The following is a 141,935-nucleotide window of genomic DNA, read 5'->3' on the forward strand; positions in this document are numbered from 1 at the left end:
TGCTGGTACTCATTGACAATAAAACTTTTCACACAGGATGTTCCTGCTGGTAGGCAGAGAAGAGTGAGAAGCTTCTGCATATGTAAATTTACTGAGAACATGAAAATATAATGCCCAGTAGATCCATTCATAAACTGGATTTTGTTCTACAGGAAAAACAATGTTCAAAATAGTCCTTTTGAGATCTAAATGGAAAAGAGAAACTATTGCAGTAGTCAAGATGAGCACAATGGTTATTTCACACTGTCAGCATAAATCTAGTATCAACATGTATGCTAGTCAGAATGCTTTGACACTTTTGTTAGAGGCAGCACATTTTGCAAGGAAATGCCAGAAAACCTAGGTCTGTTTTTTCATGAGGAGCTGAGCTGCTCTTTGGAGCAAAAGAAGTGCCAGTGTTCTCACTCTTTATTTATGTTGTAGCAGTTTAATTAAATCTCCCAAATATCTTCAAGTCTGATAGCTCTAAAATGGTCTTGAGTCAGTGGCAGATGGTAAGTGTACAAATCTTTAGTATGTTCACTGCTACGAGCACTTGTGTGAAGCAGAAAGTGTTTATCTTCTCTGGGTCCTAACACAGAGGGGCAAGAGTGAAAGCCCATAAATGAGAGCACGCTCATTCTACAAGGCCCTTTGCTAGCAAACCACGAGGTAAGAGGAAACAGCCCTAGAATGCACCAGAGAGAGAACAAAATGAGTGATAATATGGGTGGAGAGGCAAATGCTTGTTCCCCATGGAGCAAAGGAACACGCCCAACTGTCCTGCTGTGTGCTTGAACAAAATTTCTTATTCTTTGCAGGCAGGATTGGGTTGATTCCAGTATCAGCAAAGGAAGCTTAAATTTCTCTGAGGGTCTTGGATCCCTGGAAAACCTCTGGAGTGTTATTCCCAGCTATGTAATGGATGAGGTGTAGAATCAGTCCTGAACCAATCTTGAAAAAGTGATATGAAGGGCACTTTGACTGCTGGAGGAGGTAGGGCAGAGTCATTCCTTTCAGAAGTAGTGAGGCTTGCTTTAATAGGTTGTTGGAGTCTGTAGCATCTCTGTGTCCCTCCTATGTGGAAGCCTGCAACAGCAGAGGGGATGTTTTGTCCTTTGATGGAGTCACAGATTATCCCTCTTTTGCAGTAGTGAGGATATTGGTGGAGAAAAATAGAGCTGCTCCTTGAGCCTCCTTGAGAGGAGTGACTAGACAGCTGGCCACCTCCCTTGATTTGGAATGACAAGCTGTAGAAGCATTTGGCATTAGAAAAGCAAAGGTCTCACCACACCCACATTCTCACTGGTGCCTCACCTGCCACAGGTATGTGCATTCAGTTTCAACTAAAAATATCTCAACAGGTTGGAGTGGCAGGAAATAGTTTTTTATTGTGGCTACTCCAGAGGGGCTGGGTCAGAGGGTGTTCATATAACTGAAGTGGAATAGGGAGTGTCCAGAGATGTACCTGGGCAAAACAGAATTTGCAGCCAGCCTAAAACAAAATCTCTAGCTGATCTAATGAAACACGAGGGGAAAAGAATGAAGCGAGACCTGTCTCTCTCTGAATAAATGTTCAGAGAAGACCAGCACTGGTATGTGTGTGGCTGCATACTTTCATACAACAACTGCTGCCAGTGTGTTTGTTCAGTCAGGAGGGTTGTTGAGGGGCAGTTCTGAAGCACACCCTTGCACGCTCTCAAGTTTCATACAGCAGGGAGCTGAGTGGAAGATTAACCTTAGCTGATGTGAGGTAGGATTGAGCTAACACAGTTTGTCATATTTTTATGGTTGAAACTCAGGTGAAGTTTCAATGAAAGCTGTGTTCTCAAAAAATGTTCAGTGGGGATGTTTGCAGTTTGAAACAATTACACGCTTCCAAAGCCCATAGTGAGAAGGTGATTATTTATATATTTGTAATACATATTTTAAATTATGTTTTATGGTTTTGATTTTTAGTACTGCATAGGTGAGTACTTGGGGCAGTAACAAATAGGGGATAGAGTGTCTTTCATTTAAATGTTCTAGAGCTAACAGAAGTGGGTCAACCCTTATGAGGGGAGAAGTAAAATTAAACATGGATGTCAGTGCGGATAACTAACTTCAAGACAAGTGACAATAGGTGCAAAATAGTGGCAGTCCCTGCAACCGCCCCGTGGTCCAGTACAGAAGCTGCACTGAACTGAAAAGGATTTGGCCATGCTAGTTCCCCAGTGCCATGCACCTCCTGCCCAGGGGCTGCAAGGAAAGGCATGGGCCAGAAAGCACAGCTGGGTACCAAAGTGGGCAATCCAGGGCCATTTTCTGTGGCAGCAGCCTGTGCCTAAATCTTCTAAAAGTAATGAGGCACACACAAACTGGTTCTAGGACCTACAGCCCACCTGTCCCCCTGCCCCCAGCAAGGTAGAGATAACTAAAAAGGGAGAGCTGAATGCCATGACTTTCTAGCAACACCACTAATTTGTGCTAAGAGTCTCAGTTTAGGAGGAATTCTCTGAAGTAATTAGCAATCAGGAATGCCTTAGTTTACAAAACAGGACTGAAGTTAATAAAAATTCACAGTTTAACCAAGCACAGAAGGAAAATATCCAACATACTTTAAAACTCTTAAACATACCTAAGAAGGAATGGAATTCATTGCATGACCTGTGAAAGGCATTTACCAACCACTCTGGTGTTGTATAAATGTGAATTTGTGGTTTGCCTGCAATGACATGTAAGGAGCTTCTGTAAACACTCAAGTGAGCAATTAATTATTGTAAATGTTGCAAAGTAAATGCTGTAAAAATCCAGCTTTGGTGCCAGATGCAGTTCATGTAGTCATTCTGAATTCTTACTCCTCTTTCTTAGGTACTTAGTAGATTTTTTTCTGGGGGGGGAACCCCAACAATTGTAAACACGGAGAAGCAGAATATGTGTTTCTGACAGAATCCCAAGATTTGGAGTTAACTGCTGAACTTTAAAAAAAAAAAAGGTTAAAAGATACTTTCTTAGTTTTCAGATGGCTTTTTCTCAAGGTCTGACTAGGAAAGTTCCTTTTGAATAACAACATTTAAAAGGGAGAACTAAGGAAGTTTTGTTCCTCTGGCACCTAAGAAATGGAAATGGTCACTTGATCTCTGGCCCAAGGATGAATACAGTCATGCCTCCAGTGCTGTATCTCTTCCTGAGCACCTTTCAAATACAGAAAGTTAGGATGATGACAATAACACTTTCTCTCTGCTTCCAAAGCCCCCCTGGGGCACCAGTGTTTGCCTTCCTGAACATGGTAATCGAATATCTGTCATGTCTCATGGTAGGATGTGTGTTGGGCTGTGCCAAGGTCATGCCTACTTGTGCAATAGAAGACAGTGGCACTGTGCAGTTTTTAGATGTTGATATTGTAGGTCCTCAGGGAGGGGTGGATGCCTTTGGAGCGTGTTCAACACTTTTTCAGGGAAGCACCTACAAGCCTGAAGCTGTGTTTCCTAGAGGTTAACACAGGGTAATTTTACATGCCCAAAGGGCAGAGAACTTTTTACCTTTGCCTTCTCTTCAGGAGGATACTCATCGTTCCAGAAATGTACATGCTGGTCTGTTGCCTCTCTCTACAATAAAGTTAGAGACAGGACTTGTGCAAAATCTTCTGCCTTCCATTGGGCTTGGTGCTTGTAAAGGTTCCTGAGGCAAGGGAAATGTAATGTGGGCTTCCTATGCAAAAAGTAGAAAAAGCCTTTTCTCGTGTCTTGCAGACACCATTGCTTCTGTCTATCACTTCCTCCTCCCTTTTTGATATTTTCAAGGAAGGTGGGTTTTTTGGCATGTATTCCCATTTGGACTGAAGTTCCCCCTTAATCCTGCTCCAGTTTTCACTCACAAACATGCCTCTGTGTAAAGGAAAGTAAATAGCCAGACTTGCTCTGCAGGTTATCTGTGTGATATAGATGGAGGACTGCATGATAAGGGTGAACTGCTTTGGTTATGCAGGCTTCCAGAAAGAAAAGGACTCCTTTGTGTGGTTTTCACTGTACATTTGCTTCATCCCATGAATAAGGCTAAAGCATGAAATTTATTTCCTTTGATGTAGGAGAAAGTCTTTTGCACAATAAGAGTTGGAGTGACAACAGTACCTCCTTTCCTGCAGTAGCAATGTAAGAATCCACAGGGTAAGCCTGGGAGAGAATGCATGGAGGCTCATTTGGTTTTCTTGAAAACAACAGAAATTAAGGTACCCCAGAGTCATGCATGTAATTGCACATACTTGGTCTTCTGTCTTAACCGTAGCTCAGTTGAAGGGAATTTATAACAAGAAATACCCAGCCTGATCTGTCCTTGATGGCTTCTGTGCTTCATCAGCAGGGAAGTAATACTTCTTATCCTTCAATATGTATTCAGAATGATAGATTTGCCACAAGTGAGTGATTTCCTATTACTGCTGCTCATGTGCATGCTTACAGGCTTGTTAAGCCTTTACCCTGCTGCCTGCCAGAGGCTGTCTTTGGTCATTAAGGATTAGTCTTCTCCAAACACAATCACCAACATGAAGCAGACAGCCTAACAGACTCCTGACAAAGCAGCTTGCCATGCCTGTAGTTGCAGGTTTCGAGATGCTTCTTGGACATCCTGCAGAGCTTTCAGATATTTTCCATTGGATACATCCAAGGGATGGATGTGTATCTTAGTTTAGTCTTCCTCCACACATTGGTGAGAATTTCTTCAGTCTTCATCTAGGAATCTTGGAGTTGCCTTCCCAATTTTCAAAAAGAATTTAGATAAAAATGCAAACTTTTAAAAATTAAAAAATACTCTCCAAAATGAGAGGAATGGTCATAAAAGATCTGTGGAAGAAATGTCAGATTTTTTACTATGTTCTCTCCAAGATCAAATTTAGACATAAGCACAGGCAGATGTGAGGTTATCTGGCTTGCTGTAGCCAGGTCTTCTCATCTTGGATGAGTTTGTTAGAGAGCTCTTCCTTGCAGAAAACCTGCTAGTGTTTTGTGACCCTTTGGTTCTTCCAAAGCTGCCACTCAGATATGACTTCTATACTCCAATTGTACTGCTTCTGTCTAGTTCAGAGGATGACTTTTTGAAGATCCATTCTCTGTCTACCAGGCTATTCCCTCCTCTCCCAAATGCTGCCACCTGGTCCATCTGATGGACAGTTTGCCATCAGTGTGGAAATTCCCTCTCCATCTGGGTTGCATTCAGCTGATGGTGAGGGGAATCACTGTCACTAGTCTTGCTCTTGTGTTTGCACTGTCTGTGAGTATGTGACTGCTGTGGTCCTTTGAAAATCCTGTAGCAGAAAATTGTGGCTCTCTTGGGTTTACTAGAAGCAGGAAATGTAGGGGAAAACTTGACTAGTGCAAGGGCCCTATTAGCCTTCTCTTTTTGATGAACGTGTTGTGCAATGGCAAGGGAGCTTGCTGGAGGGCATGGTATCAGTTAAATCTTTGGTGAGTGCCTTTACCTCTGTATCTTACACATACAGCCAATAAGGCTTCCTTTTTTTCTTTTTCGATTCTAACACAAGCAGCTCTTTGGAAAGCTATTTGCTCTGTTCTTTCTTGAAAAGGAAGGTGGAGCCCCTGAACTGGTGTGTCCTCTGACAATCAGGATAAAAAGATTGAAACTTCTGAGAGCTCTTCTCTTCTGTCATGTTCTTTAGTTTCCACTACTTGGGCCAGGGCATCCTCAACTGGAAGTGTTCGGCTTTGTTAGCCCTTTGTTTCTCTCATCACCTGAGATCTACAGAACTGTGTATTAGAAATTTATATGGACAGCACAGAAAATGTGCAGATAGGGATGCTTTTGTGCCTCAAATGGCTTGTGGGTTAATGTCCAAAAATTTGCTGAAGTCTGGGGAAAAGACAGTGCTGTAAGTTATTGACACATGAAAATACAGGGATAAAGAGGAGGGCTGATGGGTGGAGAGGCCCTCTTTTCCAGCAGGATAGTGAGATTGCATGAAACTGTTAAATCTCTTGGTGGGAAAAGACTTCTTACAAGTAGAGAACTGAAGCCAGCCATGGTTGGGTGACCTTGCTTTGAAGTGACTTCTGAGATCTAGATACTTATTTCCTCTGCCTTCATGATGGCAGGACAAATATGTAAATTTCTGCTTGCTTTGCCAAAGTGAAGCCATGAGCCTTAAAATGAATTCTCTATAGAGGGGAACAGTTTGAGCATCTATACTGCCCTGAGTTCTGCTTCAGCTGGAAGGCTTTTCTCCATGACTGATGTGGGTGGTGGGCTGAACCTCGCAGCAGAAACCAGAATTGCCTGATGTACAAGGTGCTGGTACACCAGAACAGGTGAGCCTGCCTGCTGTACGTGTCAGCAGAATCCCAGAGGCAGACTTTGCATCTTTCTTCTCTCCTGAATTGTCTTGCAGAATTGCATCATTACCCAGTCCCCTCCCATCCTTTGATCAGACAAGGCTGACCAAAGGATTCCACTGACATTTGGAAGCATTCAGTGACTGGTGTCCTGGGACAGTGATGCCTGCAGCTGCATGAAGTTGGGAAACAACTCTCCTGTGACTACTGAGGGAGAGGGAATCTCCCTGCACAGGCTGGGGTAGGGAAGCCCCTCCGCCCACGAGTGCCTGGGTGCAGCTACCCTCCCTGCCTTCAGGCCTTTCCACATGGACTGACTTGTTCCTTTGACAGACTGGCCAAGGGTTCCCTTCACATAATTAACTGACAGTGATGTGCTTTGTTTCTTCAGCTGGCACAGACCTGCTGAGGTCCTTCCCAGGCAAGATTTCCTCTTGCTCAGCACATCCCAGAATGTGTTGCATTAGTAAGCTTCCATTATTTGGTGTTTTTTTGGGACCTCCAAACTTCTCACACCCCCTTTAGCCTCTCTAACATGTTTGAATCCCTTCCTTCACCATGAAAGTATCATCCTCTTTTCTAAGCACCTTCTGCATTCTCTCCTGCTTACTTTTCCCCAGCCTTCCCTACCAAATAGCCTGCAACCAGGCCCCTTCAACAGGGCTGGTTCTGTTCTTTGCTGTTCATAATGCATTGCAGTATGGTCCTGCAGGCTCTTCTTCTGTCTGTTTAACAGGTGTCTGCCCAAGATGTTTCCTTTCAGTTCTGTGTTGCTTTTGTTTTCCAGAGTATAGGGAAGATGTGAGTGGCCTCAGTAGTTCCCATATGGCTCTCCCATCTTCATGGTATTTTAGGAAACACTTGTGTGCCTTGAAGCCTCTTGCCAGAGGAAGCTACTTCAACCCCTGTGCAGGTAGAGATTCATTCACTGCATTCCTGCAGCCATATCCCATCTCAGTTGTTACAGGACTGACTGGAATCTGTGTTTCCAGGTGCTCTCACAGATACCAAACAAGTAGCTATATGATAGAAAATAATAAAGATCCTGTTGGGCTCTATGGGTGTCTTGATAATTAATTAACACTGCTTGTTAGAAAGAGATGGTTTATTTCTATTCAACAACTTGTTTCAACTCATTACTTGTAGTAGTCAACTCTTTTTGACATGTTGCAAGAAGGATGGTTAGATTTAGGGCAAAACAATCAAAATTTTGTGTTGTCCTGAAAAATTGGCATACATCCTAACCAGTAATAATTACAACAGTGTCGTTGTTCTGCTCTATGATTATAAATGAGTAGTTAAGAAAGTCAGATTTCAATTGGCCAGCAGAGGTTTTAACCATGCACACATCTAGGTTAACCACTCTGGAGACTGGGGATTATCAACTGTTACATAATAGCAGACTTTTTTCTTTTTTTTTTTTTTTTTATTGGAACAGGACTGTTAACAGATGCTGCATTTGCTAAAGAAACCAGATTGTCATGTAATACATCCAGAATGTGTGCTTTGTTTGGCAGAATCATGCATATGGATTGCTACTTTTCTTTGCCTTTACCTCTAGTGACAGCACACTGCTGATCAGACAGGTGAATCATTAGAGGTTGGATTTAGTTCTTATTTGGGCTGTTAAGGAAGAACTGAAGTTGGTTTGGTTCAGTTCTGGTTGAACACAGCTTCACATCTACAGTGTGTGCTCAGTTCTGACTGAGGGAAAGCTAACCCCACGTGCTGTAAAATCTCATGGTAACTTGAATCCCATGTGTATCACAGCTCTGTAATTTGATAAGCCCTTGGAGCAATAATATTGCTCAAATCCATAGCATGTGTGGGTGGGATCCCTTCATTCACATACAGCATAAGCTTTTTTTTTTCAAGTTAGTTCATCCCACATAATAGGATGTGTTGTGTGCCAAGCAGAAGGTCCGTGCAAAAATGTGAAGTGAATCTTTTTGCCTTTTAAAATGTAGGCACAAAGGCACTGAATTTTCTCTGTGATCAAATAAACCTCCCCACAGGTCCCAGAGAGCAAATAATGCATGCTTGTTGAAATGCAGCAGCACTACCTGGTGCCCAAAAGCTGATGGGTGTTACCTTGGATGAGGTCCTGTCTGCAGACAGGGGTTCCTGCAATATATGGCTTTTTAAAGAGAGCTACTTGTGTTCCAGTTGGTATTTCATTACTGCAGACAAATGTCTCTTATAGCAGTTTGTTCATAATGAACAAGGAAGGGATTATCAGGCAATGCAACAATTTAGGAAGAGGAGAAGAACCTGCTGCAGAGAGGCAAAGCTTCTCTTTGGCTTATCATGCACACAAGCAAGAGGCATCCCTCATCTCTGATGCTTTCCTGGATTGCTCATACCATTAGCTGAAGCTGTGTTTGCATTTCTGAAGAGGTTAATTGGCAATTAAACCTCCACTCAACCCTTCCCCAGGGTATGGCTGTCACTTAGAGTGCTGCTTTTGTTTACCAAGCAAAACAGCCATGGCTGCTGGGTCTGGAGGGCAACGGAGAGTCCAGGGGCTCCCATGGGAGGCTTGTCCATCACACCCAGCAGCCAGCTAAGTGGCCAGGAAAGAAGCACAGCCAGAAAGGGACTCCTTAAGTTGGAATTACTGGTCCAAATACACAGGCTCTCTTTCTCTTCATACAGCAAACCAGAAGCTTTATGAACTTCTATCTCAGCCAAGTCCTCTCCGTTTGGCTATTAATAATGACTGCACACTGATGTTCTTCCCCCTAGCTTAGGGGAGCTCCTGGGTTGTCAAGAAGTTTGGAAGAAAAATAATCAATGCCAGGGACATGGCAATCAGTTGTATTTTTTGTCTAGTTCAGACCTCCACCTTCTTCTAGCCCTGGGCACAATATCCAGTCTGAAAGTTCACATTTAACAGTTTAATGCTCTTTTCTAATCCAATATTGCTGCTTGTTATTGTAAACATGTCAAGTATACAATATCTTTAGTGACCATAACAAATGTGAGATAGCAAATATTTCCACAGGCTTATCTGAAATTAGGAGAGGAGTTAAATGAAGATGTGAGCTGAGACAAGGAAACTAACCCAGCAGCAGATCAAGAGTCATTTTGAGTTCTGACAGCTAGTCTGAATTTTCAGTGGAAATTTCCATCTAAACTTTCAATGGAATAATAGACATTTGGTCAAATGAGTGAGGAAGTGTATCTATGTATGTGTGAGTGTTCAAGACTATATATTTGAGGGATTCTTTTTTCTTTGCATTAATCAGAAAACTTAATAATAGTAGGAATTTTATGCACAGACTGCATTTTTCAGTTAACTTTCCCTTTGAGATTTCCACTCTTTATTGTGAAAGATTTAAAGGGAGAATAATTAAATGGATTACGTTAGGCCTCCGCTTCAGTTCTCAAGTACTTAATCTCTCTGGCTAGGATTCAAATCTGTGGCCTCAAGTGCTCCATCTTTAAAAAGTGGAGCCACTGAACTAGATAGCATTTAAAGAGTGCACATCTTTTGGATCTGGTGTGACAAAGCAAAGACCTATTGCAGAGGAATAGGTAGATATGCTACGTATCCTGCAGTGAATTTTCTATGGAAAACCATTTTCAGTGATGATCCTGGCTTGCAATTGCCTGTTGTCTTTCTCAACCTGCCTGACAGCCACTTCCACTCCTTGGCAGCTTTCTCCTGCTCTTCCCTTCCCAAGCTATCACTTCCACAAACAGCACCCTCACACCTTGCAAGTTCTGCATTTTTATCTTGTTTTAGTAGACGCTGCAACCACAGAGGGTGGGCGGTGTGAGGCTGGGTGTGTCTGAGGGCGGGGTGTGTGCTTGCACACAGGTATGCGTGTGTTTGTGTGGGTACGTGCCTGCCGAAATCAGGTAGAAACTGCAGAAAGAGGCATCATTTTACAGAGGCCAACAGGAATGCTATCAGGCCTCTGAAACACACCCCTGTCGTTGGTATGTCCCTTAGGGAGCTCAGTGTCTCTGGTGATACCTGGGAGTTGGAGATTTCATAAAGCATCAGTTGTGATTAGCAAGTAGGGTGGGAAGAAACTTGAGAGACCTTCCTACTGGTGCAACAACTGGTCACTTCTGGCAAATACTGCATCAAGGGAATCATTTAGGAAATGGGTTTTGGTGGGAGGTGTTGAGAACTGAAATGCAGGCCTCCAGTGAGGCAGTATCCAGGGATGCTTATGTGCCTGTGTTGTCCTCGAAGCTGGAAGAACAACCCACTTGCCTTAATGTACACCATGATGGCAGAAGCAGTGGAAGGAGACCTGCATGCATAATCTTGTGCCAAGTGAAAAGAGGGTGCTCAGCAATATGCTAGCCTTTTTAATGGAGGACACTGAGCTCTGTTGCCCAGCCAGCTCCATCCTCCACACAGGATGAGTGTCCTAAGCCATCATCTGAGCTCCCCTTGCAGTGGTGGGACCCACTGCCAGCTGTGCATGAGATGTCCAGGTTTTCAGGGCATACCATCCATCTACCTGTGCCAGAAGCCAAGTGTTTCCCCAGGCTCCTGGGTTACCACAGGTAGGGGAGTCCTCAGGATTTGAGTGAAAAGGCATTTTGTGCATGTTGGAAACATGGCCCTGGTCCTAGCCTGATAAAGCACACATCCTGCTTTTCTCCTGTCTCATCTCTGAGCATTTGCAAGGTTATAGCGGTTTTTTTTGGCACATGCACACTGAGCTGGGGAAGGACTTCAGCATGGACCAAACTAGCACTCCCCAGATGGATGCTGACATCTGAGTGAGTCCTTGAGTGCTCCTGGAAGATATCTGTGGAGTTTTATGATCATCTATAATCAGGGCAAACCAATAAACTTTATCTTGAGTGAACTATCAAGCAGAAATGAGGCGTTGGCTTTATAAATCGTTTATACATAATCTGGTTATTATTACTCACTGGCATTTCTGCTAGGTAAGCAGTGGCCTGGCACTTTAGCAGGCTCCAGCTCTAACTCACAGGAACACAAATCATCTCCCCTCAAATCACAGGGACCCACAGATTGTAAGGCCCATGGCTCCTGGGAGATGGCTATGTCTGTGAAGCAGAGCAGGCACATGATGTCCCCAACTCCAGCTTTGCTGACAAGCCTCTAGCACCCCAGAAGAAACTCTTTCTCCCAGGACTGCAGCAAGACATCCTTCAGCAGGGCTAGCCACAGAGCATTGTGTGTTATCATGTTCTTTGCTTACATATTCCTGAATCCTGACTCAGATTCCACTCTCCAGCTCCAGGAGGTGACACTGGGATTTGTGACACTCAGAGAACAAAAACTGCCTGCCCTGGGGACCTGCTCTAAACTGTAAGAAAGTATTTGGGATCAATAGGCTGTGAATTCCATTACTTGGCCTTGTCTTACAGTTGGCCCTTACATTTTTCTCCCCTGATGCTCATTTCTGTCAAGAAAAATCATAGCATTGATTAAAGGTTAGTCTACACACACTGACCAAAACTGCTGGCTTCTTCCCAGGCCGTGGTTCTGCAGTCAGCATTAGATTTGTATGTAGGCATTTCATAGAGTCAACAAAATGGAATTTTCAATTGGAAAAAATCTTCAAGATCATCAAGGCCAACCAGATGTGTCTGATTAAACATATAAACACAACTGTATTTTTGGTAATTTATCCAGGAGAGACAATATTGAGTTTTTGCCAGCTTTTATGCTGGCTGCATGGGGACACAGATTTGTACTTGCATGAAGAATCTTGTTGATAAAAAAAATAATCCAAAATCTATCAATGTTTTTGTTTTTTCTTTTCTGATGAAATCTAAAAGGGAGGAGTGATTTATGTTGGATCTCAGCTTTTCTTTGTGCTGTTATGGTGGTGTTTGACCCAGAGCAGTAAAGAAGAATTTTCTGTATCATTGAGCAGGGCCGTTTTTGTGTGCAGCCTGATTCCCAGGAATGTTTCTTGGAAACAATGGAAGCAGTCTCCTGCAGAACCTCTTACCCAAGCGACTGCTGGCGGGAGAAATCAGGTTCCAGGGCAGGATGGATGGCTGTCTCAGAATCTCTATTGCCAGCAACCACCCATGAAAGAGGGAGCCCTAATCTGCCAGTGAGAACCTCAGCCAGTCTTTGCAACCCCACATCCCACAATGTGGAGTGGACAAGGAGGGAAAAGGGAAAACTACTCCAGACACTGCGGGCAAGGAATGCCCAAAGGAACACCATTAGTGGCCAGACAAGGGTACCAAAACCAGGACTGGGACACAAAGAAAGCAAAAGCTCACTCCTCCTGGAGTGCTTTGCTGAGAGTCTCTCCATCATGTCCCAGCAGCTAAAGATGCAGCCAGACATCCCCTCTCTCCTAAATCATTACCCCAGTCTCGGAGTCAGTCTTTCTGGGAGTGAGCAAATGCAGGCCCTCCTGGATGTCCCCTGTCCTGTCTTCCTTTCTAGGGGTATGTTTTCAGATCCCTTGTTTACTGAGAGTTATCTTCCTAAAGTGTTTGTTTATCTACAATACCCAGTCATACATATCAGGGCAACTTGCTGCTTTGGAAATGCATCAGCATAAAAGCAGATGAGGTTATTGTCATAAAGGAGGGCTGGAGCATTCTTTGTTGAACTGGTGAGTGGATGAGCACAGGAAACCTTCAGGAAACATCTACAGGAATGGCTTGGTTGTCATGAGTGAAATGTTAACAGCATACTGTTGAAAGTCCTAAAGGAGGTGACAAATTAACTATTTTTTAAAATTTGTTCACGGCTTTAAAAAGCACCGGTTTTGTTGTATGAAAAGGCTCTTCCTGGCAAAAGCGATCACAGTCACAGTTTCAGCAGTTCTCCACTTATTTCTGCCCATTCTTGCTTCAGCTTCCACATCTGTGGAGTATGAAAGACTGTGATACCTGTCCCCATGGAACAGGAGCAAGTCCAAGGCATCAATTCAGCACAGGTTCAGCAGGTATTCCAGAAGCTACCCCCTGGCCCTGGGTCTCCAGGTACCAGGCTGTTCACACCTGGGATTGCATGCAGAAGTGATCCTGTTTGCAGCATTGCAGGGCATCATGTTCCTAGTGGAGGACCAGGCAGTCTGTTTCCATAAGCAAGTTCTTCTCACCAATTAGGAATGCTGTAGCAGTTAATTCACAGGTTTGAAAGTTTCTGTTTATAGGATATACTCAATAACATTGATTTCAATACTTCAATAAGTCTCCTTGTCTTTTTAAAATATTTTTAAAATTTAATACATTTTTTAAATTTATTAAAATTGTCATTTTAATAAATCTCTGACTTTCCAAGTAAATGAAAGCCCTGTACCAGGAATTAGGGCATTTAGGAGCCAGGAAGAGAAAGAGGTTGACCAAAACCTGCTCATTTAAAGAAGGGGAACCTCTTTCAGAGGAGACAGCAATCAGCACAGAAAGCAAAGCATTGTTACATACCAGAAATGTTGATATTTTTCCTGAGACTGAAAATGGCAGGGAGCACAGCATGCAATTTGGAGGAACTGATAGCTGCAGAGACAAGTAAAGGCTCTGAAGGATGACAGAATTGTTTCTTTTGCGATTATTTTAGATAATATTTAGTTTTTGGTGTAACACTCTGCATTTCCAAAGGAAAACTGTTCAACACTTAGGGTCTTATAGTTTTTGGTAATCCTTGGATACATGCTTTCAAAGCCAGAATATGAGGGATTCAAGGACAGGACACCCAGGAGAAAGTCCAGTATTATGAAAGATCCCACATGTCCCTTTCCAGAAATGAAACCCCTTCCCTTGTCTTCTCTCCTGTCTAAGGCAATGGTGTCCTGAACTGGCTGGCGAGGACCCATCATCTCTGTGCCAGGCTCTTTCCAAGAGTGGTTATACCTGAACTGATTTAAAGATGAAGAAAATGGATGGAGCAGGATGGGGTGGAGCTTGCTGTAATGTTAGCTCAGGATGACTGTGATAAGTACTGGCAGGGGGATGTTTTTCAGGGAGCAAGGCTGCTCTTATGTTATTAAGCTATCTGTTGTGCACAGGTAGCTAAGCAGAAGGAATGACACAAGCCTATTCACAATGCAGCCAGTATCACCAGTCAAACACAAACATGTTATTTAGACACATTCCAGAGTGCAATGCACCATCTCTCCCCGGGCATCTGCTTGCCTTATTACTTGTCTTAATAAAAGATACTGTCTCAGTCCCTGCACCTCCCAGACATGCCTCCTTCCCCGTGCCTGGCTGGGCTGAGGGGGCTGCAGCATTCTGCCATTTGCTGTGACACTGAAGCCAGTGGAGAAGGGCTGGTCCAGGGCACTGGGCACCACGGGGCACTCCCACCCCACAGCAGGGAGCAGAGTTAGGCAATGCCAGCAGCAAGAAGGGGCAGGGAGCAGAGCTGAGTCAGAGGGAGAGCCCAGCCCTCATCCTGCTGCCTGAGAACTGGGAGTTGTGGGTCAGACCCTGCTGCTGTCCCTGACTCTCCTTGTCAACCAGTCACTATCCCTCCTACTACCAGCAGCCAGCTTGCTTGTCCAGGGCTGCAATATGGCCAAAGCAAACAGTGTTGCCACCAACAACCTCACACCTAAAGGAATTCCAACATTACCAGCATTTTGTGTTCAAATAATTTTGGAAATTTGCTATGCAATTCAGCTGTCAAGTGTAAAGATCTGTATCATTCTCCTGTCTCCACCTCTCTTGGAAAGAAACGGGTACTTCTCAGGTGTGATTTAGCTTGTCTTGAAGCAGATCAACTGCAACTACCCTGGAAGTGCCCCTTTCTCTCCACCAACTATAGTGACTCCACATGACTGCCTCCAATGAAGAAGTCTGCTCTGTAGACACCTAGGAGTTAATTGGATTGTCCATACACTGCTGCCTAGGGTCATTTGGGATTTTCTGTGTTATTTAGCATGAATGCTCCAGAGGGATTGATTTCCACTGCTCTTGTACCTCATATGCCATCCCTATAGTGTTCACTGAGTAACAGGTAACAGAGCTACAGCACCTCCAATTAACTATTTATCTATGCCGGTATACCAGAATTAAGTCCTTACAGTGGAAGAGGTACCTACACATAAACTGGGCATCTCTACTCTGGAATAGCCACAGAGATGGAGCACTCAGTCCATTTGCTCTTACAAAGGTAATTTGAGATTCCAGGGATCAAATCCCAGGAAACTATTTGATCCAAAACATCTGCACAGGACTGCCAGATCTGAGAGAGGAGGTATGGGAAATTCATGGGTTCCTGCAGTGGTCATTGGAGGTTGAGCAGGAGACACTGGGGCATCTCAAATGACACTATTCTAGTGTGCAAGCAACTAAAGTGAGGCCCCAGGCAATCCAGGCAACCACACCTGGGAGCATTTCAGTGTACACAGAAATAGGCACCTGCACCCAATCAGCTGGGACAGTCCTTCTGACCTTATGGCTGTTTGGGAGCTGAGACACTCAGTTCACATTTAGGTAATAACCATCAGACATCTAAATTTAGGTGCCTTTATCTGCAGGTTACATCCCATCCCTAAAGCGAGGTGACAGCCATCTCACCTTCCTGGTGTGATCACCAGGTTTGGACTGGCACATGTAGACCAGTGGTGCCTCTCCACCTTCCTTGGCACAGCATGAGAGCCATGGACACCACGTCTCACTACAGTGAGTCAGCAGCCCTCAGGCTCCTAAATCACTTGGGATTGTTTTTAAATGTAGTCCCATTAGCCTTCTGAAAGTACAGGTTATGTTTGATGAGTGACTCTCATGGATTTCTCAGGCATTCTGAGAAATGTCTGTGTTACTTATATCTTTTCTTCTTTTTTTTTCCACTGAAATGATTTGGCATGGTCTATTCCATGAGGTTTTGAGTGTCTGTGTAAATGTAGGGAAGTAGCTGGCAGTCCATAATGTGCTCTGACAAGATGCAGTGACCAGTGACCTTTGAAAGCTCCTTGGGATGCTTTACTAAGACAAGCTGGGTCCCACTGAGATGTTGCTAAGCTCCTCTCCACCACTACTAATTTTCTCTTCTCATTTTTCATTAGCCCAGGACCTGCTTTAAAGTTTAGATTAGTTTCATGGAGAGGGGCTGTCCTTTCCTAAGAAGCCTCAGGATTTTACACTGAAATAAAAGTAGGAAGGAATGAAGTAGTGTCTTAGGGCTCAGCATGGCCCACCCCACAGTGACTGCACTGAGTGTTGCCTTTCACTGGATGAGCCACTCATCCCTGCAGGTCCTCATGTACTTCTGTGGGGCATGGAAGAGAGGACTCCCTCGTATGAGTTTTGTGGCAATCTCCACAGGTGAGATTCAGGAAGGATCAGCACACAGAAATAAGCCAGAAGCCCTAAAACAAACAAAACTAACAAGCAGATGAGACACCTGTGGGCACTTAGACCTCAGCACAGGCATACGCAGCTGCTCTACCCCCACCCCTGGTTTTGGGAAGAAGCACAAACTTCATGAGGCGAGGGGGATTTTTAGGTTTGGGGTTGTGTGTAGGGACTGAGCGCTTCATGTGGATAGGTCTCGATGTCTAATTCCTTAATCAGGATAATGAAATACTCCCAGTGAGTAATATTTAAAATAACAAATGAAGTCATGAACACATTGGATATACGCGAGGATTTAGATGGGGTTGTGCTGATAGGTGTGTCTGGCCAGAGGCATAAAATGTAGAGCAAGGGGGAATTTGTCATTGCCTTTGCTCAATTAATCGTTTGGGCCAGCAATTTGGACAAAGTGACTCAGTGCTCGCGAGCAGGCAGAAGCGAGCCTTCGGAAAGCAAGGCTGCTCTGAGCGAGACAAAGAAAGCTGTCCCTTTCAGGAAAGAAGCCGCTGGCTCTCACTGGCACGGGTGGAAGAGTGGCACAAGCAGAGCAGACGCAGCACCCATCGAGAGCCCCGAGGAAACAAAACCATCTCTGGCTCCGGGCTTGCTCTGGCCACCTCGGGCCGGTTCTCACACCACAGCCTCCTCGTCGCCTACTCAGCCAGCAGATTACCTGGCGAGAAAGCAGGCAAAGAGACAAAAGGCTGGGAGCAGGGAGGGGACGCACGGCTATTCATAGTGGCGGTCCCCACCCTGGGGTGCCAGGAGTCAGCCAGGGGAGCAGCTTATCGGGTGTCCTTATCGGGTGCCCGAGTGAGCAGCGCTCGGCGCGGGCCCAGGGCTCCATCTCCACCCCGGCTCAGGGGTGAGTGCCCCGCTGACGTCAGGAGCCCTTACTTCATTTCCTGGCACAGGGGCCCAATTTTCACAGCCGTGTCCTGTGGGAGAGGAGAGGAGAGGCGGTGGAACTGGAATAGGCGTGCTCAGCCCCACCTCCTCAGCCCTCCAGCTGTTAAAGCTCCCAAGGAGGGCGAGCGCGGAGCTGCTGCTCGGCCGGGCTTGCGGCAGCGGAGGCGCCCGGCTCCTGGTGTGCTGGAAAAGTGCCGCTCCTAGACGGAGCCTCCCCGCCGCCTTCAGCAGGCGGCACCCAGAAAGGTAATTGGAGGCAATGGTTTACGGGAGCCAGGGTGGGCCTGCCTCCTGCGGCTGGGTTGGGATGGCGTGCAGGACCATGGTTTGAGGGCGGCGAGCAGGGGCAGGGGATGGCACGGTGAACTGGGAGTGCCTTCTGCCCTTGAGTCTGAGACGGGATTGCCAGCTGGAGCTGGGGAGACGCTCCGGGGAAACCATTTGAAGTTTGGGGGTGAATGGCTGTATTTTATGTACAAATATCAGTGGGGTCAAGGTGGAGGGAGAAGAGTCCTCGCTGAAGCGAGAGCTATGATTTGAGGTGTGCTGTATCAGCTACCACAGCACAGGCTCCCTCGCTCAGATTGCAGAGCCCCTTGGAATTCCTAGACAGTGCTGTAGGTGCTGGATGAGCAGACTCAGCTTTTGGGGAGCCACATTCACCCACGAGACAGGGTGGATGCTCTTTGTGCCTCATCAGTCTCACAGGACATCTGCCCTGGGAAAAAAGTGAATGCAGTAAAAATGGTTGTAAGTGGCCCAGTTCTCCAAGTTGGGAAGGTTATTTCCATCCCAGTTGTTCCTGTGGCTGTGGTGGCTGGCTGTGGCAAGCACCGCTTGCAGTCAGGACCCAAAGCTATGGGTGTGCTCCGTGCTGCCATGAGGTCACTCACGCTGGTCTCTGGGCTCTCCACGTGCCTCAACAGCGAGCATCAGTCTGTATCTGCCAGAGCTGTGAACACATAAGCTAGTCTAATCAACAGTAAGTGTCCCTGGATAAAATTTTAGAATTTTCTCTCTAGATTTTCAGAAATGTTCATTATTTATTACTCGTAATTGTCCAGATAATCCAACTGTCTGTTCAAGAGATCATTAATCTCCAGAATTTTGTGTATATTGGTTGTGGAAACTCCTTCGTGTGTTGTTACCCACTTATTCCATTCTCTCCATGGGAGTTCAAAGTTCCTGCATATTTGAATAATTTGCATTTTATTGTAGCCAGCCTTTTGAAGAGCTGCACATCTTTTACACAGTGAGGGTAGAAGTTGGAAAAATATTTCCCCAACTCAATTATAAGTAGGTCCATTGAAGCATATGGGGCTGAGAGTGAGTCAGTGATGTTTTCACCCTTTGTTCATCCCTTGGTTAGATCAACTGCCATTTAGTAAAAACACAATCTGCACTCACTAAAATCTGCTGGAAGGGTTTGAGAACCAACTTCATAAGTTCAGTATGTTGTTCTGGAGCAGGAAAATCAAGGCAAATGGCATAGTGAGCACCGAAGCCTAAATTTTGCAAGGTTAATTTTTTCTTTACCTATTAGAAAGCCCCTGGTTTTCCAGTGTGGGTCACCATTAAGGACAGGTTTGCTCATGTTTCATTGTGACATTGCATCTAAACTCCTCTTCTGATAGATCTTAGAGACTTAAGCCTAACTGAGGAATTTAGTATTTAGAAATCAGTACCTGGCCCCTGGGGTCGAAACTCTCTGGGTGCCTGCATAATGGGCCATGATGTGCCAAAGGCCCCCCACCGTGCTGCCTGAACAGCCCACTTAATCTTTCTTATCCCCTGGGAGACAGGCTTGCTCAGACAGCACTGAAATCCTTATGATGAGACAGCAGGAATGTGTTAGAGACCTTGACATCATTGGCTTGCAGACTCCTCACGAAGAAACTCGGTGGTTACTTCTCACACGATGAACAGCATTGGCTCTGACATGTCAGGCCTCCAGTCAGTGCAAGGCAGTATCCTGGGAGGAGGCCGAGCTCTTTGAGACACTCCTTATTGCTACGCTGCTGTGAAGAAGGAGGAATATGAGTTCGGGGCTAGTGGTTGGTGGCCTGTATTTGCTGTTGAATTTGGAGTGAGAAGGGCTGTGCTGGAGGCATCCGGGTTAGTTATCCGCAAGGTAAAAGGTGTTAAAGTTACCCCTTCGTTCATAACAGTGAAAAAAGCCAAAAGTGCTTAAGAGGATGTAAAAGGGGGGAAATTAATGTAAAAGAGAACAAGTTTCCTGTGCTGCATTGTTCATCTCTGAATCTCCTTGGTACAAAGTACTGATGTTGTTTGAACTGGTCAGAACAGTGTAAGCTGTTATGACTAACAGCTGCTCTTGTATCACAGAAGTGACAGGGCAGCTCAGTCTCTGCACTGCAGGGCACCAAGCAAGTGCCTGCTGCAGCACCTCACCTTCTCCCTGCTCCCCACACTTGTAAAACATTGCACAACATCAGGCACAGTGCAGAGGACATGCAAGGTGAATTACCTCCTCCTGAGGAGCTTGGCTTGCCCTTGATGGAGAGCCGGTGCCAAACTATGAGGTGTCTGTGCTCCCATTGCCCCGTGTCCTTAGCACTGTGGTGCCCTTGTCCAGTGAGGTGGGGATGGATGCCTGTCCTGCCTCTCCTTCCCCACTGTTGACAGTGCCCAGATGGTTGACTTGACAGCCTGTGTTTTCTCTTTTTCTACAGCTTTGGAGAGGTTGTTCAAGAAGGCGAGAAGATGACAACGTCACCTCCCCCAGGCTGCGGCAGCATCGGTGCTGACTACCACCTGCTCTGTGACACAGAGAAGGCCTGGGGGATTGTCCTGGAGTCGCTGGCTGCAGCAGGCATCCTCATCACCATTTTCCTCATCTGCTCGCTCTTCTTCCTCATCTGCAAAGTCCAAGACAACAGCAAGCGGCACATGATCTCCGTCTATTTTTTCTTTCTTTTAGGCACACTCGGCGTTTTTGGTCTCACTTTTGCCTTCATCATTAAACTCAATGACAAGACTCGTCCCACTCGCTTCTTCCTATTTGGAGTCATCTTTGCTCTCTGCTTCTCGTGCCTCCTCACCCACGCCTGCAACCTCAACAAACTAGTGAGAGGAAGAAAGCCCTTCTCCTGGCGGGTGCTGCTGCTCTTCATTGTTTCCTTTGCCCTGGTACAAGTTGTGATCAGCATTGAGTACTTAGTCACCATGTTAGTAAACCAGAGAGAGGAATTCCTGAATATGTCTCGGGAGAGTACCAACAAGGACTTTGTCATGCTTCTGATCTACGTGCTCTTCCTGATGGCTCTGACCTTCTTGGTTTCCATGTTCACGTTCTGTGGGTCATATAAAAGCTGGAAGAGGCACGGGGCGCACATCTTTGTCACTGTCCTGTTCTCCATTGCCATCTGGATAGTGTGGATCACCATGCTCATAAAAGGCAACACGGTTTTAGGCAAAAAAATGTGGGATGATCCTGTTGTAGCCATTGCTCTGGTGTCCAATGGCTGGATTTTCCTGATAATGTATATTGTCCCCGAAATTTGTTTCCTCACTGCTCCTCTGAAGCTGGAGGACTACCCTCCAGAAAATGACTTTTGCCAGCCCAGGTTCATAAAGCAGGCAACTGGAGTGGACAACCGTGCCTACACCCAGGATGAAATTGTGCAAGGTATGGTGAAGGGAATGACTCCACTGTCCCCCCACTCATGACCTATAAAAGAGGTGGGAGAAACAAGAAAATATTTGAAGATGATAGATAAATTAGAGGCTAGGAAAAAGTTTGAGACTGATGAAACTTTGGAAATGCATATGAAAATTAATCTCCAGACATGAGAGAAATGAGTGAGGACCAATGCAAAAGCTAAAGATGTGTAGGAGGAGTGACTGAGTAGGAGACTTGCTGCATGTCAGGGCTGAAATATATTTCTCTATGACCCTGCTATGTCTGGCAAGTAAGTCCATGTTAAAAATTAGGAGGGTTTTTTTGTCTCTTAGTGATGCATCAACTCTTCAGGCCTATCTAGGTTATACCTTGGTGGTTATTTATTCTGATCAGGTTCCCATATCCATGTAAGAATGAATCCATAATCTGGAAAGGAGGCAAGGAGGTGTTGCTTTCCTGTATGAGTCTTTTGCCTACTTGGACAAAGCAGCATGTTTTATCAGTTGAGGTTTCCCAAACCTGTGGGTAGGAGATGTGATTCCTCTGGCTGTGGATTTGCTACTGGTATCACATTCGTCACCTGGAGTCAGGCCCCCAGCTTTGTGAAAGAATAGCCAAGAAAGGCTGTGCTCTCCAGGGAATACCATGAAGGTGGTCTTGTGCATACAAGTGGGAGGGATTTGGCTGGTGGTGGTGACAGTAGCTGTGAGGCAACAGGAGGTGTCTAAACTCCAAGGCCACTTGTGTCCTGTTATTTGCAATACCATTCATTCCTGCTTTCAGAAGGAAGTATTTAATGGCCTCCACCTTCGGATTTTAGCCCATTCCTGCCTGCACATTGCACAGTTAAACCAGTCTTAAAGCAGTTGCTCATGTAGCCACAGACCCTCTGAGTCTCCCTTGATGTGGTGTTTCCAAGCTACTGTGTAATGCTAATGCACTAACTTTCCCCTGATTTTGTCTTTTGACACAGGAGACCTCAACTACTCCCCGTACGCTTCTCACTTTCAGATGAAGGTAAGTTCATGCCACCCATTTCACCACATGCAGGCTATAGGCTATTGTTCCGCTGCTGAAAGGAAGGGAGGGAGAAGGGGAAAAGACAGATGGACCTAGAGCTGCCTCTGTGAAGGCAGGCCCGTGCTTTTCATGGAGCCAAGTGATTCTGTGGCATGTTCGTGGAGGTGCCTGTGGCTGGGAGGAGGGCAAGAGCTATAACATGTCCAGGGATATGGGAAGGCAAGAGGGGCCCACGGTAAAGAGGTTGTGGTTTTCAGTACTTTGGGATTTGGTACCACCAAGTCCTCTATTTGAGCACAGTTCCTACAGTAGACTGTGCCCTTTCCTCAGGAGACTGTGCTTATTTCCTCAGCCTGTGCCCTGAGTGTGTTCCCACCAGCAGACACTGGAAGTTACAGTGCAGATCCAGAGCAGGCAGTCTGCATGTCCACCTGTCCACTCACCAGTCCTCCTCCAGACCACAGCATAGCCAGGTCCAGTAGCTCACATCATGCTCCCACATGTCCTCTGCTGACATGTGTCCATCACTTATTTGTTCAGCCAGGATCTTCTTCCATAGCCTTATTGGTCACATTCTCAGGAAACCTTCAGCTCTGTTTCTCCCTTCCTTCCTTTGTTTTCTTCGTAAGCCTTGTTTTATAACTTCTGTCCAGTTTTCAAAGGTAAACTTTGTGTGTTTCCTTTTCAGGCCATTGAACCCCAGAATGATTTCTCCATCCCTCGCCCCAAGGCCCGGACAAGCCCTTACCATGACTACACTGGTGGGAAAAGCCCCATGTAGCAGCTCCACAGTGAGCAGAGACTAAGTGTCCCTCAGCAGAGGCATGGGGCCATGTGGTGACAAGTGAGATGATCCTGCAGAAGAGTCAACCCACACCAGCAAAAAGGGAGAGAGATCCTCTTTCCCCCACACAGGCACCTTTTTAGCTCCCTGTTATTCTTCAAACATAGCTTTCAGACACAGCCCTGGCCATCCTATCCCTGCTCACTCTGTCTCCGTGGAATGAAGCTCCTCTCTTCTGATGGACGAGCATCCTGGCCTGTTTTCAGCAGGAATGCTGGAGAAGCAGGGAGATCATCAGCTGGGTCTGTGACTGGCTTTGCCCCAGACAGGACTTGCTTTAATCAGCTCATGGGGATGCCTGCATCCCCCATGTGATGGGAGAAGAGGAAGGACCAGGAGCATCAGCCCTACACATTCCTTCCTCCTGCCCACCCGCAAAGACATCTCAGGTACTACTGAGGACATTTTATCTATCCACTGTTATTTTGTGCTCACTCCCAGCCCTGCCTGGCTGTCCTCCAGAGATCAGTGGAGAAGAGACAGAGAGAGAGAGAAAGCATTCCTTTTTTTCATCTTCATATTTGCTTCCAGCACCTTCTTCATCATCTAGGGACCATGCTGGAGATGGGGAAGAAAACTTAAAAGACATAAACCCATCTACACCAATTTACCCTGACAATCCATGTTCTAACAGCTTTCTTTCCAGCTCTGCCTTCTACCCTTGTGCCCCAGCTGAGCTCCCCAAGATGCCTGCCCCCCTGCAAACTCTGCCTCCATACCCTGGCCACTCCAGGCTGGGATCCCCAAAGACAAAGACTCTTCCACGTGGCTCCTTGCAACACCCTGGTAGGATATAATCCTGTGAGCCCTGGGTTTTGGCCTCTTCCTGAGCATGTCTGTGACATTAGAACAAACATTTCCCAAGCAGCCAGGTTGCAGAGGGCAGACCCTCTTCCTCCCAGGCATGAGTGAGCAAAAGTGTGTGTGTGTGTGTGTGTGTGTGTGTGTGTGTGTGTGTGTGTGGTGTGTGGACTGCACCCTGTTGATGAGCAATGAGTCTGCAGAGCTGAATCATTCTGTAACCTGCTTTGCATTTGATAAATGGCTTTCCATGGTATTTCATGTGTAACTACAGAGAGCTCTCCAAGTGGGTGTGTGTGGTACACTGGCGTCTGACACAGCTTTATATTTATTTAGTACTTTGTATATGGACTGTTTAATTAATAAAACTCCAAACTGCCTGACTACGAGAAACTGGTGTTCTTCCTTGGGAATGTGATTCCTGTGATGGCTGTTGGGGTGACAATAGCTCTCCATGGGTTGGAGTGGGCCACCTGGGAGGTTGCACTTGGGGAAGAATGGCAGAGAGATGCTTCTTTGAAGCTGTAATTGTGGAGCAAAGATCAGCTGCTTGAGGGTGCAGAAGGAGGGTGAGTAGCTTCTTTTTTGAATAAAGACAATTCAATGTTAGGAGTGCTTAAGAAATGAGGAAATACAAATCCAAGCCACAGCAAGCAAATGCCAGAGGAAAGATGTGGACTCTTCATCACTGTACATGCCTGTACCTGCTGTGTCAATACTTCTGTATTTCTTCACTTGTCTCTTGTTGGGTACTTGCATGATCAAGAATAGGAAAGGTGCTTGTGGGTATGTAATTCAGTTTGTAAAAAGATGTCTTTCTGATGTTCTGAATTCATGTAATATTTTTATTTGAAAGTAGGAACAATATCAAAGCAAAATCATATCAATGAAGATGGTGATGATAATTTTTAAAGTTCCTGCTAGTATGAGGCTATGATTTCCCTTTTTAGGGGATACTCTCCCATGAGATTCTACATGGTGTGTTATGATACCACATACCCTTATGATCTTGGCAAGTAAACCTGTTCCTCAGGCACAGTGTTGTCCAGAATCAGGCAGCCTGCATCTTCCCCACTCTGCCTGCCAGCACTGAAGGGCAACACAAGGATACCCGAGGCTTCTGAATCCCTTGGCATGAGAAAGATCCCTCCTAAGGATTGATTTTGAAATGCATCACAGGATAACTTCCCTTTTTCTAGTAAAATTGAGGTGGAAATTATGCTAACCATCCCTCCTCTTCTCCCTTCCACCTGTACAGTCCACAGCTGTAATACAGAGAATGAGGGAGAAAACTCAAGGATACTGGTGTAACACTGGAGAGCAGGCTGGGAAAAGGGTTTGTAAAGCAACTCGTTGACTTGCAGACTGAAGGGAGGAAGGATATGCTGGAAAGAGTACCTAACTTTCAGGAAATGAACTTTTCAAGCAGATGTGGTGTCATTGATAACTACAGTATGTCCCAGGATGATTCAAAAATGTGTTGAAAGAGAGCCAGCACCTCTGCTTCAGTGGAGTCTGGTGGAGGAAAGGAACAGGCTAGCAGGAGAAACAGGAGTGAAGCGTGCTCTTATTGTGTATTTTCCATATCCCAGGCACTTACCAACTCCTTCACTAACTACCACAGACCAGAAAGTACCTCCCAATGTGCCTTGGCCCCAGAGGGTGGCAGAACTAGGAGGGATGAGACATCATATACACTCCCATTGATTCAGAGCATGGTGATTTTCTCGATTATTTGGTTGTTAGTGTGCGTGCTGCTTGTCAGAGAATGAAAATCTCCTTCCACGGATTTAGAGTGCCTTTTAGAGTAATTTTTTTTAAACCTCTGTAATGACACAAATACTAATCTGACCAGAGTTATTTTGCACTTGTTTGATATTAAGGCAGCTTTGTGTGAGAGCTCATTTAAATGCCAAAATAAATATGAGTTCCTGTGGAACTTGGCGCTGCTGGGTAAGGGGTGCTGCTGCACTGCAGGTTTCTCACACCTCAGGAAAGACTTTTGGAAAAGCAGCAATTTCCTCTCTCCTTATAATTGAGCTTAAACAAAACCAGCTGGCCACTTAGTCACACACATGTCCCAGGGAAATCCTGAAGTGGTGGGGCCAGACAGGACCCAAAAGGAACAAGTGAGTTGAGTGAGGCAGGATCCTCATGTTTTTTTTGATGAGAACCTGCTCTCTGGGAGGTCTGTAAACCCAGTAAGGCTCATCCCTGCCCTCTCTCCTGCACAGGGCTCCCTCGGTGGTGGTTGCAGGTGCTCTACCTTCAGAGCCCTCTGGTTTCCAGTCCCTCCTCTCCCTGTTCAGGGAGACCAGAGAGCCAGAAATGTACACATCAGAGAAGGCTTGGCACACAGCACACCTGGATTATGAAAGCAGCCAGGATTATCAGGAGGTAGGATAAACTGCTGAACTTTGGGTCAGGGGTGTCGTGGGAAAAGAACAAAGAAGGACAAAAAAGCTGTTTGGTCCCAGGACCTTCAGGGTCACCATCCCATGGCCTTGCCAGGGCTGTAGGGCTCCACGTGCCTGGCCAGGAGTGAGCATGGAGGGTGCAATAAACTCTTGGGGCACAGACTCAGGTCAGTGGTGACACAACTTGGAATGGGAGGAACCTTCCTGGGGTCACCTCCCTAAAGCTCCCTGCTGGTGCCAGTGCCACCATCCCTTAACAAGATTTTTCATTGAGAAGGATTCACCCTCTTCCTACAAGTCCTGTAGCCCTTGCTGTGGCACAGGGGTCATGAGGCCCTCTTCCTCAGCTGGGGCCACTTTCTCTAGGTTCACAGGGCCAGGTGATCACTTTAGTCACATCTGCTTCCCAGGGAACAGAATCACAGGGCCACAACTTGGTTGTGGCAACTTTTGGTCCAAGTGTGTGTGTTGCTCCTTTGCCAAAGGTGGCTGACTGTCCCATAGCAGGGCTGGCAGTACAGGTGGTGTGTCCAGTGCCCAATTATATCAGCCACCTTCTCCCATATAAACCTTACACAGTAGGTTTATTCACACTGGACCAGAACCAGAGGTAGCTGAGGAGGAGAAATGCCTCCTATTTTCCCAGCCCTGCCAGAGGCAAAGTGACCAGCTGGGAGCAGTCTCCTTCAATTACCCCTGGCAGCTGCACTGCAGCCTCAGAGCAGCACCTAGAGGGCAACAACACTGGGGAGCAAGAGAGCAATCCACCCACCCTACACTTCCACTTACACCCTGCTCTTACACACACACAGACACACACACACACACACACACACATTCCCCAAGAAGGGACTGATTTTGCAGCTTCTTAAAGACAAACATGAGGTCTAAAAGCCGCCAGCATGAAAGTCATGTGTGAGTAATATATGGGACACCTCTTGCTTTATTCTGCCCCAAGCAGAATATTCTGCTTCCTTTAAGCTCACAGAACATGCAGGGAGCTGGTGGTTCTGAGAAGCCACAAAGTTCTTGCTTGTTTCCAAGGAACCTTCATTTTTAGTAGGTTTAGCAGTACTACAGAGGTTTTGGTCAGATGGGACTTCTGGAGAGGTCCAGTTCAGCTTCTGCCCTGAACAATGCTCATCTCAAAGACCAGTTTGAGATAAGCTTTGAATGTCTCCAAAGGTAGAGATCACACAGCTTTTTGGGGTCCCTATACTGGTGTCTGACTGCTCTCATTGGATTATTTTTAAACCTGGGTCTAATCAGAATTTCCCTTCTTACAACTTCTCTGTCATCCTTTGACCTTTCACTGTGCACTTCTGAGAGAAGTCTGGTCCCATCTGCTCTATAGCACCCATTTAGTTAATAGACAAGAGCACTTGGATCCCCCTTAGCCTTTCCTCTGATGACTAAGCAGGTCCCTCAGCCTTTCCCCCAGTGACATGGTCCAAGCAGCTCCCTCAATGTCTCAATGCCAGACTTGTTCCCCTTGATCAAGCTCTGAGAGAGACTCAAACTGGACACAGTACTCCAGATAGAGCCTCCTGAGCACTAAATAAAAGGGAACACCAATGCCCTCACCTTGCTGACTTCACCCTTACTCAGAGAGCCTGGTATGTGGTTGGTGTACATTGCCGTAAGCGTGCCTCGCTGGACAATGCCTTCTGCAGACTCATTTTCCCCAGCACCAGCTACTCCCTTTGCCCTGGAGGAGCTTGTGTGGTTATAAATAGAGGGGACTGAACAGTCCTGAACTTCCCTCTGTAAGGTAGGTGGTTTTTGACAGAAGCCAGAAATAGCACCCAAGGCCACTGAGCTGAGGGCTGTAGTGGCAGCTGCGTCTCTTAGGAGGAAGCCCTGGAGAAGGAAACCCAAGAGCTTCTGCTCAAATTTGCCTGCTTTCTGGGGCTCTGAATGCAAAGTGCAGGTGTGCCTCAGCAGCAGCAGCAAGCCCAGCCCTTGAGTACCACCTGGCGTGTGTCACCGTGGCTGGGCTGGGGTTGCTGAGCAGCTGCAGGCAGCAGAGCTCTGGGGCACCCGGCCAAGGGACCCAGCTGCCTCTGCCCCAAGGCATCTCTGACACTGAGCACTGAGGGACTGTGGCCACCAGAGTGTCTGCTGGGGGTCCCTGCCCCGCTCCAGCCACCTTGGTTCCTTCGGGCCTGAGACACGTCTTGTCCCCTCTCCCTACCTGCAGCACACTCACCCTTCTGCACCCAGTACTTTTCTATTTAGGATTCTTTCCCTCCCTTAAAGTCAACATGTGCTGCCACATGCAGTTTCTAGGGAAACTGCTGTTTGCTTTGCTTTTGCTATGGTGACGAGTGAAGCACTCTGCTAGATGTGCCATTTTCTGCAAAGACTTTCTGAAGTGCCAGGCATGGAGCAGGAGCTGCCCTCCAGTCTGACCAGGCTGATTTTATCTGCCTCTATCTCCAGAGACAGCCAGGGTTCTGCCTGGCTGAGCGGTTTCTCCCATCAAACAGGCAACAGGTACATTTGAGGAGAAAGCAAAGGCTGTGGCTTACAAAATGGGGATCTTGTTCTCTAACTAATTAGTCCAGAACTGAAATAGAATGCTGTGTCTCCAACATATGTCACTGTCTGTTGTTTCGCTCTCAAAACAGTCTGCAGTGAGGATCAAATGCTTGAGTATAGGGAGATGCTGAACATTTTTGATGAGATCTCTAATCATGGACAGAAAAAGGAGCTCAATATCCTCTGGTACTGCTCCTTGCTCAGTGTTGTAAGGAACTAGGTTTTCCTGCAAATTGTCTCTTTACTGGTTTTGCCAGACTGAACAAACACACAGGAATCTCAGAAGTCAGGCACTGAGGTGCTTCTCAGTGTCACTTGATCATCCCAGGGCGCCCCTATAATCCAAAAAGCAGGCTGATCCTGTTCCTGCAGCCACTCAGTTTTTAGCAGTGCTGAACCACCCTCTCTCACTGGCTGTTTGCCACCTCCTCATCCCCTACCCCAGCCACCCGAGACTGCTGCCAAGAGCGAAATGAATGAGGCACGCAGCGTCCAAGAGCGATTCCAGCACCCACCCGGTACCCACGGCGCCCTCCAGAGCAGCGGGCCACGTCCCACCGCGCCAACTCCCGTAGGATTGAAAGCAACCCCCTCGAAAACAGCGAGGAGGCTGTGTTTAGGATTCTGGTTCCTCAAAGGAAGCGGAGGCAGCGCCGGGAGGGGCGGCGGCAGGATTTGGAGCCCGCGGGCGGCTCCTCCTGGCGTTCCGGCAGCGGCCGCCGGGCGGCGCCCTCGGCCCGCGGAGGGAGGCGCCGCTGCCGGCAGGGGAAAGGCGCGGGGCTCCGGGAAAGCGGCACGAACAGCCCCCTTCGGCACTGCCCTGGTGCTAAACTGCCAGCAGCACCGTCGTTCTTATTGTTGTTGTTATTGTTAGCAGCGACAATAACGTTATCTCATGGCCTGACACTGAACTTCGGTAAAATTTGCAATTTTGCCACCATGAAATGATTTCTTTGACTCAGCATGTCCCTTCATTATTACTATTATTATTATTAATAATAATAGTAATAATAATACAAAAAAAATAAATAAAGCAAGCAACTATAACTTTCCACCTGAAAAAAGAAAGCTTGTCCACTGTGATGTTCTGCTTGTGTTATGCAGCAGCACAGAGAGCTTGTCTCTGAACTCATTTTATTTTAGGCACAGTTTAGTTTGATTTCAACGAGCCTCTTCCTGACTGTCTGCACTTCAGCTGTTGGAGAGAAGTGGTTGCCTGCAGAGGCTGCTGCTGGTCTTTGGTGAGGTGTCTGTGGTCAAGGAAGATCAGCCAGCCCCCAGACCCTGCACTGCAGATCCCTGGCATTTCACAAGGCTGCAAGAGATGGGCAATTGCTGGGGTGGGCAGCAGTTGGGCATGCTCTGGCAGACTGACTGTCCAGGCAGAGTACGGGTCTCCAGCTCTGCTCCCCATTCTGTGCAGCCTCCCAGATGGAGGCCACCTGCTTCTGGGCTTGCCTAGGTGGGACTATGCCAGTCAGAAAGCCAGGAGACCCCCAGTGTCAGTCTGTGGTATCTGGCAACAACGTGGACAAATCTATTACACAAAGAAGAATCAGGTCTTTGTCCTTTCTCCTCCTCACCCATCACCACCATCACCACTATGTCCAGAGACTCTTGTGGCTCTCCTTTGTTACATGCAGACTTTTGGGTTAATATCAGCAAATGATTTGTGTGAGATGGGACATCAACAAGGCCAAGATTAAATGCCCAGCTCTTAAGCACAAGTCAGCTCAGAAGCAGATGCAAGGACGTGTGTGGTAAGCCAAGGTGTGATCAATTGTCCAGAGCACAGGCTGATGGAAGGACTGTGGGACAGTTGTAGTACTGCCCCAAATGACCTGAGAGCTGTGTGCTCTGTTTTTGCAGCACTGCAGTGCCACTGTCCCCCTCTCTGCTACCCTGCTCCTGTCCCAGGAGGATATTGGCTCTACTGCCTGCTGTGCTTTAGTCAACTCTCTGAAAGCCGAAAAAAACCTGTCCTGTGTGAAGATGCTGCCTTGAGAGGCTACCCAGAACGGAGGCTAGACAGTGTGAAAGGAATAAAGGAGGTATTTATTAAAAAGCCTTCAAATTATATACCTTGGGCACTACAAGAGCCTGGCTGAAGCTACACCCAAGATGGATGACCAGTCACAAGTTTTCACATTTCTGTAAGTTTTGGTCCATTACATATTGGGGTTAATTGTCCAATTAAAGCTTCAGGTTATGAAGTCACATCCTCCCAGATTACTCTCCTCAATTCCCTGTAGTTTGTACTTTTTAGGCCTGAAGCTGCAACAGTGTTCTTGGTTCTCAGGCTGGAAAAAGATTGTTTTGTCTAATTACACTGTCACTGAAGGGAACTTGCTAACATTTTATATGAAGGTCAGAGTTATATACCAATGCAGTACAGAATCTGGAAAATATGAAAGCCAAAACTTAAGGCATCAAGGATACAAAATCTGTTTCACCGTGACATCGGATCTTCCGCAGCCAGGCGGGGGCACTGCGGTATCTGCATCCACCGTGAGCGCACGGCTCCGTTCCTGCCGAGTTACCCAGAACGCGCCAAGATACACCATGAACCATTTTTAACCTGTTCAAAGCACTCGAGTGAGCTCACACCAGATAAGTAGTTCGTTTCTTGATGGTGATCACATTTTTCATCCGACGGCAGTGGCTCTAAAGCCAGATTTACCGAGGTGTCTAGCCCTGGTTCTAGCTACAAGTGCTTTTTTCCAAATCCTCAGACAAGTGGGGTGGGAGGAAGGGAAAGTCCTGTCTGCAAGTTTCATTATGAGTTTTGCACTTTTTAAAATATAATTTGTATTTATTGCCTATATTGTCAATACTCTCTAAAAGTGGAATCAGTTTTATGGAATGAGTGAGGAAACACTGAAAGAAGCTGCATGTTCCTTTACAGGACCGTCTCTCCCGATTTCTCTTTCACAGTGCACTCTTCAAATGTAGTCAGCTTTTGGGGCATGCTCTGCCTCCAACTGTGCATATAATGCTCACACTGAAATTAATAGAAGCCTGGTGATACATTTGAAGTGAGAACATTGGGGACAAGACTTTAGTTCTCACCTTAGAGACATCTATAGGTCTAAGTATGTAAGGAATCATTTTTATGGGTATATGTATCTTAGCATAATCCTAAGAAATAAAAAGAAAACCTCCATGAACTTGAAAACATATAAGGATTTTAAAAGCATGTCTTTGTGGCCTCCCTCTTACCAGAGATTTGTTACTGTGTTTAACCCCAGTCTCATCCCCAGCCCTGCTCTGGGGAGTGGGGTATTGCTTGTGTTTGATGGGATCAGCACAATACACGTGGACAAGGTGCTGGCCACCCATTTGCCCTGGTAACTTTAGATCTGCTATTCAGAAATTCTGCTGTCTTGTTTTTGATATGTCTTTTGAGTTGCTAAGAGTCCTTCAGAAAGTCTTCCACATGCTTATCCTTCCATCATGGTGGTGAGATGATATTTCCTACATTCAGGGCAGAAGGTGAACGTCAGATTTTTACCATGCTTAGGTGATTGCTTATCCACATGCCCAGATGAATTGCTCTGTGTCTTTCAGAAAAGAGTCAAACCTGGGCTGCTTCCAGGCAAGGACTCTAACTACAGGAAGTGGTGGAGTCACCATTCCTCAAAGTGTTTAAAAAACAAGTAGAGATGGAATTTAATGTTATGACTTAGTTGGTATGGTGGCATTCAATCAAAGGTTGGACTTGATGATCTCGGAGGTTGCTCCCACCAACATCTGGTTTACAGGACAGAGGGGACCTCAGAAGGACAGCTCTTCTGAGCAGCAGCCTTACTCAGAAGGGACACTATTATCAAATTAAAATCCCTTCCTGGAGGAGGATGTCCTCCCATCTGGCATTGCTTATCTGCTTAAATGGAAGTCTCTGTAGGAAGAAATAAGGAGGGTCAAAATACCTGTATGCTCTCAGGGCACAAAGGAAGGGGATGTTTGGTATAGGTCTTCAGACTCAGACTGTCCTCTTGTCCCTGGCACTCAATTGCAAACCAAGCACAGAAGCTCAGTTCAACCCACACTGGCAGCTGGACTTCAGGATCTCTGGACCCTCCACTCCAGCACTAATATTTGGCTTGTCCTGCCCTAGCAGCTACATGAAGCTGCAGTTTCCCAGAACAAGCTGCTTGCCTGCCACTTCTGCTGTGTAAAATCAGCCAGCAGCATCTTGCTGCAGAGATTTCAAAAGAGGGAGGAAGTCATGGGTTAGCGGCACTTGGTCAAGGGTTTTTCTGGCTGCAGCTATGCCTGGCTGAAGCTCCTGATCCTTGTCTCATGAGCTGGACCAGACTTGCAGTCATGAGCAGACCTCAGGGGGAATGAGAGCATCTCCCAGTCAGGCAGAATGACCTCCTGTCTCCCTGGGCAGAAAAGCTGAGATGCAGCTCCCTGCACCCAAACCATGCATCCTCTCATTACACCATGGCCTCCTCCTTAGTGTCCATCTGTCACCCTGGCCAAGAGGAGGAGAAAAGCAGAGTGGAATGTAATCCTGTCACGTTGTGCTGACAGTGAGCATTCATCCTTTGCAGCTTCCTCTGAGCATCTGTAACGCTGCTTTTCCTGCCTCAGCTCCGTGCAGCTCTGCAGGTGAATTCCTGAAAGGGCTGTGAACTAACTGTGCTTTCTAAAGACCTGAAGAATGAGGACATTATTTACTTTGGTTGTCGATGGGCATCAAATGGTGTGAAAGAAATGTATGCCTCAACTCCATCACTATCTGGGACCAAAATAACAGATAAAAGGAGAAAATCTGTGGGAGTTATCATTATATGGAGTTGCCATGGAAATAGCATGAGAGAACTTGGAGGAGAGCTGACACACTATGTCTCCAGGAGGGCATAAATCTCCAGCTAGCCTCACTCCTTTTTTATCACATTAACAGGCAATTTTTTTGGCTTCAGCAAGGGGTGGGAAAACATCAAAGCACAGTTCTGACATTTTTTTCCATCTCTTGATTTCTCTGATGAAGACCTCCCTGACCCCTCAAGAAACAGAAAAGTGAACCTTAATGCTATTGGTAAGTTGCCCTAGAAACCATTTAATGATTTCAGTAAAATGGTAAGAGGGATGTCATTTTAAGCAGAAAATATTACTGACTTTTGTGAAATCATATTAAAAAACCCTTTATTAAAAATGTACTATTCTAAGAGTTCTTTCAAATAAAAAATTATGCACTTCATTTAAAAGTTTTTTTTAAATGCTGATTTCTAAGGAAAAGCATTACAATTTGAATGATATCTTTCAGGGAAAGTTGCTGCCTTGTGCCATTGCACTGTTCTGGGAAAGTCTGTTTTATTCTCTTCTTTCAATTCCCAAATCCCACTTTTAATCTATCTCATTCCCCCCTGATCAGGACAGGACAACCAAGAGTGCTCATAGGTTATATCCTGAGACTTCACAAACACAACTCTGAGGCATGATGTTGTACAGGGGTGGTGTTGTTACAGGGGTGACATCCTCCTGCTCACAAGTCCAGCTCTCCACCCTGCACCTCCTGGAAGGCCATGGGTCCCTCCTCTGGTGGTCAGTCCCCACTCAGGACTGTCCCTGGTGGCTGTGGCAATCTGACCCAGAGCAAACCACCACTTGGGTGCTGGCATCCACCTGCACCTGAGTGCAGGTGTGCAAGCATGAGTGAAGGAAACCCCTTCTGTTCATTAACAAAATGGTTGTCCGTGCCTAAAAGGCCTCACATTTTGTTCTGCTGTATTACTGCTCCAATTTTGCAGAATGTTTTCCCAGGATATTGCTTTACCAGCCCTATCTTCTACCCTTTCCTAGGGCTTGGGATGCTACAGATTGTTACTGAGCATTTTTAGAGGCAAGGCACATTCAGCCTGCAGCCAGGCTGTACAGGGTAGAGGGTGGACAGGAAAGCCTGGAGCAGGGCAGCAGCAAAGCCTTCATGTTTGTACCTGCTTCCTTTCAGCAGAGCCCAAAAGTGGAAAAGGAAAGATGCCTAGGACCCTCCAAAGAGACCTTATCCTCCCCACCCACAAGTACCAATGCGTGAGTACTGCAAGGGCAAGTGAGATGAAAGGAAGCAGAATAACAAAAGAGGAAGATAAAGAGGATGGTCCCCAAATGCTACTCTAAGACTCAATTCAAGTTATGCTCCAGCTATTGACCCAGTTATTTCTCAGAGCACCATCTCACCGACTGAATTTACACCATACTTGTGACTCCACCTGCAACACCTGGAACCCCAAGAGATATAAAGGCCCACATTCTGAAAAGCAGAATTGCTAAAGCCATGGAATTAATTTGTGTGGGGTGACAACTTTGGCCAAGGCTTCTTCTTTGGCTTATAGCTGTAACGTTTGCCATAACGGCAGCAATTTCAAGTTTTTTCCTTAAAGCTGTCTTAAAGAAAGGAAGGAAGGGTAAAGGAAGGTCTCTTTTGACACCTGCATTTCTAAGACAAAAGTCTTACAATTATCTAAGACCAAAACTTGTGTTGAGTTTTTGTTGATTGTTTTGTCTCTTTGCTCAGCATCAATTTAAGATAAAATTATACACATAATTTTATAAGTGCTATTTATAAAGCTGTGGATACATATTATGCATATTTTGTGCCAAAATGAATCCATTTTTACCCCTGTGAAATGACAAGTCCCAAACACTGAATAATTCCACAGGGGCTATTTTTAAGGCACTTGGTGCATTTGTTGCTGAGTAGCATCTCTCTGTCTATAGCCATGGGAATAGACACCATTTTTAGCTTCTCATAATTCAGGAGCTGGATTCAGTCCAGAGGAGTTTGTCACAACAATTTGAAAGGCTGTTTATGATAAACGGATTTGTGGATTATGGGATCAAACATTTCAGAAAACAATTGTGCTTACCTTCACATCAGAACTGCCTGGGGAGCTCGTATTCATCCCCTTGCTACATGTCCCAGGAGCAGGAACTGCAGCCACAGGGAAACTCTCTGTTAGGGTGGCAGTTCCCAGGATATTTTCCTCACCTCCCTGGTGTGCCTGGTTGCAACTTGCTGCTTTCAGCAGAGTTATCTGGAAGCAGGTGCCTTCAGTATTGCTTCAGGATTGTTATTTTCATTTGTTTCTTTCCAAGGAAAGGGAAAACATCCAGAGCCTTTTCAAACGCTACTGACTGCCTTAGCATCAGGAGTGGGAGTAACTTGAAAGGTGAAACAAAAATCCCTGTCTGTGTCTGCAATTTTTTTTTGCTACATTATGTGCATTCTGGGCTTCCATTCAAAATAAACAAATTTTTAAAGGCCAAAAACTAAATCATGCGCTTCAGAAATAAGCCTGCATTTTTCTCTCTTATTCAGAAATAGCATCATCATGATGAAAAATAGATGAACTCCTGTTGCCTGTTAACAAACCAGCTCTGTGGAGAGCTGTCTCCAGCCAAACGACTCCCCTGGCTGAGGATCTGGCCTTCATTCCTGGATTCAGAGACATGTCCTGTGCAGCCACTTAGAAGCTGATACAAACCACGCCTGCACCGGAGAGACAAAGTGGGGAGCAGGGCACTGTCTGCCCCCCATGTGAGCAGTGCCACTGCCATGCCCGGTGAGAGGGGAGAGGTGTGGCATGAAGCCACACAGGGGTCAGCACACGGGCAGATTAACAAATAACACCTTGGAGGAACAAAACCACACCTGGGCACTCTTTGTGCTTGAAACTGCACCCATTTTTTCCACCTCTACTTGCTCCAGGCCCTGCTACCCCATTTGGATCAAAACCTGCAGGACTGCTTTCATCATTTTGAAATCAGCTGGGCAGGTTTCTAACTTGAGAGCGTTTCAGACCAGGTTCCCAAGATGCACTATCTCATAAAACTGTCATTTCTGTTTCCATCCCTGCCTGGGGACAGGGAGGAGCACTCAGAACAGTCCCAGCTGCACTTGCTGCCTCAGGATTTCACCCCTCCAGGGAAGCAGCGCCAAAGATGTCCTCAGAGGAAGAGCATTGCTTTCCACAAAGGCGTATATCAAAATCTTGTGCAAAGCAGATGGCAACACAGCGGGAGGAGTCAGGTGGGGAATTTCCAGGAAGATCTTTGTTCCTTTGGGCCCTGCTGTAGGGAGGAGACCTAGTCTGTCTCAAGGCAGGGCTGGAGAAGCTGGGAGGAATCTCTGGTACCTCTTCTGTGATTAACTGTGCTGCAGCCATCAGGGCATAAAGCCTATTGAAAGGGGCTTGTCAGTCTCCCCACCAACACCCACCAGGGCAAAGGGCCACTGCGGGAGCTGCGGGGCACCAAGGACACTGCCTTCAACCCTCACGCTGCCCTCCCCCGAGGAAACTCAACCAAGGCATCAACCTTCTCCTTCCTACAGCTCCACAGGGTTTCCTCTTCTCCTCCAGCCTGGCTTTCCCACACTTAGGTATCGGCGTGCAGGTGTGTCACGGTTTAACCCCAGCCAGCAAAGAGGCATCACACAGCTGCTCGCTGATTTGCTCACTCTGGTGGGATGGGGAAGAGAAGCAGAAAAATAAAAGTGAGAAAACTCGTGGGTTGAGATAGAGACAGTTTAATAGGCCATGCAAACAAAGCAAACCAAGGAATTAGTTCACCACTTGCCGTGGGCAGGTAGGAGTTTCAGCCATCCCCAGGATGCCAGGGCCCCACCACAAGGAACAGTTCCTCAGCAAGAAAAATGACATCACTCCGAACATCCTCCCTCCCTTCTTCCCCCCACTTTATATGCTGTGTGGCACCATATGGAATGGAGTATCAGCTGTGGTCAGCTGTCCCAGCTCTCTCCCCTCCCAGCTTCTTGTGCACCCAGGCCTACTTGCAACAAGGAGCAGAAAAGATCATGGCTCTGTGTAGGCACTGCTCCGTAATAAATAGCAAAAGCTTCCCTGTATTATAAACACTGTTTTCAGCACAAATCCAAAGCACAGCCCCACACCAGCTACTATGAAGAAAATCAACTCTATCCCAGCCAAAACACACACAAAGTGGAAGAAAGGTACTGGAAAATGAGAGGCATGGTAATTACCCCAAAGAAACACCACTCCAGTCACTATCCCCTTCAAAGTACCCGGACTAAATAGTACTACAGATCATGAAAGATACTTCAATGAGCCAGCTCATGTTGATTTGGAAAGATGTTCCTTCACAAAGTTGAGTCATAAAGAAGACTGGGAAGGTCTACAATCAGCGATTAAACAGCCTAGAAAGATCTACCAGCAAGGGAGTGCCCAAAATTGTCATGCTGTACACTATCTTTTATTTCCATGCTTTGCTTTAACTAAAAAGGCTTCATTTATTTCATTTGTCTGGCTACAATACATTTCAAATTTCATATCTCCTCTTACTCACAGCAACATTCAATGTTGTTGATCTTGTACTTCACAAGTTGTGTGGGAAGGTGTCTGAACTTTTTGTCTAATAAGGGAATTCACTTCAATTTGTTTTTTGGACTCCAATTAGGAAAGGCCTTAAATTAAACGCTAGAGATATAAGAAAAAATGAATAAGATTAGAAAACACTGGAAAAATACTCGAGAATAGTTGCTATGGCAATCCTTCCCTGACTTCATGTGCTGAAGGACACATTCCAAACACAAACACCTCTTGGAACCCACCTAGCTTCCAAGTTCCAGCATGGGTATGGGGGTGGTGCAGTTGCCCACATGGCACAGGCTGGGTTCTGCTGTCCCACCACAAGGAGCCCCAGATTTAGATCACACTGCCAGGGTCACACTGCACAACCAGTGCAAATCAGAGTGCTGCAGCACATGGTATATTGCAGGATGTGGTTTCTGGGAGCTTTCACTTGCACTGGTACTTTTGAAAATCTGCACCTTAGATTCAGGCTCCTCAACCCACTCTTCTCACAGGAACTGCACAGAAGATACATCTGAGACTTCCTTGGGACTTTGGGATCATCCAACTTCACACTCAGTCTAAGAACGGTGCAGCTCCTTTCACCCCAGTCCCTCAATTTCTTTTCGTGGGGGTGATCAGCAGTGAGGGGTATGGGAGTGGCATGCACTCAATGCCCACCAAGGTGTAGGGTCTGGATATAGAATTAAGCAGAGTCTCAGGAATCAAGCAGCATTTGCACTGACCCATCTTCTGCAGCAGCTCCCACGGAGAACTAGAAAAAAAGCATCTGCCGTGGCTGAAGCCTGTCTTGTGCAATGGATTCTGCTGAGAGCAAAGCAGAGATTATGAATGAGCTGACAAAACCAGCCTGCTGTTGGCATAGACACCAAGCAGAGATGGAGTAGCTATGCTGGAAGTGTTTCATCCATTACTGTCAGAGAAGTCACTTTTACCACTGATCCTGCTCTAATAAATCATGTTGCCAAGCAGTTTTATAGAGGCGTTATACATCCAAAGCTACTTATGGTCCTGTTAAAAGAGATGCATTTCTTTTTTAGCTCAGTGTGGCTGAAATGCTGTCACAGAAGAAAGAGAGCTGCTGCTCAGAGAGCGATTCTAAAAGAAGCATTACTGTAATTACAATAGGGAGGGACAACGTGAGCTAGGAGCCACAATCTTCCTCCTCTGACCCATTGCCTTGGGGCAGCATTGCAAAACTGAAAATTTGTGACCATAAGCACAATAGCTGCTCACAGAGTCTTTGCCACGGGGATTGATGAAAATGGGGAAATAATGATGTTACTTCCTCATTCACCATAGATCACCCATCCCCTCAAAGTGACTGGAGTATTATAAGTCTGGCAAGATGTATAAGGACAACTCAACCAATTAGCTCTTTTATAAAAGCTGTCGTCTTCTTAATGCAGTGTTAGATGTATTAAGGCATGTGTCTACAAAGTAAAGTATTTCTTTCTGAAGCTAACAAAGCTCTCATCCTAGTAGTCTTAAAACTTCAGTCTGCAAATGTTCACCCTGTGGCTGCATTCACTCTAGTGAATTATTCAATGACTACAAAGCCAAACAATAGATCAAAGTGGCTGGTCTACACACACTACATATACATACATTTATACCCATATGCACGTACATATTTATATATATATAAATATATAGGGTTTGCCATGGTCAATACCAGCAGGAAAATACCAGCTTAGGAAGGTTGTATATCCAACACAGCTAAATCTACATGGCACGTGTATAATTCCCATTAAAATTACGCTTTTAAATTTGGCTCTGCTTAAACGTAGCCTTTCCTGTGGCCATTCCTATCGCCATCATACCACTGCTTTGCACAGCACTGAGAGGGACCTGCCCAGCAGCTCACAAGCAGCAAGGGCACTCCTGTCTCTGGAAGGCAGAGATAATCCCCAGGGCCGCTCCCCTGCTGAGCCTGTCCAGCCCAGCAGGCAGCAGTGGAGCTGTTCCACTGCACTGGCAAGTGAGGCAGTGGGAAAGAGGCCACAGACAGCAATGCAGTGTCTGATGCACAATCCCACCACTTCCCAACAACCCAGCAAGGCAACCTCTGGCAGCCCTGAGGGGCCTCAGCACGGAGAAACATCCGCCTTGCAGGTTCCCCAGCACTGTCTTCTTAAGTCAACACAAAACGGGCAACGTCACGGTGCCCTGTCAAACAGATGGAAAGCACCAAAATCTCTCCATTTCAGCATTCACTGGAGACAGAAAAGGACACTGCACAGGCTCAGAAGAGAAGCAAGGCAGTCTCTAGGCAATCTGCTGTGCTCTAATCTTTCAGAGAACAAACACTGCAGGGGATGGAGAAAATTGTTTTTGTTTTAACATCGGTTCAGGAGTCAATTGCATGTAACAGTGTCTGTGGCCATGCTGGCCTTGGGTCAAAATCCAGAATGCACCTCTGACTTCTGGCCCCAGCACAAAGAGGTGGCTGGAAATCCTCCAATGTCAACAGCGACTCTGGCTGTCCAAACAAACATTCACTTGCAGTGACAGAGGCATATCAAAAAGCTGACTGACCCAGCTGCCTAAGGAGCAGAGAGACAGCCTGCTGGAAATCCTCAGACAAAGAGTATTTCTACTCTTCCATAACCAAGGAAGGATGAAAGGATGCCATGGATAGTAACTTTACCTAATTTCTAGAAAGCAACCTGACAAATGCATGAGATAAAATCTACCTGGGTCCACCCAGCACAACAAAAATCCCTGGACCACATTGTACTAGAGACAGGGAAATATTTAGAGGAGGTCTGAGCCCACAGTTGCACTGTTCCTGTAATCTTGTCTCAGGTGTCCACTACAGACACAGGACACCGAGCTAGATGGACCTCAATGGGACAAAATGTCTAATGTTTCTAGACCATAGATCAAGTTGAAAATCAGTCACGAGCCTCAACATTAATGCATTCACTGTCTGTGAGCCCCAGCCACAGGAACACATAATTTTCCTCAGGTGAGGGGGGCCCTTGTTTCTACATAACACAAATGCATTGCTCAAAGCCTCCCAATGGCTGGAACAAATGAAGGAGATTATTTAATCTGCTTCTGTCTCTCACAGTCAGATAATGCAGGGCCACACCAGGATACCCAAAATAATGATTTATTGGAAAAAGCATTATGACTATTTATAATTGCTGTGACATGATTAATACCCCAAACAGAAAGATAAACTGGTAGCCTACGGTCTAGCAAATCAACTACTCCCACTGAGTTCACAAAGTCAGCGATCAGCACAAAAGTTGTAAATCACAATATTAATTTTTATTTATTCCGAAACTGTAGAAAATGCAGACAAAACACAGGCATCTTTGTGTGTACAGAAAAGGCAATTCAATTTGCATAAGGCTTTGACATTATTTAACAATGTTTATGAAATCCTATCCTGCCTGCCTGATGCAAAAGGCCGGTAGCAGGGCTGCACAGGCAGAGCCTACAGATGTTTACTCTCACCGTTGAATCTGAAGCTCCCACACTCTGTTCAGGGGGTATGCATTATATAAAAGAACACCACCATGCTGCTGAGCTGTGCAGCTTTGTTTATACCAGGTTTATTACTGGTATCCCTAACATCTGAGATTTCACAACATAAATTTTGAGAAATTGCAAGGTTTTGATCTTTGAAGGACATTCACCACAGGTCATCAGACTGTATCCACGCAAGCTCCAAAACAACCTGGGAAGGCATAAAGAGGACAATATTGTGCTCCTCCATTCCTCACCCTCCCAGATTAAAATAATCTAGGACATGAATGGTCCCTTTGGATTCAGGTGCAAGCTTAAAAGGGCATTTGCTGCTTCAAAAATTCCTTCAAAAGCCTATTTCTTTGTTCGTCTTGATTTCTCTTTTTATCCTTTATTCTTTATTCTTATCTCTTTATTCTGCACTGCAATCACTAACCACAGCCAATAGCTTTTCCCCATCACTGTTGTTTGGTTTTTGCTTAATTAAATTATATCTTTTTACCCATCCTGAACTAGCTGCTCTTACACACAGGTGACTGAAACTCTCATGAAGTTCACAGCAAAGCTCTTAAATGGCTCAGCAAGAGAGAAAAGGAAAGCACATCAAAACTTCAGGTTTTCTCCTTTGAATCTCCTGCTGAGATTTTTTCCTCAGAAAGCAGGTGTACATGCAACAGTTTGACCAGCCAGAAGCCACAATGCCATCTGACAAATGCCTCTTTCAGCTCTAGGGGAAAATGGCTTTTGGAAAGCATCTGAACTATGGGGCACTTCATCACCAGAGAACTACACCTCTTCTGGTGCAGGTAACGAAATACACACACCCAGTAGCAGTGTGAGTGTTCCCACTGTGGGCATCCTGCTGCCTCCCCAGCAGAGCCAACACAGCTAAAATGCTGGTTTGATACCTGACATTTCAATATTGCCACTCCTCCTGAAACATGACCCACACTTGCTATTGTATTTGAAATTTCCAAAAGGCTACTCATTATTTGACTCATTGTTGAAAGTCCCTGTTTTCCAGAATGGCCATGTTTTCCTTTTCCTCCTCTAAAGAAAACACCTGGTCTGAGGAGCCCTTAGAAAACTGACATCTTTTAAGAAAAGTTTTTTAGATTGGCACCAATGGTAGCTTCACCATATGTTCACCGTTCTTCAAATGCACCCTCAGATCACAAGTAATAAGCATCTGCTTTCTTCACAGCCTTGCATTTCTCTAGTTCAATTAGATAACCACACACATTTCTGCTCTGGCCCTTGCATAGGCTAGTTTTAAAGAAATGTTGCACAAAAGTAATAGGAAGGTGAGGAAATAATCTTGAGGTCTCCAGGTCAAATTGTCCAGCTGCTAGCTGAGATGAATACACATCACACGCCAAAACATCTCTCCTCAAACAGAGGAAAGCTGCAAACAGAATCTGGATCTTTCTCGGAATGGTATTTCTCAGACAGATGACAGAAGTGTTGATCTTCTGCACACTCTGAATTAATGTAAAGGACGTTTATTTTCACTTGGCTGTGTTGGCAGCAATGCCAAGTGTCCCTTTAGATTGTTTGTGGAATGGCAAAGATAAAAGCAGCATTTTACAGCTGCAGCAAACTAAAGGAGATAAAAAAGTCTCTGTAGGCACTTTTTTCATGTTCCCCTACCCGTCTCAGGTGAGACTAATAGTCTGCCTACACTTGGACGTGACTCTTGTCAGGCACCAGTCAATTAAGTACTTTTGGCTTTCTCAGCACTGAACTCTGGAAGCACAAAGGAGATAAAAACAAGCCAAGGAGAGATCGAGAGAGTCTGTGTGGCTGAGGACCTGCTCTGGAATAAAGGAGCGGGACCATCAGGAGGGTCAGCAAGAGTTCTCCTAAAATGACTTTTATGGTCCATAAAAGAGTAAGGCATAGGCATGGAGAAAAGCAGTGATAGTTTTTTGCCTCTGCTGAATTATTAGTTTATTTTAAAGAGGACAGGGACAGTGTGGGGAGGTTATCAGTGCAAGGCAGCACCACAGGGAGCCAGACGTTCACTCCTTCACAAACCAGACCTCATTGCGGCGTCCGTAAGGCTTCATAGGGGGGTCATAACCATTGCACAAGTAGAAATCCTTGCGGTATGTAGCATCACTCCCCAGAGCAGCCTGCAGCTTGGCAGCATAGCTGACGTAATCTGCCTCTTTGGCATAGCCACCAAACTGCCTGCAAAGGAACCAGAGAGGTGTTGAGCAGTCCTGGCAAGGCACAGAAGGAAGAGAAAGAGAACAATATATGGCCACAGTATATTTAGGCAGGCACTTTGATCCAGGCCCTGCCAACAGGCACTCATGCATGCACTGTTCATTGTGAAGCAGCACACTTCATCTGGGACAGATGAAGTCTCGTGGGTGACACAGCCAAGGTGCAGTCATTCATGGGGACGCCCCACAGGGATCTCCCCAAACAGCCCCATGTATGCCAGCCAGCAGAATGGCCTTGCCCTGTGAATCAGCACTGTATCAGAGAAACAACTTTCTAAAACACAAGGTTATCTCCAAGTCAGCTCAGCCCACAGTCTTCACCAACAACCACTTCACTGTGGTGTGAACAACCATCTGCTGGAAAGATCATGAAGGAAAGCCAAACTCTAGCTAGCCCAAGAAGAAGGGGAGGTAGGAACAGACAATTGGTAATTATAGAACACAATGTTATTTAAAAGCCGTGGACTGAAATGGGTCTGGTTTCTGTAGACCTCCCACTAACAGGAACCATTTGCACATCAGCCTGCACCTCACCATCCTCCCTCAGGGCCCAAGTTTGAGACAAAACAGGCTGATATTGCAGAAGTGGCCCACACCCAGAGCAAAGGCCAAGCAGCAATTGGAGGCAAGAAAGAAGTCAGTTAGAGTCAGCCAAAATAGTTGAAGAAAGTAGGCAGGGGAACCTCCAAAGGGTAAAAACAAGGTGAAGAGCTTATTGCTATTGTGGTGCTAGTTTGAGTCCAGGCTGTCAGTCAACAGCCCAAGACATTCAAAGGTGATTTGAAGCAATGCAATTGCTGCTTGTTTCCATGGTGGGTTCTGGTATGAGTCCACCTGAATGAGGCTTCAGTGGACAGTTTGATGTGAACTACACCAAAGAACATTCTTAATAACTATGAACAATCTGGAACCCAGAAAGTGGGAGAAACAATAGATTCATACAATAGAAATGGCACAGTATCTTTTAGGGCTAGCCTCCATGCTTGTTTACCCCATGGAAAAAAAATCCATATTCCAAATCAGTGCAGAATAACCAGAGGTAAAAAGTGACATAAAACACCTGTCTTCAGTCTAGAAACAATCCTCCATCTCCTTCTGCCACATGCACCCCTTGTACAGCAAGTCACCTGGTAAAACAAATACTGCTCTTCAGAGTGACCTAAAGACCTCATCACTTGAGACTGGAGATCCCGGGATGCATTCCTTACGTGGAATAAATGGTCATCCCCTGCCTTTCTTCAATCTTAATGCTTTCATCAGTAGGACAAGGAGGGTTGTCTTGAAACTGGCTTGGGATCCGCAGAGAGACTTTCACCTTCTGCTGAAAGGAGCCATCTTCAGCAGGATAAGCAGTGATGGAGACAGGAGCAGTCATGCCCATTCCAACCCCTGAAGCAGACACACAGATGTAACTAAAGAAGTGTAGGCTCTCAGGAACCCACACAATTAACAGAAATTCACAAAAGCTAATTTTAGTTTTGGAAAACTCCTCATTATGACCAAACTCCTTGTCAGGAGCTCCTCTGGGGAAACACAACAGCCATCATCAGGCTTCTGCTTGGGCCACGCTCTCTCTCCACACCAGAAGCCTGGGAAATAACTGTCCCAACTAACCTCTGGAATGCTTTTTATTAATGGTGCTGCTTTTGTGGTTCTGTGAGACATTCTGTTCTTCTGACAGATCAGCTGTAAGACAGCAGGGTCTGTAGCTCCAGGACAGGCCAGCAGCACATATAAATCTATATCAGCATTTAAATTAATACTATCTGCACTTAGTCATGAGCCCACAGCCAATACTGGGTGATAGGAACTTTCTCTTAAAACCTTCCAAATGCTTCCAGACATCCTACAAGTTCCAGTGCCCCAAACCTCAGTGCTGTTACGGCTTTCAGCAGGACTGTCCATGCTGTCCACACTCCAGGAACAGAATGTTTTTTTCCTACTCATTACCACCAAGAAGTACCACATGGCACTGAAGACCAGTTTTCTTCACTCTTCTTGCAGCATTAGGGAACCTCTAAACCTCATGATCAAGCAGCCATAAAAACAGTTGAGATCGAACCATCTGTCTCATTTATTTTCTTTTATGTCATACCTGTGTTTGTGTCACATGTTACGGAAGGCACCCTTTCTCCTACAGCAGCAGTGATCATCACCTTTCCAAAAATGTTGCTGTAAATACCATTTCCCACTGCATGCACCTCCTACTCCTAAAGAGACTACACTAGTCCCTCTGTTTGATGCTGGAGAAAGGTGTTCAAGAACATATGTATGCCTCAGAGTTACTCTGTAGTCTTCTGCTATGCATGGTTAAAGTGTACACACTTTAGTAAAATGAGAATTAGAAGCAATCACCTGGAAGCACTGCCATAAAACATTACAATATACCATTAAAAAATGAAGCTCATTGTTCATTACTCTTTCATGAATAAAAATAGCCAGATAAAACATCAAGGTCATAACTGTTATTTCACTGCCCACAAGGGCACATCATAGAACAGAAGTATCCCAGATATCCTGGATTTCATCAGCTACTGCTCACCCAGGGAGCTGTGATAGATACATGTCTGCCTGTCCTCATGTTATCCCACCTGCAAGGTAACTCATTCCTGTTTAAGCTAATAATTTTTGAGATTTTACCCTGAAACAGAGATGGGTTATAAGCGGACTCACAGCATGAGTTGGCTGGGCACGACTTAACCTGGTGTAAGTTCACTTTTCCCAGTGAGGGGCCATCCCCTGGCATGACTCCCAGTGCCAGGAGGCACAAGCCAGGCGGGCCTGCGGTGCCATTGCCTCCATCCATCCTGCTTTCACCAAGCCACAAGCATCCGCCAAGCCCCGCGGGGCAGCGGGCAGTATCTCTCACCCTTGTCATTGCTTCCTCCGACGTACTTGAGGAGCTTGACTGCCCCTTCCTTCGAGGCTTCGTCGAACGCTTTTCCCACCAGCTCCACCGCCGCGAACCTGCCGCCCTCGCACGCCCTCTCCTCGTAGCTGACCTGATCCTGGGGAAGGAGATGGGAATGGAGGCGCTGCCAGGGGGAGCGCGCTGCCCGGGGCTGAAAGCCGCTTTCCCCGGCAGCGCCTTGGGGCAGAACCGCCCGGGGACCAGCGCCGGCCGCCCGCCCCGGCACAGACCTTCTCTCCCTTGCTCAGCAGGCGGTAGGGCCATGCCTCCACCGTGCTCAGCAGCGAGTTCTTCACCATGCCCAGCATGATGCCGCTGCTTGGCTCAGCACCGCTCGGCCCCGCTCTGCTCGGCCCGGCCCCGCTCGGCCCCGCCCCGCTCGGCCCGGCCCCGCTCGGCCCGGCCCCGCTCGGCCCGGCCCCGCTCGGCCCGGCCCCGCTCGGCCCGGCCCCGCTCGGCCCGGCCCCGCTCGGCCCGGCCCCGCTCGGCCCGGCCCCGCTCGGAGGAGGTGGGAGGGCCGCAGCCGCCCCGCCCGCAGCGCGGCCATCGCCCCCAGGGCGCGCCCGAGGCCGCCCGCGCCGCGGGGCCGGCGCCGTGCGAGGGCACCGGGAGCGGCTGCCCCGGAGCTGAAGTGTGGAGGGCGCCGGGAAGCGTGAGCAGTCGTGAAGTGCGGCAACAGATGGGATTCATCTCTGGGAGACAGGAAATATGAGAGGGAATAGGAAAGAAATAAAATACGGGAAAAGGGAAGTACTGGCAAAGTGTGTCATGCATAGCACATAAGGGCACCGTGCTCCTGGAATTGCAAAATCATAACCTCTTGTTTTTTCGGTCTTCTGTGGCTTTGGGCTTTTTTTTTTTTTTTAATTAAGAGAACTAAACTAAAAAGGGACATAGTTGTTTTTTTAAGGAAGTGGTTTGTGCCACTGGATATTGTAAACTTTAGGTGAGGGTAGATTTTAGACGTTCCTGATGATACTTGAACTCCCTCCACTGACCACCCAACTGGTCACCTCTGTTTAAAAGTTCTGTCCAGATCCTTTCCCAGAAATACATGTAAATGAGCATAACAGAGAGCTTAGCTGGATACATTTATATGCATAGAAGACTTGGACACCTTGTGACAAATGTTTTGGTGTTGTATAAGCCATGTCAAAGAACAAGTGCCAGTTAGAGAAAGTTCCTTACCCAGGATCTTTTAAGAGGTTAGCAGAAGCAGAAATCAAATACCAGTCCCTGGGAATCAGTCCCATGAGTCAGACCAGTTTCCCCAGGCAGATGGGATAGAGGCATCTCAAGTCGCTCAGCTGGACTGCTGCCTCCTCAAAAAGAAGATGAACGGTGCAGAAGTAGGCTGGCACATAACCTTCCTACACTCTTAAAGAGCAAAAAATAAAATTATAAAAGAAATAGGACACTAAAACTTTTCCATCTAGAGAGAGGGTCGTGCAAAGGCAAAGAGGTTAAAGAAGCTGGCTGTTATCATCTGATCAAACAGGCTGTGTTCAGGTCTGGGAGCTGGGCTGGAGCCTGGCATGGGCTTTCACAGAGTGAATGACAGGGGCTGCTATCACTGCTGACAAGGTCACAGACTAGTAATTTATTAACCATTTATATTACCTGGTTTATTCACCATTATGCATGAAATTGCAGAATTGTAATATACACTGAATGCTGCAGCTTATTTATTCTCTTATACAGCAAATGGTGGCATTCTCCATTGTGCTGAGGAGGTTTTGCCAAGACTATAAACTTGCACGTATCAGCGTAGGAATACATGGGCTGGGTTAAACTGGGAGTACATCTTGTCCTGTCCTCTGTCTCTGGCAGAAGCTGCTGGTGGGCATCTAGGTACAAAGTAAAAGGATGCAATGACATGGTTTGGCCTCCCACCACCAGCCATCTGTAACTTGAGGGACTTAGGGAAGTCTCATCTTTCTATTTCAAAGAGTCCTCAATTTATACAACTTCAGGTTGCCTGATAAAATGCTGGTGTCTAAAATATATACATGAAAGCTAACATTTATGTTGTACTCTTCCTTCAGATAGGCAAAAAAACCCCAGCAATCCCTACAGCTCCAAGCAAAGCATCCCTTGGAGGGATCAGCAGTCTGTGCAAGGATGCAGCTGTTGCTACAGCACAGCCTAGAAACTCTGAATGCAGAATAACAAGAAGTTAGGGGCCTTTCTCTCTTGTTATTCCTTGTAATTTATGTAAATATATTCTGGGATCAAAATGCTCTACATTTCCTGAGAAATTATGATGACAACTTCAACAAAGGCACAACTGTATCCTTTTATCAGCCCTTTCAGTCTTGATTTTTCCCTTCTCTGGCTACGCAGTGTTTCAAATTCCCAAGCAAAAGCCAAAGAGAGCCAAGTTTGAGTTTTGTTATTTTCTGAAAACCTGAACTCAGAGAATTTACATCAGGGGAATATTTATCAGATTGTCTCATACACTGTCAATAGCTCCCCCACTCAACTAACTCCCAGGTTGCAGCTAAAATTCTTACTGTGTTAATTCTTCTGGTCCACTCTGAAAGGTTACATATGAAACTAGTTTTTTCCCCCCTTTCCTTTTCGAGGTTATTGTACTGTCACTGAATTTCTTTCCATAAACTCAGGCTTTGGGAATCCTTAAATAGCTAGTCTGCATCCTCACTGTGACTTGAGAGTGTTTTCAAAACAACTGTCATGTCAGACACCTCCACAATCATTTAGACACAATCCATTCTTTATTTGTGTTCTCATAAATTGCTTCATCCAGACCTTAAAGACAACCTGTTTCTTCTCCTTTCTGGCTCTCCTTCTTATGTTTCAACACATTTCATTGACACAGTTGACTGCAATGCTGAATGGAAATCTATGTATTGGATCAATCTTTAGAGACCTGAAGGGCAAGTGCACTCTATCCTCCATTCTGTGTATAATTTGATTAATGCACTCTTTTTTATAACCAGCTTTATTGTCAGGAAGACATAGGCAAAGACAAGCTGAAGGCAAAGTATTCTGGGTAATCCCTGAGGGACCAAAGTCTTTGGAGAGCCCGGTTGTTAATTTTCTACAGATATTAATTGTGCTAAAGGAGGTTGGAAAATGTCTAGAGGTCAGTGCTGGCATTTGGAGAAAATACTCTGTGAACTAGACACCAGTTGAAATATTATCTGTGATTTTGGGGACTGAAGAGTCTCTTAAGCTATTTTGGAAAATCCTTCCAGATACCTATCTTTGACATTGGATATCTAAATAGTTTTGGGGGGGAAAAAAAAACCCAAACAAAAATCTCCTGGTTTTCATGGGACTTGGCAAAAATCAGTTCAGTGTGTTTCAGAGTGCTGGAAATCCTGAATATATCTACTGAATAACACCATTCTGAGTGCACAGATACAGGTAGCTAGAAAAACAGTCTTTGCAGAAGGTGGATGTTCAAATTTGGTCCCTAGCAACTGATATGTCTTCATTGTTGAAGCATGATGTACAGACCAATGTTATCCAGCCCTACCCACCCTCTGAACATATGAACATGGGCAATAGATTAAGGCTGTATTTTGAAACATAACTTCCTCTCCCTTTCCCTGCCCAGCTGGAAGTGCCAAGCACTAATCCATCTTTCTGCATTCATCAGTTGTTCAGCACTTTTGAAGTTCAGATTCCCCAGCTGTTTCAGATGGAGTGGTTTAAAAATAGGGCAGAGAGAGAAATTCACCTGATCTTTATAAAATGACCTTCCTCTGGTAAGCAGAAAGAATGCCTGTATAGACTAAAGGTATTCACACTCAAGTACACTGAGCTTGTCAACTCTTTTTTGCTTGAGACACAAAACAGCCATCATTAAAAAACAGGGTCAGGTTTCACCTACTGACCTAGGTTTGAAAGGCAGCAACAAAATACAGAAGTTCTGGTCTCCTTAGCAAAGCTGACTTGTGTGTGTGCTTTACTTTTTTTCTCTCTAGCAGTGTCCCATTGAGAAAGACTTAAGCAGATGAAAAAAAAGTAATGATTTCCCCTTTTTTTCTGGTAGAGAATTAAGTGCTCTGAGGTCTCCTGCGAGCATATAACCTTCTCCTGTGTGTCGGGAGTCTCCGCAGCTGAGTATTTCCACGCCTCTGGCTCTGCAGAGCATTCAGTCGAAGGGGAAGGACAGTTTTGCTGATGACATTGAGACGTTCATTCAATTCTTCCAGCCTTTTCCTTATTGACTGGACTTCCCTCACAAGGTTGTCCACAGCTGCAGAGACAGGGCGGAGACTACAAAGACAGTAATGTAGAAGAATAACTCAGTTTAGGGAGTGTTTGTGAGCATGCAAAGTAATTTACCATGACCTTTGTTTCTTTCTGGGCAAGATGATGAAAGAGTTGCAAGTAACCATTAAAAGATGCTTCAAAGCTGCCCTGCTCTTTGGTGATGGGAGTTCATCTGAGGGGCCCCATCTGAACCCTGGAAAGCACAAGCTTCAGGACCAGCATGAGCAACATGGTCTTTCCACCACCTTATTTTAATTAGAAATAATTAACTAGGAGTACACATGGAGGCTAGGTGATTCCCATGGAGTACTCTTAGTCCTCAACATTTCTAATGAACCAGTCTGTGTCCTTGGCAGAAAACTTGTAATTCAAAGCCCAGTTCAGGATATATGGCTAGATAGTTTCATCCCATCTTCCTGGACTAAAGTTAGAACTTTCCAAATACAAGACTTAATATCACCCCTCATAAATTGAGGCACCAATGAATTTCAGCACTGTCAGTGTGAATGTTGTGATGAATCCTGTGCTAGTAACAACGGCCACCATGCAGCCAGGGAGAAATCACTTGATGCCAAAGGCCAGTGTATAATCTATGAAGTATCCTTCTGAAACCCTGAATTGTACAGATACTGTGTGACTACCTGCCCAATGCCTTTTTTATTCTTCTAGCCTTTTCTCTTCAACAGGTTCAATGTGTAACATTTGCAAATTTTTATTTTTTTTCTTGTTCCTAAAGAGAACAATTAGTTATGGAAGACAGACACTTTGCTTGCTTTATGAATAATTCTGATTTAAGCAATATAAGGTTTATAGTAATTCCCAGTACTCCCTTTTCCTCTCTTTCTTTCCCTGCCTTTCCTACTCTTTTTCTGGAAATATGAGATTGAAGTAAATTTTGTGAGTTTGTTCAACAGTTAATATGTCCTGTAATGCAAAAGGGGAATATGATAACATGAATAGGTGAATGAAGCTTTTTCAGATCTAGGTGTTAGAGACTGAAATAAAAAAAAAAACATCACAGACCAAACCAGATTGTTTTCCCTGACCTGTGCCCAAACCCATGTGTGGATTTGTAGAACAATTAATTTTTTCCAGCCTGTTCTCACAAGTATGAGCTGCCAAGGGCAATTTCTTTAGGAAGATTCTTGTAATACAGTGATGGCAGTTGAGAATGTTTCACAATAAAGAGTTATCAGAGTATTCAGTTTACTAATCAGAGCTGGTAGCATGATAGGTACTGAGACAGAGTGTTTTATTTCCCCCCCAGCTGAGAAATACGAAAATTCATCTTTAAGAAGATGAATCCTGCTCAAGGAAGGACACTCAGGAGAGGACTGAATCCCACCTCCAGATGAGAGGAATTACCTGGAGAACTCAGGCAGGAGAGCATGTGGGTTGTTCAGCAGGGTATGCTTCATTTGCCAGAAGATGTCGTTTCCCCATTTTTCAAGGGTTTGAGTAATGCTGTAAACACCTTCTATGTTGACCTTGTCAGCTAGGTTAGCAGGTTGTCCATGGAAGAGAGGAAAACAAATGTGTCAGCACAAGAAAATACGAGCCAGTACTCCAAGTTTGGTTCAATTCCCCATCACAACTCAGTTGCAATGAAATGCCAGATATTAAACACGTGGAGGATCTAAACTAAAAAGCAGTTAATTCTCTCTCACAGTGTAATTCTCTGCCTCTAGGTGACCAGGTGATCACTGGATACCCCAGCTGATTATTTCTAAAACCATTTTTTTCTGCAGAAGTCTCAACAGCTACCCAGGAATCAAGAAAGAGCAGTCATGGATGACCACTGTCAAGGACAAAATAAGTGAATCTGCATCTCTGAATTACTGAATCATGCTGAACCACCACTGTGACCTCCTACCGCCTTCTCTGTAGTTCCACTTCTGAGGCTGGTCCAGAAAGTCCTCTTGAGATTTACTGCAGGGCAAAAGGATGAAGAGGAGGAAAAGAGGAAGAGTCACCATGATGACTGTTGTAGGACCTTGACTTCCCCTGTCCCTGTGGAGACAAAAAGTCTTGCTAAGTGCTTTATTTATTTTTTCTTCTCTTTCTCCACTTCCTATCTGTCACCACAACACCAAATTTCTCTTTGGCAATGTTTTTATTTAAAATGTTTTTCAAGTTGCTCAGAATAGGTTTTACAGAAGCACAGGGACTTTTCTTTTTCACAAGTACGAACTTTACTTCCTTTTCAAGCAACAGAGTGGTACTGAGATGCTTCATCAACCTGCAGCAGCTAGGGAAATAGGTTTGTTTCCTGTGTAGCTGTGTTTGGATAGCACCTCATAGCTACAATTTTTCTAGCAGTGTCAGGAGGAGGTACTTACAAAGTGTGAAAATCACTGCATCCCTACTTTGTATTTGGCAGAAACAAGGTAAACAACCATTAAACAATTTATCAAGTGTCTCACAGTGGCCAGAATAAAAAAAAAAAGTTCTTTTTGATCTGATCCACTAACGAGTGGCAATACTAGACTGACAAAGCCTCAAAGGTAACCTCACTCCCCATGCACTATTTCCACCATGCCCTGGTGTCACGGGGTGAATTCCTCCTGAGCAAAGCTGCAGAGTTGACAGGACATATATATGAACTGATGTGAAGACTTAACTAACTTCTTGTTTTCTTACAAGTTTACCATCATTCCCAAGCCAAGGAAGACAGCCCTAATCTACACGCCCTCCTGGGCAAATACCTTCTCTAAACGTAAGAGGATAGATCAGTCTCTCCACAGCTTACTCATGCTGATTTGTTATTCTGTCCTAATAAATTAGTCCCTCAGTGTTGAATCTGGCATTTTAATTAAAAAAAAAAAAAGTGTCATGAACAGCTGTTCTGCTAGAAATTGGCTGAAAATATCCATTATGCACATATTGCACATAGCAAATAGAAAAAATGCATTGCCAGGTTCATGGGGTTTAGTGATGATTTCAGTCATCTGTAGTCACAGTGATGGAGTGATGGCTCATGTGAGAAGCAGGCACATCCAGAAAATCTGAATTATTCTCCTGTTCAGGTACTTGCATCAAAAGCCCAAGATCTCACTGCAAAATATGAGGACATTAAATTTCTTTTTTAATATAATATAACTTTCATCTCCTGACCATCTGGGAAAAATTCAGTCACCTCAAAATCTACCAGAAGCTGTAGCAGATAAAGCAGTAAATAAATAATTCCTTTCACTTTGTGCCTTTCTTACTTTTGATCACTAGTGCATTTTAATTGCAACTGCATTTATTTTTCCACTATTTAAAGTATCAGTATGAATATAGCCATACTAATGGAAAATGTCATGATACTTTAAAAACATTACTTTCCATCTGTCAGGATGTAATTTATATTTAGTATTCTTCATCTAATTGGAGTATTCATTTAAAGGAAAAATAAATTACCTTCTTCCTATCTCACACATGCATACACCTTTCCTTCCCACTAACTCAGAGCTGCCAAAATAAAGATCTTTAAGAAGGTCTGACGATACCACCAAGGCTCATAAGGAAAAGGTCTTCATGGACCTTCTTGAAACAATTTGCATTGACACCACACCTCCCCCAGCTCTCAGTTTTTCCAGATAAATGTGCCAGCCTTTACAGCTTTTTTTTTTTTTTTCTTTCTCTTTCTTTGAATGTCTATGCCCTGCACATGCCTTTTTAATCTTCCCTGATGGGAAAGGACTTACCAGACACCTATGTGTCTAATTGCAAATGATTTGAAAATGCTGCCAACATCAAGGAGACAGTGTGGCTTCCAAGCTAATTGGAAAAACTTCCTGAAGACATTGTTCATTCTTTATCCTTTCCATCTCCCACTTGTTTCAATACTCCATAGCTGGGATACTTTGATCTTTCTCTGTTTGTTAAAAGTAGGGTGGTAATAAATTCCACCTACATCTTATACTGAAAATCCACCCTACTTGAGCTCCAACTTTTTAAAACATCAGGTGTCCAAATGAATCACAATACCCACATGTTCTATTTGCAGGGCCTCTCACAGACCAGTTTCTTTGTAGCTTTGCTCCCTGCATTCCCGCGGGTCTACTGTAATTTATTATCATAGTAAACATCAGGTTATAATCATCTTTGAAGCAGATTCTCATACCTCAGGCACACTGAAAATGAGCAGTCTTCCCTCTCTTAGGTGGAATTGTAGACAGCAAGTGGATATTCACTAATGAAGTTCCTAGCTGAAAAAGTCTGCAGGGTCATCTGTAACAGGAATCAGATCCCCAGGCGATTCAAATATGTCTTCTGCTCTTTTGCAGAGTTGCACTGGAAAGTACCATCAGGGTAGAACACGGATGGACAAGCAGGGAGAACTCTCTCACATCCTTGGATGGAAACGCTTCCCTAAATTCAGAGAATAACAATATCAACATAATAACTTTGCCATTGTTACTATTAATTGCAATAATATGAAGTGCTGTCAGAAAATTACATCACAGTCTGCCCTTGGAGCAGGGTAGGCTCCGTGATTCACTGGACAATCCCTTCATCTGCAGGCAGTGAAGACCAACATATTTGTCCAGTCTTTTTTTTCGTCTTTTAACCTTTTGATTCCTCATTTCAACATGATAAAAGAGCTCAGCTAGTTTCATACCCTGAGGACAGCCCTTCTGGGATCAGCAGTTGTGCCATCCAAGCCAGAATCCCTGCCCCAAAGCAAAGAAGTACTGCCAGTATTTAAACTCCCATCACTGTCCCTCTCCCATTAACCCCTTTGGTTTCTTGTTCCTCCATTTCTGGTGCTCATCCCTCCTCACAATGTAGTAGGTAATTCCAAGAGAGCCCTGAGGTTTCCTTGGTATCTGCATCAGACTTTGACAACTGGGGTTGAGCGTGATGACTGAGTGAGGTGCACCACTACTTGTGGTCTGTGCTGCCTGCCAGGGTATGGGGGGTTTTAACCTGCTTCTAGTACCAAACACAGCTTCATTTCAGAAAGCGCTCTCTGCTCTGAAGCCTGGGAAGAACACACTCATGCTATTGCATATGTGCAAGTTGTTGCTTTACAATGCAGAGCTTGCCTGCCCCTTGTACATCAACAGGGCTGGAAACCTTCCCCTGTACTTCTGGCTGCTCTAAACACATGCCCTCTCCTGAGTGCATCAGCATCCCAGGGTGTTAGCTCAAGCCCATGCTTGCTTTGAGAAGAGGCTGCTGTCGATTAATCAATCCCTGCAGTGATACCTAAAATGAAGGTTTTTTCTGCATTTGAACATTGAAAAGCAAGTGAATTACATTCATGCTTTCCATTTGAGGTCTGTTCTTATCTCAAAACTTTCAGGTTCCTTTTGAGCTACTTTCAGACTGAAGCAGAAGGGTGATTCTGGATTTTGGGTTGTTTACAGGGAAATAAAATGCACTTGTAAGTGAATCAGGGAGTTTGATCTCAGATAAATCATAAATACATAAAATGTAACTCTCACTTCAATGATAATGAGTATTTAAACATCAAAGTGGGTTTAAGATTCTCTATTTTTGTAAAGGATCTCAATAGAAAATAAAGCTGTTTTTGCAGATTGTTGGAATTCCTCTCTTTTTTTTATTCTCTTTTATTTCCATTCCAATATTTTAATATTTTATATTACTTATACACACACAACTAAAAGGTTCTGTTTAATGTATTACATTCAAGAAAGTTTAAGTTATATAAACCAAACAGTTTCTTATTAAAAAAAAATAAAAAGCATATTGTAGCTGCATACAATTTCTAATGCCAGTTCTGTGAGACTCCCAGCCTGGGATCTTGAAAGGTCTCTGAGCTTTTAGAGGAGAAAGCTGCCAAGCCTGTGAGTCCAGAACAATCAAGCTCTACTTGCAAAGCGGATGGCATTTGCTAGCTCTTCAAGCACAAAAAAAAAAAAAAAAATTGCTTGTAGAATTATGTAATAGTGGAAAGATCATGAAAAAGGCAAAAACTAATTTTAAAAATTGGATCCTACAATATTAACCCAGCCACAGTGATACAGCCAGCAGGCAGCCATAGTGGGGATAAAGAAGAAAAAGAAAAAAAAGCCATCTGGATGCAAAGCACACATCTGTTGCAATACATCTGTAAAGTACCGTTGGTTTTGGGAAGGTAATATTCACCTTCTGCCTCTTCTCCAGGTGTGCCTGCTTTTTCAGGATATGTCTTATCTTCAACTCTCTCTTATTTAGTGCTTGGTCCTTCCTGTTAGGAAGTTTCCTCTCTCTCCTTAGATAGGCACTCACAGATCTTGCACTCTCCATGTCTGCCTGTCTGACAGTCTGCCTGACTCTAAGGATTTGCCTTCTCTTTCTTTCTCCCTACTTCTCTCATTCTACACACCCCTGTTCTCTGTAGGAACTGTAGGTAACAATCCTCCAGCCTCCATATCCATGCCAGTCTGCACATATTCCTTCCTCTCCTGGCTCTTCCCACAGGTGCCTTTAGAGTCCCCCAACACAACCACCTCTTTCTGAGGTGTACAGATCTGTTTCCTCCAGAGGAAGAAACAAAACATTCCTGGGAAAGAAGGCAGAGAATTGTATACAAGCATTACCTTTGCTCTTGAGGCCAGTTCTTCTGTGATGAAGCTTCCAAATCTCTGCCTCCTTGATCCTTTCTTCCCCTTACCACCCCTTCTGCATTTCAGTTTGCAACGAGTGACGTGTCCCTCTTCATTTCCCTGCTTTCCACATTTCCACAGTCTTTCCGTGAAGCCTCCTCCAGCTGTACCTCTCTTACCCCTCCCTCCCACTCCCAGCCCTGCAAACTAGCCATCTCTCCCCACACATGGGAGCCTTATGGGAAGGAAAGCCTGGGTGATGGAGCCCTCCTCAAAAACGCTGTCTCCAAGGACACTCGTGTTATCTTTGCTCCGGGTTCTTTTGGGCAGCTCTCAACCGCTGGCTCTCTGGCACAGATGTATCACTTCTCATACTAGTCACAGTTTCCACTATGCACTGCTTCTCTCTGGCTGCTTGAACCCTCCAGCCATCCAGTCATGAATTTGTTCACCACATTCTTCCTGCCTTTTAACTAACACGCCAATTAATTCCCTGCTGATTAGTTCATTCCTGAAGCACTCTGCCAAATCTATTTCTAGTGGAATAAACAAGGAGGGATGAACCGGCTCAGTGTTGTTGTTTTTTTTTCCCCTTGACCCCCTCCCCCAGGTCTGCGCTTGCCAAATCAAACAGGCTTTGGTCTGGTCAGTAATTAAAAAAGAGATTTCCAAACAAATGCAAGGTGCTAAAGGGATGAATTTTGTGAAGCAGGGGGTAAACCCCTGACTCTGGTCCCATATCTGTGTCAAACTGATATTTTTGCTGTGATTTGAGAAGGTGTGCAGCTGCCACAACCCGAAGCGCAGAATTGCTGCACACTTCACTCATGACTAGACCCATGGCACTGCTTGAGAGTGCCTTGGCCAAATCTGCATTCTTCTTGATATTACTTCTCCAGTATCAACTGGCAAGAACACCCTCTCTGCTTCCTGACCAGCCTATTCTTACTTAACTCAGTTTTCCACAGCCAAGATGCTGTACTACACAGTGAGAAAAAAAGACACTTTTCTCACAGAGTGAAGTACTGCCCAGCCACTCAGAATAAAAGCGAACACTCAGAAGTAAGGAACCAGAGGATATGTGCAAGTGATACAGAGAGCAGTTAAAAATGCAGTATTGTGATTGTAACAGGGAAGGAGGGAAGCTGAGTGGCTTTTAAGCACAGTCCATAAACATCAGCCAGCACTATCATTTAGCCAGCCACTTTAATTCAGTCAAGGAGAGGTTCAACTGGAACCAGACTGGGGGATATCTGCTTCTCTGACACCAGAAGCATGTTGTTTTGGCTGCTCCTGCTACCCCAGTCCCACTGGCTCCGTGGCAGGGAAATTTCTGAGAAGACTGCCTTATTTATGGAGCCTTGCCACTGAAACAGCAGGAAGCTCATTTGCAAAGTTATAAAACACCAGTTTTTAAAGTCAACGCACAATACACAGGCTTAACACAGACCAGCCTCTGGAGGAACTGGAAACATATTTTTTCAGGGCTCAAACAAGCAAACAAAATGTCCAGGCAACAGGCAAATAACCCAAACAATCATCTGCCTCCAGCTGTTCCCCATTCAGCATGTGGCAAACACAGTCCTGTTATGCCTTTGCATCTCCCTGCTAAGAGGATGCAAACTCCTGATGGTCAGTGTGAGACAGGGACACCAGCTTCAATGCTGTGAGCAAGAAGCCCTCCATGGGGGCATAACACAGAGACACAGGGTGAGCAAACCTGGTGGCACCTGACAGTGTGCATCGAGCTGGTATTAGCAGACCCAGCTGCTCAGAGGGAAGAGGGCAATTCCCAGAGGCACATTAAGATGTATGCTCGCTGCTGGGCAGTTTGTGGGATTTTGCACCAGGTGCTGCCTTCCCTTTGGTATAACATATCCCCTTATTAGCTACCCTCTATTCTTCATTGTGTCTCCAGCTCATAAATGGGCATAATGGGCACTTCCCTCTGGGTTCTCAGCCACAGAGTGCCCAGTGTTGGTAGAACAACATTGAGACTAGAGACAGGCCCATCAGGAGTTTGGCTGGGGCAACCCTCTGCAGTAGCTCCCTGAACTAACACACTCCATGAAGGCAGCATGTGGGCACATTCCACAACCTCAGGTGCTGCACAGCTGAAACTTTTGCACAGTTCTGACCATCTTTTGGCCTTTCCTCATGCTAGGGCGAGCTGGTTTTGGTTTTACTGCATGGGTTCATTAGGAACTCCATGGTCATCTTCACTACTTAAAACTTCCTGAAGTTTGCTGTTTTGCACCTACTAGAAATGTTATTATCACTTTTTCTGGGTTTACTTGCCTTTATTTTTTCTTACTGTTATCCTTCACTGCTTGATTGTATTTATTTTGTTGTTTGAACAAGAATTTCCTATTTATTGCAATGTCTACTCCCATGTGACTACTGTGTCATGGAAGGACTCAGCCAGGCACAGGAGAAAAGAGGATGGTGTTCCTGACTTCCTGACCTCATCATGTAGCCATGCAGAATAGAAGGACAGGATGAATAGAAAAGGTAAAAACATTAGCTTAGCACTAATAGGAATGCAAACATGCAGGTTACTTCTTCCCTCTGGACACCTGGAAAAAGGCACAGATGAGAACAGCTCCTGCCCCAGCAGCTCATCTGCTCTCTGCTGCGCCTTGATCTTCCAGCAGAGCTGTGTGTGCAGTCACTCCACTGTGCAGCTCTGCAAGAGTGACCTTCTCTAGCTTGAGGACCTTAAACAGCAGTGTTTAAAGTGGCTCCTTTCAGGGTCAAGGAGCAACGAACAGTTTAAGTACCAGCAGGCTGGAAAAGGCTGTAGTCTCTGGCAGCAGGTGGAAAGAAGCAAGGGGTAGCACAGGCTTAACACTGATGAGGGGCTGGTGGCTGTGTATTTTCATGCTTTTTGGCTTGTAACATTTTTCTAAATGACCACATTGTCTACACAAAGCTCTCAGACTTCCAAGCCTCATCTCAAATATCTAATTTTTCAGCATCTGGCTTTTTCAAACTGCTTTGGAAAAGGCATAAATAAAATGAACAGTGGCATTCACATAAATTAATGATCTACTTGCAACTTTTTGATTGATATTAGAACACTTGACAGGTCCAATTTATATGCAAATCAGCTTACATTCACAGCGTAAAGAAGGAAAACTTTATTTCTCATGCTCTGCAAATCATTAAATCCTCTGAACATATTGCTTAGTCATATGTTCCTCAAAAGCATGAGTTTAACCACAAATCACTTGTCCTTGCAATCCATTAGCCCCACAGAGAACTCTGGGCTTGGGGAACAAGCCATTTTTGAGGAGATGCATGAAATTAAGAGTGGGCTATGCTGCACCACAAATGTAAAAGCATAGCAAACTGTGGGCTTTTGCACTGTATGTGTGTGTGCCAGATGTTAGAAGATCACAAATGAGGACACCAGACTTCCCAGTTCCTGCTTTTGGCTGTTTTCTGCCATTCTTTTGCTCCCAGCACTAATTGGTACCAGAAGCATTTTCTTAGGAGGAGTCACTCTGCTGGACAGCTCTTGCCCTGTCTATCACAGGCTTTGCTAACTGAGACTTGAAAAGGATCCAGGATCTATCCTGTAAATATTTACATAGATACAGGACCTTCACTGCTCTTAAATCAAAGCCTGGAGAACAGGAAATGGCATATGGAACAGAAAGACTCTGTACTCAGAAAGACCTGGAAAGGAAAGAATAACAACAATGGTGATGGCTTCTCCAGAGTTTCCCACCTGGGACTGCCCCCACAAGTGCTGTGTTCTCAGGAAGGTGTCTCTGAAACCTGGTGACATCAGTGGAAAGAAAACCCTCTAGTACCAAAAGATTTTGGATCAGAACTATTCTCTTTCCCGTTCACATCTGAAAAAAATATCTCTTTTCACCAGCTAGACCACTTGGTGTCTCTCTTCTGCTCCTTATTTGTTACTTATTTGTTACTATTCCAGCAGTTCCAGGACAGACCCGGACACGAAAGAGTAAGTACATTATTTGCAGAAACAGCACCTGAAACAGGGGAAAGCAAGAGCAGCAGCAGATGCTGAGGAAACATGATGTGCTCATTACCCAGGCAGAGTCTCTTTTGATGTATTTAGCCAATACTCCTTTCTCTCATTCAGTGACAGAGGACGTTGATTTGTGAGTTCTCACACAAATCATGACTGTAAAGTGGCGGTGTTCGATGGCCCATGTGTGGGCCTGGGAATCAGGAAGCCGGAGCCTTGTGGCTTTGGGGAAGCCACAAAACCCTCTTTGCTCAACTTCCCCATTGTGGGAAAGGGAGAGTTCACTTATGCACTTACCTCGGAGGACTGTGGTGGTGATTGAGGACAGATTCAGAAAAAACCTGGCCGTCTTTTGTAATTAATAAATGACAATAAAATAAAATAAATAAAATAAAATAAAATAAAATAAAATAAAATAAAATAAAATAAAATAGCAAAATAAGAAGAAAACAACTAGATTTCTTCCAACCAAAAGCTTTCCAAGAATGAAGGCATATATTTATAGCAACAGTAATTCAGAGGGACTGGCACTTTCTGTGCAAACCACCCCGGACGGCAAGCCTATTTTCCATCTGTCTGTGCCCACACAGCCGTGCAGGCTGCGGAGATCTGGGCTGTCCTCGGTCACGGCTCGCTGCCACTGGCCCGCCCCTCCCTGCGGGTCTCTGTCCCCTCGGACCATGAGGGACATGGAGGGCCTCGGCTCCTCACGCCGGGGAACTACAATTCCCAGCAGGCCGCGGGGCGGCGCGGGGCGGGGGGCGGCGCGCGAGCGCACTGCCGTGTCAAGCATGGCTACGGTGCTGTCCCGGGCGCTGAAGCTGCCGGGTAAGGGTTGCGCTCCCGCGGGACGGACCGAGCGCCGGCCGGGCCGGGCCGGGCAGGGGCAGCCGCGTCCAGGGCAGCCCTGATCGCGGGAGGCGCGGGAGCCGCGGGTGCCGCTGCCTGAGCGCTGCGGGGCGCGTTGCCATAGTGATGTGGCGATGTGGGGAGAGGCCCGGGGGTGCGGGCGGTGAGGGGCGGCCGGCGGGCTCCGCGCTGGGCTCGCGGCCCTGGCAGGGACGCAGGGGCCGGGGCAGCGCCTCGGGGCTCGGAGGGCGTCGTGTGTGGCAGAGGGGGGCCTGGGCCGCGGGCCTGTGAGGGGACTGCGCGGGAGGAAGGGAAGCGCAGACCTCTCAGATATGCTCCTGCCGGGTTTTACCCACTGAAGCCGGGCCAGGAGTTCGGTAAGTGCCAATGCAATTACCCAGGTAAATGTTTAAAGCCTGCCTGCCACCTTTGCACCTTCCAGTCAGAGATCTTAAGCGAGATGAAAAGATACTCAAGCATAAGGGGCTATTGTGTGCGGTAAGCAGCAGTCCAACAGCCATTCCCTTCAGTAAAGAGATTAAAAGGGAATTAAAACACCTTGCCAAACCAGATCTTGGGAGCATGCTAGTTGCTGTTGGATGTACTGTGGACGGTGCCAATGCACCTGGCTGCATTAACTTCAATGGGAAAGTGCCTTGTTACTCGTTCTAACCGTGTCTTGCCTTTGGGACAGCCCTGGGGCAGAGACAGGGCCCAGCTGTGTGCTGCTGGGGAGGGCTCCTCCTTGGCACAGTGGTCCTTGGCACGGCCCCAGACTGTGAGGCTGCACTCAGTGGACTGATCATACTTTCTTCCTCCATCAGTCTGTGAAGGTCAAAGTAATGTTGTCAAGGTCCTTCCTGCCATCTTTTCATAACCCTTACCAGGATTCATTAGTTTTCATTTATGTGGTGCCTGTTGAGTCTCATTCAAAGAAATTTTGTTTGCAAGTTGGTATCTTTCTAGTTTTACATGTATATATATATATATATATATACATGTCTGTGTAAATGGGAAGGAATACATTACCATGAAGTCTGTTTAGGAAGAGTGCAAACTGGTAGGTGTAGGTGTGTGCATTAGGGAGTGACTGCTGGGGAACTGTGCAATAAGAAGTACAGCTCTCTTCTGAGAGTTTTGTAACCAGCATGATCTGTTTGATATCTGCTGTTGGGAAACACTGATTTGGAAAACATCATATCAAGCCTTGCAGCTGCACCTAAGAGAACAGTTCTCGCATCAATCCTTAGGTTAAATTGCAGAAATCATTCCTTTCTTGTGTGTTTAATTATTGAAAAATGCAGCTTTCAACAGCAATGAGAAAGCAGAGGGCCTATTGCTATATCTGTTTTTCCTGCCATATCTCATTAAATTAATTAAAAATCAACATGCGGCGACTTATCTCCTCATGGTCTTAGAAATATGTCTGCAGTACCCAGTACCAGACTGGTGCCTGCCAACTGCCAGAAAAATAAATAGAACATGAAATTAGTACAACAGATACTGGAACCAGTGTACCATCATTGGAATAATGTACTGAAAATTGCACTCTAGTTCTGAAGTCCAAAATCTGCTCTTTTCACTCCAACGTGAGTGCAAAGAAAAGCCTTCCCAGTCAGCTGAAACCAGGAAAAATAAGGTTACAGTTAATATCTTTGAAGCCATCAGCACAAGAAATTAATATTTTATTATGACTGGGACCTCATTTCAACACAGATCACCTAATGGGGCCCTTCTTTCCAGATCATGATCACACGATGATCATCTATTCTTCACTGAGAGGTCACATTCTTCTACTGCAATGGTTGCCTGTGTGAAAGTAGCATTTGGCAAATACATGGGGCATTTTCAAAGTCATAAAGCATGATTTAGAGACCTGCTGCCCTTGAAAGCCAATAGGTTGGGACATTTTCTCTCTGTTCTGTCTTTGAAAGCCTCCATCATCAGTATTTGCTTTTTCTTCCAGTGGCTGCAAAAAAAAAAAAAAGAAAATCCAGGGTGATATGACCAGTTACTTGCTCTGATTGTAACCACAGGCCACTGAATGAGAACCTCTGTTTTATCAGGGGTGCTGTGGAAAAAATGGAACACAATTCAGAGCAGGTCAGAACAGAAGAGGCTTTGTTGACTCTACCTGTAGGAGGGAGGGAGCACAGAGCAGTAGGGAAACTGACTTTGCTGGTACTAACTCCATACCTGTGAAGTGGATGCAAGGTTTATATACACTTGGAGTCTCTTTGGAAGACAGGTAACAAAGTGTGAGTTAAACAGACCTGTTACCTACATAAGGCCACAGAACTGCAGCTTGCTTTGGCACAGAGACTAATTTCTCATGAAGGCTACACAGCGGTTATCCTTTCGGGACATATGATGAGAGTTTAACCAAGAGGCCAGCTCAGATCTTAACATTTCCACTTCCACAATGGAAAACTGAAAATTGTATGTGTTCCCTGACAGCTGATTGCTTGCAACAGAGGCAGTTTTAGCTTTCTCTTGACGGACAAACCCTTTTTCTACAACCTGAGCCTTGTTGACCAGAAAGGAAAGAATTTGACTTCTGGAGCACTTAAAAATAAATCATCATTCTCTAAATGGTGTGAGACTCTCTCTGTTTTCACACTTTACTTGTTTTTATGTTTGTGCTTTTCTGCTGAAAAATCATCTGGGAGTGATTAGTGAAAGCCAGGTATGTTATTCTTCCTTCCCACAGCAAGTGACCTAAAATTCGGATGGAGAGTCATGTTCCTTCCACTTTCTCTTCAGCCAGGTGAATCATGAGTTGCATGTTTTCTGCACCACAGACCAGCCTTGGGAGGCTGAGCTGAGCACATGATTACCAGCATTCCATACACATTCCCACAACACCTACATATTGGTTAAGGTTCTCTGAGCAGTGGGAGATAAGTGTTTGAATCCTCTGAGATGAGATACACAACTGGGTTTTACATGAGCTAGATGAGTGCTCCAGCAGCCCTTCTTAAAGGGCAATATGTTCTCTCCTTTAGACTTAAAAAAAACTAACCTGCAGGACACTTTATGCCTGAGTTTACTGCATGGTTGTGCCTTGTGGCTGTGCCACATAGCCTTTTGAGGAAAGACAGGGCGAAGGAATGCCAGTTCTGATTCCTACTCTGGCTTAGACATGAATTAGGACTGAGCAACTCTCTGCTTTATAGCTCTCCTATAATTTTCCAGATTCTTAACTATGTAGATCATCAAAAGCTGTCATTGCTGTGTAGTAGCTCTTTTCTAGCCGCTGATCAGTGGTTCTCAGTAGGACAGGTGTTCCTGTTACAGACTGGTTGACACCACTGTCGATGTTGCCAGCGTATCAGTTTCTGCCAGTTCAAGGAGTGGGTGAGCCATATTTTCAAGGTCCTGTGTGTCTCCAGAAAGGGATCCAGAACAAAACTGGTCCAGATAAATTTAATTGATACCAGTGCTTTCAGTTGCATCAAGGATGAACAGCAGGTTCCAGTCTTTTGGTTGACTGTTTGAAATTAAAATAATTAAACAAAACATAGTATATGTGAAGCATAAGTATGCTTTGAGTTGTTTTACTCAAAAATCACCAGTTTCCAAAATCAGGAGCAGTCTAGTTAACATAGCTGTCAGCTTTGACTTCCCAGGCTTAATACCATTTACTCTTGGGCCAGACATGTTTGTTTTTCATGCCATTCTAACCTGGCTTGAACTGGCACATCTGGATCTGTTATGAGAAGCTGCAAGTACCCTGGTGGCGAGACCTCTCTAGAAGTTTTTGCTTTGACTGAGTAGCCTTTCAGTCACTTTTTAGCACAACCTATGGTATTAGACACCTGTGCAATTTACACTGCAACCTCCGAGCAGAGAGCTGTGTGCCACTAGGGTCGGCGGCCTTCTGTGCACTTACAGGATAGAGCCAAGGTTATCAAGACTTCTTGAAAAACCCACATTTTGAGCATGTTTAGAGCAGACCTATGCTAAACAATGCAGTGTGTTACAGGGATACACCAGATCGACCCTCAGGAATGCAGCATCTCTTGGTTGGATGCTCTGCCTCCACAAGGAACTGCTTTTAGGAATCTATTCATGCACCAGATTTTTTGAGTCTTTTGTAGAAGCCCCTAATTCAAAAAGGAAGAGTCTGTCTTAGATAGGGGAATGTGAGGGGTTTTTTTTATTTCCTTCTGTTCAATGTTAGTGAATTGTCCTGGCTGATCCACCAAGTGTGGGACATTTGGTTTTTAGTGTGATTGAAAGTTTTTCTTAAATCCTAAAAATAAAGCTGAAATGCCACTCATAAGTGGTAGACAAAGGGAAAATGAAGGTCCTTTTGTGGGGTGAAAAATGAGGAAGAAATAAGAGATAAGATGTGCTGCAAAATACACTCTAGATGATGCAAAATAGGTGTGTTGCACTAGCTAGGTACTACAATACATCTGAGTGTCTTTAACAGGAAAACCAGAAGTAAGGTATGCTATCTTACTCAGGAGGAATAATCATGAAAGCCCTAAAATTTTTGCTTTGTAAAGCCTTCCCATTATCTTAGTGTCCGAGAGGGGTTACAGTTTGTATATTTTTGCTTATTAGTTATGCCTTGCATGTATCACTTCTGGAATCTTTGGGCACAAGCTAGTTCCTGTTTCAGATCAGCTTTAAACAAAAGGAAATGAAACAAATACCTGGGATAGCAAAGTCCCACCTTGGAACTGGAGAGAGAGAACCAGACTGAGACTCTGCAATCATCAGAGCGCTGGCCATGGCTCCATGCCCAGCCTTGTGGCACAGGGCAGCTCCCTGAGACGTGACCCTCCACTCGTAGCTCAGGGCAGTGACTCTGCGTGATCTTCCCTGTCCCCATAAACAGATGGCACTGGGCTTACGCCAGGGTGTGTGACCGGCCTCTACACCTGCCCTCGCCACACTCCCTGCGGCTGTCTAGGGCTTGGGGGAAGTCATCTGTGTGCCAGGCATCTGTGCAGGACACACCTAAAGCTAAGCTACTTTGCTGTACCACCACCTGAAGGGAACAGTACTGAGTTATCTATCTTGGCCAGGCTAAGCACAGACTGTTGGCTCTGGTGGGAGCAGGAACAGAGCAGGTGCACTGTGGTTGCCTCGGGCAGGAGTTGGAGCATTCCCTCTTGCAGAACTGAGCCATGCAGAGAAGGTGGTGTCTTGGAGGAGCAGCCTGACTCCTCCAGACATCAGCCTGTTACTGGTTGAAAGGGGCAAAATTACTTTCCCCTCATCTTCAGGGAGACTTCAAGTTTCATCACCAATCAAGAAAGTATGAGAATTAAATCAGTCATGAATTCTATATAGACATATGCATACACGTACATATATGTATCCAAACACACACACACACACACCCCTTTATCTGAGGAAAATAAACTGTCAGCATCTTTTCTCCCACAGATGCGACTATGGAGAGAGAGACCCTATCATTTCTCTCACACTTCTCACTTGGATCCATGCAAATACAGACTACTCTGTCGTCCCTTCTGTATCACTGTCTACTGCAGCCTTTTCTCCACTGAGATCCTGCAAAAACTCATGCTTTATTGTCTGTCTCCATCTCTTTTTCTCAGGAAAGAAGAGCCCAGACCTTGGGGAATATGATCCCCTCACTCAGGCTGACAGTGATGAAAGTGAAGATGACCTTGTACTCAACATCCAGAAGAATGGGGGGGTCAAGAATGGGAAGAGCCCCCCTGAAGAGATACAGGACCCTGATTCTGATGTGGAGGTTGGGATGACAAAGCAGCACACGTCAGAGAGTGCGCCCGAGGGTTATCCTGCAGAGACAGCTGGGAGTTTGGAGCAGAAGGCTGCTCCCTCGCTCATGCCATACCTGCGCACTGCAATCTTTTTGCTCACTGTGGTGATCTCGATGATTCTTGTGCTGGTGTGCGCATTTCTAATTCCCTGTCCCCCTAGAGACTTGCATAACACCTGGAACCGCAACCTAGGTCAGGGAGCAGGTGAGAAAGCTCCAGGAACAGCATCTGGCATGGGGGAGGTGGCAGCTCCCAGGCTGGGCATCAGTGGGAGAGACCTATCTAGGAGAGCCAGGTCAGAGCACAGACCCTTCCTCACCACTAGGGATGCTCCAAAATAATAGACAGGTGGCTGTGTCCTGCTCACTCTTGAAGCTGAGGCATATGAAATCTGGCATCCACAGATAACAGTGCCACAAGATTTTGTTTCTGCAAACATCAAAAATTATTTTGACTCTTCTTCCATCCTGCCTTTTTGTGTGGATGTTGTGCTGTGTTCCAGACGGAGATGGCCCAGCCCACTTTAAAATACAGTGCCTCCCTTTTTACAGCCTGGACTTTACCAGTACCTCCATGCTGTGGAGTGGAGTATGTGGTTGTGTTTGAGTGGAGAGGGATAGAAGTCTTTATGTCTTCTAACTAGCTTAACTAACCTTATTCCATTGTCTTTTAGTCCTACTTTATTCCATATGTCAACATTTGAGATCTTTTATCCCATACAGGATAAACTGTATGAGTCACTGGTAACATTTCTAAAGTATCTCCCATTCTGGCTTCTGCAATAAAGTAACACTGTTTTGTGAAACAATTTCTGCCAGGTCTAGATATGTCTCTCCCTCCTTGCTTTCCACCCCTGGCTTCCAAATCTAAGCTTTTCGTAAGATATGTGGCTTCACATTGCCTCAGAAATTGAAGTGGGAAACATGAATCTTTTTTCTGTTAGCTCTTCCATTTTTCCTTTTCCTTTCTCTGACTTAGATGCTACCCTTCTGCCTTTCCATGCAATGAAAGATCTTACCATGGTGTGACTTCCTTAGCAGACTTTGTGAGGCTTGTCTACCCACACGTCTCATTTCTGGGCCAACTCTCCTCTCCCAGTGAGAAAAATGAACTGGGTGGCCTTTTTGACCTGCTCTCTGTAATTGTTGCAGGTGGTGTGTTATCCCCCCTGGAACTGTGTGATGTGAACAGTGATGGCCTCCCTGACATCCTCATTGTCTTCACTGCCTTGATGAATGCCAGTGTCATGGGTAAGCACCGCAGCTCCTTTCCATTCCTCCTAATGTGTCAGTATGGACCTTTGTATGTTTGTGTTCTTGCCACTGCAAATCCACTGTGTTGCTCTTTTCAGAGTTCTTTAAAATTGCTGGTGTACTGTGTCTGTGGCTGGTCATGCTTAAAATTTTTATTACAAGCCTGTGCTTCTATACCTTTTGGTCAGCATCATCTGTTTGCCCTTACCTCATCTTGGGGCAACTCTGTCTCTTTGTCCTGCATTTGTGCACACTTTGTTTTTAGAAACACCCTCACTTTGCTGCCTTTTTTTCCAGGTCACTCTGTATACTTGCTAGGCTCCAAATCACTGTTAATTCACAAATAATAGACTGCTGATGGGGAGGCTACTGTGCCTGGCTGTTTAGCAGGTATTGCCTTGCTTCCTCCTCCTGGCTGCTTTGCTTTCTTTGTTAGTCCTCCCACCCTCCAGGTAACACAGCAGAGCCTGCTGATACTGGCCACCATTACACAGCAGCTGCCAAATCGTATTGAACTGGGCTTCTGAAGTCCTGGAGGTTCCCAGCTGCCTGCTGTACTGCCTCTGCCTATCCTGGCATTGCTTGGTACCAGGTGAATCTATTCTGTCTCAGAGATATAGGAAGTAAGCATACCTTGCACTACCTGAAGAAAATTCTTGGAGCAAAATGCCTTGGCTCTTGAAAGAGATAATGAAAATATTGTTGGAGCGTAGGGATAGCCACTCTTCTCCATGGCCCAAGCAAGGCCCTTGGTATTTCACAGCAAGTTCTATAAAAATAAACCTATGAACATAGAGAAAACTGTAAAGTAACTTAAAAAATGAGAGAGAAAGATATAAATGGAAGATATATATGGTTGATATAAAGGCTGTATTCAGTTTATATAGGTTATTCTTGCACTCTATATTTTTGCCATTGCATTACTTTTATTTTTCATCCCAGATACAAACAGAGTCAGCACGCTCTGAATGAAACTAGTCATACCTAGCTGAATCCTGGGCTGTAGCTGTGCTGGAAGACAAAAACCAGACACTAAAACAGGTGTAAGCAGATCACAATCTATAACTCACATAGCTGGATATCAGCCCACCTGTAGCTTGTGCTTGGAGCATTCACACAGTGCCAAGTAGAGATAAGCTTGGAATAGGCACCCAGTGGAGTAATCTGGGACATTGTTAACTGTTTCTCCAGCTTGTACACACAGCGGCTGTGAGCTGCATTCAGGACTTAGTTGTTCTTGGTCCCTATCAATGTAACAAAGATAACTTGATCTGGGGCAACCCCTTAGCATAAGCCACATGATTTTCAGTTTGAGAAGAGAGTGAGTTTGATTTAGAGACTGGACTCAGCCTTGTATTTAGCCAGTGGCCTGTATATGCCCTTTGTGTCATTAGGTCACATGCTGTATGTGTTACTAGTAAGACAGAAGTTGACTGGGTCTGTTGTTATTTTGGAATGTGTGGGAATTCATCTTATACTGAGATATGACCATACTAGGGGGAAATTAATTACAATAACCACACTTATGTCTGAGGGTAGGCTGAGCTAAAAGTTTGGAATCAGAGCCAACAGTCAATTGAAACAGCATAGCCTATTTTACAATTATTTTGTGCTAACTGGTGAATGGGAAAAAGAACACCGAGTTCCACCACTTTGTTGCATTCAGTCTGTTTTTCACAATAATGAAACTCCTTTTGAAAACAAAGGAAAAAACTCTCTGACCACCAATCATTTTCTGTTGCTCCAGAATTATAAATAAGCCAGTGCTTGGAGGTGACATCTGCCTTGGGAGTCTCTTAAGGTTTCCCCTTGATGGTAGCTGTTTTGTTGTGGGAGAGGGGACTAGAAGAATCAGTCTGATTTGACAGCAATAAATTTCACACAAGGAAGTAACCACAAGTGAGCACATTGACCCCAGGAACTTGGTTTTCCTGCCCAACTGACCACATTTCTTGCTATGAGCTCAGGTCCAACCTCCATGATTTTCTGGGCTGTTGATTTTCAGCCCATCTTGTTTGGAGATCACTGTTAGACTCTGCAGCAGAGAAATGCAGCCATGAGATGACATTTGACCTTTGCTTTCGGGCACTGTGGATTTGTCTATCTTGAACCACTTAGCTTCAGGAGCTAGAGCTGGATCTCCAGCACAAGGACCCAAGGTAACGTAGTCATAGTAATCCCTCTGACACCAAAGGATTACATTCTGTCTTTCCTGCCTCTTCTAGGTGTCTCTAGACCCTCTGTAACTGTGGTGGCACTTTCTGGTATGAATGGCAGCACTTTGTGGTCCATCCAGCTTCCAGAAGAGACGCGAAGTGTGCAGTGCAATGGGCTGTCACTGGGGGCAGCTGCAGGGCCTGTCTGCCTTGTTACAGGAACATCAAAATTCCTCAGCCTTCTCAGTGCCTCCACAGGTAAAGTCAACTACCAGCATATTAGAAATATGCTACTGCTTTTTTGTTTTCTTTAAAGGACTAATAAGCATGAATAATTTGGCTCTGGCACATCACAGTGGCCATTACTTTGTGACACACAGAAAGGAGTCAAAACACTAATGAGTTTCTAGTTACACAGGATAAGAGAATCCTAAACATTTCATCTCTATTGCAACATCTTCATCCTACATCACAGAATATTTCAAAGTGTTGATCTTATTCTGTAGCATCTCTATGTTATAAAGAATATGGAAAGTCTGTTCTCATTAGCATTGAGCTGCTGGTACAACTCAGGACCTACCTAACAGCGATACAAAGATGAAGAGCATTCTTGGAGAAGTTACATAAGGATATACACGACATCCAGGAACCCTTGCAGCAGAATAGTTGAATTGATTAGATGTGAATGAATATTGCATTTTTAATCACTTGATCATGCGCACCTTCATTCTCTGATTCCTGTTTGTTCTAACACATTAATTATATTGGCAGAAGTAGTCATAGGTAGTACAGGGTTGTTTTTGAAATCAACCAAGAGGAACCTTGAAGGCAGGTGACTTTGGGATGGAGGTGTGTGTTAATATTACAGTTAGGTTTCAATGAACCCAGTTCATCCAGGGACAACGATTTCACCACAGTTGCTGGCTCAGCAACAAGACACCTTCTCCTATCTCCCCTGGCTGACGGGTGCTATGTGTTTATCAGCTGCAGAGTGCCATCAGACTTCCCACTTCACTCCACTCTTTGTTCCATGCCCCTTAGCAGGTGCTATGGTTGCAGATTGTGGGTGTGGGCAGTCATTGTGGAATAGGTTTCAGGCATGCCAGTCACATTCTACCCAGGGAGCAGCAACTGTATTTTACCCTATAATTTCCGCACTGTTCCAACTTCTATTCAGATGTGAATACAACTTCTCAAGTTTCCTCTAATTTTACCCCCAGCTATCTTCCCACACTTTTCAAATGCTTTTAGGGACCAGGTTACTTTTACAGTGTTTGCAGGGTCAGGATCGTGAGCTGCCTCCTTTACCAGCAGTAGTAATGTACAAGTTTAGCCTTTGGTTTACTTTGTCATTCAGGAGCAAACTTTATCCTACAGAGCAGCAGCAGCAGAACATTTTTAAAGATTGAAGAACCAGAAGTTCTGGTTAGTGTTAGCAAAAGAATGATGAAAAAGTAAAAGCATGAAATTTAATTGTTGCCCTTTTTTTGATGTTTATTTGCAAGTTTGCATGTCTGGTTTTACTGTGTTTCCAGCTGGGTCCATGCTGGACTGCTGAACCATTTGACATCACGTCTGTTGACATGCTTTCACCCTGAGGTGGAGTAATGTTTGTCATGCTGGAGTGGTAATTTGCTGCTGGGAATTTAACTGAGACACAGATTTGCACTCTGAATATCAGAACTGTCCATCTGTTTCCTTTCCTCACATCTACCTAGCCTTTACTGCTGGCTGAGAGAAACAACTGCTGTCCTGCAGAGCAGCACTCTTATTTAGGTTCTTCATCGTAAAATGAACCTTAAATATTCTCTGCTGCTTCAGAAATTGTTTAGGGCTCAGGTCTTTTAAAGAGATGCTAAGAAGGAAACACAGCAGGACTTGAGGCCTGACTCAAAGGCAGTCTGAAGAAATGCTGGGATAAGAATTTTGCTTCCCACTGCAGTTTGTCTGCAGTGTAGATGTGTCTTTCTCCTTCACACAGAATGGGACAAATAATCTCTCTTGTTCCCTTTTCAAGAAGGTTTTGTGGAACCCTCTAGGGATGCCCTCTGGTTCTCTAAGTACAGATCTCTTTTATCCTGTTCTTTCCACAGGCAAGACCATCTGGACACTGAATCCCATTCATCTCTCAAGTGGGATCCTGGCTGCACCAGCTGCAACTCTTCCAGATGTAGATGGAGATGGGATTAGGGATATTGTTATTCTGGCTCTCAAAGAGACACAGGTACAACATATCCCTACTTGAGGTTTTGAAGGACCTTTACTATTTATGTAGAGGAAAAATCAACTGATGTGGAAGGACTGTAACTGGAGCTGCAAGAGCCCCTAATTTTCATTCCCTTGGATTTTGCAGAAAAGCACCCTTTTTCTTCCAGTAGGTCAGAGCAGTGAGATCAAACAATAATGACACTACCTGCATTCTTGACAGCTGGGAATGAACAGAAGGGTCATTATTTGCACCTGACTGAGACTTGAGAATTATCTGTTTCTGTTCAGTGAATATGTGGTTTAGCAGCAGTGTAGGGATGGATCTCTGGTGAAAGGAGCATTTAGCTTATCCAAAAGAAAGAAATACTCGTGTGATTAATTCAGATGCAGATTTCCTTTATGCTTATCTCTCCCCACAATTCTAACATTGATGTTGTTAGAAGAACTCAGATTTTTGAAGTCCCTTTCATATTTGATGCATTTGTGTCAAGGGAAAAACAGGAATGTAAGATGCCCAGGAAGCATGTGAGCAAAGACAAAGCAAACACTATCTAGACCTTGCTGAGGGGGAAATGATCAATGCAGCTTCATGCTGTGGGGTTGGGAGAAGATTCTGAGTGCAGAGGTGCTTGAAAACACTGATAAAAATCTCTCTCTCTCTCTCTTTGCAGCCTGATGTGTTTTTCATCTTGGTATCAGGAAAGAATGGAACTGCTTTGGGTGGGCCTGTCAAGTACAGTACCAATGGAGAAGGGAAAGTGATTGGCCCCCAAGTCCACATCACCAGCCGGGGAGCCATCTACATCCTGTTTGGTTTTGGTAAGATGCACCTTGCCTCTGCAGCATTTCACCTCCCTGAGAAAACGTTTGTTTTACCTGAAATGTTCCAGAATGTCCCTGGGACACTTCTGCCATGCCTTCTGCTGTAAAAGCTAGGAGGGCAAAAGCACAGGTCTCACTGCCATGGTGTGGAAAAGTACAGGAGCACCAATACCTGCTAGTCTCAAATACCTCGGAGTTTCCCAAAGGCACATCATGTCAGGGAAGTTCCAGCTCATGGCATTTCATTGCCTTCTACCACAGCTGCGGTGGTCCCAATCACCCTCTGTTCCACTAGGTTATCTTTTGCAGTCAGGACTCTTCATCTTTACTCTTCCTGGCAGGTAATGTTCAAGCAGTTGCCCTGAGGGATATCTTTACCCAAGCCAGAAACCGGGACAACTTTCCTGCAATGCTGCAGCAGGAGGAGCCAGAGTGGGAAAAGCGCAGATCTGTCAACCTGTCAGAGCTCATTGACATTTACAGGTAGAAGATGGACTTGTCATCTTGCTTCTTCTGGGAGAGGAAGGGAAGGGTAGGCACTTATTAGTACTCCTAGAGGTGGTTGCTTCTACTTCAATACTGTCCTTCTCTTCATTGTCCAGTTGATAACTGGGGAATACTATGGGGAACCCATAATTTCCTTCCTGTCTCTGGTTGTCCTAACCAAAGGAGGGCAGAGTATAATAAAAGGGAGTCCTTAGCTTCTTCTGCTCCTTGTTCCTTTCTTCAGCCTAATATGCATTGCTGAAGGGAAAAAAAGAGGTGTTCCTAGTTAATGGAGTCTCTTTGGGAAACTCAGTCTATGGGCCTGGATTTCTCAGCTCATTCTTCTTTACTGCCAAACTGTGAGACAGACCTCAAATGTGGAGCAAATGTGAACTCCTAACTTTATGCTTTTTGTAGTAACTCATGATGTTCAAAAGACCGCACATTTGAGTTTAGCTCACTTAACTGAGGAACCCACAGCACTGGGGAAAAGATGGGCTTCTCCAGGACTCTAGGAATTGCCATGTGGACAGGCAGCTAGTACTGAGATGTACAGATGCAAGCCTTGATCTCCTCTGTTTCCCATTTGTCCCAGTGGGGGTGTTGACTTTCTGCAGACAGTGAGGACACCTGACACGAACTGCAGCAACCTGCTCATCACAACCAAAGAGAGCTTGATCCTGCTGAGGGGACAGGACCTGGAGCGCCGCTGGACCCTGGAGCTGCAGAATATCAGCAGGTTACTTGCTGAGAACATTTTTCTGTCCTATTTCTTCCTGTACCATTTCCTGACTTTCAGTTCATGCGTTCCTTAGAAAGCAATTGACAGTAATTCTTCAAATCTGTAGAGGAATATAAGACCTGGAGGTTTGTGTTGTTGAGCCAAGTGAGGAGGGCAGGGGGAGCAAGGAACAGAAGACTGGAAACTTGAGCTGTGTACTTGTGAGTGATCACAGATAAGTGTTTTGATTCAGGTACCCAACACTGAGGTCATGGGAATCATGTGGCATTGGAATTTAGTTGATTACTGATGTGTGATTCAGCCCACCTGCTGTCCATGGCTTCAGTGGAGAGGGTCAGTTACATTAGTCATGTTAAGAATTTAGAGCAGGTGAATGAATATGGCCCAGAGATCTTAATGTTCCTTGAAAGGTGAAAATGAGCATTCTGATGACAGTCAGCACACCATCTATACTAAATGTAAACCTTAAAATAATATTGCTCATCCTCTAATTTCACACACGGAAATTAAGTCATTTTCCAGATCTTTGGGTTGTTCATAACCAGCAATTTCAGGTTGCCCAGTATTAAATATTTGCAAAGGGCAGTTGGGCACAATTGAGGGAAATTACATGGGAAACAATTGCTTGCTTTAGTATTGAGAATAAAGAAAACAGCTCTCAGCTCTGTGTTACCCAACTGTCAAGAGCATAAATGAGAAGAAAGCACTGGAACTTCATTTAAAAAAAAAAAAAAAAAAGGTGTGTTCAACTCTCTTTGATATTCAGGTAATGTCCACATTCTTGAGGGCTGATGGGTGACATAATCTATGACTTTAGGAATGGGTTATGGCTAGTTGATCATGCTATGGGGAAAGGAAATGGGACTAGAAGAGTTTTGGGCCCAGCATCTGCAGACTTCTGAATGTGTCTGGCATCAAGTTTAAAGGGTGTGTACTGACTAAGCAAAGCCACTTCATAGGTGCTGTAGAATCAGTTATACACAAGAAATTTCTAAATGGATGCAGTAATAAATTGGAATATACCAATCAAGAAGGGTTGAAAACTTATTTGCCAGTATGATTGAGGTTGGAAGGCACCTCTGGAGATTTCCTAATCCCACCTACCTGCTCAAGCAGACTCTAGACAAGCTAGAACGAATTACTCAGGGCTGTGTGCTGTCAGGTTTTAAATATCTCTGAGGTCAGAGACTTCACAATATCTCTGGACAGATAGTATTCAAGGTTGCTGCTTTTTCCCATTCCCTGACCTCCCAAGGGACAGAGTAAAATACACATAGAGGAGCTGTCAGATAATCATTGAAAAATAATGAAAGCAATTCTTGTTCTAGGCCACTGTGCTAAACTCCTGGACTACCTGTTTTCTCAGAGTTAAGACAAAATTTACTACACTGAATGTATTGTGGGAAAGCATTTTATTAAGAGGTTTGTTTGGATTTTTATAGAACTTAAGTTCTACTTAAGCATCACAGGCTGGAGGACAAAGGCAGGTCAGGGATGTTACCACAGAGTCAAACATAACAAATTCCTTATTAGACAAAGCTTACAAAGCCAACTGTGAGCACCCCTTTTCCTGGGTAAACCTGCCCCAAGCATGCCACTTCATCCAGGCAGACTGAGTCCAGACCTACGGGAATAATTTCTGAGAAAACCAACATGGCTACTGCAGATGTGCTTCATTTCCAGATAGCTTTTGACAAGATCCCTGGAAAACCATAAAGGACAATCAGTAGTCATAAAACAAGGGTGAAGTTCAGAGACCATGAAATTGAGTAAGCAGTTGCAAATTGTGTTGTAAATGGATGTTTCAGATGAGAGAGGATTAATAGCAGGTTGCTGGGGGGATTACTGTTGGGCAGAATAATTACTAGCCTTCTGGTTCATTTGAGAAAGCGCCCAGGGGATTTTTCACTTGATTGGTAGCATCCAATATATTTGTGTGCATTCAGTTTGTGGGATCTGCCACTGACTGTAACCCATAAGGGACATGAGAAGAGGCACCTTAGGAGATGTTTTGAGTTTGTGGTCATAGGGTAGAATTGCCTGTTACTTCATTTTGCTACTGGAGAGCTTTCAAACTATAGGAGTGTCTCATTATACTGCCTTGAAAGCAACACCTGGTTGCCAAAGGTGTCTGTAAAGCAAATGACATTGTTTGATGTCGTAAATATAAAGTCAAGCTTCTGCAGTACTGTGGTATTACTGTTCAGGAACCGTTCTATCATGCATGTTTTAAAGGGGAAGATGGAAAAAAATTGGAAAAGTGGTCTGGAAAAAATGCTTTAGCATGGAAGATTTAAATTACAGAGTTTATATGATCAAAGAGAAACCTAAGAGGTGAGTTCATAAGTGTGTGTAAGAAACAGAAGCTAACAGGCATAGCAAGAAGAAGTGCCTTGAAGCAATAGCCATTCATGTTCAAGAAAATGAAGATGCAGGAATCTTTCTTTGGGTGCAGTTAATCACAAGGACTGACATGAGAAGTGATGAATTAATCTCATCAAAGATGAGGCAAAACCAGCCCACTGATACTTGGTTAATTGGGTGATACACAGAAATCTGTAGTAAATAAGAGGAGGGAGGATATACTCTGATGATCTTGCCTTCCCATAAAATCTCTAGTTCTGTGAATTTTGTGGACTCAACTATGCTTATTTAGAATTGTATGTCTAGCTGTGGTGAATTGAAGGAAGACAGAGTCAAGGCTCAGAAGGCCTAAAGCAAGCAAGATGATTAAAAAACAGTTATAATGAGAGATATTAATGTATTATGACACCCAGAAGTGAGAGGATGAGAAGGGGCTTCATTTAACCTGCTTCAGGTCATAAAAAGGCTTGTAAACCTCCCAGCAGTAAAAATACAAGGAATCATGGGCTGACATTAATGTTGAGTTTATTAAAATCCATTTCACACAGCTAAGGCAGCCTCGGACATCCACTTTCTGCAGAAGTCCAAATGTACAAATGCATTTTGGAAGGGCTGAGTAATTTAATATAATTATAGCAACAACAGTACAGGGTCTCATGCAAAGGAAAGAATGATAGAGTTGTGTACAGGGAGATAAACAGATGTCTACGCAGCCCATCGAGGGATGACCCCCACATAGACAGCTCTGAAGAATGGCTGACAAACACCATGGGCCATTTTACTATTTTAGTTCACTTTTCTGATCCACCAGCAAATGATTCCTGACAGTCAGAACAGTTCTGAGTGGATGAAAGACCTTATTTAGCATGACAAATCCTGTCATTTTAAGAGGCAGAATGGAGGATGAAGGCAACTATTCTGCCTCCATCTGAAATCACTTTTTTCTACCATGGGGCTGAGTGTTTCTTTTTCCAAATTTACAGCCAGCCTGTACCAGGTTACTTTGGTGCTGACCAAACTCTGGACTTCATGTTGCAAGCACAGACTGGAGATGGGAACAAAAAGGTAAAACAGGTGAAGGCATGGAGGGCAGTGGCAGCACAGGAGTAGGGGAGGTTGGGTAAAAAAGCAACAAACATTTTCTGGTCCTTGCTTTTCCCCTCTCTTTGGCTGGTACTCATTACTGTGTGGCCACAGGCATGAAAGGGAACAGCACAGACCATGCCTCTGCAAGGGGGCTCTGCATACCCATGCCTTGATACCAATTAATGCTCAATCTCTCCCTGCCTTGAGGTGGTGGTGGTAGATGGAAAATCTGGCCTCCCTGTTTGGAACCAGGAACTTCCATGGCAAAGGCAACAACTCGATGCACTCTCAGTCATGACTTTGGACAAGAAGTCTGTTTTTCTCTTCTGGGCTGATGAAACACAGCCTGTGTTGCAAAGTTTGGTGAGCACGCATCCTTTCTTCACTTTGAGGTTTCTCTGTGAGGCACATTCAGTCTCTGTCTTTCATTCCTGTTGTCATTGAACTTGAACCTAACATATAAAAAGGCTGTCAGGAACATCTCTTATTTTGACATTCTGACTTCTCTGAGACTGAGCATAGGAGTTTTTGTATGCAAATTCTTCACCATAGAGCTTTGTTGACAGAAATTTTGCACCCACAAACCCCAAAATTTGAGAATTTAATTTTTTCATGCAGCACTGAGGAGCTGTAACTGCATATTTGTTCCCAGCCCAGAATGCTCCTTCTGTCCATGCAGGCACACAGTTTGGCACAGAGACTCTAACTTCCAGACTGTAGCTTTGCCCATTAAGCTGCATATGACAGAGCTAGATTTCAACCTTACCAAACAGAAGGTGTGGAGCAAATTCTGTTTTAGGGAAAAAAGGGTTTTAGGAGTTAATCTTCATAAAACCCTAGTTTTTCATCCTCTGATCCATATTAAAACAACTCAGTGTCAGAAAACTTTATTTTTTGACAAAGCTAGACTCCCCTTTGCTAGCCAGTTTTTATGTTTTTGTCTCTTGCATTCCAACAGCAGCCTGGTCCCAGACCTGAGCGCCCAGGGCTGCACCACCTCTATCTCCTCCACCCTGTTTTTCCTACAGTTCTTTTGGACCTCACCAATGCAACAGACAATGTCATTGCTTCAGCAGGTGAGTACAAATGGAGGAGATAGTACCTAGGCTAGAAATACTGAGAGAGAAGTAACTGTGAGAAACAATGGACTGTAGTTGTGCCTTTAAAGGTAGCACCTAAGGTCCACCACACATAGGACAACAGTGGGAAATAAGATTCATCATCCTTCTGAAGGAGCATCCTGTCCACCCCCTACTTTGCAAATAAAAGACTCACAAGGTTTCTTACATGATTAACCAAGGAAAGGTTTAAGTTTGACTTAATGCATGTTTTACATCAGAGAAGTTGTGTTGCTTTTCATGGAGCTATTTTTAATTTCATGCAGTGCATAAAAAATCACTATAAAACTTTTCTCTGTCACTTCAGATACATTTTTGCTTTTGTTTGACATCTCCTGCTCTTTGGGATAGGAGCTGTTCTGCTTCTTCATCTTTCTTTTTGTAAGGGGGAGTCAAAAATATATGTGTGTTTTCAGGGAAAAGTAGATCTGGATTTGACATCTATACAAGATTTTACAGGCCCTGTTCAATTTCCTTTCTCTTTCTAAAGCATTCAGTGAATAACCAGACTCTTGTGCATGGGAGTGTGGGATAAAAGATCAGTTCATCCAGAACTGAGAGAAGTAGGCTAGGAAGCATAGAAAAACTGCTGCATAGTAACATCTAGTTGAACTTGTATCAAAAACACAGTTCAGTCAAGAGCAAATAGAATATTATTTTTACAGGGGCTTTTTATAAACTAGATTTCTGAGGTCTGTACAGATCGTTCTGCAGTGGCTGGAGTCACCTGACTTGCCAGTGCTTTACAAATTTCTTATTTTATAGAGGTAAGGAACAGCTACTAACAGGTGTGGGAAGGAAAGCTGAGAGTGAACTGTATCTTGAAATATGTTCATATCCTATGTTGAGCTCAAAAGCATAACCTAGGACAAAACCTTTCCATTTCTGGTCTATATTTCACTTTTGCATAAAAAAAAAGTTAAAATAATTTTTCCTTGTCAACTAAGTTACATGCAATTGTAAAGTCGGACTGAATATACTATCTAGTGGATGTTTTGACTGAGTAAGGGCTATAAGATTTCTTTTGGGAGAAATGTATTGATTTGCCTCTCACCACTATTTTCTTGCCCTTTTCTGATGGACTAGTTGGAATTAATGATCTCCAAAAGGATGCATTTCACATCACTGTGACAACAACCGCAACCTCTGAAAAACAGCCAGGATTTCTCTCGGTCAGCAAGCTGGGCCTGAAGTGGGCCATGATGAGTCAAGGTCGAATGGTGTGGTTAAAGGACAGCAGCTCTCCAAAAATCAGCCGTGGAGAAGTGAGGCGATTTCTTGCCCGGATGAAATTTGCTGACTTTCCTCAGAAGGTGAGATTGTGCAGGAATCCCTAATGAAATTGACGCCTTTGATAACGTCTGATCTCTTCCTTACAGACACAGTTAAGGTGCTCTTTGGGATGGAAGGGGACTGGTGGGATGCAAAGTGACTGCAAGATGACTGGCTGCCCCTTTGGGCATAAGCTGGACAGATTGTGAAGCAAAGATGTACTTAGGCAGTTGAACACAGCACAGGATCTTAGAAAGAAACAGGGATGATGATCATAAGAGACTGAGAGATTTGCTGAGAGGATCAGAGAGGTGGGACTGAGATCACTTGTTTTGACGTGGGCAAACAAGGGTCCTCCATACAGTGGTGCCCAGGTTCTGTTGCTGACTTGTAAATTGCTACTTTACCAGACTGGATGATAATAGATTTTGGCTTTAATGTTTGTTTGTCTTTCCTTCTTCAGCTCTAGCCTGGTGGTTCCTCAGATGTTGGTTGGACCTGTGGTCTGTATGGGGAATATAGGAAGCTACTCTGTGTGTCTTCAGGAAAACGGCTATATAAAGGGAATGAGGGCTAAAAGCACTTCCCCTTTCTTCAGGTGTCTGGGGAAGGCTGCTGGAGGCAGGTTTGTCCTAGGCAGACCTGTTCTGTACCAGAGAAACCTTGTTCAACAACTCCCCCTCCATATGCTGTTCTTGCATGCTTCCTTCCAGGTAACACAGAAATGTGAATTTAGAGTTTATATACATATATATATAAAATCAGGCTTTATATATATATGTGTTAATTTATACAATATATGTATATTTTTTGTATGTTTAATTTATGAACGAGATTTAGGACACAACTTTTTATGTCCAAACAGTGTTCTCAAGCAGTCTAACAAGCTCTATGCCTAGAGTGGGCCATGATGAGTCAAGGCAAGTGGTGTGGCTAAAGGACACCTTTAATCTTTTTATTTTTGGAGAGAAGCCTCTGCCTCCTGCAGGGTTGGTCTTACCGATGTCTCCTGTGCTCTCAGCTCTCTTGTCCATGCTGTTGCCAGACTCAGAAACAAACTAGTTCTCTGGCTGAATTACCTGATCTAGAGAAAGATGGTCTCCACAGCATTTGCCGGCCCCTTGCACTTGTGTCTTTCTTTCCCATTCCACGTTCAGGACACCAAGTTCAGACATATGTGGGTGACGTAGAAGTGAAAGGTTCACAGCTTATTTCTCTCCATCCTTAAGGTTTCTATAAACCCAAATTGTCACTGTAACATCACACTGCAGTCCAATGGGCAGAGTCCCCCTTTGCAAATGTATCACAGCCCCCTTGGGATAGAAATCCAGCACATCCAGACTGTCACTGTAAAGGTCACTCAATCTTGTCACAGAAAAGCTGATTCTTATGCTGCTGCTACAGGGTTTAGAAGTTCAGAGAGAGACAGAACTAGAAAGCTTTTCTGTACATTTTAACCCTACTCTAAGCTCAATATTGCCATTCCCTTGCCAGCCCTGTGTGCAGCTCCAGGAGGAACAAGCTACCCCTGGGACACATTTGTTTACAGTGTGTTAGGTGTTTTGAACTGTGTCCCAGAGTGTGCCATCATTCTCTCTTGTGTTTGAAGAGCATCTGTATGAATTTTCTTGTAGTAGAAAAGACCATATAAAAGGGAACCACTTTGGTGCCCCAGTAGTTCCCCACAGTTCAGGGCAACAATATAGGAACTGCTTTCTTTGTATGCCATTCTATGGCCTTTGACATTAAACAGAGCCAGGTGAGACGAGGATTGCAAAGGACTCTTCTGTCTAGCATGTGCCCTTCCAGCCTCCCCACATTTCCCCATGAGTTGTGAGGTGACAGCAGACTTTGACCCTCCTTCCAGTTGGGCACATTAGCCATGTGTTTGCTTTCCTGGGCCCTTGACACCTCTCTTTGCTGTATCACCCTCTCCATCATCCCACATCTCTATATAAAGCTTCCAGGATAGCCCTTCAGGTTTAGCTGCAAACCCCGAGGCTGGTCCTCGGGCCCTGATCTCCTAATGTCAGAGCCTGTGAACAGTTTGTATATGTTTAATGGTATTTTTGTGTAAATAGCTTTGTATATATTAGCACAACTGTAGCAATGGCTTTAGGCCTGGCATTTTCCTCCAGACAGGGTTTCGTGTTTATAATATGTAGTCAGTTAATACAGCTGCATAATAGGACTGAAAGTGTGAGGACCAGTAACGTATGAGGGATTAAACAGGAGTGCCTCTTCCCTCCTGTCCAGCCACCACCTTGCTGGAAAAGGTGAATTGGCTGTTACCTAAGTAGTTACTCTTCTGAGATTCTTCCTGAGAGAACTGATGTTCAAAAGCAGTGATGTTAGCTCCTCTTTAATGTGAATTCACCCTGGCCACATCCCCTCCCCTGCCCCCACTGTGAATAAAGAGTCTGTCTGTATATTGTTGGAAAAATGTATTTGAACTGCAGTGAAGCAAAATAAATACGTGGACAGCATCATGTGTCATGTGAACCAGTGTTTCACCTTTGAGAGATTACGAGTTTGCTTGGGGTTTTGATTCAGGGGTTGTTTGCAATATTTTTACAATGGACAAAAAGGAACAGATCAATAGAAGTAACATAAAAAGCAGAAGTCCTGCCAAATTCTTAAAGGTTGTGAAGAAACAGTAAACAGACGCATACAGCAAAGTACCTCAGAATGGGAGATTTTTGGGCAAAAAAAGCAAGAAGGGAATATGTGGGAGTCATTACAGATGGGAAAGAGGAGGAGAGAGATGTCTGAAAGCTACCCCCTATTCTTACTGCAGCAGGACTTTTAATCTGGGGGCAGGGAGAAGAGTTTGGGCCTGAAAATGAAGAATAAACAGGGTGTTCAGAGAGGGTGGCAGCTGATCAATATGAACACTGATTGTCTTCACCATAGCACTGAAACGGAGGCATTGATGGAAGGTCAGTGTGACACTACCCAGCAGTGCAATTTGCCATCTGGATGGTACTGACTGTGTTCCCAAGTGCAATACTGGGATTAGGCCATCTGACTCAACTCTGAAAGAGCTTAGAGACCGCTGGCACCAGCATGTCCCTCCAGTTTCACCCTTGTCAGGTGAGGGCACCTATCATACTGTATATGACCACAGAGGATCCCCAAAGTTCTACTCTAGTTGCCCTGACCCAGTTCCCACCTCTTCACTCCCTGTAGAGACAAGAAGAGCTCCACAAAACCTGCTAACAGTGGTGCCATTGCTTGGTTCAGAGCTCTTGTGCATCCCAAACCCCACTGCTCTGTCCCTGTACACTCATCCCTAACAGCGATCCTCCCCAATTGTCTGGCCCAAGACTTCATCCAGGTCCAGCTCTGGTTCCCGCTGTAGCATTTTCTGCTGCAGATCAGTGTAGAAGTCAACTCCTTCAGAAACTGAATGGAAGACTTTGCCTTTGGGCTCATAGTAGCTGCTTATTTGCTGTATGAAGCATTGGTGGTGCTGAGGGTGATCCTTGAGGGTCCCATCATATCCCTTGATGTGGTTCCTTTTGAACTCCAGTATCGTCTTGGTGTAGGTGTTGAGAGTGGTGACAGCAGAGGCCATGCAGCAGGTGAAGGAGGCCCAGGCCATGCTGCCAGAGACACACAGAAGAAGCACATGCTGTGAAAAGCCGTGTAGACTAAGGAACACTGTGATACACCCCTATTCTCCCTGATTTGCTGGGCAGAACCTACTGGACACAGACTAAGTGTGTCTCTATGAACTCTACTCACTCTATGAACTAGAGTGACTAAGGCTCATAACATTACAGTTCTTAGGGGTTATCCCACCACAAGATTCTTCTTAGATCAGTGGGATAAATTTTGGTCATCCCTGTGACAGGGAAGGGAGTGATACAGGGAAGAAGGCAGCAGGAACATCTGTAACTGGTCAGAACAGGAAAGCACAGCTTAGAAGCAAGTTCTGCATTGCAGGGCTGCTCGGTGTCTTGCTGCCCATAAGGCTTGTCTACCTGAGCATAACCAAATTGCCATCCTGGCATTTGATATCCATGGGTGGCACACGGCACTGGAGTCTTTAAGAATCGATGTGGTCATCATCAATATAGCATTGCAAATTGTATCTGCCCATTCCATGGGCACCTGCAAGGCTCATCCAAGTGTTTTTCAAGTCAGGTATGTCGTGTCAGCTGTGCTTGGCTGGTTTATCCTTTAGAGGAAGGCTGACCCACTTGCTTTTCACAGCTCCTCTTCCTAGCTCACAAGTGACACTGTGGTCTATTGCCTGCTTTCCCTCCTTCCTGCATTTAGTACCATCTTAATGGTACATCTGCACCTTGGCCTCCAGTGCAGCTGCCATTATATGGCTGGGTCAGCACTGGAGAGGGTGGTGTGACTGCTGGTTGGGGGCTGAGCTGTGCCCACATCTTTAGGCACATGTCTAGGCTTGGTGTTGCAGGAATAGGCCCTTTGGCCCCACACTGGTTAGTGCAGACGCCAAACCAGCATCAGCAAAGCAATTTACTAAAACTGCAGAAAAACAAGGTGTGTTTGAGAGCATCATCACAAATGTGATACTGGCCTCTGCACACAGGGAAGAGTTGAGACCAAACAGGGCAAACCAGCAGAGGGGCAAGCCTAATTAGTCAGCAGGGCTGAAGGCAATTGTTTAGGTGTGACCCCGTTGTTTTCCCAGTCCTTTGGTAGCTATTCATTTAAATAGCTCAGCCACCATTTATTAAAACAGGGTGAGGCAAAGACAGATTAGTAGTAGGAGAACCATGGTACACCTGTCTTTGGAACACACAGAAGGTCAAGAAAGGAGGAGGAAGCAGGTGACATGGCTGAAGCTCTAACGGTGGGGGAATGAAGATGGCTTCAGAGCTCACATACTAGAATGCCCAGCCATAGTCCCACGTGTGCGGTCTCCAGTCCTCCGGTCCCAGATTAACTGTTGCCTGGAAGACTTGAGTGTACATCATGTGTGCCACCATCCCAAGGAGACCTGGACACAAAGGACAAAGCAAAGAAGTTACAGCAGCAGGAGCCAGATCAGCATACTTCAGTCTTGAGTGGAAAAGCAGGCTCTCCAGTGCTGAGATTCTAAGACTACACTACTACACTTACCTGACAGCACTGAGGAGACAGCAGCAAAAGCATTGAGCTTCATCCCACAGACAGGATTGCCAGTATGCAGAATTTCTACCATCAGGAGGATGAAGCTGATGAGCAGCAAGCTGATGTACAGCATCTCTGATCCCAGTGACAGCCACAGGATTCCTGACAGGAATACAGGATGAAACCATGTTCAAGGAAGAGTACTCCCCTCTCTCAACCCAATCCTGAAAGGATGTCCTTTGGATAGAAGGGAATGAAGGAAAACAGTAAACACCCAAAAGCAATCTCCCCAGCCTGTGAGCAAGGGATCAATGGATGCTGTAGAGGACAGAGTGCCTGTCAGAGAGGATGGCTTGGCTCCTCCAGCATGGCAGAGCTGAGAGGAAACAAAATGCCCTCTGTAAACAAGCCAGCATTATCCATAAACAGCAAGGAGGAAAGCAAAAGGAAAAAGACAGGGGAAGCTGTTGACTATTAGCATAAAATCTAATGGTCAAAGATTTGCTGTGAACATACCTGAGCTCTAATCATGACAATGAAAGAAAACAACTTTTAACCTGGGACTCGGCTACTTAACAGCTATATGGTGCATCCATGACTGTCTGGGACACAGCCTCTGAAATTTAGGAAGCCTCTTGCAAGCCTGTATTTCTCACTGAAACCCCAATTAAAATGAAAGTACATTCCTTGGGGGTGATATCCAGCCAGGGCAGTAACACTGACCACTCACCCTGCTTCTTGAACAGAGTGCAGGTACTTTCATGCTGGGATTTTGAGTGGGATTTAAGTGATACCAGAGGCCACAGCTGAGCTGAGTTCTACAGCTGTGCAGTAAGAACTGAAGGAGAATGAAGAAAGGCACTCTGTAATGCTGGGCTGTGGAAAAGCACAGGATTCACTGAGGAAGAAACATTAATCTGACAAATGAAGCAGTACTGTGAACACCACTGTTAGCAACTATTAATGGCTGAGAGGAGACATTCAGCTGGGGAAAAGGAGTGTGAAGAAAACCCTCATTAATGTGGCACTGACTTGAATACTCAACATCATTAGTGCCATAGAGTCACCTAGCTCTTTAGCAGAAATAGATGAGCTGCATTCCCTGTTTAAAGGAGCTGGCTTGCTTGCTGCAGCACCATCAAGAAGAATATTTCATTAAAGGTCAGACTGTCAACAGTATTCTGGAGGTTGCAGGCACCACACATACACAGAGACCTCTGCATCATTTCCCCTCTGAGTCCAGGCTTCCTACTGATGATGTGCAACTTGGTCTTGTAATGTTGCCTGTGTATTGTGGAGCTGCTGTGCACACACCCAGCTCAGCCAGCCCATCCCACAACCAGCAGCCACACCACCTTGTCCGGTGCTAACACAGCTACACAATGGCACTCACACCGGTCACGTTAAGATGATACCTTGTGCAGGAAGGGCTGAAAATGGCGCTTGCAAATCCCCAGCATTGATTACACCCTTGCTCTCAGGGTTTGAATGCTGACACAGGCTATGCACCCCGGGCCTTTCCCTTCACATATTAACATCTTCTGAAACGACTTGCCTCCAGCCTCCAGCTCAGGGAATAGTCAGCAAGCCCACACCAATTGAAAAGCCTTCATTAAGTAGAATCTCCATACCATATGTACACTTACATCAAAGTATACTGAAGCTATCCACAGGGTGATTTGAAACGTGACAATGACAGGAAGGGTGATCTCTCCTTCCCAAATGTAGTTTTGTATTTAATGAGGCAGGGACTTCACCTTGAAAGCATAACTTTCAAATGTCCTGTTCACTTCCCACAAAGAGGTGATTCAGCTTCCAGATTCATTGTATTAGACCCCAGAAATGAAGCACCGAGTTAACATGGTGTTAACTGTGTGGGAGGGATTGCCCTGAGGCTACATCCATCCTCTTCCCCTTTACTACAGCAAGATGACAATCCCAGACCAGGCAACTTATTACATCCCACTTCATACTGAAGGGAATATAGATTTCTAGCACTGACTTCACAAATAACAGTGAACATCTGGGAGGAAACCTTTGTTCCTTTAGTCACCACAAAGACAGGATTTCATGCCTGGCTCTTTGGGGACTCACCTTGCTGTCCCCACACAGGCAAAATGTGGCATGCCCCCTGCCCCAAAGAGATGCACTGTACAGCTACAGTGGAATACAGGGATTTGCTCTTACCTCTCTCTGCTGGTGGTGAAAGCTCAATAAAGCTGCGGCATTTCTCTTCTGAAACACAAAACCAAAGCTTTTAGTATATAAAACAATGCAGGGAACATAGGGGAAAAGAAAATATCTTCATCTCACTCTCCTTTCAGTGCGTACTTCCAGTCATCCCTGAATCTTCAGCCCATCAGACCTTCTCACCTCTGGTCTTTTTCTATCTTTACAGACCTTCACTGAAATAAAGGATAAGAAGGCAACATTTGCCTGCAAAACTAGAAATGGCCTTTTCAGAAAAAAAGCTTCAGCAATTCATAAATCTTACTAGCCTCTGCTGAATATAAAAATCTGTTGCTACTCATTCAGAACATTACTGATGATCAGATCTATTAAGGGTGTAGCTTGTAACAGATTGCAGATCCACCACTTCTGCTGAATTCCCACACACCCTAATCTCAGAAGAGCATTTCTAGCACTGCTTCTCAAAGAAGAAAGCAAAAAAAAAGAACTTCACAAGTGAAATACTTTGTGAGAGAGATTCAAGTCCCCCTTCTGTGGCAGAGACTCATACAGAAATATGGTCCTTGGTCCTCACATTTCAGGCATGTTATTTCAACAAATTGTATTAATATTTGCTTTGGCTTTTTATGTTGGCCAGGCACAAACTGTCTCAGCTTAGGGTCCATCATTATTATCTGTATGTTTCTTTCCCTACATACTGCATTAGTGCGTTTGAGGGTCCTCTCCTCCACTTGGCACAGTATTTTCTCCCAGACATTTCCGCTTCATGCAAGAATCTCATTTTCTTAATTTCTATCCCCAGTTCTAATCTTTTCAAATCTCCGGTGTTACTTCTGTCATCCACAGCTCTCAGGATGATACCCAGTTTAGTGCCATCTGCGGTTCTCATTAACTTGCAATTTGCTACTTCACCTAGAGCATTAATGAGGATATTCAGTAATGGCTCATCTAAACCGATCCTGAGATTAGTCTGAATAATGAAATCCTTTCTCCAGCTCAACTCAAACTCCTTTTGTTCAGAGTAGTCCCTCTTTTGTTGTTTTTATTGTCTATGCAGTTGCTTCAAAGATGCACAGTAGTGGGTGTGTTGTGCTTGATTTACAGGAAGCAGGAGACACAGACTGACTGTACTTCTGCCCCGTGTTCTGCTGCAATCCAGATGTTACATACTTTCTGTGTTCCTTCAGGCACTGGGGTTATTCCAGGACTGCCCAGTGGACAGAAAAGTCGTTTAGATAAATCAGTCAAGGGATGTAGTTTCATTCCCACAAGCATCATGGAAACACAAGCCAACCCAAACCAGTCCTAAATAAACACATCTTCCACAGCCCGTCTGGAAATGCTCATAACAAAAAGCAACCCACTTGTTAGGACATGAGAGTTTCAAGCATTCCCTTCTGCTCCAACCTCTCCTTCTGTCTGCCTTTCTTCACCAGTTATTTATTTTCAAACTCTGACAGCAACAGAGATGAAAAATACTATAGTGGAAGGATGGCTTGGTTAAAGAAGGTGAGATGTTTGCACCTGGGCAGAGCTGAAGAGAGGGTGGTGGCCTTAGGGGAATGGCCCTGATGCAAGTGACTTTCATCACTCTACCTTTAGATACAAATCTCTGTGTTGGCCACCTTCTGGATTAGTCCTGATCCTTGATGGGTGTGCCAAGCAGTAAAGGGCATCTGAGCACTGCAGAGCACCCACCTGTGCTGACCTGGCACAGGTTCCAGCAGAAGGATTTAAACAGGTCTGGGCAGCAACAAGGCAAGGGTAAAGGGAAGCACTAAAGGATTCTAATACAGGTTGCACAACCAGTCCCTGGCACTTCAGGATTTACAGTGCCAGTCCCACATGGTCAAAAATCACAAATGAAACCTGTCACAATATCACAAAAACCAAGAAAAATTACATATTTCAGCTCTAATCCTCAGGTGAATTTGCCTCCTAGCTTTAGTTCCTTTGGGTTCAGATCCCTCAGGTTCTCTCTGTGAGGTTTTCTCTTAATCTGTAAGGTAGTAAATCTCTTTCTCTGTTTTATTTTTTTTTTTTTTTTAAGAAAAGCCCAGTCTCTGTTTAATAACACAAAACTACTCTGTTTGGTGATTTAAGAAAACCAACTATTGTTTGTCCTCATCATGATAGCTAAAAATTAACATCTACATAAAATCACTGTACTTAAATTTCTGAGAGGACACACACAAATTTACCCTGAGGAGCATGAAGTAAGCTGTGTATAGGAATGGAGATATGGGGAAAGGGAAAGGGAAAGGGAAAGGGAAAGGGAAAGGGAAAGGGAAAGGGAAAGGGAAAGGGAAAGGGAAAGGGAAAGGGAAAGGGAAAGGGGGCTCATGGAAGTTCCCATCAGGATGAATAGTGCCATCATAAAGTCACTGCCATCACCACTATCACTTGCACTTCACAGCCCCTATTTCAGACCAAAGGGCACACTAGAGTCAACCATCCTCCATCCATTTCCCTGCTCTGTGAACATTCTAGTGGAGATCAGAAATATATTAACCACACCAGTGCATATGGCTGATACCATCTAGGAAAAGGAAGAAGACTTTTCTCCTAGGTGTTCTCAGCCTCCCACCTTTCAGTTTCAAACTTCTGTGGAGTAAATACAAGACAATAAGTTGTGGCCGCCTGGGCAACACATTACCTGGCCCTTCCATGCTCTCTTCACAGGAAAGCCACATCCCTGTGTGGAAGTATCTGAAGGCAAAGCGGTCATCTCCAGTCTCCCAGCTGTAGTGCACTGTGTCCTCAGACGAAACATTGCTCGTATCTTCATCAGATGGCATGGGGACACCCACGCACTGGGAGGCTTTGTTCTTCCCACACAAAGGCTTGGGTACTTTCTGGGTCCCAGTGCACCAGTAGCTGCCCAGCAAGGCAGTGGTGGAGAGGGTGAGGGCCAGCAGGTTCAGGATGACAGCCAGGAAAGTACGGCGCAACGGCAGTCCCTTCAGCAGCTCCATCTACAACACACAGACAGGAGAGACCGTCACACCGGCCACTTGTCCCACACAGCCTTATGAATCCCACCTTTTCCCAGCATGCATCTGTGGGGAGGGGTTATGAGCACTCTGCCCTCCTCACAACATCCCAACAGCTCACCCAGCATGGAAGAACCATTTCTTGAAAGCCAGGGCAGTGGACCAATAGGTCAGCTTCAACCATTTCAAAGTATGCTGAATATCTGTACTGGGGAAGAGAGGGTGACATAGCAGGGCTGAGTGCATTGAAGTGTCTGAGCACATGAGCAAAATGAAAGGAACATCACATTTATCCATCTCAGAGATGAAAGGGAGAAACTGTTAACCAACTTCTCTGAATACCATGTGTTGCCTTTACATGAAATACAATGAATGCTCTCTCCAACTAAATGAGAAATTTTGCTGCCAAGTGTCCCAAAACATTTTTTCAAGCATCTCGTTACTGTACATAGGGAGGTAGAGAGTATAGTGATTTCTCAGTGGGGAAAGGCAGGAAAATGTTCCTATATTGCTGAAGGTCACACATCAAAGCAGTGACCGGCTCAGAGAGGACACCCAGCTGTCCAGACCTGGCATCTTAAGTACAAGCCACAGAGCAGCACCTTCCTTCCACCTGAGCTCTCATCTGCACATCAGAAACTTGGTAGGGTGGTGGGATGGCAGCGTCTCTGCTTTCACACAAAGTGACAAAGGTTTTGTTTCTTATAGGAGTGAATGTTGCCACATCCTTAGTGATTTCATCTCATCATTAAAAGTAATTGAGAAAGCAGTTTGTGAACCAAAGACTTTCTCACTCAGAGGGAAGACAAAGACTTTAGGGTTCCTGCAAAACCCTGCTCTGACTCCTGTGAACCCCAAAATATCACTCCATAGATTGATTAGATGTCATCTACCCACACATCAACTTTCATGTAATCAATGCATGTCTCTTCCCACGTGGCACTCCCTTAGGTTTGGCACAACATCATCCAGATACTCCCACCCTTTCCTATTTATGACTCTGAAAATCTATTTACCCCTGAATAGATTCCGTTTGCACAGACGCTGCCTACTGCTGGTCGTCTTCACTTAACTCCGGCTGACTCACCCAGCGCTGAAGGCGTGAGAAAGACCCAGCATTCTGTGGACATCACTATAAATAAACAATACAAGACCCAGCTCTGCATTGTTTGTGACTGCACCACAGATAAAAGTGGTGCAGTTAGAATCATTTTTGCTGCTTACCAGCAAGCTTGGAAACATGGTCAACAAAGAAGGTGCTGAAGCTCCTCTTGAAAAGCACGACCTTATTAGCATCTCATCACACTGAGAAAGCAGTGCCTGACCCTGAAAACCCTCATTGAAAGCAAGAAAATACTAGGTTCCTGAAATTTTCCTGTATTGTTTCATACTCTGGCTTCTTTTGTCTCTTCACTAGGACATTTCTTTCTGCACCATGTAGATGGTAATGACTCAGTGATGCCATAACTAATGACTTTCATGATATGAAGGTATGTTGAATAGCACCATTTTCACAGAGTAGACACCTGCTAGGAAGAGTTTCTGGCTAAGATTAGTGGCACACTTCTCACTGAAAGTTTTTTTGGTGGAAATTTTGGCTTATGACTGAAAAGGAAATTACAGACAAAATTGCTCTTCTCAAATACATAATTTTTCACCTGAAAATTGAAAACTTCAGCACACAAAATTTTTGAGTTTTTCATCAATGCTTAATTATAAGATTTTCTGTCATCAGGTTTTGGGTTGCTAATGCTTTAATTTAACGAAAAATTCCACTCACAATATTTACAAAAATCATCTTTCTAATTTAAATCTTCAATAGTGGGAAAAAAATTCTCTCCAGTTGATTTATGACAGCAGTTGAAAGGCCGTATAATTTCAGGAAGAGTGTTAAGGAAAAGACATAAAAAATGCAAGAAACAAATGAGTCAGAGTAGGAAGTGGATCAAGGATGCAGAAGACATATGGAATGAGAAGCAAATCTGAACTACTTCCTGAAAACATTGTTAGAAAAGCTTCCCTTTACAAAAGCCAAGCACTCACTGATAATAGCCAACCATAATATCTAGATAGCCCCAAAAGGAATGATAGTTGAATTTACCTTAGCAGCAAGTCTTTGAAGTCCTGGTAATTTGGATGAACAGCACAGAAGTGGGACTCACACTTTGTCTGCTGTTTTGTTCATCTCTATATCCTCCAAGAAACCAAATTGCTGCAAAATCCCTTCCTCCTTTGTCTGGTCCCCTCCTCCTTCGCTTCGCCAGTGATTATTAAATGCTATCCTTCTGATCAGCAGCTGTTTTGTGGAAAATGGTCATTTTGTAATCCACAATGCAATCACAGCACAGCTGTTCTGGGAGATTATATGGGAAGTGATTGGTGCTGTGGGTTGGGATTAAGTGCAGAAGAGTGACCTCTATTAACTGAGTAGAAAGTTTCTTTAAAACACTAAAAGATTCCAGCCATCCCCCTGTGGTAGTTCTTTGGGAGCTTGTATGGAGGAAGATGGCAGCTTTGGCCAATGCTACAGGGGAGGAGTGACCTTAGCTTGGAAACTGCCAGCCCCCTTGGCATCAGGTCATCCCTTGCTCTGTGCACTGTCTCAGCAGAATGGTAAAGACCAAAAGCATCCCAGCCCTAGGGTATCTTCCTGGCCACACCTGATAGTTGCAGAAAGGGCAGAATAAAAAAATAAAAAAAATTTTGAAAGAAGAAAGTTTCTTCAACTGCATCTGCTCTGAGGACTGAAGATTTCAGTCCCTGAAGAGATACCAGTGCAGGTCTCCCCACGGGCACTGGAAATTTTGATGCCAAAAGGAGCCCCTTAGCTGAAGAGCTGCTGAGTGGCAGACTGACACCATGGCATCATTACCACAAAGGAGCTATTTGAAACAGCAACAAGTCAAGCCAATAGTCAAAACATAGGAGAATGAGGTAGATTGTCAGTGCCAAGATTGTAGTGGCAGCTTTTACCAAAATGTGAAGGTCACTGCAAATCCCAGCTGGTTCACCTTAGATGAATTTGGGAACTTAGTAAGAAGAGACAGATTCACATTCACACGGAGTCTGAGCTCTTGTCCTGAAAGTTTAAAGGCTCTCAAAATACCTGTTTGCCACCAAACCCATGAGAAGTAAGAGCAACTTCACCTCTCATGAGAACATACTAGATGCCATGGAGCAGAGCTCCACTGAACCAAGCTGCAAGGGAGGGGAACATCCCAAAGGAAGACACATCCTGTCTTCCCCACAAGCACTTTGCCCTGTGCCAAGAGGGTGAAGCTCATACCACCACCGGGAGGGAAGGAGGCAGATTCCCTGCATGCTGCTCTGCCAAGACACAGGAAGCCAGTGGTCCATCCATTCTCATCCCCCATGTCCAACATGAGAGCCCAGGGTGCAGTGCAGGAACAGCTCTGGGTGACAGCACAGCCTGTGACAGCCTCACACAGCACGGGCAGCAGACGGAGAAGTTCACGGTCCAGTACATGGGCTGTGCTGTCCCGTGCTCCTGACCCTTCCTGCCCTGAGCAGAATGGGCAGCAGCTCTGTGGTTATTTTAATCCCAGTCGCTGCATAAACTCCTCTAATATAGATAAGCATTCCTAAGACGGACTAACTGAAAGCAATGCTAAATGTCCCTGTGCCCCATGGACTGCCTGCAGGTTTTCGATTAACAAGAAGGTTCTGTTTGGAACAGATGTACTTAATTTACTGAAGTAGGTAGAACAACAGCTGATGCCTTTTAAAAGGAGAGTGATTTGTTTTTTCTTTCTTTTCTTCAGTCTGTCCACACCTGGACACCTTAAATTTAAGTTCTAAATGCTCGGCTAAAAAAAAAAAAAGAAGAAAGAAAAAAGCCTGATTTACAATCTCAGGAATAGATAAAGTCCATCTCTACTGATAATCCTTAACACCTTCCTCATTTTAAGCTCGGTTAGAATATCATTAAAACCCAAGATTCTGTATCAGTTTCTAAAGCTGGGTTCATGGCATAGACATTGATGAAGTTAAACTGAATTAGTTTTATATAGATAAGAATTCATGCTGGGAAATAAATTTATCAGAAATATGCTATGGTTAAAAAAATATATGCTTATAGCATATTTAGTATTCTGAATAATGGCAGATATTTATCCTTCCAGAAGATGGCAATCTTTCTCTAGTCTTCTTTTCAGGAGTCTGCTGCTCACATGTATGCTGGGGGGAAGCAACACTGAAGTTTAGACTTCTATTCCGTCCCTTGAAATTCCTCCTCCCCTCCTTTTTTTTTTTTTTTTACATTTTTATGAGCACAAACTCTTTACCTTGACTCTGAAGTGGGGTTTGGGTCTGTCTCTTGGAGTTATCTGAGCCTGGGAACTCTTGAAATCACTGGGAAAAGGAGAAAAAAGGAATGATTGCAGGAGCTTAGCTTTTGCTCACCTTCTGCCCTGCATACCACTATTCTTCCTAACACTTTTCACAATATTTTGTCAAGTATCACATTAAATTTCCCAAGATTATTGCACACAACTCATAGAACACCAACAACAGAATATGTTTCCTAATGTTCAACAAACTCTCCTTCACAAAATTATGGAGATTTTATCTGGTTTTGATTTGGATTTTAGTTGGTTGGCTGTTTTTTTTAAATTTTCTATATTAACCTCACCTCAATCTGACCTAATATAGACACAAAAATCAAGCTGTATCTGTCTTTCACCCTGCTGTGCCTCCAGTTTTCTCCTCTTTGTATTTGTATCTGATATTTCCCACCATAATTTGGCTTGGCTAGAGTTTTTGGATGTCTCTTTCTCTTTGAACTCAGCAGCAGCCAGTCCCTGGTGGCTCGTTTAAAATTCGCCCATTGAAGTGAATGTCCATAGCAGTTGATTTCCTGTGCAATCAGCCAAATGCTTGACTTATAGAAACAAAACAAGGAAACAAAATGCAAAACCCCCCAAAGTCTTTGCACAGCACCACTGTGGAGATTGCCAGATCTAAAAAAAACTGGGCGTTGACAAGTGATGCATTTTCATCCTGGCTCTATCACCATCTACACCCCAGCTTGGGTGTATCCTGCCCCAAAGTGACAAACTCATCTCCCAGGGATGTTGGTGGAAAAGAAGGTCAAGGAGACCTTGCCAGACAGGGCCCTAATCTTGCAATAATTAACTGGTAGGTCTCAAGAGGCACACGACTCCCCATAGCCCCCCATGCAGCGATCTTCCAGGAATATCAGGGACCATTTGCTGTCCTGACATTGGTTCTTCAGCTGACCTGAAGAGGAAAGGAGAGGAGGAAGGCTGGCTATTTACACCCATAGAGTCACTCTGTGAAAACTGGACAAAGACAGGCTCATACTCACCCCTCATTCCACACATTCCTTGCACATGACACTTCCCACCGCTCCTGTTTTTGCTGTTTTTACAGGAACACCATTCCGAGCCGCAGTCCCCTCCCTTACTGCCACGCAGAAAGCAGGATGTCTCCTGAGTGACAGTGACATGGAGAGAGCCAGACTTCTCAAACCCAGTGACAGACTGCAAATGCCAGATTTCTCCCTGAGCTCTGAATAATTCCACTCAGATTGTAACCTTTATTTAGCTGTTTGCATGATGCATTAACTCTTGCTCTGAAAATGACCTCACCAGGCGTTTTTTTCTAGTCTAAGCACATTTAAAGGTGAATTCTGTTTTCAAAGATGATCAGCTTACATTGCTAGACACTGAGACCGTGGCAGAAATAAAGATTGAACTGGATTAAGTAAATGCATCTTAAAGATGGACAAACAAGTCAGTCAGTTTGGACCTAACTACTTTTTCTTTCTACTGCTTTTTTTCTTGAAACAAGTCTTAGTTGGCTGGATTATTTTTCTAATCTTTATGTTTGTCAGCCACTCAAAAAAGATGCAGAAAGCAGTCATGAAAAGGAAAAAAATCAGATGCAGCAACAAAGACTTTGAGGACTCACTAAAGATTCTAGGTGTCTCAATTTCTGGATAGGAAATATAAGACTATATATTATATATAAGGCTAGGGGGTTGCTTTTCAGAGTATTTAAACTCTGGATGTATTCACCTGAGCACACAGAAAAAAAATAGCATTTATCTAATTTAGCTAACCATAAACTGTAGACAGATAAGAAAACCACACATTTATACATAGATCTATAAGGATATTAAAGAGGTGCCAGTCCAGAAAAGGGTCTGTACAAAACTCCAAGTAGATAAATGCTTACCTCATCCACTGCTCACTACTCCCATCTGCTTTTCTGAGGTGTCCAGTGAAATACTACAAGGTGATCATGGATTTGCCCCCATGTCTTTCTGTCTGACTGAACACGTAGTAGCCAAGAAATTCCATGAGATCTGACCGGATGCTTTGAAATGTACCAAGTCTGTCACTTTACTGATGGTTTAATTCTTTCTGAGCTCGCTAAATCATCACAGTAAGTTATATCAGCCGCTAGTTTGGCAGGGCGTCCACTTCTGCAGAATGAGCCTTTGTAATTTGGTAGTCCTCTCTATGAAAATTGTTGCTACTTTTAAATCTACCACTGACGAGATCTCAGTCTGTTACTACTCAGAATCACAAACACACAGACTCAATGACTACCACAGGCTCATAGGGTTTTTCATCAGCAGGAAGAACCATTGCAACAACATAGTCTCCTCTCAGATGTAACAGAACCCAAAGAACTTTAGATAATCATTTCTAGTGACACACAGCACTCCTACCAGCACATATTTTATACAACTAACTCGTATTGACTGTGCAGCAGAGTATGATTGAGAGCCCATCACATCCTTAGAAAAGTTATTCCAATGATTAATTAGCCTCATTCTTAAAATTTTGCTCTTGCTCTGTAAGCAGTGTCTGCTTTAGTTTTCCAACCTGACCAGGTTGCTCCAACACACAAATAAATACCCAGTGAAGTGATTTCCTAAAAATGTTATTGTAAGAGTCACAAATCAATGCATTTCATTAGAGGCACACAGTGTGATCTAACCAGCTGGCTGGTGGCCCAAATTCCTAGTTCTGTACTTGGCTCTGACACATAATTTTCCCCTCCCATCGGCCAAGTCATTAGTGGTGCGTTTACACTGCAGTCAAAGCAGTGGCAGTGATGGGGAGTAAACATTCAGTGCTTGTTTTAATTGGGTGTTGCTAGGAATTTCACTCCAGCAACATGGAGCACAGTGCAGGGTACAAACCTAAGACCAAAACCAGAGTAAACTGTGCTAAGCTCCACATTGCCATGGCTGGATTGATAGTTCAAAATAGCCCTTGTTTCTGTACACTGTAAAGCTGGGTCTTTGGAGTCATTCTGCAAATCTACAGCACAGGGGATCCTTGTTGATACTGGAGTCAGCAAAAAGACAGCAGGAGATATTCTGTTTCGGTAATGACAAGATTTGAGGACCTAAAATTAATCTGTGCAAACAGTAGTTCGCACATATGCAGGTGATCTTGGAGTCAAAGATATGTTTAATATGTTTAAAACAAACAAAAAAAAATCATTGAAACAATACAGTTAAATTGCACTGCACTTTGGTTTCACTCATGGAAATGAGAAAGCCGAAGCAATTGTTCTTTGCTTTAATTTATCTTTTCCTACATTTCACTATGCTGAATCAGAATAAGCAGAGTTAGAGGAAGCCTACAAAGATTATCTAATCAATCCATCTGCATCAGCATGACCTTAGCACCCTGAAGAACTTCAAGCCTACTGTTAAATTTTGTTGCAAGGGAGATACAGCTCCATCCTGGAATAAAGCCCCTTGTAATATCTTTTTTTTCCCAATCAAATCACAACATAAACCAGAAAGCTTTTCCATCTCTGCTAAATGCCATGGTGTCTATTCCACATCTGATTTATTTATTTATTCACATGGATTGTCCTCTCAAGGCCATTGGAGCTACATGGTTTATTAAAGTTCTACTCACATGCTAGTATTTGAGGAACCAGTGCCTCAAAGGAAACATCTGAGCTAGCAGGAAAGGTTTGGAAATCTAAAAGAGTGAGTAAGACAGAGAGTTAGCTTTTTTAAGGCAAGGCGTGGGAGGTGTTTTCGTTCTTTAGCTATTAAAAACTCCATGCTTTGACAAGAAAAAAAAGGGGGAAGAGAAAACTGGGAGGGGAAGGATTAATGAATAAAGAGGCAGCATGGCAAGTGATGCAGCAAGCACGGTGGCCAGAAGGCACCAGCAAGTTTCTCAGGCTGGGTTCCCTGACAGAGCAGGGGTGGTAGCAAGTACAGATCAGAGGAGTCAAGGTCTAATATGCTGTCTGAAGAGAATAATAAGACCAGCTTTCCTTACAGTGCTGAGCAGAGGGGTTTTGTTACAGTGTATGCTTTGAAAATAATCATGCTAGCTATTACAATTGCACCTGTTATCTTTCTGGATGTCCTGGTAATTACCCAGGATTGAGGGCAGCTCCTTTTTTTTCTCCAGATTTGATGTGGATTAGAGATTCCTTTCCATTCCTTTACGGCATTTTGGAGCTGTGGCTCGACAGTCCTGCTGTTGAATCCAATCTCCACGGCTCATGCCTCCCATGGCTTTACACGCTGTAGGCAGCATGCTGAACCCTCCTGTGCACCAGGAAGGAGACAGGTCAGGCCAGGGCAATGGTGACACCAGTTTGGGGCCCTGGCCCATGCCTTGGAGGTCCAGTGGGAGCAGGGAGTGCCGGGAGCAGATGGTGTCACTGCCATGGGCATGGCGTGGATGGTGGACGCAGCACATGTATGCTGTGCCTGGGGAGTGTCGGGGAACCCAGGCTTCCCTACAAGTCCTGAGGGAGAGGAGTGCCCCAGTTGCTGAAAACACAAAAACAAAATATTTTGGAGACAGCCAGCAGAGAAATAGGGTGTCTTCTTTTTTCTACTGTATTTTTTTTTGGTTGGCATTCTTTTGGTTGTTTTGGTTTGTTTTTTTTTTCTTTTTTCTCTCCTCCTCTTCCCACACCTCCCTGTTTCCTCATAGCCAGGTTTCCGCATGCCTGGGCAACCCCAGTTGCATTCATGGGGCAAGGATATCAGTTCCCTGGGGTGACCCAGCCATGGAAAGGAGGGGCCATGTGCAGTGACAGCAGCTGGCCCAGGGGAGGCCAGGACGAGGTGACCCTGCAGCCACAGCCAGGGCCCTTTGTGCAAGTGCATTATAACCTGGGTCTTAAATCACGTGCTATTTTTTCCACCAGGCTCACAGTTTAAGAAAAAAAAGATAAACAACTGTCCTTTCTAGCCCCCATCATTTTTTTCTGAGCAGGCCCAAGCTGCAATATCTCAAAAGCTCATTATTTAGCCAACTTTGCGGGGCCTTTGTCATCGATGGTAAAAGATCTGTTGCAAACAGAAAAAGTGTAATTTATTTTAATGCAATACATTGCTCAAAATGTGGTTTTTGTTTCTTTTTTAATAAAAAGTAGTTAGGATTTTTTTTTAAAATGTGGATAAACCAGAATATTCCCCTGCCAGCCTTGTTCTCAAGAAATAGTGGTCTTGACTGAAATTAAAAACAAAACCAAAAAGAGCTCTATAAAACCACTAAAGCAGACACGAGACAACAAAATGATGTTGGTTTCAAGTCTGGCAAAGGCAAAAGCAGCCAAAGCCAGATCTTGTGATGGAATGTGTCAAGTGACTGTTAAAATAAAGAGGCAACACTACCAGCAATGTCTGCTGTGTTCTGTGCATCTATTAATATGCTAATCTCAACGTTAGTCCTTCCCAGGTAGCAAAGGACTATTATTGCTGAGCCTTACAACTAAGCATTAAGCATTGTGGCTAAACAGCTTGACTGAACAAGAATTATTTGCCATCACCTAACAAGGTAAGTATGAAGTCAGGGGAACCCAGCTAGCATGTTACCACAGGCAGAACTTAAAGAAATTAGGTCAGTCAGAATGGAAAGAAAACTTCAGAAACCTCTTTCAAACAGTGAAAAGTAGTCTTCTGTGGTACAGTTTCTCATGGGAAGCAAAGGATGCACACTGGATAATGCACTGGAAAATGTATTGCAGGCAAGAATCTTGCAGGAATTGGGCTAGGCTGGAATGTAAAATAATGGACTGGATGAGCTAGCAAGATTTTTCAATAATTTTTTTCTAATTTCCATGGTTAAAAAAACTATTGCCACAGTTTGCATTGCTTGAAATTCCTTCACACGAGTTACAGAATCTTTGAGTGAGGCAGAATATGAGGCTGGAGCAAGAGAGGTGGGTGTGTTTCCTGGATAACACAAAGGACTAAAAAAATAAAGTCTTCAGCCTGGAAGAAGCTGTGAAACTGGGAGACTGGCTAGAGAAAAAAGGAGGGAACACAGCTCAGAGGGATTGCTCCCACCAGGCTGAAATCATAGGTGAGATACACTGAGGACACCACAGTGAAGATTTAGGGGGTAGGTCAGTGGTAAAGAGGATGGCTTTGAGAGAGCAGAGACACTGCCTAAGCATGCTGCCATCATTCATGTTCAGTCTTCAGCTCTGGGTAAGAACTGGGAAGGCTCAGCTCCCGCTCTCTGCATGACTCTCCAATATTCGTTTTCACCGACAGATTTTTCAATTATCAGAACATTTTGATTAGCGGCTTCTCTCCCACTCCTTGTCTTTAAAACAAGAATTTTCTGTTTTGCTTTGGTTTGAACTCAGATTTCAGATGGTTGGATTAAAACAAGACATTGAAGAGCTGGTCTTTCACTCCCATCCAGTGCTGGAAAATAAATATCCTCAATTACTCCCATCAGTCATGAAGACTCACACAGCTTTACCAATGCACTACAATCCCGACTTTCAACATCCCTAGCATTTCAGTTCATGACTGGACGCAGTCGCAGGTCAGCCACTCCCCTTTCAAAGCAGGTCACTGATCTGTGCTCGGCCCTTTACCACTTCTGGTAAATCCGTCTGTGTTGCAATGCTAAGGACACCTTTGGGCTCTGCTAAGGGACACCTGAAGTCCAACCTTATTGAGCAATTCCCAGCTGGCCCAAGGACAATTCAGTCAACCCTACTGTACTACATTTATTATTCCAGCCTTGGAACAACTCTAGGGCTAACACAGCAGACCAGGAAAACAGCTCCCTTTGCAATCATCATGCCCCAGGTTTGGTACAAAGGTGACGCAGGAAGTACAATTTTGCTATGTTCCCAGATGAAACCATTCTTGAGTTTACTGGTGTTTCTTTCCACCCACAGTCTGTTACAGACCTTAAATGTGTGCTTCACAGCTTTGTTGGAGCAGATCTACTGTTCCACTCTCTTCATAGATTAAAATGCATTTTTTAATTTTTAAATGAAAAATTGAAACTATACTGAACTTCCCCACAGAACTTCTTAGCCATTTTTACAGCTGGCTTAAACTCTGCACTGAAGATTCAGAGACTGTTGTTTCAAAAGCTCTTCTGAGGTCCTCAAGAAGCTTTGAGATCCTCTAGAACAGAAGAGCTGCTGATGCCTTTTCATTGCTGCTAAAGAAAAAACCTGTGGGTCGCAGATCAAATCTGGTAAGGCACAGGTTGTCCCAGACAGCACCAATTGCTGCCTTGGGCATGTATTCAGGAGAGCGTAGGCAGGGGTGTCAGAGGAGCCATACATCCAATCTGGCTTTGTTTACCATATTTCCTAATGGGAAGATTCCTGTACTATCCCTTCTCCACCTTCCCAGGTGTTTGCTGGTGTCCTGACTCAGACACCTGGCTCACTAGCCCATAACCAAAATGTACAGGCATGGAAAGTGACCTGGTGTCTGCAGGATCTTAGCCAGCTTATTCCACCACTGCTTTGAAAATAGCCATGGCTTGGGATGTCTATGTCCACCCCCAAAAAGCTTCTCTCTCTTTTTCTGAGCCCAGAGCCTCTCTCAGCTACTAGGTGTGTAGGCGCTGAGACTTCCCACAGAAGAGAGCAGCAGGGAATGCAGGGTGTGCCACTTCAATCTCCTATCCCAGAGGCAGATTTAATGGAGTGCTTTCCACAGAGCTTAGGGCTCCTAGCAGTGATGATGGAGAATGATTCTCTTTACAATCGTTTGGAGGTTCTCACAGAGACTTTTCCTGCAGTGGTCACACCTTTCAGGGACACAGATGCATCAGCTGGACACAGCAGATACTTGCTCTGACCCCAGGCACAGCATTAACCCTCGGGATTTCTCCAGTCCGCAGTGGGGCTGTGGTTTCTCTTAAATCTCTGTCTTTTTAGGGTGACATCTAAGCATTCAAATGACAAGTAATTTCCTATTCCTAAACTGTCCCACTAGCTAACCAGCCTCACAGTTCAGAGTGTACACCCTGTTTCTAGATGGTCTTCACTGCCAGCCAGTGAGCTGATTTCTCTATTAGCAATCTAAGCAGTTCAAGACATGCACAAGCCCTGACAGGCAATTTTCCATGTTGTTCACATGCTTTGTGGCAAGTTTTGGCTTGTGGCAGGCAGTGTTCTCTGAACAGCAGGGGGGTACTCTCCTCACAGCAGGGCTGACTATGACAACATGGGTAAGGGCATCGTTGCTAACAGATTATTTGGGCAAGGCTACCTTCTTTGGGGGAGAAGTTTTATTCAGGTGGATGCTGTGCCACTTGCCCTCAGGTTCAGAGAACTGACCCTGGATCACTTTATTTACCAGTGTAGGTGTAACCTAGATTTCAACAAGACCTTTTCTGCCAGCACTGTTTACGATTAGAAATCTATCCCTCAAGTGAAATATTTGTGCACTTTGATTAAGTCAGTTCCTAACTTTCTTTTACATAAACTATATTTTGAGTCCTTTCCAGTTTTGAGCATCCTTTGAGATCTTCAAACAGGGAAATATAAGACAGTACTGCAGCATGATCTCACTAGCCAGGCCTGTACTGCAAGCCCTTCCCAGCTTGCCTTCCTCTTAGAAGCATAGCACAAGGCACAAGTCCTCTTGTCCTCACCTGTGACCCTCAGGTTCAGGGTCAGGAATCTGACACCTTTGTTCCAACTGGAGAATACACTGATCCCTGATATGAGCTCTCAGGGGACCAAAACTTTAGAGGGTGCCAAGTTATATTTCTACTGCTCAACTTGGACACAGAAGTTAGTGGGACTGAAAAAATTAAAATCTTGTCCCACTCATTATTCCCCTCATACATTTCAGGGTGACATCTTTCCTAATCTGTTGAGGTTTTTAGCCTGGAGACTTCTGATTCCCATATCCTCTATAGTGGCACTGTGAGACAGGATACCATCTCCAATCTCCCTGTCACGTCCCAATACACACTCTGGTATAGAAAGGTAGCCACAGCATTTTTTTTTTGTTCAGATGCACTTAAGAGATCCATCTGTGCAGTTTGAGCTGACCTTACTATTGTGGTCCTCCTCCCTGTTATTTATGTGATACGCAAATATGGCAGAAATTAAATTTTCCTGATAAATGTGTTCAGGAGATGATAAAAGATGACATCCATAGAAACCCCACTAGAAGCACTTTCTCATGAGAGGATCTCCCCTGGCAGGTGCTTTCTGAGGTCTAACCCTCGACATGCTTTCCAGCTGTGCAGCAGGGCTGGTGTTGGTTATTTGCCTCTAGCCCTGCCACCCACAAGAAGGTTTCTGCATCACAGCCCACGGACTCTTACACGCCATGGTCTTGTTCATTCCATCACAAGGCAAAAATAGCTGCCACTCAGTCTCTTTGCCTCTGTGGCCGCAGCAAGGCTCTGTCATTTCTGTTCTCAGGGCTGTTGGTACCGCCAAGCCAGGGAACTACAAGTGAGGTGAGCACGTAGACAGTGTCACCCTGTCACCGCACCAGCTCTCCTTGACTTAGGGATACACTGATGCAAGCTTTGCCCTGTTGCAAAACAAATTCTACCGAGTTTCAGCCTCACTGGCCCGCAGGTGTGACACAGCTGTCACTGTGCCTCAGCACAAGTGTCACTGCCTTGCTAGGCAACCATCACAACATGGTAATGGCCTGTCAAAATACCAGGGGAAGGTCACAAGGCTGAATCTTGAATCTTTAGCAGAAAACTCCACTTCTTTTTTTGAGCTCTCCATGGTCAGGAAGGCCAGGAGACAGAGATTCTCTCCACCAACCAATATTTGTGTGATTAATAAAAAAAACCCCAAAAACAAAACCTCAGCCTGCTTTGCAAGCACAAATACAATTTGCAGCTATGAGCTTAATTTCCCAGCCTTCAGAAATTATTTTTCTCCATATCTTTCCCTTTTCTCCTCAAGGCAAATACTTCACTATCTGTGAAGAAGAACTATCTGTATCATGGGCAAAGTTTTGGGGGCTATGTTCAGCCCTCTTTAGCACACTGGACTTACTGTCGTTATTGTCAGTGCAAAGACTTCCCCCTGAAGTCTTGCCCCTGACTGGTAACCTCTGCTGGGGCACTCAGAGGGACAACTTTGCATTCAGCAGGGAGCAAGGTGGCATTGAGTGCTGAGCACTAGATAAAGCCAAGAAAGCAGGAGTCTCATTGTGCTAACCCTTATCTCCAGAAACACCTTTGACATGCAGAATGTTTGTTCAAGGTGATTACCTGGGTGGAGAGGTTATTGTTGCATAAATTATTTACTTTTAAAACCACAGTTATTTGCCTCCACCCTTCCCACCACTGCCCTGTGTACCCCAGTACTAACACACCTTAGCATTTGGGAGCACTGGGAAGAACTGCAAAGAGCTCTAGGAAGACAGCGACACCAGGATGCATCTGGCAAGAGACAGATATCCACTGGGACTAGCCATTAGCACAAAAAGAGTAAAAATAGTCACCTACCTCTGCTGTAAGGGCTATGGGGCAGTGTAGCCCCAGGGAAGCAGAGGGCACAGGTGAAGGGAAATAAGACCAAACCGGGTGGAAAGGCATCAATTCTTTGCGTTTGCCTGTCTCTGCCACATCAGAGGCCAGGGTGAGTTTCAGTTAATCAACAGTGCTTGAGGACATGGTTTAGTGGTGAACATGGTGGTGGTGCTGGCTGGACAGTTGGGCTTGATGATCTTAAGAGGTCTTTTCCAACTTTAATTGCCCCATAATTCCGTGAAATAAACACAGTCTAGCAGGCCTCATGCACAACAGGGATGTGCTACCTCCCATCCCTGCAGGTGAGGAGTATATCTAGCTCTCTTCTTCTCATGCTCTGTGCGTCTGAAACTCTCAGGACCATTCCTTAACAGCTGCCTAAAGGAAGCAAGCAGTAGAATTGAATGCAAGGGCATAGGTTTGGATATACCAGTGACACAGCAGCACTGATAAGAAACACCTTCCAGTGCAGAGGAGACATGGAAAATCAGCACCGGACTGCTAGTTAGGAGCCTGTATTCCCTGAGGTCACTGGCAACACTTACACTGGGTTTTTGTGGTGCAGCGTCACTCCCATAGTCTTCATCCCAGACAAAGCAAATTAATTTCCTGGCCTGCAGTATGTTCTGCTGTGTCCGGTCCAGCACTGGAGACAGAACCGATCGGCTTCCATTACTGGGTTTCCCTTGGGAAGCTACTCTACAGACCAACAAAAGTCAGTCCTGATATTCAACTAAAAATTTCCTTTCCTTCCATTACACCAGATACTTTCTTCTGGATCTTCTCCCTTAAGCAGCATATTCCAGTTGCCTCTGTCCTTCCAAGACAAAGTTTCATCACTGTGTATGCAAGCTCAGTTCCTCAGCAGAACTGCCTGTCCCAGCCCTGCCCTGCCTTGGTTCACCACCCCGTCAAAAGGAAGCACAGGACTTGCAATGCTGGGAGCAAGACTCAGATTTCCAGAATTGTTAAGGATCCACAATCCCAGAGCAGTCTGTGGGAGATGCAGCAGTGACCACATCCAGCTGCCACAGCAGGCAAGGAGGCTACAGTCCCAGTGGGACAGGACTGGTTACCTCCAGAGGCAAGTCCTGCTGCTCCTGATGACAGCATTGTGATCACCAGAAACAGAATAACTGAGGTGTGAAGGTCAGCGTCATACTTGCAGAAATACTCCTCAAAGTATCAAAACTGAAGAGAACTATGAAAAGAAAATGGTTTTCTCTCAGGCCAATCACGCAGTCTGAAACAGGGAGACAGATCTCTGCGATAGCCATGCTAGTGATGACTACTGCCTTTCAACATCACATGGATTTCCAAGGGTAGCGGTGGCTGATTGTATTTCTGACCAGCATCTGGCACACTGGGTGGGGCCTGGCTTCTCAGCATTGCCATAGAGCAGATAGCAGTAATAATCATCAGTAACAACGTGGTTGGGTTTGTTTCCTCAGACTGTTAGAATAAGTTGTCAGTAAGAGTAATGAGCATTGTGCTTGTGTTTTATGCCGGTGCAAATTTAATTCCAATGCTACAAAGGTATTTGTTTCCCTCTATGAGGCTATAGAGACACTAGCTCTAGGCACAAGTAGCCATATTCCCCAAAATATATGTTCCAGATGTTCTGTTTCACTAAAAGAACAATTCAAGATTGAGAAAAGAAAAAAAAATAGTCACTTATTCCCCAGAGCTATTAACTCCTTGTTCCTTCAGCAGGTTTACCAGGGAAACACATAATACAGGAGTCAAACTGAGGCAGCACGTAGGCTGAATATGGCCCAGATAGGTGCAGACTATTAAATTACATTACATTTGTGGGGCAGCCTGGAAAGATAAATTGAGTCAGACAAGTACCTATAAAATCTGTCATGGTTAAGTCACTCTTGTTCAGCGGTTTATTGCCATCCTCTGAGCTATGACACACGAGCTGAACAGTGCCTGTAGTGGTATGACGTGAAACAGAACAGCATAAATCAGATTCTGAAATAGTTAACCTATCAAAAGGTGAATGGATGCCTTTAGTCTCTCTGGGACTGAGGATTAGAAAATTGAGATAGATCTATTACAATATAGTCTTCCAGCTCTTAAGTGCATGTACATACACAATACATCAATCCTTTTCAGGACAGGGCTCACTTACTTTGAGAGTAAAAATTCAACAAGCAGCCACAAATGGTTCCCAAATTATGCTAACATAGAAGAATACAGACTCTCTAGTCTGTTCAGATTTGCAATACAAGGAGGAACATCAAGGCAGATGTTTCCAGGCAAGGAAGCGAACAGTACCTTGGTGTGATGCCAGAAGTTAAAGTAGTTGGACCCATTCAGGTCACAGAGATCCAGTGCAGGGTGAAACACCTGAGGCTACTGGTGAAAACTCCCACAGGAAAGGCACAGTGAGCTGCTGGCCATTCTCAGGACATAAAAGCAGACAGATTGCCATAACAAACAGGACACCCGCCTTAATTTTTATTTTTTTTTTCTTTTTAAATTACTTTAAGGAAAAGGCACACCTGTGTCCTCTGTTCCAGACCACCAGCTCAATGATCTTTGTCCTATTAGTCATGACAGGGGCATTTACGACAGTGATGAGTGTGGTTGTAAGCACTGTAAAGCACTCCATGATGTAGTCATAGAAGAAAGCCTATACAGGCTAAGCAAACCCAGCCATAACAACTAAGCCTCTGTTCTGAGGTATTTAAAATTGAATTCCAAATTATCCAGCTTCCTGGCAAGCAGGGGTCAGATTACAGCAATTTACTCTAAGGGGGCAAGAAGGATCAAGAAATCTAAGTTTTATTCTTCAGTGGTGAAAGTCACTAGAAGCCTGGGTGAACTGTTCTACAGATAAAATGCAGCCCACAGGCCACTGGCTGGACCATTTGGACAAAGTCACTTGTGGATGTTGGAACCTACACAATGCTTCAGACAACTCATTTTAACTGTTGCTGGGTGAGTTTAACACTCCAGAAGAATAAAGCTCCCTTTTCTAATTGCTTCCAAAGTGTGTATTTGGAGACGTTGAAACAAGAAAACCCCTAAACCCAAATAAAAATCCCCTTTTAGAGAAGAAAGTCTTGAAGTCTCACACTTGTAAAAGGATGTCATGGTCACTGGTTCCTTCACAGACTACCCTCACAAAGCCTCTTTCTGCCTTGTCTGCAACAGAGTATTTAGACAGACGGTTACATGGATTGGATTTCAAAGCAATGAAGGTCAGAAGAGATCTTCCAGCTGTGAATGACCTCCAGATGTGGACTTTTCTTCTCCAGTCCTGAGGGAGGGGATGAAAATGCCTTTCATTAGTCTTATAAAATTAAATGGAAAAACATTGTCTACTGAGGAGGCTGGGCAGCAGAGAAGGTGGAGTCAGAAACTGGGCAGAACAGAATAGGGAAAAAAAGCAGGACCGCAGCTGAAATAGTTCAGGATGTGTATCATCATAAAAGCTGTAGTCTCTGAGGAGGAATTGGTCAAATCAATTAAACAATATGGCAGGCATCAGCAGTCGAGGCATTTGAAATGGAAAAGGCCAAATAAATCAAAACATAGTTTTGTTTGCAGAGAGAATATTCTCTCCTTCCCCAGAGCTGTGACAGGATCTTAAACTGTGAAACACCTCCAGGGAAGCTGTGTCTAAGATGGCTTCTGGGTGAAACTGTGCTAAACCACAAACAACATGCTTCTCTTACCAGCACCCCACAGTCCTGGACTTGTATCTAGTTATCTGTTCTTCTGAAAAGATTGTCTATGGACAGCTTATACCTCCTCTCAGCTTATCCATGCAGAATTATTCTCCTTAATTGAAATTTGTCTCCAAGCGATGAATCTGTGCAAGCTGGAAAGACCAACATCCCTGGGGACAAATTTTACTCTCAGTTATTTCTGAAAATGTACTACTCACAATTGCAAATGCACAGAATCCAGACTTCATTGTTGATAGAAAATTTGGTATTTCCTGCTTGGACAGGTGTGACTGTTTGGATCAGACAGCCAGATCTATCTTTTACTTGCATTTACTTACATTTACTGCAAGGGAAGACTATGTCTCTTCTATATCCTAAATGTCTAAGGAAATCTACTGCCCTGGCAAAGCTAATAGGGAAAAACATGTTTTCTTCATTTCAAGTACATTACCACAGTCTTTGCTTACTTTCATTCAAAAGTCCCTATTTCTGGATTATGGCATGTCCGTGCACACCAGTGCAAAGAACATTAGGAATGTCCTTAAGAGATGTCAGCTCTTCATCTGGAAGTTTGTTCTCTTTTCCAGCTCATCAGTTCACTTTCCATTTCTCCTGCAATATCTCACCAGTGGCCAAATAATAATGTGGGAAATCACCATAGAACAAAACCCCCAAAAACCAGCTTTACTAGAAATGTAAGATGGCCTGTGCTATCCCAGACTGAAGAAGCAGTATCTCTTCTCTTGCAGCCACCATTACTTAGGAAAGAAGTATAAGAAACAGAGGAAATCCAAACTGTATCCTAGTCCGCCTTCTCAGCTCCCGGAAGCCTGGCATTTAGGACACATCTGATGCAGAGGTAACATCTGTGCTGCTGCATTTGACAACCTCCAAATGAATTATGCTGCATAGATGTGCCCAACCCCTTCATGGCTTGCCTTCCACCAATGGTCTGTGGCAGAGTTCCATTATTCCTTGATGCCTACGTGGAAAAGTCCATAGCTTGTTTATTTTAAACCTGTTGCCTAACCAGTTTATCAGGTGCCATTAGTTTTTGTGATATGGAACTGCATGAATGTTAGTTCTTTGTTGACATTCTCCATACCATTTGTGATTCCCTTTCAGGCATCTCTTCTTCAAGATTAGCAATCTGTGTTTACCCAGAAACTATCTCCTACTTCTGATCATTGTTGATGTCCTCTCTTCTCTTACTAGTGTTTCTTTATGCTCTTCAGTGTAGTAACCAGAAGCACTCACAACTTTCAGACTTTCAGCAGACCATGAAGTACACAGAAGCATAATCATGTTCTTTGTTTCTTCTGTACTCATTCCTAACATTTCTTTTTGGCTTTTTGACCTCAATGGAGACTTGAGAAACTGTTTTCAGCAGCCTGTCTGCAATGAATCCAAGAAATTCTTTCTCTGCTGGTAGAAGCTGACTAAGAGGCATTCAATACATCTGTACAGCCAGACTGTTTTCTTGCTAGTGGAACTCCCTTGCATTTGCAACGACTGAATTTCATCTACCAGGGAGAGCCCAGGCACTCACTGCTGGGAGATTTTCTGCAGCCCTCTGCAGTCAGCTTTATGTTGCCTCTCTGGAATAGCTGTGTGACTCCAGTAAACTTGCTGCTCATGTTCCTGTCCAGACCATTACAAGTGTGTCGAATAACACTAGTGCTACCACAGAGCCCTGTGAGGTCCTTCTGATCAGCTCTTTGTCGAGACTGACTATTTGAAGTGCTCAGGTTGATGCTTGTTATTTTACTTATGATCCCATTTACAGAGCTCTCCACAGCCAGAGCTTGCCTCTGAGACTGGTCCAGTGCAAAGGAGTGCCTGGCACCAGCCCTTACAGATGCAATGTGCTCAGACAACAGGTATGAGAGGCCACTCTTTGTGATAACCAGACCTAGTAGTTGCTTTAATGGCCAAATCAAGAAAATCCAGGGATGTGAGAAACTGAACCCAGACACTCATTGGTGTCTGTGTTATTGAGTTTCAGGGCATCTGAGGGCTCGTAGGATAACGAGGGTTACTGCACAAGGAGGGTGGGGCTGTTCTCACCACCGGGGGATAGGGTGCAGATCTGCACCGTTCCACAACTCCTCGCCTCCATCCACCAAGAGTAGGATGGCTTAGAAACAGATCAGTGGGCCAAGTGTGAGCACAGCACACCCTCCACCCTCCTCTGCCAAACCACAGGCTCAGCCACGTTGTCACTCTGATGTTCTCTTCTGAAATACCTCAGCTCTTCTTCAATCAGCCCCTCAGAATCCCCTAGTCAGGATTCCAAACTGCAAAATAGGCCTTCTGCTCCTGACTTTGCAGCTGCCAATAACCTCATGGTCATGTGCCATGGTTTCAGGTGCCACACTGTCTCCAAGGTGAGAGGGGCCACCTTGGGGGAAAGCAAATAGGAAAGTATCCCAGGCATGAAAATGCCTCTGTGGTTCTCAAGACAGGAATTTCTCTCACACCCATCCCCTCCCTCTATTCCTCCACACTGCTTGGTGCAGTTGCTGAACCAGCAGCAGCAACAGTGGGCAAGTTTAGTCACTCCAGCACCTGGGTATCGATTACACCTGAAGGTGGAAAACAAGCAATCAAAAACAAGGTGTCTGCTTTGCCAGAGGATTCTCCTCAACTCCCAGTCTGGGCCTGCTGCCAGTTCTCACCCTGCTGTACTTCAGCATCCCAGCTCTTCCCATGACAGGTGTTTATTCAGGCACAGGCATTTCACTTCACATGTCTTCAGCCTTCATGGAAGGCAGAGAATTTCCAGAGCTGCTTTTCTGAGCAGCATTGAGCAACCTAACACCACTGACAGCCAGGACCGGCAGAAAACAGAAGCTTCTTTGTGTTTGGGTCAAGCCCTCCCATTACTTGTTTCTGCCTGCTGACATTTCCCTAGACGGCAAAAGGATTTTTAAATTACACTGACAAGCTGGCCTTTCTTGTATTAAGAACTCAGCTTGCATGGTACCCAGCAAGTCACGGGCTGAGCAGCAGCCTGCCTTCAGAGACTGCTCTCCTGGGAAGCAAAACCTCCACACATCTCTGACTCAGAGCCGCTCAGCTTGGCAACTCTCTTCAGGCATTTTGGGAGGGACACAGTGCATAGCCAGTGATCCACACTGGCGAGCAGCATCAGCTGCCGATGGGACAGAGTGCAATGGAGAACCACCATGGATGACTATTGGGTGGGATCAGTTTCCAGCAAAGAGAAAGGGTGGAATTCTTGTCTCCAGCACAGCTACATATCCTGCTCCCCAAAAAGAGACAGCAGAGACAACAATAAAATCTCTCTGAGAAACGAAGATGCACATCAGCTACCAAAGACTTTGCAGCTTCCATTTGTCATCGCTGTTTCCATCCTGCTTTCACTCTGCAATCGCTTATTTTGGTGGCTGTGACACACAAAGACCTCTCTTAACTTACAGAGCTTCACCATGCCCACTCTTTGTCCCACGGCATGGATATCACCTCTGCATGGAGCCATGAAGGTGACAGCACTGGACTGGAACAAGAGGATAGGAGGCAGCAGAAGGAACCTCCACAAGCTGTGCAGCCCATAAACGTTCATTGCCTGATCAGAGCTGCTCCTGACACAAGATGAGTCCATCCTTGCTGTAACATCTGGAGACTTCAGAAGACATCAGTACCTCCCTTCTCCTCCACCCTGACTGTGGACCTGATTTTTCTGAGCCTGAGAGAGTTACAGCCTCAGTCAGTGGCTGATCTGTTCCCAAGGGAAAGTCTCTTGAGAGCATCTCTTGCTTAAGGACTATCTTTGTAAACAATTTCATTTTCCAAAAACAGTTCTGTACAGCTGTGGTTAGTGTGTTTTCTCCTGTCCCACCAATGGGACAGAGAGGTGGTGTTCCCTTTACCAATCATGTTAAACCTGTAGTGTAATACCCTATAAAAAGCTGAAAAGTTCGGATAATAAAGGCTTTTCTGACCATCTTGTTCGGGTGCTGTGACTGAATCAACCATTCTTCTCTGTGTCCAACAGTGACACCCTGACCAGTTCTCTTATAGACAAAAGGATTCTGCAGCCAGCCAGATGGAGCTGGTGGTGATCTGGTGGGAACAGCTGTCCTGCAAGGGGTCCCTGAGTCAGAAGGGCCTCTTTCCCCACCATCGTAGAAAACATTTTAAGGAGTATAGCCAGCCGTAAGAGTTGTAACACAAGTACCACACAGAAGCTCCTAACATGTCTCTTGCTGCCTCTTTAGCTACAGAAACAGAACACACTCACAGCAGCACTGTGAGGAGGATCAGACCCTGAACTCCGAAGACTTTCGCCCTGTTCTTCTGGAAGTGATGAAGATGATGCCGTCCCTTGTTCCTCTGTGTTTCACTTGACCCAAAAAACTCATCATTCATTCCAAACCTAGCCACCACAAAATTGTTGCTGCAGGTTTTTCAGCCTGTGCCTCATTTAGCTCAGTTTGACCCTCTGGTCCAATTTTTATGAGTATTATAAAGTATTCTTTTGCATAACATAGGAGATGTAATATTTTTTTCTCATCAAGACAGTACCTACAGCTCTAGGGCAACACTTAAGCTTCAGCCCCAGGTTCAGAATCTGCATTTTTTCAGTTCACCTCCAAAATTGTTTATTCTTCACCCGTGAGGACTCTTTACCTGAATTATGTCCTTTGCTTCAGATCACTAATTCTCACTTTCTGTCATATATCTCACAGGGATGGAGGTGCTCAGACACACCTATCAAATCCAAGCAATCATTTTGTGACATCTGTCAAATCCAAGCAAACATTTTGTGACCATGAGGCGTTTTGCTGCATTTTGTTCACACTCACAAAACATCAATACAAAACACTCACAAAACCTTAATAAGCACACTTGAAATCCAAAAGCCCAGGCTTTTAATACTTTGTGCTTTCTAATCACCCTCAGAGCCTGGCAATGTGATGAGTGCTCCCTTTCTCCTGCCTCTTGCTGTCTCATTTCCTCCCCCATATTCCCAGCATGGAGCTGCACAGGGACAAGACTGCCTCTGACTGACTGGTATGAAAAGTATCACAGACCATCCGGGCAATTCCTTAGTCCCACAGCATCATTTGTGACTACACTAGAGAGAGATCCCTTGTAGGATTTAAGAGGAATCCTCTCAGAAATTAAAACCTTTAGCTTTCACTGTCATTACCACTGGTAGGGCATATCTGGGGGGGACATATGGCTGTTAGATCTGTGATTGTTGGAGGGACATCAACATCTGAAGAGCTCTAAATGATATGATCTGTGTTCTCTGCTACCATGCGGAAAGCTCTTCTCCAGCTCTCTCTCTTCTGTCCCTGTTCCTTCCAGCTTTGTTTCTCTTGCAAGTTCCAAAGGCTCACACCCTCTGAATAGCTAAGTTTGAATTTATTTTCCCCCAGATAATAGGTTTGCATTTTTCCAGTTTGAATCTTGTGCTATTATTTCCTGCCCATATCCTGCCTCAAGCACGAGGGAGCCACACAAGCGGTGACTGTACATTACAAAAGCAGAAGGAATGGAGTCATGAAAATTTTTGTGTTTGTGAATGCACAAGGCACAGACAAGGAGCGGGTATGTATGACGGGAAGCAAAATATCATTTAGGTTTCTTCTCAAAAGTCCAATCAAGAGCTGGCAAGCAGCAAGGGGGGGCAGGGAACAAGGAAGGAGAGAGAGCTTAGTTAAATACCCAGTCTTTGTGCTGTGGTGAGAGGTTTTCCCTGTCACAAATTCTCTCCTTACCACCACTTTCTTGACGTGGTGGCACTGCATCAATCCCTGATTCATTAATCAGAAAAACAGCCATGAAGTCGATTTAACTTGTTCTGGTTCTGTCCTGCTGCAAATGAACTCAGAAGCTGGCCCGTAGTGTGACACGAGTGGATGTTTCCTCTTTCAGAAGGGAACCATTGCTCTGCAGGCACAGAAATAATTTTCCTCTCTGCCAGGGAAGGAAAAAGCAAATCTAGAGATTTTCCCCTCCCTGTTCCATGCAACGGCAACAGAAAGGAGAGGACTTCCCAGCCTCCTGCCAGCTGTCTGCACTTTGTTCAGGAACTTGGAGCTCAGAGGCGTTATCCTTATTGGCAGCACCACCCATGGTGTTCAGCCCTCTCTGTCCTGCCCTGACCTTGTCACTGTCTAGCTGTCTTTCCATCCCAGAGACACTTTCCTATTTTGATGATGATGATGCATTGAGCTCGGTGTTTTTTCCCCCTCCCATCAACCCTTCCCCTCAAAGGGAGACCAGTAGAGGAAACCACTAGGAAGCCTTCCCTGTGCTTTTCTTTACATTTAGTTGTGAAAGTGATCTGTCTGCTTGGTTGGTTAGTATGCCAGGTGTGGCATATTAACCTTCCAGTCTCTGCCATCTATATTCCCAGGCTAGCCCTCTCCCTGCAAATCTGTCGAGCCTGTGGCACCATAACATTACTTCCATAAATGCATGCTGAGTTTTAAAAAAACCAGGATATTGGGGAGAGTGAGAAGCAAATACAGAAACCTCCACATGCATTCCAAACCTTACCTCTGGCTGCAAAAGGAGATTCTACAACTTTCTCAGAACACCAACATCTGGCATAAGAACAAAGTTCAGCAAGCCTTGAGTAGAACCAGCACATGCATACAGCACACAGGAGCAGCAGACAAATAGAAATATGTCCCATTATCAAACCTCAACAACAGTGCAAATGGCACCTTGCCCTTGCCTTGGCCTCTTAGCCAAGGTCCATTTCTATGGACAATCAACACAGTTTCAGTCTAGGATGCAGGACAGGCAAACAGCTAATTCACTTTGCTGTCACTGAATGAAAGAATAGTAAGGCACTGTAAACTTAAGTCATTTCTTGGTGCTTGTAGGATTTGTTGCCTCTACTAATATGGCAAAACCTGTTGGTGAAGCACTCAGTACTGTGCAGTGCACAGTACTACAGTCACAGAAGAAAGAAATGAACCAGGAGCAGGAGAGAGCAATAAAGAAAACCTCTTTGTTTGCCAGACTGCATAAGAAAGGCCTTCATGTGCAGGTGGAGAACACCACCAACCACCAGCCCTTTGATGTGGAGTGGGAGAGGTTCTTGTGGAAAGTGACAGCTCAGATGGGTCTGCCAGAGCAGAGGTACCATTTGCACATAATAAGCAAATACCATAAGCTAGGCCATTTCCAAGGGAAAAAAGAAAGAGACTAAGATGGAGGTTAAAGGAAAATGAGATGGGGACTGCAGTTCTCCAGATGTTATAAAATCAGGGGAAGACAACCACATTTCAGATGGCTCTCACCACACCTTCTTTTACATCAGAGCACAGAAAAAAAGTTATTTCTTTCAGGTTTGGGTCTCTGATCCTAGTTCCAGCCAGCTCATGCTGCTTCCTCCATGTGTTCAGAGCCTCAGCCAGAGGATCATATTCAACTCATCCAACAGCACCTAGGAAGCCAAGGCACCTTTGTGCTACCCATCCCTTGAGAACAAGTTCAAACCCTCCACCAGTCACAAATGGATTGCCATGAAGTAAGCCCATAGAATCTTCTGCAGCAACCACAATGTGATTGTCAGACAGTCTGAGATGCAAGTCTACCCACTGCACAGCAGAATCATACCTCCCTTTCTGACATAAGAACAAACTTATGGTCATTTCCAAACGGGAGGACAAAACTAAATTCCAGTCACTATGAAACCATGGTAGGCATGATTTCCTTATCTCATGTCCATGTCAATTTTTTTTATTCCTGTTAAGAAAAAAGGGAACTTTTGGGTCTTCTCAAGATGTGATAAGTGAGGTGTGGGAAATGTATCCTGTCACAGATCCCAGTCATACAGCTGAAGTCCTGGAGGGAACTATTCCAATTTTTACCTGTTAAAGCTTTGTGACAAGTCATGCCTACACAAATGCTATAAACCCAGTGCATTTTCTATTCAATACCTATTTTACGCTTTCCAAAGATCAGTCAGTCTGGCAGCCCTCAGTGATTTTGGAAAAATCATATGTAGATGTTTCTGTGGGTTTTGTTCATCATACAGTTATTAGAGTACTTAGGATGGAAATCATCCCTGACATAAAAAAAAACTAAAAAACCACAAAACAAACAAAAAACCAAACAAAACCCAAACAAAAAATAACAAAAAACCAACCAAAAAAAAAAACAAAACCAAAAACAAGAAAAAAAAACCACAAAAAAATCAAATACCAAAACAACAACCCAACCCAAAAACTAAACTGTGCACAGGAAGAGTTACATCTGTTCAATGTTGACTGTAATCCACCCTTTTCTTGTACTATTGAGCTTGCAAAGTCAGCCACCCTAAGTACTGGACATCTAGCAGTCCTTGGAGGAACAGGAACATGACAAGACACATTAGAGAAATGACAAAAACCACAGAGGTGGGACTTCCAATATCTGCTTCCTCAAAACAGAGTAAAGCTATAAATAAGGGAACACCACCCTTTCCTCTCCTCAGTGGATGACTGCTCACATTTTAAGCCCTGCAGTCAGGTGTGACAAATGCAGTTTATCATACGTCTCTGAGATGTATCTGATGTCTCTGCAAATTATTGTATCACATGGATAACCCCACAACACACACACAAACAGATCAGTTACACCACTACAGAGCAGTATGAAACTCGCTGGTTTCTATTTCTTTAAACCCACACACCAGCTGAGGCTCAACCCCGCCTTCCCCATGTCATGACAAGTGTAGAAGTAGCGAACATCACATCACTTCCATTTGTCCTGTAATCAGCCAGCAAGATGATGCACAGAGTAAATAGCACATATAAGAGAGAGGAACACTTTAGGTAGAGAGATATGCTGTTTAGACTGGGGGGGGGCTTAATGTGCAATATGTGTTTGCAGATAGTTAGCCAGAAAAGCACATCCAAATAGCATAAAGTTAAATTCCTGCTGAGAGCATGGAAACTCAGTTACAGAACTTTCCCAAGGATAGATTCTTGCATCTGCTAAAAGTGCAGAGACATCACGTATGGTCTATTTCTCCTGGCACCCCCAGTCTCTAAAAACAATCTGTTCTAGATACATTCTAGACCTGTTTCCAGCCAAGCCTGACCATGCCTCCCCCACTCCTAACTCCACACTCCATTTCCCAGTCGTATCCTCTATTCCTCCTTTGATCTGGGCTTGCAGAGGCTTAATGCTTGTCTTATCTAATGTCACTGTGGACACTCACCTCTAATGCCAAGGGCTACTGTTCACAGACAGTAGTAATGCCTGCAAATGTGTGGGTAATGGCAAAACAAGCAGAGTTACAACAGCTGCAAGCTGCTTGTTTGGGAAGAACTTCAGCAAAGGCATGGCACACGTGGGAAAGCTTCACCCTCTCATTGCCCGTGGAAATGCTAATCCAGACTCTCACATCTGAAATTCTCATGGCTTTGACCTGACCACCTCCAATTAACAAACTGCAGGCACTCAGAAAAGCCTGTGAAATGAGTGATGCTTAAGTCAAGGGACACCATGAACTATGGCATGGGAATCTTAGGTAATTCAGCCTTTGTGTGTCAAACCTGCAGAATGCTTAAGACTTTTGATCTCATGTTGAGACTTTTCATGTCATGGGTTTTTTATTACAACCTGCCTTGTGGAAACCACGCACCATAAAGGAAGAAATTGCTACAGAAACATACAAATACCAGCCTCTTCTCTGGATGAGCGGATAAAGCTGGTTCTCCATCACACACACAAAGACATATCGGGCTGACCCTTCATCCACAGAAACAGCTACAGAAAACATGCTAAATCTTATCAACTTGAAACTTTCTCCTTCCTTAAGCTACTGGTAGGAAGTTCTCTCACTCCTACCCTTTCTCAGTATCCAGATGAAAAGTAGAATTATCTCAACAAGCTACCAATATGCTAAATGGAAGCTGAACTCTCCCCTGTCCCCATTGTACCTTGGCATGAGAAGGACACCCTCTTCCTTAAACCATCATCTTGCTGACACACAGCATTGTTCCCAAACAGGAGCATCTATCCGCACTCTTGTTCACTTGGCACGTGCTGTTACCCCCTCTCATTCTGGCTTGACAGGTCTGGCAGCAGGGATGAAGCCAGTTGTTGGCAGGGTACCAGCTCTCCTCCGGGGCCACGGTCACAGCCTGTGCGGCCTGTCCGGTTACTCTTCTCCTCTCTGCTGGCTGGGCACCAACCCTTCCAGATGGAGAGCTAGAAAGCAATGCTCCTGTGGGGAAGCTGATGCTGCAGAACACCTCTGCCTCCCTGTGAAGCCTCTGATATTGGCCATTGCCTGTCACGGCCTCCCAGGTTAGAGGGCAGTTTGCACAAAACTAGTTTGCTCTTTTTGGACAAATAATGCTTTGCCAACCACGTCTCACTTCATACCCAGCCCCTTAGGGGGCTCCACGGTTGTTGTCCCACATGTTGTCTTTTTGATACAGGTGTTCCATCTGCAGGGTCCCAGTAAGAAATTCTGTGATTGCAGGCAGCTGCTCCCTGGCAGGTGGGCGGTCACTTGTGAGCAGGTCTGGGGCACAGGATACTTCACCACAGCTGAACTCTGGTCAACACAGTTGGGAGCCTTCACACTAGTATTTTGTATGGAGCTGAGCATCCCTCATTCCAATAACTCTGCCAGGGGAACACCGCAGGGGAAATGGATGGTGCAGCTCAATGCAACTGCCAGCTTCTACTGCAGGGTAAGCAAATAAACTTTCCTTTCCCTGAATATTGTATTCACATAAATCAACAAGAAGCACATTCTAATTCAGCGGTATTAAACACAGTTAGGCTTATTTTATCCTGGAGGAAAAAAGATTGTCTTTACTTTCCATGAGTGGAAAAATTCCCATGGGATTGTCTTTGCCCACCACATGTGTCATCTTTGCTGCTGTTTTATCCATAGCTCTTTTTTAAAGCAGGTTGCTATAGTCTAAAATTAGACCAGACACATATCAATAACAACAGACAGAAGGAATAATCTGAAAATCAGCAAGATCTTTTAATCTGTGTAGATTTCAAAGAGAATCAGCTTTGTTCTTCAAATAAAGGCAATCCAGTGTCATCCTCATTAAAGTGGAAAAGGCCTTTGCCAGGTATTTTGTCAGTACCTGCTTGTCTCTTGCTGGGCCTTGCAAAGGCAGGGTTGATTCCTTGCAGTAGCAGACAGCCAACTCTGTCACAGTACGGATCGCATTTTAACACGGATGCTTTCTGACAAACTTCTTCCCCTTTCACCCACATCTCAAGAACATCCCTATTCAATCTTGCCTGTAGCATCTATGAGACAATTCCACCAGCCAATTCTCAGCAAATGTAAAGGATCTATTTTTAGAAGTCTTTAAGATGGCAAGAAATGCTGACCTCAGAAAACTGTGACTAACAAGCTCCTTATTTCTTCTTCCCTGCCTGCTCTCTCTGTGGAAGCAAACCACCACAATCTGGCCAAATTGTTCCAGAGTCACCACCAGGCCAGAGCTGCATTTTGAGCATCTCTGTTCTTTGATATATTCCCCAAAGTCTTGTCCATGCCAACCTCACAGGTCCGATTTGAATTCCCCCGTGCTGCCAGCCTCAGCGACTTCTCTCCATGCAGCACGGGGAGGGGACGTGGTGACTCACCCAGCCTCGGGATCCCCCCTGCCAACCCACTGTTTGTTTGAGTGATTTTATTGTTGAAGCCCTGTTGCCACATTTGTAACTATACTTTTTTTTTTTTTTTATGACAACCAGAAGTTCAGTTTTATAAACAGATGCTGTTGTGGGCCTCTCTTACTCAGCTGGATCAGCGTCAGCCGTTTTTCCAGGCTGCGGTCTCTGTGCTGCACACTGAGTCAGAGGCAGCCCTGCAGATTTCTTTGAATCGCTGGTTTCCTCCCAGAGACTCTTGACACCCTGCCAACAAAACAGGGCGTAGCTCATTAATTTTATTTTTTTCCCCTTCTCTTTAAAGGCAGTCTGATTCATAGTAACTCCTTTAAAACAGAGTGGAAAGACACCACCCTCCCACACCACCGGAGGAAACTTAAACCACCACAGGTCACTCCCCTTCACTCCAGCTCCGCACTCCAGGACATCGGCACTGCAGCCCAGCACGCTCCTTCTTCCACAGGTGCCAGCACCGGCCCCAGCCCACACGGTAAGAGCTGTTCTCGAAAATCCTCACCAACTTTTCTCCCTCAGTGGCTGCTCCCCTCTCCTAGCAGCACCAGTCTGCCCTTCTCCTCTGCTCCTTCACCTCTCTTCATCTTGGCACTCGAGCTGGCCATGGCACGCACCTTAATTTTCATCTTTCGCTTTGCAATCCAGCTGCGTTACGGGGCAAAGGGGCGCTGCAAGGTGCCCTGTCTGCAGCCTTGGAGTGCTGGCAGCAGCAATGTTATTTTCACCTCCAGGACACGTGCAAAACCTGGGCCAGCTCACGCTCAGGAGCTGCTCTGTGCTTTTGGAGTAGCATTGTTGACAAACGTGGAAAAATGCCTCCCTGGAATTAGGGCTGCAGGCTCAGTTTCTCTGGCGCTCAAATATTTCTGCTTGTCTCTCTCCCCTCCGTAATTAGTTTGCCAAGCTCTAATTTAAAACAACAGCAATCATTCCAAGTGAAGACTGAGAAGCCCCAAAGGTGCAGACTCTGGGGTATAATGGAGACAATCTCTCTTTTCCTAGGGGTTCTGGCTCCTGAGGCTGAAGCCAAACCCCAGTTCTTGGGCAAAGCCACGTGAAGGGTAGAAATGCGCGTTACACCTTCTGTGGCAGCACAGACACTGGAGTGGGGAGCACTGCGGGGCAAAGGGGGGGAGTGGGGGGAATTGCTAGGAGCACCATGGTCTGCTGGTAGGTTGTGTCAAGGAGATAGAGACACTGATGGGAAGTGTAGGATTCCAGAGACTGGCAACTCTTCCCTCTTCACCTGCCTTTTCCCATGCAACTACCCCTTTCTTCTTTCCCTCCTCTTCTTCACCATTTCTCTTGTTTCATCTGTCTGCTATGGTTTGCATCCTGCGGTCAAATCTGAACTATTTTTGAGGTCTGAGAAAGGGAGTGCAGCACAGTCGGTTTGTTGGCACCGCACTGGTTCCTGTTGCAGGAACTCAGCCTGCCCCTGCCCAGTTTCAAGGGTTTGAAAGAGTCTGAACAGTATTTAGCCCAGTACGGACAGGAATGGGTGGGGCTCAGGCCAGGACTGTGGATTATTACTATATGAATGAACTGGAAGCTGAGCTGACTAACTTTTTAGAAATAGGACGGATTTTGTGAATTTTTAAGTCCCCTCTGGCCCTGTTGCATGCAGTGGTGCCTCCTGACTGAGAAATAAATGTGTTGGAGTGGTGGGGAAACTACGTGAGGCAGTGAGTGTTTCCAGGGCAGTCAGAAACCAGAATGGACAAAAAGCATTTTTGGAAGTTGTAATTTAATATGATTAACAATTAAATCATATTGATTTTTAAAAAAATGCTGTGGCCACAGAACAACTTTCACTCAGAAGCTTTGAATACCTCAAGGCACCTCTGAGAGGAGATTTGCCCAGGAACTGCCCACTTGACATTTCTGGATGTAGTAGGATTCTTTTCTGAGCAAACACTCAAGGGAGGTGGGCATGAAGAGTGTGAAAACTTGGAGCCCTTTAGCTACTGTTCCTATGATAACTGGGGTTTAAGCCAGCCAAATGCCTCCACCCAATCCACCTGGTGACTGGGAGCACTGAGAGAGTGAGGGCTTGAAGGCAGCTTATTTCTATTTGCTCCCTTGGGGATTAGCATCAGAAAAGGATCAAAACTGAGGTACCTTACTAACACCGCAGTGCCTGGAAGCACCCCCTGAAATGCAGCGCCTTCCCGGGAGGCCCTGCACACCCACCTAAGGAATTCCTGTCAGTAGGCTTCTGTGGCAGCTCTCCCAGCTGTGACTAACCACCCAAAGGCGTGACACACGGCCTGAGCCATCCATCCCGGCTGTCCCTGCGTGCCAGCGGGGATCTCCACTGGGCACACGCCATCCCAGGGGAGATGTCCGACAGCTACGCAGTCCAGCCACACCCAGGGACACACTAAGGCAGGAGGGATTAATGCAGTGGGATTCTGCGGAGAAGCACCAAGTTTTGGCGTGGGTGCCTCAGCTGCAGGGCTGCTAGTGCTGCCCTGCTGAGACCCTGCTGAGGACAGCGAGCCCTGGGCTTGTAAAACCGGCCCTTCTGGCCTAGCCGGTGGTCTTTCAATTTTGCAGTGTGGGAGCAATGCAAGTGCACGCAGGAATTACTGTTTGGTGGTCTGGGGTGGAGCAGAGGTTGTATTTTGAAACAGTTCTGGGAGATTTGCTGATAATAGCCAGCATGTTTTTGGTAAAAGACCCACCTCAGGGCCTTGCTTGTAATGAGACTGGGGAGATTTGCTGCAAGCACTAATCCTTCTATTCCTCACCCTCCCAGCCACAAGGCTCGCACACGGCACTCAGCCTGTTCCCTCTTCTGTTTCCTCAGAGCGAGGGAAAGCGGGAGGGAGCCTGCTTCCATAGCCCTGCCGGCTCCCGTGGGGCTTCACAGATCCCCCAATCCCCAGATGGCTGCTGGGACACCCCTCCCATGGCAGGGCTCCCCTTGCTCACCTCCAGCTCACTTAGTGCTCCCTTCGCTAAGTGCTGCATGGATGGCAAAGGAGGTGGTGGGCTGGAATTCACCCTCAGATGCTCAAGTGCCCTGTAAGGCAAGAAATAGCCTTATTTGATCTCAACAGGTTCCTGTGCCTGTACCTTTCAATAGGGAAGTGACAGCATTGTCACCCAGCACAACACAAGGCAGGCTGCAAGGCATGGCACTCCTAATTTTTTTCCTTCCTTTGTTTTCCAACAAAAAAATTAATGAGATAAAACTGAAAGATGAGATTTATTTTCCCTTCCTTCAAGGCAGGGAGAAGTAAGAGGCCTGTTCTGTTACCCCTCTAAAAGGGAGGGCAAGGAAGGGGATTTCCAATATTCACATCTGAAGATGGATGCTTAATACTTCATTGGTCTTTTCTGCTGAGGCAGAGCAGCATTCACAGAAAAGGAGGCTCTTGTCCATGGCCCTGCCAGGATTGATAACTAACTCATAGCCTAACACATAGTGGTGTAACAAGTGGCAGTGAACAAAAGTGCTGAAGCACATCTCAATTATGCCTGCATTGATCCTCTGTCAGGGCCAGTCCACATGCAGTCATCCCACAGCATGGCACAGGGTGTAGCAGCAGTTCCCCGTATAAACTGCCCAGAGGGAAATCTGGAGTGCCTCTTAAGCTGCTTTCTGCCATTACACTGCAGGGAGAGCAGCAAAGGAGCACATCTCGGGGCTGCCATCTGGAGTGTGATTTCTTCAAACACTGCTGGGAGAGTTTTGGAAAGTACCTCTTTAGCTAGAACACATTGACAGTGAACAAAGGAAAATGGCCAAATTTGCAGCTTCATGCACCCTGCTCCTCCTGAACTGTTTTCAGGAGGGCAGAGAGTATATGGAAGCTGCTCTCTTGGTAAGACCAAATATAGCCCGTGACTTGTCATAGAAGGGAGGGACAGGTTAGGACAACTCAGCTCCAGAACCTACATTGCCCAAGGGAGTGACAAATTTGCCAAGATCATAATTAAGATCTTTCCCCTTTACCCTGTGAAAACCAGTCTGTAACAGAGGCATGGGGAGACACCCATGACGAGGGCCCGGGGACAGATCTGGGCTAGGTCATCCCCAGTCCTGCAGGAAACACACTGAACTCTGAGCACTGGAGTGGCTGACACAGGTGAACAGTGACTCATGCTGAAGGCTTAGCACTTGTGATGTGGGGCCACCTGGCAGTATGTTTGTATTTGAGGAAAACCAGGGTGAGGACCTTTGTTGTCCTTTTGCCCTCGCAGGGCAGAGTCTGCTGAACAGGGGAGTTGTGAAAGCAGCCACCACGACTGGGTCCATTGTCTGCATTCTTCTCATTCCAGAGAGATATCTCCCCTGTGTGGGCTCCAGAAAGCCTCTGGGAAGGATAGTGACAGCCATGGGAGCAAGAGGGGGCAAAATGCTCAGAGGCTGGAGCAGGCTGGTCAGAGGATTGCTGAAGACCAGCTCCAGGAATGTGATCCATTGCTGAAGGAGAGCTGGGCACATCCATGGGCTATGGCACCTTAGGCAGCTGAGCCAACCCCCCTGCTAGCTGGCCTCCAGTGGCTGCAACTCAGCCAGCATGGTGTGCCCTCAGCAGGGCAGCTCCTGATGCCTCCAAATCCACATGTAACATGAGCCAACTTATATGGTACTGACCACAGGTGTAAGGAGCCCTCTGAAAGCCAGATGAGGTATTTTACACCACAACCACCTTTATCCCATCCTGCACAGAGCACTGAGTAGCTCCAGCCTGCACAGCGTCCCCCTGTGTCTGCTTTATATACATGCTCCCCCAGTTCATCACTTATGCACTTTGGTTGAAAGAAAGAGCTTCCACACCGTTTTGCATTTGAATCCTGCCTGCACAGTCTTTTCCAAGATTTCTTGCAGGAGCAAAGGCACCCTGAAAGCAAACTGACCCAAAAGCTAAGACTCTTTAGATGCCTGAGTGTCACTGACTTCAGTGTCTGTACTGGCATGTTCAGAGGTTTTGCAGTTTTGAGAGACAGACACAGTATAAGATACAACTTCTTTTTTAGAGTTACACTCTTTTGGAAAAGAAAAACAGGAATATCTAGACAAAACTGTCTATGTAATCCACAGGACTGCAGTTTTAATCCAAGAATGCAACCAAAACACAGCTGATGTGGACTTCACAGTCCTTCAACCTCTAAGGGCTGTTGCAAAGAGGAAAAGCAGGAAGTCCCAGCAGAAGTGACCTGTGTACTTTTGCTCATACCACTCTGTAACCTGAGCTTTCCTGTCAAAGCTGTCAGATAGTTTCTCCCACGTGGGCACTGCCAGTGTGGCACAGATAGATCCGTGCACCCATAAGAAGCTGTGCACACACACAGACACACACACAGAGTTCACAGGGAACGCACGGATGCACTCCCATTCATAGAGGGAGCCACACAGAGCTGCAGATGCACACCCCTACACACCACACGTCAACGCCCAGACTGTCAGTCCTCCCACAAACGTTTCTTGTGTATCTCAGAAACCTGTTGGAGCTCCTGCCAGCAACTACAGTGCCTAGTTAACCAACCCAGGGACCACCCAGCAGTGCTCCAAGGGGTGAGATCACCCCTCTGGATGTGCAGAGGAACACTTCTGTGCCTCCATTAGCTCTGGGGTCCCCTTCCCCACCCCTCCCTCTTACTAGCTGCCCATCAGTCCCAGCCCTTCCTTGGTGTGCCTAGAGTGAGGAGTGATAGTGTTTTCCTCCAGCAGTGGCTGCTGGCTGCCTGCCAGGCTCCAGGCAGCTGTCTCTTCCCTTTCTGACTACCAAGCGAGCACTGGAGTTTCAGTTGATGTTGTCACATGGCTGAGCGCTCGAGGGTGGTTTCTTCTGGAGAAAATTCCAGTTTCTCACTGTCTGCCCTAGGAGTTCTGATATTTCCCCGCTCTCACATGAATCATGAGCATGAGAGCTGGAAAACCCTTATGTGTCATCTTTTGTGACTCCCCTCTGCATCTCTTGGTCAGTGGAGGTTCATCACCAGGGGTGGATTCTTGAGGAATTTGTCAGATCCCATAAGGCATTTTTCCCATGCTGGTGTTTCCCCTCTCCCTTGGGAAGGCAGTTCCACTCATCTCTTGGAGTCCACTCCACCAGGAAATGCTTCACAAGAACCAGACAAAATCTTCTATTTACTTCAACTTATTTTCAGTTGTAGCCCCTCAGGCTGGTCTACACTCTCCTTTTGGTTGACATTGATCTGCTGCTTTTACAACCTTGCTGTACCCCATGTGATCATCACAGCCACTACCCACATGTACGTGAAATCTCACTGCCATAAACCAGAGACTCCAAAGGTCTCCGTGTGCCCACACACGCCTCATGCCCAACCCTTCTCCCACACATGTGAAATCTCTTTCCAGAGGCACCAGCCTACTCATCCACATGTCTATAAAAAGCATCTAACTTGTAAATTGAGTCAGGCTGGTCTGCCAAAACCAGGCTGTCAACAGCAGTGCAGACATACAGTAGTTTGTGAAAGTCTGGAGTCAGCAAGGACTCTGGATTCATCAGGATCTGAAGCAAGAGACAGAGCAAAGGGTAAATGCAAAAAGATTCTTCCCTGTTGTTTAAAGTTGTCATGAGCTTTCTAGTAACAATGTGACATGTCCAAAGTCATCATGCCCCCAAAATATCAGAGAGATATTCACATTTTTGCATCCTGCCAAATGGTTCTGGGCACAATGAGGACTGATGCTCATAGCCCACACAAGGACAAGGTGTGCACTTGTAGCAGGTCTAAGATGCAGTGATGGCCTCAGCTCAATCAAAAGGCATATGTATAAATTCTGCAGAAGGTTTTATCCCACACTGAGGTTTCCCTTACTGGTAGCAGCATGGCAGTGTTGCTATTTGTGGGTTGGCTTTGCACTGAGGAATGTGCTGGTAACGGAGGTGGAAGTTTGTGGCTGTCTCAAACAATACCAAACAGTTTTTACTTTCTGTCCATTACTCTCCAGTTTTCTCCTCCCTTTCCAAGTGGCTTTGGCCCTGATTTCAACCACCAATATTCCTGCTGGGATTCTGTGCCACTCAGACAGTGGCCAAGTTCACATGCTTTCTCTAAATATCGGACCTCCTATTGTCCCCATCAGAGACTGGGAGAGTCAGACCACAGGTGTGACTTACTGCTGCCTTCCTTATATTCTGTAGTAGCAGCTGGGAAAGGCAGAATTTCTTTTGTGTTAGTGGTTTTCAATCTATGGAGATTTTTGTTAACATTCTAACCAAAAGCATTTGTTTTTTCCCCGAAAGGCCATCTCTCCATTGTTGAGAAATCTAATGTATCAAAGTAAAGGGTCTTCAGCTGAAAAACTCACTTTGAAAGGAGTCAGAGGCCACCAGTTTGCACAGGTAGTGTGATTTAGATGTCCTCTGTTCCCTGGACACAATAGGGAGATACAGGATATTGGCTGGGTTCTCACCTCAGCCAGCATTTCTCACAGTATACTTCACCAACTCAGCCTGGGAGAGGCAGTCCCAAACAGGGACCTCAGTTCACAGAGGAAGATGGAAATGGAAGTCAGATGAAGTACTTGAGATCTGAAATATTTCAAATTTAGTTGAGAGTGCCCTGATTTTTCACCCGAAACAACCCCATTGTTCCTGCAGAAAAATCCTGTACACTCACCCTCTAGTCCTTTCACTGCAATGCACTTTCTGTCAGAAGCAAAGAACCTCTACCTAATCTGGCTTACCCTCTTGGGTAACTCACTCCCTATATTTGAGAAACTATACCACTGGCTTTTATCATATCTCCAAGTGGCACTTCACATTCCATCCTGATCCTTTGCTAAGCAGCAAACCAGGGGCAAGGACGCACTTCTCAGTATTGCCCTCAGACAGAAGGATCCAAAACACTTCAGTAGACAGAGGGGTGATATGGGTGGCAACAACCTGCCTGCATGAGAAGACTTTGTCTTAGTTTTCAATAGATAGTACCAGCCTGCTTGCACTTGAACTGGGGTGCAGCAGAGCTGTGTGTTGTTCTCCAGTATGTGTACCCCTGCATGGTCAGGGAAATAGTTTCTACACAACTAAGAGTCTGTCATGCTTCTCTGCAGGTTTTTTTTTTTTTTTTGTACTGAAGGCTCCTATGGTAATTCTTATTTGTGCTTACTGTTGGTGTGGCTTGTTATTCTTCTTCATCCATCACCCATGAAAAGGGAAGTCAGTCCACTGTTATCAGCACAAGATCTTCTCTTGACTCATGCAGGCTGCTGAGCAGGTGCATGACATTCACTTTCCCACCAGCCTGCCCCAGCTCAGTATTCCTACTGTTATATCTCATTCCTTTGTTTCTTGGCTTAATCGGTCTCTCTCCTCTGAAAGATGCTTGGGGAAGATTCACAAATTGTTTGCTTGACTGGTTCTTGAGAAGCAGTCCTAAAACTGACAGTGTCCTGAGCACTCAGTCTTTCAGGGTTAAATTATTGTGGGGTTTGAGAGCTTTGGGGTGAGTCAGTGGAAAAAACTGGTGGCTCTAGGAAGGCTAAGACTGACTCATAGCCCAAGAAGAGCCTGAGGAACTCCAAATGCAGCTGCAGTTTAGGTAGGAGAATGGAAGAAAAGGCATGCAATTTTGTCCTATTGCTCCAGCAATGTGACCCCACCCTGTAGTGGAGAAAGATGTCTCACACTTAACAAATGGAAACGGTATCCTGTCAGTCCCTGACACTCTGCCAGTTTCTCTGTCTAATGGGAGGAAAAGTCCACGCCATAGCATCAGAGACAGAAGCGAATCTATTCCAGTGCCATTCCTTCACCCACGGCTCCTCTGGGATCGTTCTCTCGTGTTTTATTCAACAGGCAGAGAGGGATGAAGAAAGGGGAAAGCAAATGAATACAGAGGGAGGCTTGTGCTTTAACTCACAAAGAATCAAAACTAAGCCGTGAGCACATATCCCCTGGGGGAGTTTGCATTTGATAGCGTGAGTATTCAGGGAGAGGTGCTGACGTTCTCAGGAAGTAGGTGCACTGAAAGCACCTGAACTAACACTGTGCTCCTGCAGTGCTAGAACAGGCAGAGAAAGCAAAGGGAATAAAGGATTTCAGTTTTTTCTTAGAGTATTGGTCAAAGTCCTGGGTGTGAGGTCATAATTTTGGGTTGGTTTCTTTTTTACATTGTAAAGTAACATTTATCCCTCATTTTCATTTCTGAATGCAAACAAAAGATGCATTTAAAAGGACTGTTCTAGTCCTTATGATGCCATGAAAGTAGGTTTTTTATCTTTCAAGTAAAAAGCTTTATTTGAAGGTCCTAAAAATGATAAGGATAAAAAAAAGTGCTGAATGATATTTTAAAGAGGCCATGGAAAGATACATCCATCTAAGAAAGAAAAAAGTTTAGCCACTGTTCAGTAAAGGCAAATTTCAGAGCAGGCAAATTTGTCAGAGTTTTGTTTATGCTTGCCAGTACCCTATAGTGTCAAGAGCACTTGTTACAGTTTGTGTAAGAACCAAGGTTAAAAAATAAAAAATAATTATAATAAAAAAAAAATAAAAAAAAAGAAGAGAAATAGTCGAAGGGACAGGAAGATTTGACTCAGGAGTTTCCTGCAGATATGGTACTTAGTCATGGCAACAGCAATAGTTCCTCAGTTTGAGTTGCAGTGGTGATATGGGTATCAGTTGCCATCCAGCATTTTGAAACCCTCGTTCCTTTTACAGTCCATGGAAAGAAGGGGCTTAACTCTTTGGTCAAGTATGTTCATGTGGTAGCCTGCATATACTGTTGAGAACCTGGTTTTTAGTGCTGACATCCTAAGTGTCTGTCACTACAGTCAGAGAGAAAGTCTTGAGAAGGCTATGCTTTCTCCAAGATCATCACTAGAGGAGGTACGGTGACAAGAGGGGTCACAGTCACAGGGCCATCCAGCCAAAATCAAGCTCTAGAGAATGAGTTTGCTAGGACGCCCCAAAGCAGACAAGAAAACCTGGCCCACATTGAGCAAGTCAGGGCTTAACATCTCCAGAGATTTCTCCAGGTGAAGGAAACCCCATAGTAGACAAGATTTGCTGAGGAGATGGGACTAGTCACCAAACCTAATCTGTTTTACTAAAGAGTAGCCTTGTTTGGGTGGGAGCAGTGACATAAGAGACCTGGTTCCTTGAGATCCTAAACTCAAGGAATTCTTCCTGGTCACCAGCTAATGCTGAACTGGCCAAAGTGCCACTGATGGAGAAGCCTGCCCTACCCACTGTGGTTTGGGAAACTGTATCCAAAGCAGTGTCAGGAACAGCTGCAGCATTTTACAGGAATTCACTCCCACTCATGGCCACAATGAGAGGAAAGACAGTAGTGGAGTAGGTGGAGTCATCAAGTGAAAAAACCCACATGAACGGGACTTTACAAAGCCTTTTGTCACAGTTGTGTGAAAGACATCATAAAGTATAAGTGTGTTTCATGACAGTGTTGCCACACCCTGTACAAATGGTGACAGCATCAGACCTTACCTGAGTCACCTGGACCAAAATAACTTGACAGCTAACTACATGCTTGATACTGCTCTTCAGTACCAGCACTACTGAGGGAAAGAGCAACACAGCCCTCTCAAACTTTCTAGGAAGTTACTGGTCACAGAGTGGACTCAGTAAATGCTTCTGCCTGAAATATACTCACTTGATTTGTGTGAATTGTCTGCACTCATTCTCACAGCTTAGATTTGTTCCTTGTATTTCAGGTTTTCAAGCGAGAAGCCATCAGTCTTGACAACCTGTGTCATGCAAGCTTTCTAAAGAACATTCCTCTCTCTTTCCAATCACATGTTCATCAATGACAGGAAATCTTAAAAAAAAGTAAAAGTTTTTAGGGTACAGGGGCAAAAATACCCAAAACAAACTAAACAGGAATTTGCACCACAACAGAATCTTGCTGCATTAATAAAGTGACCTGCATGCCTCAGGTTTTAAAAGGGAAACAGGCAGTTTTCATTTCAAACATGGACATCTTCCCCAGCTCCAGAAAATGTCACAGCATTTCTGTTCTGGTTACTCTTCTCTTCACTCAGAGGAGTGATCTACAGAGTAGTGGCCATCCCTCTGGCTCTCTCTCCACAACTACTCGAGAGCTGAGGCACCAAAGAGCCCACAGTCCCCCATTCCATACCACCTGTCCATGACCTAGACCAGCTGGAAGAGGCTGAGACACCAGAGGAGAACAGGGAGAGAAAAATGTCTCCTAACCTCTGTGAATGGGCAAAAACTCCTCATCCTAGAACGTAGGCCTGGAGTATGGCATTTTTACTTTACATTAACACACATCAATTTAAGCAACCTGTGTATATATTCAGGCTTTTTTTAAAATGCCCCCAAGTTATCTATCCATGCTCTACATCTCCTCCCATATTGGTTCCTTACTCTTCAGGCTCTATTTAACCTCTTGAGTAGATTTGACAAAGTTTTTAGAGGCTTTTTTTTGGTGATTCCACATTTCCGGGGCGAACCTAGGATCAGCCTTTTGCATGTAAGCAAAGCTTATGGTAATGCTGTTCTTTGACTCAGTCCTTCCATTCATATCCTCCCTCTGTTCTTGCTCTCCCTCAGAGCTCTCAGTGTCGGTGACACCACCTAGAAGAGAGTCCCAAGATGTTGGTGCTACTGGCTGGTATCTTTGTGGTTCACATCGCCACTGTCATCATGCTCTTTGTCTCCACCATTGCCAACGTAAGTAGACTGCCCTGGACAAGACGTGGCTGTCACCTCCTGCAGTGACAGCCAGCCTTAGATGCGGTGGATCAGGGGGTGGGCGCTCAGGTGAGGATGAGGAACATCCACTCAGGGTCATGGCGAGAGATGAAACAGTGATGGGTGCGCTCAGGGAGCAGGAAGGCAGCCGGGATGGAACAGGAGGCAACCTCTGTGTGTCGCCTCCCCAGAGCCAGCAGCACCTCAACACCCTTCATCAGGGAGGCTGCAGGTCGGGCTGGGGGGTTCGGCATGTTCCCCCAGCCGGCGGCTGGGCTGTTCCTCCGTACCAAGGGGCGCGGTGGGGCCCGGGGAAATCTGGGCCGAGGGGGACCCCTGGTGGCACTGCCCCGGGGCCCTGTGCCCCCCACCCGCCGTCGGAGAGAATTTTGGGGGCTCCTCACACCCTCCTGGCCAGCCGTGACCCTCGGCTGTCTCGCACAGGAGGAGGGCCAGGATGACCTGGGAGATTTCTCCATGGTGATTGGAACAGACTTCGCGGTGTTTTGCTCAGACCAAATGACTCCTGGCACTGGAAGCCAGTTCCAAATTTCACCTGTCCAGGTGCTCACTGCGACCCGCTAGTGCCGACATTTTTGATCAGTTGGGATACTTGTGCTCACTTTACAGTTTAGTCTGACAGAAGAGCAAAGAAGCTTTCCTGCCCCTTGACACAACTGTTCTATCCTGTTTCAGGTTTGGATGGTGAGTTCTTCCAACGTTGGAACGATCTCAACAGGACTCTGGCTGCTTTGCAACAGGACCTGCACTCAGCTGCCAGTTAGCAGTCAAGATGAGGGTAAGTTCCATCCGCACTTTTGTCGTGGTGAATCACAGGACATTGATGAGCAGCGCCAAGACTGAGTCCTGACCTTCGCCAATCTATTCTCCGTGTTTTGACAGCTTCCCTCAAAGCCGTGCAAGCCTTTATGATCCTCTCAATCATTTTCTCCGTTGTGGGGCTCGTCCTGTTCATTATCCAGCTGTTCACCCTGGAAAAAGGCAAACGTTTCTACATGACCGGAGCCGTCATGCTGGTTTGCTGTGAGTATGCACCTGCACACCCTGCCACGGCAACGTGTGCATCCCACTGCCTCTGTGAACACAAGTAGCCACATATGGTCATCAGGGGAGGTTGTCAGCCAGCTAAATGTTTCCAGTGGCCCAATTTTTGTTACAAAACAAAGCACTGGGGAATTGGAAAGTGTTGGGTTGGGATTTTTTTTTTTTTCTGCATATAATGAAAGCATTTCCGGATTTTCATTAGGAAATCCCGGTGGGTTTTGCAAAATACCTTTGAAAGACAATAAAAAGGATTCAAGTGTTTGAGGGGAGCAGGGGAATAAACAGCTACTGCACATGGGATTCAACACGTAGCACCAAACTGTCGTCAGATCTTATTACTGATTTCCTCCTAACAAAGGTTTATTCCTCATGGCACCCACTAAACAAGCCCCAAGTGTCTTATGTCATCACAGCTGCAAAAGAAATCCTCCACAAATAAGCCTAATGGGCAGCAGCTCCTCTCTCATATGGCACAAGACACGCATTACAATCTCAGGGGACAGCAGTATTTCAGAAGTCTTGCGGCAATGCTGGTTTCTGTGCATTTTCCAACTCTGTTTTCCTTCTTCCTTCCTACAGGGATGTGCATCCTTATTGCAGTCTCCATTTACACAGCTCGGCTCCCAGGCATGATGGAGTACTACACAAATCCTCACCATGGCTACTGCTTCATATTAGCCTGGATCTGCTTTTGCTTCAGTTTCATCATTGGCATCCTCTACCTTGTTCTTAGAAAAAAATAAGGCTGATGGCTGTCCAGGGGAGAGGGTTGGCTACTGGGAGTGGGGAAGAATTACTCTGCTGAGAGAACTGTTGGGCCAATAGACAAAAGCAGCCACCATCAGCACCACTGCCACCACAGAAAAATCAATAACAAAGCTAGAATCCTCAGAAACTCCTTCACCAAAGAGAGGGAGAAACAGCTCCTACTGATCTAGCACTTCCGGGGCTAGAAATCTGCAAGTGACCCAAAACAGCTCTTCTCCTTTTCTGCAAAGTTGTGCCATACCTTCATAAAACTTCAAGCTCAGCAGTGATGATTAAAGGGCACCACAAAAACAAGGGCTGTATCTTTTTCCCTTCCTAGAGCCTTTCTCACTTACGTTTGAGTGTGCCTTGTGGGTTGGGCAATGAGGATTATGACCCCTTTACTTCTCCATTGATACAAATGGGATGGGCCTTTTGTTACATTTTTAAATATATAAATATATATATATATATATATGCACATAAGTGAACATTAAAGACATTAAATTGAGGAAAAAATAGAAATCAGATTAATTTTGTATTGAAATATCTACAAAAATAAGGCAGCAAATATTTTGCTGTTCTGTTTTCTGTTTGATATTCCCATGATTGAATAAGATACAAGTAGGAGTGGCAAATATACAGGCATAGATGATGGAGAGAGAGAAAGACAGAGAGAGAAAGTGTAGGGATAAAGATATACAGGGGTTCTTAATTACAGAGGATGCAGTTGCTCAGTGGTACACATGCAAGGAGGGAACCATCTGTGTGTCTACACTAAAATAATCTGTTCAACTCCAGAACATGGTAACAGCTCTGCTGCATCACAGATCCTTACTGAGACAAGTCCTTATCTGTAGGCAGGGTTTTTTTCCGACATCGTCACCTGGTATATGATATTGAACGCCCCTCCTTGTGACAGAGCTCATCTCAAAAGCAGATAATGGTTAGCAGAGGAAATTTATTCCCTAATGAGAGATTAGGAGAGATGAAGCAGGGCTTGTGAGTTTTGTTCCTTGTTAAGCAACCTTAGGCCAGCCACTTAAGCCAGTGCTTTTCATCTGCCAAATTCTTCCATAAAACTTGCTACCTCCCAGGGTTGCTGAGAGATTCTGAGTCCACTCTGTAGCACAAGGTCCCCTGTGAAAGGCTGGCATAGGAAAGTTAGGCATTGGTACTGCTACAACCCACAAATTTCTGTTAGTTTGAAGAAACTCAGTCACAAGAGGCATTTGCAAGAGATGAGGTCAAAATTTCCTGTGACTCCATTCACAACTAAAAGGTAGAGAGTATTAAAAAAACCATGTTAGAGCAGATTGTGCATGGATGCTATTTACCTCTCTCTCTCTTTCTGTTACATTTTCTTCTTACATAGACTTTATAAATTTGGTGGATATATTCTAGTACTGTATGTTGGTGTTTCATTAACAAAGGTTATTTCATATATAGTCATTGTAAATATTTTGAAATGGATGTTTTTAACTGTGGGTATAAAAATAAAATCTGATTCCCTTTATAATAAAAAGTTTTGATCTGTTTTCTTTTTTTTCCTCATTAGTGTTTCAGATATTTGTTAGCAGAAGTATTTGCTGTTCTTACTGAATCACAGTCCACCCCTTTAAGACAATGCAGAACTACCATGTTGTTTTGCATGCCAGTATATGAGATTTCCTGTTCTGGAGGGAAGGAGGAAGCAGAACAACTCTCAGAGCTCCTGTTTCAGGCTGCCTGCAAGCTCAGGCAGACAGTGTGAGCAGTGCTATCACTCAGTCTCAGCGCCAGGCTTTGCTTCACACCCAGGAAAGCAGGAAACATACTTTCTCACTCTGGCAGAATCTCATCTGTCCTGAAGCAAAATCACCAAGGTGTTTGTCTGGGTCTCATGAGTTGGTAAAGCCATTGCCTCTCTAGTGTTGTCTGGCCAAACACATCTGCAGTTCTAGAGCTTGAACAAGGAGTCCAAAGCCCAGGACACTGGCAGATGTCAGAAATCTTGGGGCACAATCCTGTGAGCTGTAAAGTAAGGTAAGATCTAGCAAGAATCAGCTGTGTAGGAAATTTTCCTTTATCCATTAATCTACCACAGGGAGAGAGCTAAGACACGTTAGTTAAGGATAGAATGGTGACATGAATGTTTAGAAGCTGCAGTTTTACCAGTGGGGGACCTCTTACAGCAGGATGTGGGAAGGGCTCACAGTGTGTCATGGGTGGACACTTGTCCTGGTCTCAGGAGGTTCCAGCAGTCACAGAATTATAGAATATGCTGAGTTAGAAGGAAGAAATCAGGATCTTTGAGTCCAACTCCTGGCCCTGAACAGCCATTCCAAGCATCACACCATGTGCCTGAGAGCATTGTCCAAATGCTACTTGAACTCTGCCAGGCTTGGTGCTGTGAGCCCTGCTTAGTGCTGTGGCCACTGGGTCCTGCTGTTCCTCATGCTCCTGGCACTCCTAGAAGTGCAGGGTAACCAAAGACCATCTGGCCACTGTGGAGAAGGCTAACAGTGTCAGAGGTGAGACACAAGTCACCTGCTGAGGTGGGAGTACTGAGGGATGCTCGCTGCACCTGCTGTGGTACAGATGTGACAATGTGATACCTCACAGGATGATAAGGCAGTGCCAGCCTCGCTGGCATGACCAGGACAGGTCATAGGCAATGGTCTCCATTTTTGAACAGCTGTCTCCAACAGCATTTGTGTCACCACAAACTGTTGTCATTGATAGCTTAGAAAGGATATGAAGGCTACTGGATACTCTGGGTAGCTTGGTTTGCCTGAAAAAATCACTTGGGCTGCTAAAGGTTCAGTATCCCAATGTACAGGTGGAAAAAGTCACTGGGTCCCCTGGCATCTGGCAAACCTGGATAACTGCTCCCTGAAGTATAATTTATTCCAAATGAGACAGTCTTTGCTCCATGCTGAGGGGTAGCTCCTGCCACCATCTTCTGAATCCTGTTACATTAGGGGTTCATAGGCACAGTATTGCATTTGGCAGCACCAAGATAGAACACATCAAACAGAAAAGAAGATGCCAACAAATATGGATCAACTACAAAACATAAGGAAGCAGAATAGGATAGGAGCAAATAGCACTATTGGTTGTGTCATATGACAGATATTTGCTCATCTTGAACACAGCCTGAAGTGACACTGACCCAGTGCCACATGGACGGTGAGATGCAAAGTCATGTCACTCCTGCAAGAGCCATTACAGGGATTTCAGGGACCAAGCTTCACAAGGCCCAGGACCACAGCTGACTCTAACACTTCATAGCAAGAGTCCTTGAACTTGGAAGAGAAGCCTTTGAAAGAGGAGAAACAGAGAGGAAAAATTCCCATGCCTGAGGTTCAGCTGGAGAGCAAAAGGATTCCCCCACCCTGGTCCTTTTCTGCAGGTCACTGCAAGGAGAAAGGTATTTGACACAGACAAACAGCTGACTAATTCAGGGCATTTGACTACAGCAGATCAGCTGCATTAAGCACTAAGAATGAGGGACAGCTGAGGGGACAAGAGCTTTTTGGACAAGAGACTTTCTTGCTCTGACCAGAAAGTTGCAGTGTGTAGCCTGGGAAGAAGTAGTCCAATAACTGGTCACATTGAGGGGTTTGAAATTACCACTACAAATTCATGGGTGTGTTGCAAATGCTACTGCAGACACCTTAGGGGAGAGCCCTGCTCTGTGAATGGCAGAAGCCCAAACCAGCCAAGCAAAGTAAGTGACTCCTGGCCTGATCAAAGGGTGATGACAGCATTGTGAACACAAAGGCAGCAGCACCTGCTGCATTTACAGAATGTGGCTGACTGCCAGCACACCCAAAGCAGAATGGCTTGATTCCCTTGCAGCAAAGACAACAGAGAAAAACCAAACCACCATCACCAGTAACAAAATACAAAAACCCCCAAACCAAACAAAACTAAATAAAAACCAAGTGTGCAAGGAATGGGGAGCTCATGGGAGGTATCAAAGATGATGCCAGTGTGATGTAAAGAACTACAGGTTGCTTCCAGCACTAGAATAACTCTTCACTGCTGGCATCCTGGGTGCAACTAGCCCAGGAATCTTTAAACAGAGGAAAGTAAGGTGAAATCAGCGTGACATATCCCACTCAAAATATATCCATTCCAGGGGGCAGCCTAGAAATGTATGCTGTGGTTGTCCTAGCTGTAATTAGAAGGCTGCCTAAACTTGTGATTATTTATATTTGCAGCTCTGCCTGCTCAGATAATAAGAGCAGTCAGGGTACCAGTTGATTGTTGGAGGAACTGGGGAGGAATATTAATTGCAGACCCTCTGTTCCCACATTGCACAGTTGGTGAGGTGCATCGCTGCAGGCAGCTCAGCTCTCCCAACATTGTCGGCACCACAGTATTGAATTAGATACACTATGATCTGATGCATGATGACAAATCTCATGTTGCACAATTCACTCAAAGAATGTGGGTATCTGGTATAAATATACACCTTGTCATCTGTTACAGCGCTTAGGAAACCTGATTGCCTTTCTGCTCAGCCTAGCATGGAAGGCTGTAGCTGGCAGCCTTCCTACATTCCACCCCCTCTCAGGCTTCTCATGTGAACCAGGTTAGCCAGAGACCAGAGGGGTCAAACCATAGCAGATGCCTCAAGGCAAATACAGAAAGCATGCTCCTCAGCAGAGATTTATGAGAAGCCAAAATGCTTCAACTGATTTCTCAGGCTAATTTCAGTATCAGGGTTTGGATGACAGAACTGGATCTGTCTAAAGGAAGAGGCAGCGCTGTGGAGCTCTGTCCTGTGAATATGGTAACTCATACAGATGACCTGGAGGACATAACACAGTTAGAGGTGCTAGAGAAGGGGGTTTTGGGGATGCTCCTGCCTCTGTCAACCTCCCAGATAAATATATAGGTGGACAGAAGACTAGCTTTTGGAGTTCACATCCCAGATGGATGGGAATTTTTATGCAGAGTTTTATGGGGCATCATAGATTATTTCTTTCTCTGGAAGCAACTACCAAAATAAAAGGTACATTTCATTGATGTGTTTACTGAGAACTTTTTGTGCCTTGCTCTGGTGATAACATGGAGCTGGAGTAGCTGAGCTGTAATTTGGTGAATAAGAGCCCTTCCTAGGGCTTTGGGAGGATGGGGGAAATGTACGGTTGCGTGAGACAGGAGCATCAGCCAAACGAGGCACTGTCTTGTTATCAGAGCCCAGAAACTATAAATGCACACACCAGGGCTGCTCAGCCAAGAAAGCAAAAGGTGCTGCAGTGGGCATGGCCTGTGAGGGGTGGTGTCAGCATGCCTCAGAGGGAGCTGTGAAAGAGGCTTCCATGTGCTTCTCACCCTGCAGCCATGACAGGTTTCCCCCATGCTCCTGGGGAATGCAGGGCTTCCCGGGAACTGCTGGCAGTCAAGTAGTCCTAGTGGTGTCCCTAAAAGGTGAGTCTGCTAAGCATTTTGGAGGTACATTAGCAGCCCCCAGAACTGCGTCCAATGTTATCACCATTTTCATTTACAGACTTAGAGAAGTAAAAGACAATCTCAATGCAGCTTGTGTATATTTTTAAGAGGGTTTTGTCTCTAAATGGCATTAGAAGCAGGAGATGCTTCATGTGCATCACACAGAGGATGATCCACTACGTGGTACAGCAAGAAGCTTCATGGCAAAGAAACCAGAACCCTGGCCCTTTTCATCCCAGTCCTGGAAAGAACTTGCAGGCTCTGCAAGAGAGCCAGGGGTGAGGAGGCAATGCAGAGGTCAAACACAGAGATAACGTACTCAGGATCACCCCTGGGTAGACTGGCAGTGATCAGATGCCATGAAGGAATGGGTTATCAGATTTAGGGACAGGAGGGAGAAAGATGTACAGGAAGAACAAATACTGCAGAGGAGGAAGACCATCACCACACTAGTGGGGCTGGGGAGAACAAGCAGTTTAGCGGGGAGGTGTACAGAATTTGGGACACCTGAGACCCACTGCAGTCATCTGCCAAGCAGTCAGACCCTCGTCAGTCGGTGGACTTGCTTCCCAGTACCGTAGGCTCACGTTCACAGTTCTGCCAGAAGCTGTGGTGAGCTCTTGTAAACCAGCCATCACCAGCGGATGGACCCAGACATGTCCTCTCAGCCCATCGGTGGCTGAAAGCCCTGGTCCCCTGTGTTGTCACTAGAGGTCAGTGCAAGCCCAGCAAACGCCTCTGCTGAATTTACATTTCTATCTGCTACGGCCATCCCCAGCCAAGGACAGTGCTGATTGATGGCAGTATAATTCAGAAATGGGAGCATGCCCCAGCCCCACTCGGCAGCCCTCAGATGAGCTCCCTGCTGGCCTGTGGCATGTCGTGAAAAAGAAAAATGAAGCATCTTGACCCACATAAGAGGTGACATCATGGGAGTGTTTCTCACCAGTAAGAAGCCTACAGGGTAAATGGAAATAGAGGAAGAAACTCCACAGGGGAATCAGCAAAAACTTTGGAATCA

General features: G+C 45.1%; 5 protein-coding genes and 1 long non-coding RNA gene across 12 annotated transcripts; 3 read left to right on the plus strand and 3 right to left on the minus strand.

Annotated features, from left to right (window-relative positions):
• Window positions 1–16,773: 16,773 nt before the first annotated feature.
• LOC107204098 (retinoic acid-induced protein 3-like) lies at window positions 16,774–24,178 on the plus strand. 2 transcript variants are annotated; one of them, XM_033514681.1, is made up of 5 exons: window positions 16,774–17,723; window positions 19,358–19,608; window positions 20,171–21,126; window positions 22,094–22,137; window positions 22,829–24,178. In XM_033514681.1, the coding sequence occupies exons 3-5, from the start codon at window positions 20,202–20,204 to the stop codon at window positions 22,919–22,921; spliced, it is 1,062 nt and encodes a 353-aa protein (XP_033370572.1). In that variant the 5' UTR covers window positions 16,774–17,723; window positions 19,358–19,608; window positions 20,171–20,201; the 3' UTR covers window positions 22,922–24,178. The 2 variants fall into 2 exon arrangements, with proteins under 2 accessions (XP_033370572.1, XP_015482399.1); XM_015626913.3 differs by lacking the exon at window positions 19,358–19,608 and having other exon boundaries at window positions 16,780–17,723.
• A 17,181-nt stretch (window positions 24,179–41,359) lies between these two features.
• On the minus strand, window positions 41,360–47,118 carry HEBP1 (heme binding protein 1). The gene is made up of 4 exons (XM_015629472.1): window positions 46,955–47,118; window positions 46,683–46,821; window positions 45,022–45,202; window positions 41,360–43,775 (listed from the first exon to the last, which is right to left on the minus strand). Exons 1-4 carry the CDS (start codon window positions 47,030–47,032, stop codon window positions 43,604–43,606), a joined length of 570 nt encoding a protein of 189 aa, XP_015484958.1. The 5' UTR covers window positions 47,033–47,118; the 3' UTR covers window positions 41,360–43,603.
• Window positions 47,119–49,124: 2,006 nt separating this feature from the next.
• LOC109022659 lies at window positions 49,125–62,182 on the minus strand. 2 transcript variants are annotated; one of them, XR_002001765.2, is made up of 5 exons: window positions 61,809–62,182; window positions 55,078–55,325; window positions 52,843–52,979; window positions 52,335–52,464; window positions 49,125–50,972 (listed from the first exon to the last, which is right to left on the minus strand). It is a non-coding gene; the product is annotated as an uncharacterized LOC109022659 (long non-coding RNA). The 2 variants fall into 2 exon arrangements; XR_002001764.2 differs by lacking the exon at window positions 61,809–62,182 and adding an exon at window positions 57,503–57,946.
• Window positions 62,183–62,241: 59 nt separating this feature from the next.
• FAM234B (family with sequence similarity 234 member B) lies at window positions 62,242–84,116 on the plus strand. Of its 2 annotated transcripts, none has more exons than XM_015628594.1 (13): window positions 62,242–62,339; window positions 67,937–68,329; window positions 69,277–69,375; window positions 71,604–71,792; window positions 73,628–73,758; window positions 74,414–74,561; window positions 74,906–75,047; window positions 75,646–75,789; window positions 79,140–79,221; window positions 79,450–79,605; window positions 80,201–80,318; window positions 81,447–81,673; window positions 82,096–84,116. In XM_015628594.1, exons 1-13 carry the CDS (start codon window positions 62,303–62,305, stop codon window positions 82,099–82,101), a joined length of 1,872 nt encoding a protein of 623 aa, XP_015484080.1. In that variant the 5' UTR covers window positions 62,242–62,302; the 3' UTR covers window positions 82,102–84,116. The 2 variants fall into 2 exon arrangements, with proteins under 2 accessions (XP_015484080.1, XP_015484082.1); XM_015628596.1 differs by having other exon boundaries at window positions 80,204–80,318.
• GSG1 (germ cell associated 1) lies at window positions 84,062–98,802 on the minus strand. Of its 4 annotated transcripts, none has more exons than XM_015628601.3 (9): window positions 98,126–98,802; window positions 97,254–97,377; window positions 96,211–96,277; window positions 92,028–92,109; window positions 91,570–91,888; window positions 88,911–88,958; window positions 86,733–86,885; window positions 86,499–86,610; window positions 84,062–85,237 (listed from the first exon to the last, which is right to left on the minus strand). In XM_015628601.3, the coding sequence occupies exons 4-9, from the start codon at window positions 92,088–92,090 to the stop codon at window positions 84,925–84,927; spliced, it is 1,008 nt and encodes a 335-aa protein (XP_015484087.1). In that variant the 5' UTR covers window positions 92,091–92,109; window positions 96,211–96,277; window positions 97,254–97,377; window positions 98,126–98,802; the 3' UTR covers window positions 84,062–84,924. The 4 variants fall into 4 exon arrangements, with proteins under 4 accessions (XP_015484087.1, XP_015484085.1, XP_015484091.1 ...); XM_015628599.3 differs by having other exon boundaries at window positions 92,028–92,114; XM_015628605.3 differs by lacking the exon at window positions 92,028–92,109.
• Window positions 98,803–122,296: 23,494 nt separating this feature from the next.
• Window positions 122,297–136,994, plus strand: EMP1 (epithelial membrane protein 1). Its single transcript, XM_015629479.2, has 5 exons — window positions 122,297–122,472; window positions 133,517–133,636; window positions 134,354–134,456; window positions 134,561–134,701; window positions 135,302–136,994. The coding sequence occupies exons 2-5, from the start codon at window positions 133,559–133,561 to the stop codon at window positions 135,463–135,465; spliced, it is 486 nt and encodes a 161-aa protein (XP_015484965.1). The 5' UTR covers window positions 122,297–122,472; window positions 133,517–133,558; the 3' UTR covers window positions 135,466–136,994.
• The last annotated feature ends 4,941 nt before the right edge of the window (window positions 136,995–141,935 follow it).

The sequence above is a fragment of the Parus major genome, chromosome 1A (assembly GCF_001522545.3).
Source record: "Parus major isolate Abel chromosome 1A, Parus_major1.1, whole genome shotgun sequence".
NCBI lineage: Eukaryota > Metazoa > Chordata > Aves > Passeriformes > Paridae > Parus > Parus major.

Bases quoted from the DNA above. Each gene is read 5' to 3' on its own strand.
- HEBP1 (XM_015629472.1), bottom strand. From the start codon at position 47,032: ATGCTGGGCATGGTGAAGAACTCGCTGCTGAGCACGGTGGAGGCATGG. The intron at 46,822-46,954 runs GTCTGTGCCGGG...CTCCTTCCCCAG, and splicing joins TGCTGAGCAAGGGAGAGAAG to GATCAGGTCAGCTACGAGGA. The intron at 45,203-46,682 runs GTGAGAGATACT...TGTCTGCTTCAG, and splicing joins CGGAGGAAGCAATGACAAGG to GGGTTGGAATGGGCATGACT.
- GSG1 (XM_015628601.3), bottom strand. From the start codon at position 92,090: ATGGTTGAAGCTGACCTATTGGTCCACTGCCCTGGCTTTCAAGAAATG. The intron at 91,889-92,027 runs GTGAGCTGTTGG...TGTGTGTTGTAG, and splicing joins AAATGGTTCTTCCATGCTGG to ATGGAGCTGCTGAAGGGACT. The intron at 86,611-86,732 runs GTAAGTGTAGTA...CTTTGTGTCCAG, and splicing joins TGTCTCCTCAGTGCTGTCAG to GTCTCCTTGGGATGGTGGCA.
- LOC107204098 (XM_033514681.1), top strand. From the start codon at position 20,202: ATGACAACGTCACCTCCCCCAGGCTGCGGCAGCATCGGTGCTGACTAC. The intron at 21,127-22,093 runs GTATGGTGAAGG...CTTTTGACACAG, and splicing joins CCAGGATGAAATTGTGCAAG to GAGACCTCAACTACTCCCCG. The intron at 22,138-22,828 runs GTAAGTTCATGC...TTTCCTTTTCAG, and splicing joins CTTCTCACTTTCAGATGAAG to GCCATTGAACCCCAGAATGA.
- EMP1 (XM_015629479.2), top strand. From the start codon at position 133,559: ATGTTGGTGCTACTGGCTGGTATCTTTGTGGTTCACATCGCCACTGTC. The intron at 133,637-134,353 runs GTAAGTAGACTG...ATCCTGTTTCAG, and splicing joins TTGTCTCCACCATTGCCAAC to GTTTGGATGGTGAGTTCTTC. The intron at 134,702-135,301 runs GTGAGTATGCAC...TCCTTCCTACAG, and splicing joins AGCCGTCATGCTGGTTTGCT to GGATGTGCATCCTTATTGCA.
- FAM234B (XM_015628594.1), top strand. From the start codon at position 62,303: ATGGCTACGGTGCTGTCCCGGGCGCTGAAGCTGCCGG. The intron at 62,340-67,936 runs GTAAGGGTTGCG...TCTTTTTCTCAG, and splicing joins CCGGGCGCTGAAGCTGCCGG to GAAAGAAGAGCCCAGACCTT. The intron at 80,319-81,446 runs GTGAGTACAAAT...CTGATGGACTAG, and splicing joins CAATGTCATTGCTTCAGCAG to TTGGAATTAATGATCTCCAA.